This window comes from Mustela putorius, unplaced genomic scaffold (assembly GCF_011764305.1).
Source record: "Mustela putorius furo isolate JIRA1106 unplaced genomic scaffold, ASM1176430v1.1 tig00003853_pilon_pilon_pilon, whole genome shotgun sequence".
Lineage (NCBI taxonomy): Eukaryota > Metazoa > Chordata > Mammalia > Carnivora > Mustelidae > Mustela > Mustela putorius.
The window spans coordinates 46,949,982-47,090,805 of record NW_025422005.1 but is presented as its reverse complement, the minus strand read 5'-3'; the positions used below and the strand labels follow the sequence as shown (position 1 = coordinate 47,090,805).

General features: G+C 39.5%; 2 protein-coding genes and 2 long non-coding RNA genes across 10 annotated transcripts; 3 read left to right on the top strand and 1 right to left on the bottom strand.

Moving 5' to 3' along the window:
* The first annotated feature begins 3,947 nt into the window (after positions 1 to 3,947).
* LOC123386964 lies at positions 3,948 to 9,481 on the top strand. Its single transcript, XR_006601761.1, has 2 exons — positions 3,948 to 4,951; positions 9,220 to 9,481. It is a non-coding gene; the product is annotated as an uncharacterized LOC123386964 (long non-coding RNA).
* A 2,814-nt stretch (positions 9,482 to 12,295) lies between these two features.
* On the bottom strand, positions 12,296 to 23,409 carry LOC101679059. Of its 2 annotated transcripts, XR_001179213.2 has the most exons (4): positions 18,430 to 23,409; positions 17,648 to 17,696; positions 14,785 to 15,018; positions 12,296 to 12,808 (listed from the first exon to the last, which is right to left on the bottom strand). It is a non-coding gene; the product is annotated as an uncharacterized LOC101679059 (long non-coding RNA). The 2 variants fall into 2 exon arrangements; XR_006601760.1 differs by lacking the exon at positions 18,430 to 23,409 and having other exon boundaries at positions 14,785 to 14,988; positions 17,648 to 18,103.
* Positions 23,410 to 25,723: 2,314 nt separating this feature from the next.
* TACSTD2 (tumor associated calcium signal transducer 2) lies at positions 25,724 to 27,595 on the top strand. Its single transcript, XM_004751632.3, has one exon. It carries the CDS (start codon positions 25,883 to 25,885, stop codon positions 26,852 to 26,854), a length of 972 nt encoding a protein of 323 aa, XP_004751689.1. The 5' UTR covers positions 25,724 to 25,882; the 3' UTR covers positions 26,855 to 27,595.
* Positions 27,596 to 47,100: 19,505 nt separating this feature from the next.
* On the top strand, positions 47,101 to 138,994 carry OMA1 (OMA1 zinc metallopeptidase). Of its 6 annotated transcripts, XM_045064599.1 has the most exons (10): positions 47,101 to 47,198; positions 55,819 to 56,334; positions 59,085 to 59,313; positions 61,419 to 61,592; positions 61,692 to 61,799; positions 64,672 to 64,800; positions 69,717 to 69,791; positions 84,972 to 85,042; positions 111,163 to 111,312; positions 138,540 to 138,766. In XM_045064599.1, exons 2-10 carry the CDS (start codon positions 55,838 to 55,840, stop codon positions 138,616 to 138,618), a joined length of 1,512 nt encoding a protein of 503 aa, XP_044920534.1. In that variant the 5' UTR covers positions 47,101 to 47,198; positions 55,819 to 55,837; the 3' UTR covers positions 138,619 to 138,766. The 6 variants fall into 6 exon arrangements, with proteins under 6 accessions (XP_044920534.1, XP_044920531.1, XP_044920536.1 ...); XM_045064596.1 differs by lacking the exon at positions 84,972 to 85,042 and having other exon boundaries at positions 138,540 to 138,994; XM_045064601.1 differs by lacking the exons at positions 111,163 to 111,312; positions 138,540 to 138,766 and adding an exon at positions 86,594 to 86,633.
* Positions 138,995 to 140,824: the final 1,830 nt, after the last annotated feature.

The following is a 140,824-nucleotide window of genomic DNA, read 5'->3' as shown; positions in this document are numbered from 1 at the left end:
GATGACAAGGGCAGAGTTTCTGGAAAGTAACAGAGAAAAGCCATAACCAGGCATTTGGGGACTTTCTAGGCAGTTTCTTAACTGGCGTTCACATGCTGGGTCTTTTAAAAACATAACTATTGGGGGCAATGGCAAAATCCAGAAAACTGTGTTCCCTATCACAGGTATAATGGAAAAAATAAAAAAGAACTCTCAAATCTAAGCAACTTTTTTCTTTTTTTAAATAAAGATTTTATTTATTTATTTGACAGCGATCACAAGTAGGCAGGAAAGCAGGCAGAGAGAGAAGGGGAAGCAGGTTCCCCACTGAGCAGAGAGCCCAACGTGGGGCTCGATCCCAGGACCCTGAGATCATGACCTGAGCCACAGGCTGAGGCTTTAACCCACTGAGCCACCCAGGTGCCCCTCTAAGCAACTTACTGTATGAATCCAGGAAAATCCTTCCATCCCCTTGTCTCTCAGGTACCTTATATGTAGAATAGGACCAGATGAAAGTATAAATGAATGAATGAATGAATGAACCCAGCTGTCTGTAAGACACCTGGGGGGACATCTGGTTTTTTGTCTTAGAATGTGGCACCAACAAACCCCAGTCACTCAAGCCAGATAGCTTGATTTGTTGATTCCTTCTAGTCTACCTTAATTTCCCCTACCCCATTATACTGACCTGATGCAACTCCTCATTATTTGTCACCTGGACCATTTCTCTCGCTCCTAACAGGTCTGTCTCCTTGCATTCACTAATCCACCCACGCACCCATCCATCCATCCAAGCATACATCCATCCAGGCATACATCCATCCATCCAAGGATCCATCCATCCAAGCATCCATCCATCCAAGCATACATCCATCCAGGCATACATCCATCTGTTGGTCTAAAAACATTGACTTTAGTATCTTCTATGTGCCAGGCATTGTTCTAGTGACTGGTGAACAAGAAAAAGTCCCGGCCTTCATTAGGCTGACACTGTAGTCAGGATAAATAGTCAAAAGACGAGTTAACAAGTACATATAAAACATCAACTGATGTAAAGGAAAGTGTTATCAAGAGAAATAAAATAGAGTTAGGGAACAGAGTATGGGCGGAGAGCTGTATTTTAATGAAGGGAGTCAGACAAGAACCCTCTGGGGCATAATTGTATTTGTAAGAACTTAACGAATTAAGGGGGTAGGTTATATGAAGATCAGGCAGAAGGGGGAAATGCATGCAAAGATCCTGAGGTATAGACACGCTTGGTGTGTCCTAGGAATTGGGAAAGACCAATGTGACTGGAATGGGGTAAATAAGGGGAGAGATGGTAGAAAATGGGCTTTAGGCATAAGCATGGGCCAGGATCCTATGAAAATAAGAGAGAGCTTGAGAACGCCTGCGTGACTTTTGGCCTGAACTACTGAGAAAACAGGGGTGTCATTTCCTGAGTGGGCAAGTGCTGGGAAGAGTGGGGATGGGTAAAACTTCCGAGTACGGTTTCCTGTACAGTTTCAGTGTGCGTATTTGATAACCAGGTACGCCTATCAAGGATGGATGTTGGGTACATAAGTCTAAACTCAGAGGAGAGGCATGGGCTGGAAGGTGAATCTGGAGATATCGATGTTATTCAAGGCCAAGGGGCTAGAGAGCCGGCAGGGGAGACAGAAGAGATGGGATGGTTGGCCGTGGGAGGACCATAATAATTCAAGAACTGCAGGAGGGGAAACACCCAGAAAAGGAGACTGAGAAACAGCAGTCAGTGAGGTGGGAGGAACACCTGGAGAGGGTGGGGTGTGGGCTCCAAGAACAGAAAGAATTTTAAGAAAGCAAAGATGGTCACCGTGTCGAGTTCCACTTCTTTCAATAGAGGATTTAGATCAATTCACATTTTTTGGAATACTCAAGTATTGCACGTCTTTCTTACGCCTTATTTTGTATTTCTATTTATTATGCTGTTGTCTTTGCTTATATATTTCTCGTTTGACAAAAGTTCAATTTGTAACTGGTTTGTAGGGGAGTCTCCAATTGCTGAGTATAAACATGAAATTGTTTTGATTTTCCCACTGTTGCTTCCAAGTTACGGTACGTTGACGTCCCTCTCCCACCAGGCAGTGGCTCCCTTCATGCTATTTTGGCCAGATTACTTAATTTTCAACAACTTTTGACTAAAAGCACAGTCTAATTCTGTTTTTAAAAACTCAACTCTGTTTATTTAAAAAAACAAAGTTCTTCCAAAAGGCATGTCCTTCTGTTTTTAACTTTTTAAGTGGAAATTATCAAACACATACAAAATCAGAGAAATCCTATTCATTTTAAATCTCAGTCTGCTATCCGAGTCAATGTTCTCCGTCTCTAGAGGCTGGAGGAGGGGGACCCATGGTGGCCCGCTATCCCCGGGCTCATTCCCAGACTATCTTGTCAAGGCCTCCAGAGATGAGATCATGTCATCTGTCCCCTCCCCATGCTGCTGATGTCATGAATTCTGACTCTCTTCATCCTCTAGTCTTTCCTGACCTCAAAAATACCACAGTCCTTCCCTGCGCCTGTTATCCCTGAGCTCATCCTCCATACCACCCAGAGACCTGGAATGGGGTGAGCACATCACACCAGCACCCCCACTTACCTCCAGTTCTCTCTCCCATAGCCCTGCACTGGAGGCTGTCTCCGTGGACACGCCTGTCCTCCTTACAGGAAATGGTGGGCTTTTGAGGGGCACGTATTGTCTCGTTTCCTGAGCTCTAGCTCAATTCCTGGTACGTTGTAGATTCCAATAAATGCTAAGTAAAAGGCCAACAGAATAAACATGGACTTGGGTCCTTCTCAAGAGAGGGTCAATAAATAACACTTCTGAACAATTTGAGAAATAAATCAAAAATAAAGACACAGATGAAATATCACCTTTAGTAGTGAGAGATCCTCTGTTGGATAACATAGCTTCGCTTGAGTGCCAAATGAGTCAGCCAGGGACCTATGGCTTTAGGCAGATGCCCACCCAGATGAGGGGGCTCTAGGGGCAGGAGGGGGTGGGGAAGGAGAGTCACAGCAGTGTGTGCTCTCTGTGGGCAGACCTGCTCCAAGAAGGAGACTGGCAGAGCTGAACTCAGTATGCCTCGCTATTCTCCCAAATTTACTAGGAGAGAAATCACCTGTCTCCCCCGAGGCAGAGAGTGAGAAAAGGGAGAGAGATCCAGAACATAGGGGGTACACTCATTTGGTTCCTTGGCAGGAAGGAAGCAGCAGACAAGGAAGATTCCCCGTGATCAACTACATGCATTGAACATGGCAGGGGACCCCCCGTCACCCAGATTAGAGTTTCCAATGCTCACAAAAGCAGTCAGAGGTAGGTATCATGATCTCATTTTATAGGAGAAGCAGCCAAGGTTCATAAGGGCTTAGTCACGTATCCCAGATTATAAACCAAGGAATGGTAGAGCGAGAGTAGATTCAATTGCATGACTAATAATGGCTGAGATTTGTTTAGGTGCTTATTCTCTGCTGGGCTGTGGGATATGGACATGGATACATTTAATCCTTACAACAATTCTATGAGGCAGATATCGGTTTTTGTTCTATTTTGCAGACGAGGTAATTTAGACCAAGGTCACAGCTCAGGATGGAGATTCAAAGAACAGCCTGTCCTCCAAAGCCTTGGTTTGTCTCCAGACTGTCATATTATCCTGGTCTCGGGCAAAACATGTAGGCAAATCAGGAACTTGCCCCAAATCACAGAACATAATGCCACTAAGACAAAAACTTCATTTCTAAAACAGATGAGCTCTCCAGGGTCTGGGTTTAAATCTCACCATTTGTCAGCCTCTTCCTCGCCTCCCAAGGGGTGGTGATGCTACCCCATCGCAGAGGCAGGTAAACCCCAGACTGGCGAATGTGCTCCGCCCAGGCACAGGGATAAGGATCAAGTCACGTGAGCCCTCACTTCTCAGGCAGGAAGCAGGTTTATGGTTTATCTTCGCCTGCAGAGGGCTGGCTCCTCTCCGGGTATCTGTTTTGACCCAGTGAGGCTGCTCTCCAGTGTTTGCCCATGTCTCAGACAGGAAGGGATGCTCAAGGTCCCTCTGTTCGGGGGCAACTCTGGGGTTCTGTGATAGAGAGCAAGGGACAAACCCTAGGCTGGGAGAGGGGCAGGGCAGGGCGATGGGGTAGCTGGACGTGGGGTCTAACTGCTTCCAAGAAGATGGGATAGTTCACTAAATCCTCTCAACAGAACTGAGAGGCAAGTGTGATCTCCGTTTTTCAGAAAAGTAAACTGAGGAAGTTGACATGGAACAAATGGGCAGGAGGAGGAACTGAGTGGCGGGGCAGGTGGAGAACGAGCAGAGAGAGAAGCGGGGGAGATCTCTTCCCCTCTCGCAGGTGGCGCGTTCCACACCAGCATGCCCAGTCTCCTGCCCCACTTGGGGAGAAAAGGTGAACTCTGGATGGGGGAGGTGTGGGCGCAAAGGTGGTATTATGATGCCCACTTATAAGGTAAGAAGCCAGAGGCCCTGCCTGAGGGCCACAGATGGTAGATGGTGGAGGAGAGCCTGGAACTCAGGCTGGTCCTGCTCTCGCACTGATGGGGTCTCTCGTACCCGTCCATACCTTGCTTAAAGTGTTACCAGGACCAGCAGCTTCATTCTCACCTGGAGATTTTTTTTTTTTTTTTTTTATAAAAGGAATCTCAGGGCCAGCCCCAAGCCTCCTGGCCAAAATTTGCCTCTTACCTGGATCCCTAAGTGATTCCAACATCCATTCACACTGAGAAGTCCTGTCCTACACCACACACAGGTTTTCCTGAGGTTCCTTCTAACCCCCAGGTTCTCACTTTTCCATCGCAGGTGGGCACGTCCCCGTCGCCTCTCTCTGTTTCTCTCTCTCACAGCCTTGGCTCCCAGACCCCCTGCAGCACACACAGCGTGCTCTGCTCTCTGCCAGGCACCTGGGATTCTTGGTTCCCACTCTCGTCCGTCTCCGTGAGCTGGTGAGTGCGTTGGGGGACAGGAGTGCAGCATAGCATGTTGTCCACACAGCAAAAGCAGCTCCTTAGCTCCTTACTCGTCTCCACCGCTATCTACAGACCTCATCTCATCCTGATCTTTATCAAAGTAAATTACAGACTTGCCCAGGTTTTCAGAGCTAGTTTCGTTCAGATGAAGGGCTCTTCAGTGCTCCTTTCTCTCTCTCCGTGAGAAGAAAATCTCACTGCCAGTTTGGAGATACTGAAACACAGGCATAGTACGTATTCTTTATTTGTTTTTAAGATTTTATTTGCTTATTTGAGAGAGAGCGAGTGAGAACCCACGAGAGAACATGAGCACAGGGAGAGGCAGAGAGAGAAGGAGAAGCAGGCTTCCCCATGTGGGGCTTAATCCCAGGATCCTGGGATCATGACCTGAGCCAAAGGTAGACACTTAACCGACTGAGCCACCTAGGCACCCCTAGTACGTATTGTTTTAAATGAGGATACTGGTTGCTACAAGAATTAGTCTTCTGGAATGCCCTCTGACCTACACGAGTCCCCCGTGACACTGGGACAGTGGCCCGTCCTGAGGCGTGCTTCCTCTGCTGGCCAATCTCATCATTCCAGAAACCAGTAGCCTTAGCCTCCAGCCTCCACTCTCACTCACTTGCCGTGAGACTTTGTGAAAATTGGCTCTGATGTAAGAAGCACTTAGTTCAGGGACGCCTGGATGGCTCAGTTGGTTAAGCAGCTGCCTTCGGCTCAGGTCATGATCCCAGCGTCCTGGGATCGAGTCCCACATCGGGCTCCTTGCTCCGCAGGGAGCCTGCTTCTCCCTCTCCTTCTGACTCTGCCTTCCACTCTGTCTGCCTGTGCTTGCTCTCTCTCTGACAAATAAATAAATAAAATCTTAAAAAAAAAAAAAAAGCACTTAGTTCAGTGCCACAAGCAAAGGAGACAGGAAGAGGCACTTCCTATTGATCCCTGGGTCTCAGTTTCCCCATCCAGGGAATGAAGGTGTTCTGCTAGAATCAATTTTCAAACTGTGGTCTACAGAGCTTTGGGAATCAGGCTGGATCTATACCTGGTTTGGGCTGAGACAGGAAAGAGAAAGCAAAGGGATCCCTGGCTGCCCCTGGTTTCAGTCAGGACAGCTGACATTTATCTGTTTTACACAAAAACTTTCTCAGGAGACATTCTATAAACATATATATTTTCTGGTCTAAAATAATTTTGAAAACCATTGTGCTGAAAACTGTCTGAGATTCCTTCTAGCTAGGACCAACTGTGATTCCAGGCCTGACTGGGATTTATTAAGGAGCACTAAGCAAATATTTATTGAGTATCATCCTGTCCTTTGCTGAGTGACGTGCCTGGATGGCTGCTTTACGATGTTCCTTTTGGTGGCTGTAGGGAAAGCGGACCATAAGGATAGGTGACAGACATGCCAAGATCCACTCAATGTTCTCTCTGTAGCAGCAGAGCCCAATTTTTAGCTGGACCCCTGGTTGCGCAGAACACACTCTGTTCCCAGCCGCCTGGGTAGCTGTTTGACTATATTCTGAACAATTCCATAAATGGAAGTGGGTACAATTTGTGCACCATGCCGTTAAAAAAAGAGGGGGTGTATGTGCCTTCCCCTTCTCCATTGCTTCCTCCCAACTGGACAGTATGCAGACAGTGTGGTGAGCAATGTTGGGTTACATGAGCCAGAAAATACCAGAACTTCTACTTACATTTATTGTATCCTATCCTCGTAACCTATTTTTTTGTATTTATCTCATAATATACATCCACATTAGTATGACAATACTCGTAATAATAGCCACCTCTTAATGAGACCTACTGGAAACTGGACCCTCTTCTAAGTACTATGCATTAAACAGCTCATACAATTGCCCCAATGAGCGGGTGAGGTTGCTATTACTATCATAAAACTGATTTTGCAAAGGGGAAAACTGAAGCACAGAAATTAAAAATATCATGTGCCTGGGCAGACACAGAGATGGGCTGTATTTATGCCTCTCAAAAGGACAGCATGAGGGGCACCTGGGTGGTGTAGTGATTTAAGCATAGGAATCTGGATTTCGGCTCAGGTCATGATCTTGGGGTGGTGAGATCCAGCTCCCAGCTCAGTAGGGTGTCTGCTTGAGATTCTCTCCCTCTGCCCCTTCCCCACTCACGTGTATTCTCATAAAAAATGAAAGAAAGGAAGAAAAGAAAAGAAAAGAAGAGAAAAGAAAGGGAAAGGAAAGGAAAGAAAAGAAAAGAATAGAAAAAAAGTCCTCGGGGAGCGGACAGCCTCCGGTAGTTCATTCTTCCTGGCAGGCTTGTCCCTTCCCAATGCAGCCCCAGCCAATGCCTGAGCAAGACAATGGCAGAAGGGGCTCAGCCTCTCCACCCAAAGTGGGATTCATCTAAAGGACTCCCTCCCTCCTACAGCACTCTCCTTTGGGCAAGCAGAGACTTTATCAAAGAGTAGTTCCAGCAGCTTCCTCTGTAGTTCTAGCAGCTTCCTCTGCCTAGTCATGCTCACTCCCTTCCTAAGTCTACTCTTGGGAAGTTACTTACTCTCTGTGGCTCAGCCACTACTTCCCAGTATGCCCAACGGACACAGTGGCAGAGCTAGGATAGATGCCCGAGCAATACAGATGACTCTTTGTGCACCCCTCATTATCCTGTCCCTGCTTCTGTCTTTGCACTTGCCATATGCAGTGACATTTTGGGTTTCTGAGTCTGGGGTGTGTGTGCATGTGCGTGTGCACATGCCAAAACATACATAACATAAAATCTGACATCTTAACCATTTTTGCAGCGTACAGTTCAATGGCTTTAATTATATTCACACTGCTGTGCAACCGTCCCCATGCCATTTCCAATACTTGTTCATCAGCCAAAACAGAAGCTCCGCGCCCCTTAAACAATAACCTGAATCTGCTTTTTAGGCCCAAATATAAGCTGAGCTTCATCAAGACAGCAATTCTGCCTTACTCATCTCTATCTGCAACTCCTAATGGGGCCTGACATTTACTAGGCATCCAAGACATTGCTTCCTGAACTGAAGAATTAAACGAGAAAATTTCTTCTGAGATACGTGGAAAAATTTGGGAGAAGTGACATTTCACTGGACTCTTACAAGATGAATGAGATTTCAATAGGTGGGCAGGAGAAAAGGGCATCCCAGGCTGTGGGAACAGAAGGACAGGGTGACTACTTCTGGCGGCCACGCCAAAGTCAAAGTTCCCCTCTCAGAACTGCAGTTTTGTTTACGGCAGCAAGGTGCACAAGTAAGAAATATACATACATTTCCTATCCTCTCTTTCAGATCCAGATGGCCATGTAACAGTTGTAGCCAATGAGATGTAGGCAAAAAAACAAATGGTGATTTTGGGGGAAGGTTCACATTCCTGAAATGGGTATTGCCACTTCCTCCTTGTTTTCTTCCTTCTACTTCTCATCTGGAATGTGGGTGTAATGGCTGGAGCAATAGTAGCCGTCTTGCAACCTTGTAAAATTATGGAGTCCTTGGTCTTGCCATTTTTGTGCCACTGAATTAACGACTCTAGATGTTTGTGTTTAATTCCTAACTGTAAAACTTGCCTGAGATTTTTTTTTCATAAATGGCATTTAATATGTCTTTTTTAAAAAAATATTTTATTTATTTATTTGACAGAGAGAGAGAGAGACCACAAGTAGGCAGAGAGGCAGGCAGAGAGAGAGGGGGAAGCAGGCTCCCCACCAAGCAGAAAGCCCAATGCAGGGCTCGATCCCAGGACCCTGGGATCATGACCTGAGCCGAAGGCAGAGGCCCAACCCACTGAGCCACCCAGGTGCCCCTAATATAAGTCTTAACTGATATGTTTGTCAGCAGTTTTAGAAGCACTGGTAAGCTTGGAAAATGAAACTAAGTACCACCCCAAGAGCCATGGATGGCTCTGACCAGCAGAAGAAATTCTGCCTTCTCTGCCTCATGTAACTAGCAGCCAAATGGGGAAGTGGCCTCTGCAGTGGCTCTCTGGCAGGATCAGGAAACCACACAAGTCAGCAAAAGCCACAGTCTAGAAGTGAAAATGACCAAGAAGCCGCCATAGTCAAGCAGTGTCTCTGGGAAGCCAGATCTCCTGGGCATTTGCCAGCAGAGCCCCAGAAGCAGGCAGGTGAGGCCACCTTGCCACTCTATCTTCTAAACCCTGCTTGAGAATATATGACTGATTGGACTAATTCATATTTAGAACTCGTACCACAAAGGAACTCTGGAAATGCATTTTTGTTTTTGTTTTTGTTTTTAGGTTTCCAGTCTACACTCGCCAGAAGGAGGTTGGAGTAGAGACTGAATGCCATGCATGACATGTACCATAGCCTGGAACAGATATGTTCTCCATCTTCCCCTGACCAAGTACTGCTTATCCTCCAGTTTTGGGGTTAGACTTCAACTGCTGGAGAAGGCATTACCCGACCCCCCCGGTCTATTTAGATGGCCCACCTCATGTCCTTGCTGAAAATCCCCATATCATCCTGCAATTTTCCATAACAAACCTCATATTCAATATACTCCTGCTCTTAGAGCGTGTCTTCCTTGCTAAGCTCCATGATAGCAGAGATGGGTCTCTCTTCCTCACCCCGTGTCCTGGGTAGTTTGCCCAGTGGGTGCAACATTACAGTCTCTCTGTGTGAAATGAGTGAGCGTGTTGCACGAGTAAATCAATGGATGCACAAAGGAGAGCATAGGGGTAAGCACTTTGGAAGAGCAGGTCATGAGGCCAATACAGACATTGGTCAGTTCCTCTGACACGGGAGGGGATTTCCATCTCTGAATTGTTTGGCAGCAATGATAAGTATAAAGGCTGGTGGACCTGAATATCATCTGGAAAAACCTGTCACACTGTAAATAATTTTCATCATCATCTTTGAATGGAATGAGACTCGCCTAAGAGAAGGGGATTTCCTATTCACGTGTGTCTGTCTCCAACACCAAACCCTGGTCCCCAGACAACTTGACATTGAGGAGTCCGAAGAGGCATGAGATGCTCAGGAGCCTAAAAGATGCAGGAAAGGGGTTTGTTCAGAGGTTGCCCACAGCCTGGTCCCCAGAACAGACTATCTCAGAAAAGGAACATTTCCCATATAGTTCTGGGACAGGAATGTTTTGAATACAGACTCACTTCTTCAAGGGTTTGACTTGATAACTTGTTCTCCTGTGTGGAAGCCTGGCCATAATATTGAAAAGTTCACTTCTCCGAAGAGAGAGCCTGAATGGTAGCTATGTGTTAGCACAGTAATGCTTAGGCTCTGGCACAAAATCAGTCTATCAGAAGCTCCTTCCCTCTAAATACAGGGACCAGTTACACAGGCTCGACAAAGGTCTTGAGTCAAATGAATGCAGAGCCCATTTTGGGATTCCCAGCCCTGCTGTCTCTCGCTCCAAAAAACTGATTACAGTTGAAATTAGTAACAGCCCAGAGGCAGCAAAGCCTAGGGGAGAAACTGGCGCTGATCAAAGGAGAGTCACACTTTGGGGCTTGGTTTTGACATATGTTATGTGGAGTCACACTTCCCCCAAGATACACTCATATGGTAACAAAACGAAACTTTGCAAGGTCAAGGTCACATAGAAAAGAGGTATTAATTAGAAACTTATAATATGTGTATATGTATATGTATACATATGTACATAAATATGGAATATAGGTATTTACAAAACATCAGTGGACAGTGGTCAGCGTCATTTAAGATGTTCAGGACCCACTTGTGCCTCATTCTCACGTGGTCTCACTATTGATCCATTCATCCCCAATCCATCCCACCCATGAATCCTCCTGCCTTGCTTACAAATCTAGGAAACATTTAATTTTTTGTTTTCTTTCAGTGGTCCTCTTTTCTTTCTTACTACTTTCTTGGTTTAGAATAGTCATTGAAAGTTAGAGCTCTGGACTCAGACTTTCTCAGTTTAAATTCCAATCTACCACTTGCTGCTCTGTGACCTAGGAAAATTAACCTAATTTCTCCCTGTCTCAGCTTCTACTCTCTAAAATGGAGATTAAAATATCTCTAACCACACGGAACTGTTGTGGGAATTCAATGAAGTCACCTACATGGCATTTAAAATAATGCCTGGCATATTGTAACTTCTCAATGATATTCGTTATCCTTCTTATAATTACTGTTATTAATATTTATGGGTAGCACTCCTTTACTCTTTGGAGGCTTAAATTCCATAAATTTTATGTAGTAAGTCAAATTTATGGTTTAAATGACAGCTAGATCAAATTTGTTTCTCTTCCATTCTCCATTCTGGGACTTTGAATAGAGCAAGTGAGCTTGGGTTGATCTCAGAATGAGCTGGAACTGAAGAAATTAAGCTTACTCACCAAATGTGCAAATTTCAGAGAAAAGAATTATAGCATTAATTGGGTTGCCTTGGGAAGCAGACAAATCCTGCACAAACTGGCTTAATCTAGAAACAAACACATTAGTTCACATAGTAGATATCCAGCGGTAGGCAGGGGTTAGGTGGGTGGGGACCTCCAGGGTTGGTTGATTCAGAGATTTGATGATGCCATTTTGGTCCTAGGTTCCTGTTCTTTCCATCCCTCCCCTCTGTCCTCTGTAGCAGTGACCTCATCCTAAGTCTGCCTCCCCTTGTGTTCATATGGTGACAGCCAATGACAACGATGACACATGCGTCTTCTTTGCTATCCAGTGAGGGAGGAAAAAAAGGCTAAATAACCCTGAAACATTCTTCACTGGAGTCTCCAGGAGGCTCTCCTCATGACTCAGGGGCCTCCCAAATCTACCTGGAAAGAATGGTGATACCATGGTTTCTGTAGACCCATCAGCTGAGGTGGTGTGCAGATTGGAGTTCAGTCCCTGTGACCTTTGTAGAGATCACATGCCATGTGAAGAGGCTTTCAGGTGGTGCTAGGGTTTACCTCCAGTGTCAGCAAATGAGGGTGGTGTGTTTGTCTATTGCTATACAGCAAATGACCCCAAACTTAGAGATTTGAAGATACAGCTATTTTGTATCTCACAATTTATGGGTCATGAATTCAGGCAGGGCACAGCTGGGAGATACTCCAGCCTCACACAGCTTTGACTGGGATCACTGATTGATATCAGCTGGTAACTAGGCTGGTCTGAGGGTCCGAGGATGTCATCACTTGCACCCTAGGGACAGCTGGGGGCTGGGCTCAGCTGGATGCCTCCCCCTTACTGGGTGGTCTTTCTACAGAGGAGCTGGACTTCTCCCAGCTCAGTCTGCTACCCTGCTATAAGGGACCGAGAAATTGTGAAATAGAAGGTGATTCCAAATGATTTGAAATGTTGTCTTCAGTACACATAAAGCGCATAAAGAAATAGGCATGCAACTTCTACTAATAGACACTTTGTTTCCCTTCATGCCCACTAAATGGAAGTGTCCATTTTTAAAATATCGGTTTGAAGATGTGCTGCTTTGTCATACAGCCCAGGGTGCCAGTGTCACTGGCTAGCCCGGTCCTGGGTGAGCTGTGGGGCCATCTTTCCTTCTCATCAGCCCTGCTTGGTCTAGGGCGCCATCACACACATCTCCAGGGTATCCCAGGAGCCTCCATTCTGAACTTCCTGCCACCAGTCTCATCCTTGAGCGGTCCACTCATCCTCTGTATTGTTTTCCAGTGTGGTTTCTCTGAAACACAAATCTGCTCAGACCACTCTCTTGCTTAAAGTCCATATTGGGTTTTCATTTAACAACCGGATCCAATCCAAAGTCTTCACTATGGCTCACAAGCTTTTCCTCTCCGGGGTCAATTCCCCCAGCTACCAGTGGAATGTAACCTCCAAGAGGGCAGGGATCTTGTCTTTCTTATTCATTGCTTTATCTAGGAGGCACTTCATATATGTCTGTGAAAGGAAGGGAAGAAGGAAGGATGAGAAAGACAGCGGAAGAAAGGAAGGAAAGCCGGAAGTAAGTCCCTGTCACACCCTGTGCTTCACCTACGGTAAAACTCACTTTTAGTTTCATGTCTGGCTTCCTCATGGATGGTCAAGTCCATGGGGGGAATAGACAGATCTTATGCACTACTCCTAGCACAGCGCCCGGAACAATGTAGGTGCTCAAAAACATTCCTAAAATAAGTGAATTAATTAATAATGTGCTAAGTGCTTAAGGCACGTACACAGAAGGCTGAAAGCCTGAAAGGAAGGCCACTTGATTCTCTGGAGTTTGGGAGTGGCAACGGGAAGGGGACAGGGCAGGAACGTGTCCTTGGAGGGTGATGCCAATGGCTTCTGCTTGGGGGTCCGGGCTCACAGGAGTTCAAAGGACTGGTTCCCTTTAGTTCTATGGTCCTGGAAATTTAAATCCTTTGCTAGGTCCTGATATCTCTTTTGTGCATCCAGTTTTCTTATTTGGCATGGGTATCCAACCCTGCTAGTTTTTTTCCAAGAGAACAAGTTTTTTGAAGTGATGCGTGGACTGCCTTGTCTCAGCCTCCTGGAATGTGACCTCATTCCTTCCCCAGGTCAGTCCCCTCATTAAGCGGCCTGCCCGGTCCTGCTCCATCAGGCAGTCTGCCAGCCATGCACTTGGCATAGGAGTGCCAACTCCGGGGCCAAGGCAACCTTGACTCTTTAAGAGCATGGGTTTGAGATTCAAAGAGACCAGATTTTGGATCCTGAATCCACCACTTACTAGCTGTGTGGTCTTGAGCGAGTTGCTGCCTTGACTTCCTCACCTGTAAAGTGGAGCTAATAATAGTGCCTAATTCAGAGCGTATTTGTGAGGATTAAATTAGATACTCCATTAGCCTACACCACAGAGAGCTCAATAAATGTTGCTTATTATTTTCCTGCTCAAGGATGACTCAAGACAATTTCTCTGGGATGGAGCAGGGGTGAAGGGAGAGAAGGGGAAGGGGAGGTAGCATGCATTGAGTGCTTACGAGGTACCAGGCACAGTGTGGCGTGTCTGCAAGAGATATCTCCCCCACACCACATGACAACCCTGTTGCTGTGTCTAACGTTCGTCCCATTTTCCAGTGGAAGGCATGCAGTCTGTAGAGGAGACAAGCGGTTGGAAGGCAGATGCTCAGCGTGCACTTGCCACATGAGTCTGGGTGAGGCCCTCCGCCTCTCCAGGCCTCGGTTCTCCACCAGCAGTGGTAGTTTCTATCTGATAGGCTTGCTGTGTATGTGCCTTAAGCACTTACCACATTATTAATTAATTCACTTATTTTAGGAATGATTTCAAGCAAAAGCACTGAGCAGGAAGGCAGGAGGGCAGGAGCCCGGGTGTCTGATGTCCGGGCAGCTCTGTCTGCCATCTGATCTCTGGCAAGTCACTTCCCCAACCTGGGCCTTTGTTTGTCCGACGGTAAAATGCAGTGGTGGCAGGGCGCCTGGGTGGCTCAGTGGGTTAAGCCACTGCCTTCGGCTCAGGTCATGATCTCAGGGTCCTGGGATGGAGTCCCGCATCAGGCTCTCTGCTCAGCAGGGGGCCTGCTTCCTCCTCTCTCTCTGCCTGCCTCTCTGCCTACTTGTGATCTCTCTCTGTCAAATAAATAAATAAAATCTTTAAAAAAAAAATGCAGTGGTGGCAAATAGATGGTGGGGGCCCCTCTACCTCAGACATGTGGCTGCGCTTGTATCTGGAGTTTCCACTGTCAGAGATCCTCTAAAGTAGGGTAGGTACGGGCAGAAAGTGGCTGAACTGGCAGAACTGGCCTCCTCTAGGGACAAGAGTCAGAGCTTTCCCAATACCCGGGAGCCCAGAACACAGGGAGCTCTGGGATCAGCCCTGTCTCCTCCCTGTGGCTCTGTCCCGACCCAGAAACCAAGGCCTGTGGTCCCCATCCCAGCCCCTCCCAGCGGTCTCTGACCTGTGATGTTTGCTGCTTCGGACTTGAAGCTTCCCCGAACATAATTAGAGCTTTTGCCACTTCGCCCACTCAAGCCGGACGTGGATGGGAAGGCCTCTGCACCAGGGAGGCTCCATGCACCTTGGCAACGTCGACTTATTTGTAACAAACAGGTTTGCTGAGTTGGGCAGCCGGCACCTTGTTTTCTGTTGTGATTTAAGCCACCTGAAGGTAAATCGGGCATTTGAAAAAGTCCTGGTTTGGGAAAGTAGAAAGTAACACTTACTGAAAATGTACGGCGGGCCACAGGCTGCTCTAGTCTAAGGGTCTGGAAACTACGAACCAAGGGCCAAATCCCATTTTTGTATGACTGCCTGTTTTTATGCGGTCGTGCATTAAGAATGTATTTTACATTTTTAAATAATTCTCTTAGGATGCCACAATAGCTGTGAATTTTGCTCCTTACCCAACAAAGCTTACATTATTGACTATCTTGGGGCACCTGGGTGGCTCAGTGGGTTGAAGCCTCTGCCTTCGGCTCAGGTCATGATCTCAGAGTCCTGGGATCAAGCCCTGCATCGGGCTCTCTGCTCAGCAGGGAGCCTGCTTCCTTCTCTCTATCTGCGTGCCTGCTTGTGATCTCCGTCTGTCAAATAAATAAATAAAATCTTAAAAAAAAAATTATTGACTATCTTGCGACCTACAAAAAGCTTGCCTACCTCTGCTCAAAGTTCTTCACATAGATGCACTCCCAATCCTCACAATAACCTCACAAGTACATTACTATTACCTCCGTTTTACAGATGAGAAAACAAGAGGCTTAGAGAAGTTAAGTGTTTTCCTAAAAATCAGTAGCTGATAAATGGTAAGATCAGGATTTGAACCCAAGTAACCGGCTTCTGAGCTCCTTAAAACCAAGCAGATGTTTTCACGAACTGACTTTGTGACCTCAAAGAAGTCATCGCTGTCTCCACTGAATGAGGAGAAGGCACTGAACAGCATCAGAGATTCTAACTTGGGGGTGGGAGGGTTCTTGAGATAAATAGACTCCAGAGGCTCCCAGATGCCTCCCCTGGAAACCCAGTCAAGATTCATGAGTTCCGTGTAAATGTTCGTGTGTCCACATAGTCACATTTACTCGAGAGAATCCTAGTCACCCTCCCCCCACCCCTCAGCAATGGATTCCATGACTTGAACACCACAGAACTCCTGGGCTAGCTTTCTTGGAGAGTCATTTCTAGCTGTAATGTGCTTTGCTGTTTCCCATTTGGGCTGTCAGTTTTGTCCCTCAAGTGGTATCTTCTTTTTTTTTTTTTTTTTTTATTTCTTTATAGGGTAACAGAATTGTTTATGCACCACACCCAGTGTTCCATGCAATCCGTGCCCTCCTTAATACCCACCACCTGGTACCCCGACCTCCCACCCCCTGCCCCTTCAAACCCCTCAGATTGTTTTTCAGAGTCCATAGTCTCTCATGGTTCATTTCCCCTTCCAATTTCTCCCAACTCCCTTCTCCTCTCCATCTCCCAATGTCCTCTGTGTTATTTGTTATGCTCCACAAATAAGTGAAACCATATGATAATTGACTCTCTCTTCTTGACTTATTTCACTCAGCATAATCTCTTCCAACAAGTGGTATCTTCTTAGGCTATCTTTTCCTACTCAAATGGTCTTTATTTCAGTCATATTTTCTGTATATGTTACCTATTGGGTTGTGTTTTTCCCCAACCCCCACCCCCAAAGCTCTTTGTACTCATCACTGAGAAAAATGAGAAAGGAAAAAAAAAACAGACACACTTAAGAACCAGTGAGGTTTTTCTGCTGGTGTATTGTGTAAAGAGGTGAATAACTCACATGAGTGGGAAGGGCAGGAACTGTACTTTATAACCCTTCATTGTAATTATCTGTTCAACAAATATGTACTGAGCCCCGACTAGATGGTGGTCGTTGCATGGGCTGTGAGCTGCTCGGGATCAGGGGTCAGGTGCTATTGGCCCTGTAGCCCCGTGGCCAGGTCCAGGCCCAGCACAAGGCAGACCCTCTGTGAGCTTTTAAAATGAACAAGTCATGCCTGGTAGCTGGACAAATGGAGGGTGAAGGGGCGTAAGAGAACCCAGTCGGGCGTGTGGGGAGAGGAGACACACAGTGGCAAGCGGATTAGTTCTGCTGGCTCTCCCTTGCTTTCCAGTCGACAGCCTTCTGTGTTCGTGGAGAAGTTTCAGAAGGCAGTCTTCATTTTCCCATCGCCATGGTTTGAAAGGTTATAGCTGACGTTTCACTGACAGAGCCAGGACTTCCCACATGAATCCAAAGAATGAGTCCCATCTCTTGCATCCCACAGAGGCCAGAGGAACAACGGGGGCTTCCTGGCCCTCTGTCTTGGACCCAGACATCCCCATGTTTGAGAACAATGAAGCCTCTTTCTCCCTCCTTCCCATTCTCCCCAGACTTCTGAACTTTCCTTCTCTCCTACTCCTTCTCGCCTCTACTTCCGTCTAGTGACTCAGAGCTACTGAGGGTAGGAATCCAAGCCCCTCTGTATGGTCAGCTCCTTGGGCTGATGGGTCTGGAAACATCTAGAAATAAACAGCCTCAGAGGCTGGGAAGAGCAGAGGGAAAACCACAGCCCAGGAGAGGGTTGAGATGCTCGTGCCCCTGGAAGGGCAACACAGGAGCTGAGGAAAGCATCTACTGCTGGGAAGTCTGGAAGGTTCTGACCTGCTCTGAAGCTGGATGAGCCATTACCCTGCACTTAACTGGGTTTTTTTTTTTTTTTCCATCCACATGATGTATATCATGCCTCATCTGCTTCCCCGAAAGGGTGAGTTCAATCAAGATGTCAGGGAGCAAAACTGTAAGTTGTCCTATAAAATCAAAGCCGTACCTTTACTTAGCTTCAGTTGAGAGACTATTTTGATGTTCTGATTCAGCATCTGTAGAAGAAAAAGAAGTTGCGGCGTAGTTTGAGCTTGTAGAGGAGTGAATTTGTAGGAAGGTGTGGTGGAGGTTAAAACATTTGGGCTGGAGAGATGAACATGGTCTGTAGCAGCACGGTGTCAGAAAGAAGAGAATCTCAGAGCCAGACAGGAATGAGTGTGAATTCCAGCCCTGCCATTTACTGGCCAAACATTCCTGGGCAAGGGTCCTTCTGCATGGGTTTCTTATTTGTAGGGTAAGAATAACAGAACGTCCCTCGTTTGGATGATATAAGGTGAAAGATAAGCCATGTTGAGCAGCGGGGCCATAACAGGCTCTCAGCAAATTTTTCTCCTCCCCCTCCTCCTCCTTCTTTTCTTCTTTTTTAAGACATCTATTTATTTATTTGACAGAGAGAGAGAGAGAGAGCGATCACAAGTAGGCAGAGAAGCAGGCAGAGGGAGAGGGGGAAGCAGGCTCCCCGCAGAGCAGAGAGCCCCATGCGGGGCTCGATACCAGGACCCTGAGACCATGACCTGAGCCGAAGGCAGAGGGTTTAACCCACTGAGCCATCCAGGCGCCCCGAAAGAGCTCTTCTGAAAAGCTTGCTTAGAAAAACAAACACAGGAAAACAGGCTATCTCTTGTCTAATTCTGTTAGAGACCAGAATTTGTAGATATTACGAATATTGCTCAGATGGGAACAGAGGGAACGAGTAGACAGGTAAGGGATGGTTTGGGTTACACCTACCTTCCCAGGCAGAGAAGAGAAGCAGGACACCAGGAACAAACTCTCCTTCAGAGCTTCCAGGAGGATCCTCGACTAGGATCTCCCCACACTGCCTCGTTCCGTAACATTATGTGTTGAATGGGGTCACTGACAGAAACAACGCCACAACCCAGCGTGTGAGATTGGCAGAGGAGGAAGGATGAGGACAAAGGGAGGTTTCACTAGAGAAAGGCAAGAAAAGAGGCAGGAAGGACTGGAGAGGAGAGCCGGGGGACCAGAGAGCTGGCTTCAGATCCATCCCTGAGGAGCCACTGAGGGGAAGGTGAACATGGCTTCCTTGGTGTTGCTCTACAGATGGAAATTCAGAGTGTGGGAAGATTAGAGGCCCAGAATTTCCCTGAATATTTTGAGGAGCCTTACGGAGTTGGTTGGGACTAGGCCAGACTGTCTGGTGGGGAAGACGGTTGTTTCAGCACCGCAGCAGTGCGTAAGGCCCTGTTACGGGACTTGGAGACAGAACCCACTCTTTGGGTGGGAGAGGGAGGTCAATGACCTGTGATGTCCTTCTCAATACCCCTAAGGAGCATCCCTTGGACCAGGACTGCCCAAAACAGGCAGGCTGGCCTGGAAGGGGTAGCTGCACATTTGAGGCCTGTCACCACTGTCCTCACCTTGAAAGGACTGGAAGCCCCCAGAAACAGCAACACCTCCACACCCCCTCATGGGAGCCTCACACCTCGGCTGGCTCACTCTGGGAAAGGAAGCACCATGACTCACAAATGTGGGGTTGGAGAAATGTGGCTGCCTCCGGAATGTTGTGACAAGGTTTCCCAATCTCTCCTCATTTGCTGCCAAATCTCTCCGGAAACAACACTCCCAAGAGCCAGTAAGATTAACTACAAAGTAACTACACAGTTCTTGGGTGTTTTATCGGCTTTTACCCTGAGTGTAAAACCCTTGGAAAAGAAGCCAGTTACCTCAGGGCAAAGAGCCCAGATGTGAGGGGAGGGAGGCCGTTAAATGGTTTACAACTCCTGAGAAGGAGACCCTGACAAGATCGTGAAGGGAAGTTCATAGGTAGGAGATACTGAAATGAAACAATGACACACACTCTTCCGGTGACGCCCGCAGTCACTTTTCAAATCCTGATGGACTACAAAAGCCAATCAGCGTCACAGATGTCACAGCAAACCTCCCGAATAAACACAGTAAGGCCGCACCCAAAAGACCACACAACAGAGAAACTACTGTCTTTCCAGAAAAGTGAAAAGATTAGACATTCCATTCCTGAGGCCTCCCAGACCCAAACCCCGCCCAAACCACACCCTGTGTACCATTCTTACGTCTTCCTTCTACTCTTACTCATTCAAGACTCTTCATCAAGACACTAAACTGTGTCACAGGAAAGTGTAGATGCCCCTGTCACCAGAGCTGGCTTCAAGGCCCTCCTCCATTGAGTCCTAGGAGTGTGACCTTAAGCCTCAGCTTCCCCATCTGGCAAATGGGGACAAGAATAATTATTTTTGTAGAGATGCTGGAAGGATTCTAGGGAATTTATTTATAAAGTGCCTGGCACAAGGTTGGTGATCAAAAAATGGCAGTTCATATTAATAACAGAAACTATGGAAATGGGAAAATAAGATAATTTGAAGCAGAAACAGAAATTTTACCTCAAATAGTTTCCTAAAACTTAATTTGAGGGATTGACTTATTTTTAAAAAATTAATCAACATTTCAATAACAATAAACATGAAAATATAGAGGGTGTACCTTATCTCCAGGCTCTTTTGAATTCTACTACTTGGCAATGCTTTTTTTTTTTTTTAAACATTTCTAAAGAAATGAAACATTAAAGCTAGAATCATGTATGTTTTATCTATTCTGTGGTCTGCATCCCTGCTCCCTAAGCCCTGCGCTGACTTCCCATTCTTCCTATGGTTTCTTGGGGCTTTCTTCCTCCATCCTGAGCTAACAATCACCACAGCCCACTTCTCTGTCTGCATTTTCTGCATTCTGACTGAAGCATCACCTGCTTCCTCCAGCGCTCCAAGCTGTCTCTCAGAAGGAAGGGAAACCCTGACTGGCCTTCCGGAATTGCCCCTTGCCTCAGTAGCCGCTCCTGACAGAGAACAGAGCTGACTGTGGTCAGGCCAAAAAGAGGACTGAGCGGTCTTCCTAACCTGGCCTGAGCAGCTTCACAGACATTACACTGCAGAATCCCCACCATGTCGCTCACAGGCAACATCATCTCCGTTCTACAAGAGTAAACCAAGCAGAAGGTGCTGCTGTGGCCTGGCAGGGCGGAATGCAAATGTGGGCTGCTTCATCCCAGCAAGGCAGATAGCAAGGAAGGTGTCCACTCCAATATGGAGGAACTGGTGGGTAATGGCATGAGTCTTAGGGTTTCGGGTGTGGGATCACTGCTGTGCCCTATGCAAGTAGCTAGGTTTTTTGCTTTTCTCATAACCTGAACTTTCTAAAAAAAAATGTGTATAACTAAGAGAAAGAAAGAAAAAGAAAATCCGAGGAACCTCAGATGAGACTCTAACCTCTTGACCCCTTTGATTCTCTTCCACCTTTTTAATTTGTATGTACAGGTGGTGTCAGGAGACCCGAATTCTAGGCCTGACCTCACCACTTATAAGCTTGTGACCATGAGCCATTCCTTCTCTTGTCCTCCCAAGGCCTCTGTTTCCACATCTGTGAAATAGGGATAATGTCTTCCCTGCCCACTCTCCAAGGGTGCTGTAGGGCTTTCAGCAGATGATGAGCAAAGAAATGCTAAAGCCTGATCTGCAACTAGATAATCTCCTTGTTCCTGCATCCTGGGGGTCAGGACGACAAGGGCTCAGGGGCAGCTCCCCTCCCTTGCACACAGCCTCTGGGGCAGGTCTTCAGCAATCCCCACAGTCACCAGCTTTGCGCAGGAACCTATAATGATCCCCAGGCATCCTCACGCCCCTGAGACAGTTGATAATAATAACTGAGATGAATTCTCCCTAGTGTATGCCATACACTGTGTTGGGCATTTTATATTTTTTATCTTGAATCATTAAAAATAATTATAGATGGTAAGTATTTTTTTTTATTAATCAAATACAGTTTTGTTTTTATAAATCACACCCTGAAATAGAAAACTGATGAGCTGGTATTGGTCTTGCACAGAGGAAAGTCAGATTGTCAACACCAGCTTAGAAAACAGGGTGCAAGGGGCACGTGGGTGGCTCGGCGGGTTAAAGCCTTTGCCTTTGGCTTAGGTCATGATCCCAGGGTGCTGGGATCAAGCCCTGCATCAGGCCCTCTGCTCAGCAGGGAGCCTGATTCCTCCTTTCTCTCTGCCTGCCTTTCTGCCTACTTGTGATCTCTGTCAAGTAAATAAATAAAATCTTTTTTTAAAAATGAAAAAGAAAACAGGGCACAAGGAGACATGAAGTTGAAGTTCAGTTGGGGAAGAATGTGTTCATAATAACAAGGCAGGAAGTCATCCTTTTCACAGGTTCTGGGGAAATGTAGATATTATTACACCCCCCCCCCCATTTTATAATTAAAGAAATTGAAGGGTGAAGTAACTTATTCAAAATCACACAGCCAGTGAGTGACGTGAAGCCAGGATGGGAGCCTAAGTCTCACTAGATCCCGTTTTCCTTTAGCTGCACTGGACTATGTTTCTCTGAATCTCTGTCAGCTCACAGACACATCAGCCTGTATCCCGACTCCCTATGGCTACTGGCCGGTAAAAGTTCGGGATCGTGCATAAAAGCAAAAGTAACAGTCAGTTTAGCATTACTCAATCCTCCTTGAAACTGGGTGTTTGGAGGTTGGGTTAGGGTACAGTAGGATAGAGGTTTGTGGCAGGGGTCGATGATGAGAATTGGACTTGCAGAGAAGAACTGAAATGGCCACCATGAACACTCCTGGGAATGTGTATTGATCCTCTGACATTCGCGGCACATCCCACAGTTAATTAACCCAATAAGCATTACTGAGCCCCTAATAAATGCTGGTGCTGGGGCTCAGTAGTGCTCAGATATGGTTCCTGTCCCCCATAGACATTTGACAAACCTGAGTTCACGGAATGCCTTTGTTAAATACTTGAAAGTTAAAATAAATAAATAAAAAAAATACAAAGAGCTAAAGCTAACGCGTGGTATTTTGCAGACCTTGTCAGGAAAGGGATGAAGCGAGGAGGGAGAATCAGAGCTGAGGCTGTGCTTAGTTAATAAACCCATAAGGGCACCTGATTGGCTCAGTCAGTAGAGCATGGGACTCTTGATCTTGGGGTTAGGAGTTCAAGTCCCACACTGGGCATAGAGCCTACTTAGAAAAAATAATTAAAGTATTTCCCAACTAACTCCCAAAAGAATCTATAAAAAAGAAAAACCAAAACAAAAAACTCATCATGTTTGTGTGTCTGTTGGGGAAAGCCTGGCTCACCACAGAAATTAAGAAAGAGAAGGGGGGGGTCACTCTGACTTCCACAGAGGACATTGAGAATAGGCTCCCTTTATCCCCATCCCCCAAACACTTACTATGGCTGAAAAAGGCCAAGGCTTGGAGACTTCATAACACTAGCCTAAATAGCTAAGCAGTCAAAGACACCTTTGTACACATTCCCCAGCCCTGAGAACCCTTCCCCATTAGCTTTCCTCCTGTCAGCCTGCGATGCATTGGAATATCAGACAGGTAGCTCTGCCATTTACAGAGGATTAGGGCTACTTAGTCAGTAGCTGGAAAATTAAAAAGACAGGATATGTTTTTAACAAATAAAAATGCAACCTGACATTTTTACAGTGTCTTTCAGTTTATAAAACTTTGGTATCTACTGTCTCATCTATTTTAGATTTGATTGTCAGAATGCCTTATGAAATAGAGAGATGCAGGGCACCTGGGGGGTTCAGTGGGTTAAAGTCTCTGCTTTCGGCTCAGATCATGATCTCAGAGTCCTGGGATGGAGCCCCACATCGGGCTTTCTGCTCAGCAGGGAGCCTGCTTCCTCCTCCTCTCTCTCTCTCTGCCTGCCTCTCTGCCTACTTGTGATCTTTGTCTGTCAAATAAATAAATAAAATCTTAAAAAAAAAAAAAGAAATAGAGAGATGCTATCATCTCCATTTTACAGATGGGCGGACAGAAGCCCAGAAAAGTTAGTTTTGCTGTTCTGGTATGTTACAGGATTTAGGAAAGCACAGAGAAGGAGCACAGCCATCAGTGCAATAGACAGGGCCTATCAGGTAAGGCTTCCTGGGGGCGATCCAAGAGCTCAGTAGAAATAGCACAATAACACACTAAATAAATGAGGGGGAGAGTCCCAGTACATGATTTCACGAAGGCTTGAAAATGTGGAGAAGACTGGAGATACTGGCAGGAGCAAGATGAATATAACCACGGTGGTGTTGGGGACCAGGACAGCCGCTAACACCTATCCATGTTTACTAAGCGCAGCTACTGTTAGAACAGACACTCTTCTAAGCTGTTTATCTACATTAATTCTCACACCTACCTAGTTAGTAGGTACTTTTATTATCCCCATTTAACAGATGAGGACATTAAGGCACAGAGAAGCACCTTGCTCAAGGCCATACATCATCTTGTTTGCTAACTTAAAAAGTGTGAATTCTATTCCAAGCGCCACAAGCACCTCCCACTAGGCTCTCAGCAGAGATCAACACAGATTTGTGATTTAGAAAGCCTTCTCTGGGGGTGCCTGGGTGGTTCAGTGGGTTAAAGCCTCTGCCTTCAGCTCAGGTCATGATCCCCAGGTCCTGGGATCCAGCCCTACCTTGGTCTCTCTGCTCAGCGGGGAGCCTGCTTCCTCCTCTCTCTGCCTGCCTCTTTACCTACTTGTGATCTCTGATTGTCAAATAAATAAATAAATAAGCTTAAAAAAAAAAGAAAGAAAGAAAGAAAGAAAGCCTTCTCTGACACAGGATAGACTGGGTGTTGGAGAGGGGGGAAGAAACTGGAATCTGACTAGGTTTTTGGTTCAAGGAGCTGAACAGAGACAGCGGGAGTAGAGAGCAGGGGAGCATTCCCACAATACCTGGTGCTTGTGGCGAAGAAATTGCCCTCACATGACTCTGCTTTCTCTACCTGTAAAGGGAGAATGATGTATTTCCACCTACCCGCCTCAGGAATTACTCGAAAATTAATGGGATAGAGGCTAGGTGGCTTTCATGTGTTAAACAACACCCTTGTACTACTGCTGGTGTTCATTAAATGCTGAACATATAAAATGTGCTTTGAACGAAGGAGCTGGGAATAATTATAGCTTGCTAATTATTGTTAATTTTACCACAGCGTTGAAACCCAGGACTTTCTCAATGATTCAAAAAAGAGATTGCAACCCCGCCATCCCATTAAAGTAGCCACGAAGAGGCCGACCAGCCATTTCCCACAGGCCCATCCATTTCTTCTTTGCAGTGGTTCAGCTACTTACCTGGGCACAGAAAAAGAAAAGCGACTTACTCTTTCAGAATCAACATATACAAAGAACCCCTTGTAATGTTACTTGTTCTTCTGAAGAACTAGTTCCTTTCTGTTTCCCTACTCTGACTACATGTATGAATATTATGTTTCTGTGTGTGTGTGTGTGTGTGTGTGTGTGTAGAGGAAAACTGTGTTTAACAGAACTTCTGACACACTGGATTCCGGGACACCTGGGTTTTACTCATGATATGGTAACACTGCTCCCTTTCTTCTGACTCTGCACCACTCTGTTTCCATAAACACTGATTTAAGGTTTCACAATCACTAGGCAGAATACCAAAGACTCCTCCGAAGAATTTGAGGATATTGATGGCTGGGTGACTTTTTAAGTCTCAGCCTCAACTGCATCGCCTATAAAATGGGTCTGAAAGATTGTACATACCTGTCAGGACTGAGGCGAGGCTGAGATAATGCCTGTGAATTCTAAACTAACCGACGGCTACTGGGAGAACTGGGTGGTAGGTTATGGATAGGGGTTGGGAAGGGAGGGGGTAGGGGACAAAAGGCTGGCGATCTCCTGCGCCTTACTTTTTAAACAAATTCTTAAGAATTCCTGTTCAGGAGAGCAGCCAGGCCACCCGCCGTCCTCCGGCTGGGGGCGGCTGGGATGGCTGCTCCTCCCCAGGTGAGGCCAGGGCGGGCCGGGGGCGGGGCGGGGTCCCGCAGCCCGCAGGTGAGTATCGGTTTTCCTCTCCCGGGCTTTCGGTCGGGAGGAGGCGGGAGCAGCCTCCGCTCCTCCGATCCTATCGCGGGCGGCGCAGGGCGGGCTGTGCCTTCCGTGGGACGGTGACGGGGCGGGGGCCGCGGGATGTGTCACCCAAATACCAGAGGGTGAGTCCGCCCAACCAGCCCGGCAGGTCCGGCGGAGTATAAGAGCGGAAGGGAGCGGCCAGCGGCAGAAGCCCGAGACCGTCCCAGCGCGGAGCTGGAGTTCCGCAGAGTCCCCAGCGCCTGGTCCGCCCGCGTCCCGTCTGCGCTCCGCGGCCCCACCATGGCCCGGGGTTCGGGCCTCGCGCTGCCGTCGCCCCCGCTGCCGCTGCTGTTGCTGCTCCTGGTGGCGGCGATCGGCCCTGCGGCCGCAAAGGACAACTGCACGTGCGCCACCAATAAGATGACCCTGTGCCGCGCGGACGGCCCCGGCGGCCGCTGCCAGTGCCGCGTGCTCGGCTTGGACTTCCCGGTGGACTGCTCCACGCTGACCTCCAAGTGCCTGCTGCTCAAGGCGCGCATGAGGGCCCCCAAGAGCGGCCGCGCACTCGTGCGGCCCAGCGAGCACGCGCTCTTGGACAACGACGGCCTGTACGACCCCGACTGCGACCACGAGGGCCGCTTCAAGGCCCGCCAGTGCAACCAGACGTCGGTGTGCTGGTGCGTGAACTCGGTGGGCGTGCGCCGCACCGACAAGGGCGACCTGAGCCTGCGCTGCGACGAGCTGGTGCGCACCCACCACATCCTCATCGACCTGCGCCACCGCCCGGCCGCCCGCGCCTTCAACCACTCGGACTTGGACGCCGAGCTGCGGCGGCTCTTCCGCGAGCGCTACCGGCTGCACCCCAGGTTCGTGGCGGCCGTGCACTACGAGCGGCCCACCATCCAGATCGAGCTGCGGCAGAACGCCACCGAGAAGGGCCCCGGCGACGTGGACATCGCGGACGCCGCCTACTACTTCGAGAGGGACGTCAAGGGCGAGTCGCTGTTCCCCGGCCCCGGCGGCCTGGACGTGCGCGTGCGCGGCGAGCCGCTGCTGGTGGAGCGCACGCTCATCTACTACCTGGACGAGAAGCCCCCCCAGTTCTCCATGAAGCGCCTCACGGCCGGCCTCATCGCCGTCATCGTGGTGGTCGTGGTGGCCCTCGTCGCCGGCGTGGCCGTCCTGGTGATCACCAACCGGAGGAAGTCGGGGAAGTACAGGAAGGTGGAGGTCAAGGAGCTGGGGGAGCTGAGAAAGGAGCCGAGCTTGTAGGTCCCAGCGGGGCAGGGGGGTGGGGTGGGCCACCAGATTGCAGCCCGGCCCCAGCCCGAAGAGAGCCGCTCGCCTTGACTCTTGGCCCAGAGGGGACCTTGCTCTTTCCAAATTCCTGCCTCTCCCCACCCCCATTGGGTTTAATCAGGGTCACCTCTCCTTCTGACTTCTGGCTTCAGAGGAGGCATTTCTAAAATTCCTTCCCTTTCGGTCCGACAAGAAGCCTGACTCAAGAGTTCAGCGAAGTTCGGCGCAGGGTTACGTATGAGAATCACCTGTTGGTGTGACGCTGCGGCCGGCTTTGCCATGGACGCGGAAGGTGTTGGAGGCTCGCCAGCGCTTCGATGGGGGGAGGGAGGACAGCGCTTTTTACTGTCTTGGGTTAAGTTACGTGGTTAGCTCCACCAGGATCCTGGCGGTGCTGGTGAGGAGAGGAGTTTGCCCACTGAGCCCGCGTAGTACCCGCTGTTGCCCTGGTTTGTACGACCAACCACATCTGCTGGTCACCGGGAAAGAAGCCTGTTTCAGCCGCCCGAACACATTTGAGATTCTTTGTTTGAGAGCGGACTGTGCCCTCGAAACCCTGAGTTTGTTCCTCAGCCTGCCCTTGGTATAGCTGGTATTAGTAATGTTTCTTTTGTAAAATGTTTGTACATATTTTGTCTTTGATAATGCTGCTGTGATTTTTTTTAAAAAAAAAAACACGAATTTAATAAAATACGGAAAAGGCACAGACCAAAAGATGAAGTTTGTGAAAACTCGCTCCAGATTTCTGTCATTTGGGTTTCCTCCGTTCCCAAGACTCAAGATTTCTTATTTCAAATTCTAACACTTTTTCTTTTTTTTTTCTTGCAGGAGTAGGCATTTCATTTTGCCACTCTGGTGTTTTCTGAGATGCCTTATACAGTCTGGTATAAATACTGATCTTTCTAAGTAGGATTGTTTGGAAGCTTCCTCCAGAGTGGGGGAGGGAGGGTGGGGGAGGCTAGAACTAGATGCTATTGTAGGGAAAGGGGACCAGCTTTTGGTTCTCTAAAGGCTCTCCAGTGGAGAAAAAAAAGCACCACCTTTGTTTCAGAAACTGTGTCTCCTTTGACTCCTAGCCCTGCTGGGAAGTAGTGGTATTATTCCCATATAGCCCCTGGCGATTTACTTCATGTCAAAGTACCCTGGCTTGCCAGACAGGTTAAAGGACTTTCCCATGTAGTTACAGCTAGTCTGTAGTGGGTCCTACCCCGTGGTGTGGGGGGGAGGTAGGGGGGAGCACACACCCAAGTTGTTTTCCTAAAATTTCGCTAGTAATATGCTTTTAAAATTTTTACTTCCTATTAGCTGTAAAAACTGGCAACCTGTCGCTCCTGCCTCCTGGCTAAGTTCAAGTGTAAAACCAGCAACCTGTCTCCTTCAAGCTCCTGTCCTCATTTTTACTCCTTCCCGTTCATGGATGTGGAGTGTGTTAGAAGGTCACTGTTGGGTAGTCTACAGGTAAACATGTTTCAGCAATTACTGGGAAATTGATTCAACAGTGGGTGTACACAAAGGAGGGAGTGGTTGGTACACCCAAGGGCTAACTGCAGGACTACTGTTTCCTCCCCTGGAACCCACCTCTTTCTCCTCCTCCCTACTCCTACTCGACTCTGTGGTTTATGCCTACCACTCAAAGACTGAAACACCAGTTAAGAACTGGAGATGTGGCTTTCAGCTGTGGCCTTCCCAGCCTGAGGTGCATCCCTAAGTATATAAACACACACTCCCTTCAGCTGCCCCCACCTATCCTCCAAAGTCCCCTCTAGTTCAAATGAGGCTTAAGGAGGGGAATGGGAAGGTGTAGGCTGGCTTTCCCCAAGTGCATTCTGCCCCAGGCCAGAATGGGAGCTGGTAGAGTGTCAGACTTTACTCTCCTTCGGCTCCCCTGAGTTCCTGAAAGTGCCTTAGCTGCATGGATCTTGGCCATCACCTCTAGCGCAGTCCCTTATTTTACTGAAGACACAGGCAAGTGATTGTTCCCATGGCCACAGCTGGAACCAGACAGTCTCACATTCCCTAGTCCAGGATTTTTTTCACGACCCCAGGCTGCTATTGTTTCAAGAGTCACTTCAAAAAACCAGCACTTGACTGCCTACAAAATAAACAGATTAAGGACTGAGTAGGCAGCTGAGCAGTGGGAAAAACCCTGAAAAAGCCTGTTTCTTCATAGAGTATCACTTCTGGTAATTTCTAAATTCCTATGTTAATTCGGGACTGAGAGTCTTTGCACTTTATTACACTTGATACTTCACAAAAACACTTTTTACACTTATCTTCTTCGAGACATGGGCTTACTGGAAATAACCCAAGTGATGACAACCCCGAGTCCAAATCCTGCTCCACTAGACAAGTCACTTCCCTCTGTGCAGTTTCCCCATCTGTTGACTGAAACCTACAGATCTCTCTCATCAATGCGAAGTTTAAATGCAGTAACTGGTAAGAGTGCATGGAATGATCTGCGCACTTAGAGTTCAGGGTATGTTAAATTTCCTCCTTTCTTTTAGATTGGATCCATTTCACATGTCAGAAAACTGAGGTCCAAAGAGATGGGGTAACCCAGGATCACCCAACCTCCAGGTGCCAAAGCCAGGGTTTAGAACATTGGTCTTTGGCTTCCTAGCCCAGGTCACTATTCCATGTACCTTCACACTTGTGCTTTGAAACAGGTCACATCTGCTGAGGGCAGGATCATCCAGACCTCGCTCTAGCCAGGGTTTTAGCCTCCCCCTCCAGGGTTTCCCCTAGAACACCCATTCACTGCCTTGGGCACAGGCCTGGGACCAGCCTTGGGAGGAATGTGAGGAGCAGGTGTGCCTTTACCAAGCAGGTCGCAGCTTGTCTTCTGAGCCCTGTGGGAGGCCCATCTGATTTCCTTGTTTCAGTCACTGGGGCTTTCTCACTCTTGCTATTTCCTTAAATGGAGCAATTAAAAAAAAAATTACATGATTTCTCCCTGCTCCCATATCTTTGGCTTTACTGTTTTCCAAACGGAGTCACAGAATGTCAGAGGTAGAAAAAAGATCATTGAGTTTATGACTCTACTTTGCCCATGAAGGAATGGAGGCCCAGAGGAGAGAATGGATTTACCCAAGTCAGGCGGACAGTGGCAGCCTTACTCCAAACCACCGATACCCTGATTTCTGTCTTGTCTAATGTTTGTTGCGCTTGTCTCCCTAATAAGTCTTCTGCTTGTTTTTATTTTTTCCTTCATCATTCCTACTCCTAAATTGTGTTGTTTTTCTTTAGCTTTTGAATATCACTTAAATTCAAGGGAGAGAAACTTTGTTTAAATGTAAAATGTATGGGCTTTGAAGTCACCTGGACTTTCAGACTCTGGTTTTCTTACTTGTAAAATAGGTAGAGTCTTACCTAATATGCTGATTTTAGAGATTACATTAGAAGAGAGGCCCTTGGCTGGCTCAGTCGCTGGAACATGCAGGCCTTGATCAGGGGGTCGTGAGTTCAAGTAATGTTCGACTTTACTTAAAATAAACAAATAAATAAAAAGTTCGACTTTTTTAAGTAAAGTTCGACTTTACTTAAAATAAACAAATAAATAAAAATAAAAATAAATTAAGAAAAGATTACTATGGAAGCTAGGAAGAAAAACTGAGTATTTTGTAAATAATCACTATTGTTAGAATGACAGCAAAATCTTCAAGAATCTGGGGAAAAAAATAAATGGTAATGGTTAGGTTCTCTCCAGCATTTTGGTGAATAGCACTTTCATTGCATTTTCCTACTTTCTTTCTTTCTTTCTTTTTTTTTTTTTTTGAGATTTATTTATTTATGTATTTAACAGACAGAGATCACAAGTAGGCAGAGTGGCAGGCACAGAGAGAGAGGGAAGCAGTCTCCCCACCAAGCAGAGAGCCAATGTGGGGCTCAATCTCAGGACTCTGGGAGTCAGGACCTGAGCCGAAGGCAGAGGCTTTAACCTAATGAACCACCCAGTCCACTGCATTTTCTTAAGGGAACATCTGTGTCCCTAGACTTCTGTTATTAGGGAAACCAGAGCAACCTAGAAAGGCACCTTTCAAAGGCTAGAGGCATGGCCCATCTGGTTTGTATAAGATAGCTGTCCACACCAAGTGGGACACCTTCATTATGGTGTGAGAAATAGATGTCTTTGTTTTGAAATTATATTATTATTAGGTCTGTAATAGCCTTTTATTTTATGTTAGCATACTCTTTTACTATAACTAGTTTAAGTGTCTATATTATTATTCCTAAAACTGATGAAAAAATTAAGACGCTAAAGATTAGCTTACTTGCCTCTGGCCAGAGATCTAATAAGTTGTGCATCTGGGATTAGAACCCAGACAAACTGACCCTCAAATCCATGTTCATAACCACTGCAGTACTGCCTCCTATAATTTATAAATTTGCAAGCCAGACTATATTCATTTTTACGCATTTATTATATTGGCCTGCATTCATTATTTTTCAATTCTCTAGGTCAGAAGTCCAATACAAATCTCACTAGGCCTAAAACCAAGAAGCCTGCAGGGCTGCATTCCTTTCTGGGGGTGCCCAGGGAAATTTTATTTCCTGTTTTTATTCAGGTTGCTGGCAGAATTCACTTCCTTTTCTGTTGGGAATCCAAGATGTCTGCTTTCTTACTGGATGGATGCTAAGAGCTGTCCTGGGTTTGTAGCACTTTCCTTAGCTCATAGTCCCATCCTTCATCTTTGAGGCCAATGATAGCCAGCTGAGACTTCGCAAGGCATCTTTCTGACCATGCTTCCCCTGTCTCTTCTCTTTCTAGCCACAGCTGGGCAAGGTTTCCCACTCAAGAGGACTTGTGATCAGGCTGAGTCTATCCACAATGTGCAGAACAAGGTTATCCCATCTCTAGGTCTCTTCACCTTAATCAGATCTGCAAGGCCTTTCTGGCCCTGTAATGTAACATACTCACAAATTCTGGAGATTAGGAGTGGGCATCTTTGGTGATGGGGGGATTCTCTCTACCAAATCCATGCTCTTAACCAATATACCATCCTGCCTCTGGAAAACTATAAGGCAGGGGGTTATTTTTGTGTCTAGTTCAGAAGAGCTCCTTCTCCCGTGGCCCTCTCCTCTGTCCCTTTTTGAACAAAGACTTTCCAAGGGGGAAAGTGGATTCCTGGGGAAATTAATCCTATAGCCCACACTGGGTGATCCAACTAGTAAGCCCTCAGGAAAGTGTGTTGACTTAAACGGGTACCAGTTGATGGGGTTTTGGAACATAGGTGAGGTTCGGTGGGGTGGAGTCAGGAGACGATGACCAAGAAAGAATTCTTGGCACATCTTTTGGTGCAAAATGGTGGTTTTATTAAAGCACGGGGACAGGACCTGTGGGCAGAAAGAGCTGCTGCCCTGGGGTTGGGAGGGGTGGCTGACTGTATACTATGGGGTTGGGGAGGTAAGGAAGAAGGAGGCTTTTGAAAGGATTTTCACACACGTTAAAGAGGACCTACAAGATACCAGAGGCCTTGCCATTGTCAGGTTAAGGTGATTTTTCCCTCTAGGAAGGCATCAACATTAAGACAGTTGGGAGCTTCCTGGAAGAATGTCGCACATGTCCCGCCCAGGAGTGGGAGTGGGGGTAGGTTGTAGGGTGTCGGTGTGTGCTTTGTCCTCATCTGGCCTTCTGCTCCCTCATCGCCAATGGCTACCGTTTACTAAGCACATAGGACATGCCAAACACTGTCTTACAAGCTTTATCCCCATTATCTCATTTATTTCACAACAACCTCATAATATGACGTATGTTCTGCTGTTCTAGTTTTACTAATGAGGAAACTAAAGCAGAAATAAATGACTTGCCAGAAATCACATGGCTGGTAAGGAGGACAGCTGGAATGAAATCTTCCAGGGCCACCCTCCTCGGAGTCTGTGCTTTCACCCCTAGACTCTCTGACACTGTAGGGTAAAGACCCATGTCCCATGCTAAGTGGTGAAGATGCCAATGGGAAGGCCTATTCTTCTGGACCTAGAGAGAATCCCTCAAAGGGCTGCCTGGGAATTTAATGGATTTCCTGGTGGGCATCTTTCCACCATCATTTCCCTCCTGAAACCATTCTCTTTCACAGCTAAATACCACCAGAAGTTTCTTGATTGTCTTTTTTTTTTTAATGACAACCTTCAGGAAGGAATTGTCGGGAGGATGGGAGTAGGTAAGGGGCTAGGGTACACTGAATGCAGGAGAGCTGTATCCCCAGGTACCGCAGCCATAAGTCCTCAGTTTCAGGGGGAAATTCTCAAGCCCACACTGTGCAACAGGCCAAACCAAGATGGGTGAGAAGGGAAAGGAAAATGATCTAGAGTGGTCTGTCTGAACATGTTAACCAGTGGTTTCGGAGCAGGCAGTTCGGCTTACCCCGTATCATGTTATGTCTCCTTGGAAGGGCAGGGACAAGAATTCCTTGCCTAGTTCATTCTAACCCTCAGAAGCCTTATGCACTCAGGGCTCCCACCCTGGATGTGATTCAGTTTCCTTAGTAGTGCCGTGACCCTCAACTCCCTTGTTAACCCCCAAACGAGCCTATGTAGAATTCTGACCTAGTCTTAGCAGGAGTCACATCCATAAGGAACTGACACTAAATCTGAGATGCAAGCTACTAGTAGATGTTATTTATGCGCGAAGAGGAGCATTTTGGTAAGGGAGAATGGCATGTGCAAAGGTCCTAAAGCTCAGGGAGTGTGGTCTCTCTGAGGACCGGAGAGTAGACCAGCAAGACTAGAATAGAGATAATAATGGGAAGGTGGTACTACATGAGGCTGGATAAGTGGACTGAGGACAGACCATGGAAGACCTTTCAAGCTTATTACATGTTTTGACCTTTTATGGAAATTCACAAAAGACATGCCTTCTGTGCAGACAAGCATAAAAAGGCATCCTTTCTAGTTGGACTTAACACTGCCATGCAGGGTTTGGCATGGGGGCTGGTGAGGACCTTTATGTGAAGAAAAAGGGGCCCTTTCCTCCCTGATGACACAGCCTCACACCCACACCAGACAAGAACATAGAGAAATCATTGAAAACGTATCCTATTTTTCAGGGGATGATGTAATTATATTGTGTTCCAAAACAATCACTGGCTGGAGTATGGAGAACAGACCAAAAAAGAGCAAGAAGAGGGGAAAGGAAACAGTAGAAGACCAGAAGAAAGATTTCAGGTAAGAGACAAAGGTAGTTTGGACTGAGAATAGGTGTATAGGATAGTGGTAGCAATGGAGATAAGTGGGTGTATGGGAGGGATACTTAGGATATAAAATCAGTAGGACTTGGGGATGGATTCAGTATGGGGGTGGTAAGGAGGAAAGAGGTATCAAGAATGACTCTTAGGTATCTGGCTTTCATGACTGGTTGGGGGTACCTTTCACTCCCTTTGGCAGAGAACATAGGAGTAAGAACATTTTGGTAAGAGTGAAATGGTCAGTATGGTTTTTAGACATGTTGGATTCATCCAGGAGTTGGATATAGATATCTGGTGTTTTATGGGCTGGAGCTAGGAATTCGGGAGGCACTGGCATCTGGGTACTTCAAAAGTACATCTAGTACTTCAAAACCACGAACAGGGATGTGATTGCCTAGGGAAAGGTAAAGGACTGACAAGGGAAGAGAACCTACACCGTGTTTCAAAAGGCTCCAGCACTCCAGGGGCAGAAAGAGGAGAAGAAATTGTAAAAGGAAACTGGAAAGGGTCGAACCTAGGGACAGAGACAGAAGGACAAGCCCAGATTGGTACCAGGAGACAAGACCAAGTCAGAAGTTGGGGGTCACCGACCAGATCGGGAGGAGAGTGTTGGTAGGAGCAAAGCCCCAGACTAAGAGAGACTGGAAATGTCTGCCATTTATGATTACTGTCTGCCCACTGCCTGCTATTTGGGGGCAAGCATCTGGGAACAAGGAGAGGGTTGGCATACGTAGCTCAAGTGACCAATCTGTGATTGATGTGGGAAGGCAGGTGTCTGAGAGTGTCTGGGTCAACTTCTGGCAAAGCTTCTTGTCAGTGTGTGATCTTGGGTCCAGTTACTTAACCTTTTCATGCCTCAGCTTCCTTACTTATCTAATGAGGACAATAGTATACCCACCTCCTCAAAGGGTTGGTGAGGTAAGTAAATATGTTGGTACACCTATGCGTAGACCAGGGCCTGGTGCTCCTAAATGTCAGCTATTGCCAATAGCTACTTTACTATGTTACTACATTAAACTTGAATACATAGTGTCCAGTGCAAGCCAGTGAAGGAATGGGCTGTTTCTTTTCTATTCACCTCTGCGTTTTCAAACCTAGCACAGTTCCTGGAACATAGCAGGGGCTCCATAATTAATGCTGATTAAATGGTTGGATAGATGAGGTGGATACAGGTGTCTCCGCAGATGGCTAGCTCTGGCCTGGGAGTTTGAACAGAGCCGAATGTGTCCCTTTGACAACTGGGGTTAACCATTTAAGGAGGTAAATTTCGTATGCTCATAGTCCTTCACTCAAAATAATATTCAGAAGCAAAAGGAAGAGAAAGAAAGAATGTAAGAAAGCCACTTAGAACTCCGTGAAGGTTTTGTTAATGAAAAGCAATGTAGAATGCATTTAAGTAATTTATAAGTGGAACAAACACAAACCAATAAGCAAGGAAGATACAGCAGGAAATGATATGCAGAAAGTTAATAGCTTTATTCTATACAGAACCCAGACAAATTGATTAGAAAAACAATGCTCTAATTAAGGCCTTAGCTAGGTACCTTGGTGCAAACTAGAAAGGGCGCCCCCCTCTGGGCAGATAAATTAGAAAAAGGCACCCCTTGTAGTTGGACCCAGTGCAGCAGTGAGGGCTTGCCAAGTTCACAGGCGGCAGGTAGCTTTGTAAGAAGACAAATGTGCCCCATCCTCAGCTGAGGACAAGGTTCTCAGGTGGTCCTGATGTCAGTAGAAAATGGACAAAGGTCACAATAGACAACTCCAGAAGAGGAGCTAGAAATGATAGTAAATACCTTTTATTTTAAGATTTATTTATTTATTTGACAGAGAGATAGAGAGCACAAGTAGGCAGAGCAGCAGGCACAGGGAAAGGGAGAGGGAGAAGCAGGCTCTCCACTGAGCAGGGAGCCCAATACAGGGCTTGATCCCAGGACCCTGGGATCATGACCTGAGCTGAAGGCAGCCGCTTAACTGACTGAGCCAGCTAGGCACCATGTAAATATCTTTTTTAAAAGTTTTATTTATTTAAGTTATCTCTACACTCTACGTGGGGCTTGAACTCACGACCCCAACTGGTTCTCCAACTGGGGCCCTGATAATAAACATTTTTTAAAAAATGTGCCTGATATCTCCAGTAGTTATAGCCATTCAAAGAAAAGTGGGACAAAAATTCTCCTTGTGAAATTAATACAACTGGTATTATTCAGTGCTGATGGGGGGTGGTGGTATTCATTGGTATTAACTTTCTGGTAAACAAGTTGACAAACATCTACCAAGCCCCTTAGAAGTGTTTATTGTCTTTGCTTTCCTAATTCCATGTCAAAGAACTTATGTTAAGGAAATAAAACTGATGCACACAAAGGTTCACATAGAACACGTGTTCCCTGCAGCAATTTTGTAAGCAAAACCCTGAAAGGAACCTAAATATGCAACAACAGGGAGATGGTCCTACATGTCCACGGCTTCTTGAGGGCATGTTTCTGAATTCAGAATTTTGGAATTTTAGAAGGATAGTTTGGGGCATGTTATTTAGCTCCCTCAGGAGGGTCTGTGGCAGCATGGTCCACACATCCAGGTTTCTGCCATGAAACTTATTTAAAGTCACACTAATTGGTATAAATAAACCAGAAATTGTCCTAGGCCACTTCAGGTCAGTACCTGAACTTTCAAAACAGCTTTTGGTTTTCGGAGAAATTTGAACTTGTCGATAAGGGATCGTGGATCTGTGTAAGTTACAGTATAATTTTTGAAGACTTTCTAATATGGGGCCGGGGAAGAGTAACAAAATTATAGAATGATCCTATTCCATTTCGAAAAAGAGAAATGGGAGTACAGTTGTTACTCTGAATGCACCATTTGCTGTTTTCCATCTAAGCTGACCGTATCTGCTTTCTTTCCCCTCTTTTTCTCTTCTCCCTTTCCCTAAAATCTCCAGTGGAAAGGTTTAATTTTTATCAGGGTAGGAATCAGTCTTTGCCCCACTCAGCTTTCTCTGCACTGCCTGCTGAGGGAAGCTGCAGAAAGGAAGGCCTCCTTGGCCACCTCCCTCCCATTTGGTGATGCTGAGAACGAGCCTTTGCATGGGCAGAGGGAGGGCCCTTGCTTGCAGAAGGAGCAAAAGAACCTAAATTGCTTTGTGTGAAGAAATGGGAGGGAATTTGGGGGGCAGAAGCTGGGGGATGGGGGAAAGGAAGGATTACTTAGCAGGGTGTTGGAGTCTGTTAGTGTCCTGGAGCTTTCAGGATCCAGCTCCCCAAATTTGGTGGCTTGAAATATCAGAAAACAATTTCTCACAGTCTGGAAGTTAGATGTTCAGAATCAAGGTGTCAGCAGAACCATGTACTCCCAGAAGGCTCTGGAGAAGCATCCTTTGCATTCTCTAGTTTATGGAGCTTGGGAAGCAGTCCTTGGTCTTCCCTGGCCTATGGCAGCGTAATACAATCTCTGTCTTCTTCTAAAGGTGGTCCTTTGTCAGTGTGTGTCTGTGTCTAAATTTCTATCTTCTTGTAGGACAAGAGTCATTGGATTAGGACCCACGTTAATCTAGTAAAACCTCATCTTAACATGACTGCAAAGACCCTATTTCCAAATAAGGTCACATTTACAAGTTTCAGGTGGATATGGATTTGTTGGAGCCGGTGTGGGGGGGTTATTGTTCAATTCAGTACAGTCCCCTAGTGTGGGACTTGACGGAGATAGGAATTCTAATATTCCTTTTTTTTTTTTTTTTTTTTTCAGAGAAGGAGGTTGGGGGAGGGGTAGAGTGAGAGGGAGAGAGAGAATGTTAGGCAGGTTCCACACCCAACACGGAGCCCTATGTCAGCTGGATCTTACAGCCCTGAGATCATGCATGACCTGAGTCTAAATCAAGAGTTGGATGCTGGGCACCTGGGTGGCTCAGTGGATTAAGCTGCTGCCTTCGGCTCAGGTCATGATCTCAGGGTCCTGGGATCGAGTCCCGCATCGGGTTCTCTGCTCAGCAGGGAGCCTGCTTCCTCCTCTCTCTCTCTCTGCCTGCCTCTCTGCCTACTTGTAATCTCTGTCTGTCAAATAAAATCTTTAAAAAAAAAAAAAAAAAGAGTTGGATGCTTAACTGACTGAGCCAACCAGGCTCCCCCAGTACTCCATTTTTTTTTAAAGGCTCTTTCTGCTGAATGAATGAATGATGTATATGGACCTGTAATGTGAATTTCCTCCTTGCCTTAATCCCCAAAATTTCAGTATACGTTGGCCATGCAAATGGGCCATATGGGCAGTGTCGTTTGTGTGGGAATCAAGGAAAAAGCATTTCTTTGTTTCTGTGAGATAAAAAGGGAACAACCATGAGAAGTGACATCAGGAACCTCAAAGAGGCATAAGGTAAGAGCAGGAGAATACCCTGGGAGAGAGAGTTGGGATCTGAGCTGGTATCTGGTTATGAACGCACACAGAAATAAAATGCAAGGATTCATTGATGGGGGAAAATAGGGCTTTCTGTTGTTTCGGATGATGCTTTTACATATTTCCTATAATGATTATAATTTATTTTAGTAATCAGGAAGAAAAAATCCCAAAAATTATTTAAAAGAAGAGCAGTACATGGTGATGTATTATTTAGACTTTAATCCAGATCTCCAGAAAATGCTTGAAGACCTGGCGAGCTGGCTTCTTCCTTTATTTAGTCTAATCAGACCCCTAAATACTATTAAAGCAATACTTTTCATCCTTCATGAGGATAATTATCTTATTCAAATTATTCTCTTTGATCAACGTGGGGAGTTTACAAAAATTATTATTATTATTTCATTAAGAAATCCTAAGTAAAAGCCATTACTAGCTTTTATGCTAAAAATTAATCAGCACATGTTATAACTGTCTAGTAGCCATACAAAAACACTTGGCCGTCATTTATTTTACTATACTTCTGAAAAACAAATGAAGATTCAAAATTGTGAATGAGTAGACTTTAGCCACTTACTATGTTGTATCACTATGCTAGAAACAAGAATAGAGCAATAAACAACTTCTGCCCTCAAAGATCTTATATGTCAAAGCAGCAGTGGTGTTGGGATTGGAGGATCAATTAAACAGGTCATTGCGATAGTGTGGGGCAAGCGTTACTGATGTGGGAGACAGGGGCAAAATAAAAAATTACATTTCCTTCCTGCCTACAGCCTATTGACAAGCCTTTGAAATAGATAGAGTGAACTTCCTCCCATAGCTCAGCTGCCTTGATGTTCACACTTTGCTAAGGGCAAAAGGTAATCTTGGCTTAACATTATTCTGATCCTGCTCCCCACGCCAGGACCCTCTGAGTCTAGTTTCACATATAAAAATCCCTTTGGAAAGTTTCTTTATCTCTACCTTCCCCAAGATATATGTTAGCAATCATCCCCCAAGCATATGGCCCACTGATACACATCTGAAGAGTCTCACGACTCAAGTTTTATTAGACAGTAAGAAATGACCTTTTCCCAACAATAGCTAGCTTTCTCAAGGTCCCTGGAAACCTTGCTTCCAAAATACCTTAGAAACTTAATCTATCTGTAATCCCCTCCCATCTTGAAAGTATATAATCGGCCATTTCTCATGACCCCAGTGCTGGTCTTTCTGCTCACGGGTCCTGTCCCTGTGCTTTAATAAAACCACCTTTTTGCTCCAAAATGTCTCAAGAATTCTTTCTTGGCATCAGCTCCAAACTCTATTTCCTCATCATTACAATGAGGGAGTCCTGGGCTCTGACAACATCGGTTGGGGAGAACTGATGAAATCTGATAAGGAGGTGGGTATCAGCTTAAGGAAGATCTGCTTCCAGAAGTTGAAAAGAAGAGGAAGAGGAAATGGATTGAGGATGAAAGCAAGTGTGCACCACTTCAGTCTGTCAGTGAGGACTGTTTCCATTTCAGGTGTTAACAATTCAACTCAAACTAGTTTAGGCAGAAGAAATTTGTTAACTGATAAGTGGAAAGTGAAAGGGAGACATTGGCTTCAGGCATGGCTGGATCCAAGGGCTCAAACAATGTCAGTTTCTATTCCTCTCTTCATATCTTTTTTTCTGTTTTCGGTTTGGTGTCGTTCTTTAGTCCAACTTTCTCCTCATCGTGGGTGAGATGGACACTAGCAGTTCCAGGCCCACATTCTCCTAATTTAAGGACCACTGAATAATGTTATCTCCTTTAACTTTCCTTTGGAAATAGAGTCATTGTAGATGTTAATTAAGCTAAGGATCTTGAGCGGAGATCATCCTGGACTTAGGGTAGGCCCCCCCCAACACAATGGCCGGTGTCCTTATTAAAAAGAGAGAACACCCAGAAAAACAGAGCTGATTGTGATATGAAGGCAGAGGCAGAGATTGGAGGGATACCTTTACCAGCCAAGGAGCTCACTGGTCTGCAAGCATGTTGGTGATTTTGTCCTGGCGTTTGGAGTGAGGCCAACCTGGGCCTCAGAGCCAACACTTACAATCTCTTAGTAGGAATAAAATGAGCACAGAGTGCTCCTGGTGCACAGAAAAGTGGGGCAATTCACCAGGCTTGGTGCAGATGCAAGACTTCCCCACGTGGGTGATTTCTGCCCCACATTTTGAAGAATAAATCAGCCAGATGACAGCAGAAAGGGCATTCATAGCAGATGCCACTGGTGCCCACTCCTATCTCTCAGCATGTTGGTGCCTGGCCCATATTTCTATACATGAGGGTCCAACTGGCAACTGCCAGCATCTGAATTCCTTTGCTTGAGGCTTTTTCTGGCCTCCCAGGAGCACATGAAGGAGGCTGGATGTACTAGAGAATTAATCATCCCCAAGATAGCCCTCAACCAATGACTAGCTATAATTAGTGGATAAATAAACCAGCAACTTCAGCCTTCAGTTTGGGAACTCTGAGGTGTGTGTTACGTGGTCTTCCCACATTCATCAGAGGGATTCCCCTCCATCTGCCCCCATTGTAACTAGTTTGTTAATGCATCATTTATTGGCTTCCTTTCCTTCCCTGTCTCACTTCCCTACACCCCATGTGGTACTTCCTGGAATTACTTCCCATTGAATGACTTGCATTTAAATCCTTGTCTCAGGGTATCCCTCTGAGGGAACACCAAATTAGACAGTATCTCATACAGAGAAAGTGGGTTGTTCAAGAGCTGGGGACATAAGCGTGGAAATCTCATGACACCTTTAAAGTGATTGTACAGATTATTTGAGAATCTGCTATCCTGGTCTCTTGGTCAACTGTTTGGACTCATCTGAGGCTTAGAAATCAGTGTGTACCACGTTATAATGGCTCCTGTTTTATTTTGGGAACTGTTGGAGTTTAGAACCCCAGGAGATTGTTAATTTTCCCTGGATTCCTCAGACCTACGCCGTGTTGGACACGTAGTGTGCATTCCATGAGTGATTTTGAATTAGTGAACTTGTTTATTTTATTTAAATTAGTATATGAAAAATTCCAGTGCCTAATATGTAATGCATGTTCAATAAATGTTTATTGAACAGAATTAAAGGACGTTGCAAAGTCGGACTTCTTTTGAACAGGCATTTTGCCACCTAGTGGTGATTTTGAGGAGGGGCTTTGCAGGCACTAGTCTTGTGGTCCAGAATTTGGGGGACTTTGATTTTACTTAGTTTGGAAGTTCAAGGTTGGAAGTTAGAGTTATTTGTAACAGCAAAATGACAGAAATAGCTTAAATGTTCACAGCAGGGGCATGATAAATTAAATTATGCGATATCATCTTCATAGAACACCATGCCGTTATCAAAATGGATTGATTTATATACACTGATACCAAATTTTTCCAGGCCCCGTTGTTCAAGTGATAATCTGGAAAATAAACTGGAAATCACAGAAAATATTTATAGTATAATGTCATCATGTTAAAACAAAAGGAAAATACCCACTATATATTTGGTTGTTTGAGAGGTGGGCTCAGCAACAGACTGGGTGGGGTGACAAGAAGGTTTTTCAGTCCCTTCCAGTTCTGCGATTCTGTAATCCTATGAAGTCAAAGTTTACAGTTCCTTTAAAAAATATATTGCTTTGACCCATATAAAAAAACTGTAAAACTTTATGGAGGGACATAAAAGGAGACCTGGCTAAATGAAGACACATGTCAAGTGTCCTGGATTGATAGAGTCAACCTTGCAGAAATAGAACATTCCTCAAAATTAATCCAAGTTTAAAAACAACAATAACAAAATTAATATCCCAGGGCATTTTTGGTTCGGGAGGACCTGAAAAAGTCTTATAAAATTCATCCTGAAGTTCAAATTATTAAGAAGAGTTAGAAAGTATTTGAAAATGAAATCCATATTGTAAAGTTAGAATAGCATCATACACTAGAGCTAGAACAGACAAAGGAAACAAAAGAGAAAACCCCAGAAGCAGAGAATTTAGTATATACCAAAGTGATGCTTCAAGTCAGTCAGGAAAAGATGGGTTATTCAATAAACTGCTGGGATAGCAGTTGCCTTGGTGGTCCTTCCCATGGGCAAGACACCTGTACATATCATTTCTAGAAAAGTTTCACTATCCTGACCATTCAGAAAATAGTTTAGGTTGTATTTTTCTGTCTGACCTTGTAATGAAATGAATTCCTGCTAAATTAATGAAAGAAAAAAGAACAAAGCCATTAAATACGAGAAATACTGGTAAATATATAATGTTGGTAATATTGGTAAATATATAATGTTGGGCTTGAGATAGACTATAAATATAATCTTAAAGGCAGAAACCATGATGAAAAGACAGATTTGTTTCTATCAAAATTTTTTAAAGTTTGCATATCTGTGGATATAAATTAACAAAGCTGAAAGACAAATACCAAGCAGGGGAAATGTTTATTACATAAATGACAGAAAATTCTTAAATATATAAAGCGCTTTCACAAGACAGTAAGATTAAAAGGAATGTTTGATAGACAAATGGATAAGGATATTTGGTAAGGATACAAATGGATAAAAAAGGATACAAGAAGGATACAAAGGGATACATGCTTACAAATGGTAAGGATATTTGCCAAAGAAGAAATCCAAACAGCATATAAGCAGGAAAATGTTTACATTGTTGAAAAATCAAGGGAATGCACATTAAAAGGACAGCGAGGAACCTTTCATCCTATCAAAGTTTCAAATATCTAAAGTCATTTTAATCTTGCATTTCAAGAGAGTTGCGTATCAGAATGTTGACAGTGATTAATTATCTGTGGGTAGTGGATTAAGGGCACTTTTCACTTCTTTGATTTTTCTTGGTATTAATAGTTTACTTTTATAATAAAGGAATAATAGTTTGTGCTGACTCTTAAAAGAGTGCTCCACTGAAATCTCTGGAGAACTCATTCCTGGGGAAGGAGCAAAGGACATGTCGAAGTGATGGGCTTCCTCTAGGGCCTGGCTTGCAGTTGCTGACCCACATTGCATCATCTTGGCCCCAACATCAGGACCCTGGGGCTAGTGGCTGCTATTTTGGACAAGCGGCATGAGACCAAGTCACAGAGACCACTCAGCAAGTGGGAGCCTAACAGTCCTGGTGACAATTTATGAAAATAACACACTAGAACTTGGTGTGACTACTCTCTTCAAACCCCCCCCCCCCCAAAAAAAAGGGAAAAAATTAAAGGCTTGCCTGAATGCCTGATTGTGTTCTGTGGGAAGAAAGGCTGGGTTACCAGAAGAAAAAGTGAAATCATTCAAGCCTGTGGATGAAGAAAATGCTGAGCGAGTGTTTGTTGAAGTGGAACAGGCAAATGGAGATGCCATAGTTGTCTTCACTGGGGTCATTTCAGAATCAGAACCGGTCTGTTCCAACAGTTAGAACAGTCCCGCCTGGCCCATGTTCAAGAAAAATGAAAGTTCCCTTCAGTCAACGTATCACCAGGTCACTGCAGCCTATCAAGTGTGTGACCCTTATCAAATCCCATGGCCACTTTGCTTGGCTCTCAAACTGAATCAAGATCAGCAGAGAGTTACGTAGTCTATTGAGCTACTGTCTACATCTGGTTTTAAACCGAGCTGAGCTTCACAATTCTTCAGTTACTCTCTCTTTAACTGAGGATTCAGCTTCTGGTACTTCCTCTGGGAGGTGTAGATGAAAGTCTCTCTGTATCCAGGCAGCTTCTACCTCTGGAAAAAACTGAGTTACCCTGGGTTGGGTTCCCTGGAAGCAGCCTCTGAGATAAGTCTCTGTGTGCAGAGTTGTTGGGGATGCGATGGAGGGGTCCTCAGGGACAACACCCACAATTGAGGGGCAGAGGACTGGGCAGAGGGAGAAATGGTGCTTCTCAGCCAATCCTATGGAGAGTTCTGGAAGTGCGGTGACCTTGTAGTGGTGTCCTCAACTGAGGCACAGGGGCTAGGCCTTTGTATCCCCTAAATTAACAAGTCATTGGATGCATGCTATTCCTGGGGAGAAAGCATATTTTGGATGAGGCAGATTATATCAGTCTTTGCCAAGGGAAGTCTCTAGGGAGGAAGGCTGCTGAATTGTCCTAGCAGACTGTTGAGGAATAAAAGAAGGTCCTGAGAGAAATGGGCCTGCTGGAAGGATTTCTTGTGGAGCCAGAAGACCAGACAGATGGGTATGCTCCACGGGAGGTCCAAAGGACAGACCATCCACAATGGCAATGGGAAATGCACTAGTGAGAGAAGTACCAGCATTACGAAGAAGTTCAGAGGGGGTTCTTTTCTGCAGGCCAGGGATGATGGGAAGAGAAGCAGTCATAGAGCCGGGGTTGGTAATATCTTGGTTGGTAATGACAGCATCCTGGGGCCACAGAAGCCAGGTGATGGCCTTCACCACCAGAAGCCTGGAGGCTGTAATTACCAGAAAAACTGCCAAACTAAGAGAGGCTGCGCAGGGAATCAGATCCTCAGGGGCTCTGAAGGTATTTAATAGTATAAGGTGGGCCTAGGGGAAAACTAGATGGGCAGCTAGCAGGGTGCTGCTTAATATCTATAATCAGAAGAAGGCAAGAATGGGGGAGCAGGAGTCTGAAGGTGGTTGCCCTAATAAAAAAAAGTCATGCTTCTTGCTCAGTTCTCAGATCTGAGTCAATCTTCAGACCAAAACCACAGAACCCATCAACTGAAGAGGTGTCTGGGTCTTTAGGAAGGACGCCACAACACAGAAACAAATATCTACTACAATGATTACTCTGTGGACTGTGACCATTTTCATGGCTAGCTGTATGTTGGGGAAAGAGAAACACCCAGAAATTTTGCAGGGTCTGAAAGGATCTCATTAGCCAGAAACCTGAAGTGTTATCATGGTCCCTCTGTAATTACGGGGGTCCGTGGTAAGCAGAGTCCTGAATGATATCTAGCTTATGATGAGTCCATGGGAGCACAGACCCATACACTGGTCTTTCCTCAGTCCCTGAGTATATTATTGGGATGATATATTGAGAGCAAGCTCCACATTAGGTCCTTGGCCTTGAGTACTCATGCTGGGGAAGACCAAGGAAAGCCACTAAAACTGTCCTCTCCCCACCACGATGAGCTAATAAAGCAAAACCAATATTTCACCCAAGGGGACAGGAGGATGATGGTAGAGATTAATGCCACCATTAAAGATCTAAAGGAGGGGTGCTTGGGTGGCTCAGTGTGTTAAAGCCTCTGCCTTCCGTGATCCTGGGGTCCTGGGATTGGGCCCTGCATTGGGCTCTCTGCTTGGCAGGGGGCCTGCTTCCGCCCCCCCCCCCCGCCTGCCTCTCTGCCTACTTGTGATCTCTGTCTGTCAAATAAATAAATAAAATCTTAGGAAAAAAAAAACCCCTAAAGTATACAGAGTACTTGTCCTGTTATATCTCCATTTAATTTGCCAGTCTGGCCGCTTCAGAAACCAGGAGAACAGTTTATTGACTGTGGACTTAACCATGTAGTTGACCTGATGATAGTCACTGTGCCATCTTGGTGATCTGTCATAATACAGTCCAAAAGGATAGGAACCACCTGGACATCGCAGAGAGCCCCACCCCATCTGTTACACTGATAGCAGTGTGCTCCTCAGGCATGTTGGGCCGGAGATAGCTAGCACATTGCAACCCTTGGTCAGACACATGCCCTTCAGAAAAGCCCATGAAGATTCAGGGACCTGCCACTTCTGTTTTCAGGGAATCAGTGATCAGGGATCTGCCAGGATAGTTCCTTCAAAGTAAAAGGCAAATTAGAAAACACAAATAAGCAAGGCTAAAGAAAATAGTGCCAATAATCTTGTAAAACCTTATAATCCTCTAAAGGTGTCCTTAGTGTTTACATCTTTTAGGATGTTTTTCATCGTGCACAGAATATCAATCTAACAAATATAGAATCATACCACTATCTGATACCCTGTTTATTTCCTTGTTCGCTTGCTCACTGCCTAGATCTCCTCACTGTGTATACAAGCTCCGTGAAAGTCACTTCCTTCTCTTGTTCACTGCTGCACCCCTGGCACCTAGAACACACTTGGTGCTGGATAAGTACTTTTTGGTGGCATAAACCATACATACTAGACGCATTGTTTTGTAGCTAGTTATTTTCAACGAACTTCCAGCTGCTTCAGGTTGTACTTCATTTTTCTTAAAATGTGTCGTTCTGGAAGTCATGTGAAGTCACGTGAAGCAGAGAGCTCTCACTCCAGAGACTACTTTCATCAGTGCAACTTCAAAACCAAGAAACCTTAGTCTTTCGGCAGCCCTCGAGTCTCTTTCCCTTTGGCCGGCCCTGCCTTAGACTCTTTATTTATTTTTTTTAAAATTAAATTTATTTATTTTCAGCATAACAGTATTCATTATTTTTGCACCACACCCAGTGCTCCATGCAATCCGTGCCCTCTATAATACCCACCACCTGGTACCCTGCCTTAGACTCTTGAGCCGTCACAGCCTTGCCTGGATCTTTCTTTAGAAAGATCAAGACCAAACCAGGTTCCAAGGACTCCAGGGAAGACGGGACAGGCAAACAGCCTAGCCGGCAGCCACGTCCCTCCTCCGACCACGCGGGGGCGTTAGAGCGCCTCCATGGGCTCCGGGCCAGTGGCCCGCTAAGGAGACGACTCTGCGGGTGTGGGCGGAGCAAAAGGCGCCCCGGCCGGGACAGGGGGCAGGAAGTGAGGAGGTGGGGCTTCTGCGATGGGGCAGGCGCTTGCGCAAGTCCGGTCGGCGGAGCCTTCGTTTTCGCCACTGCTAGGGTCTGTCCTGGTGGGGACGCGTTTGCCCTTCTTTTACGAGTTGGGCCGGGCCCAAGGGGCGGGGGCAGAGTGCTCGAGTTGGGGGGGAAGAAGGTCTTCGAGGTGGAAGGACTTCGGGGGGGGGGGGTACGGGGTGAGGGGGGAGGCTCGTGAGCACCGCAGGGAAGGTTGGGGTGGCGGAGCCTGGGGGGCAGGGACGAAGGGGCGTCCGGCCGGGAGTGGGGAGGGCCGGCGTCTGCGGTCGGGGGAGAGGGGCGAGTGGAGAAGGGGTGCGGGAGAGCCCCGCCTCAGCCGTCCCTCCCGTCCCGGCGTGAAGTGCAGGGACCCCAGGATGCCCAGCCAGCCGGGGAAGAGCAAGTCGGCAGGTGCATGTGGCTTCCGGGAAGCGAACCCTGCCTCTCCCCTCAGCCTTACCTTCTCTTCAGCGGCTGTGTTTGTTTGTTTGTGTAAAGTAGTAGTCTTAACGCAGCCCGGCGTGCCTCTCACGGACACCTTCCCCTGTGGAAAACCGCTCCTAGCCGCCGGAAGCAGCCCGGGAGGCAACCCCTCTCTCCCCTCCTCCCTCTGAAAGCAGAGAGCCTAAAAGTTTTCCTGCCTAAGCCCTGCCACGAAGAAGGGAACATTTCCTGTCGCAGCAGCTCCCCGGAGTTGTGATCCTTCCTTCCTGAAGTCGGCTACGAATGCTGCTCCTGACACGCTTTAAAGAATGTCACTTGCGTGCGTGGACAGGAGCGACGGTGTTGTGGCGCCGTGCGGTCCTCAGTGAGAAACTGGAGTCCGGGCCGATGAGAATCGCTCAGGGGGAGCTCAGGGACTGGCGGGCTCTGGTGACGGCCGCCAGCGCTGTGTAACCCTCGCAAAAATGATGCGGGTCTCTCTGCGGCCTCTCAGCCGTGGGGGCGAAGGGGGGTGCAGCCTGGCATTGGGAAGCTGAAGAACCGAGTCTGTTGCCTTCCAGTTTATTTATTTTTTTTTAAAAGTCTTCCATCATGGGTGTACTTTGCTTGAGTGATTATTCTAAAGTACACGTCCTATCTTTGCCAATCTGACAGCTGTTGCCATAGAAACCAGAGAAGAAATAGTCATTTTCAGCAGAGTTGTTAAAACCCGTCTCCCAGGCTTCGGCTGCGGGTGCCAGTGAGTGCTGTCCTTGCTCGCTCTGAGATGGTCCTTGAAGAATTAAGGATCTGACATGTTCGTAGAGGCTAACGATCCAAGTGGTGTGATTTTTTTTTTTTTTCTCACATCATTAATTTAGTAGTCTTAGAAGTTTGCCAGTTATGTTTGTTGACCTGCTACGGTTCTTTGAAGAGGAAGTGTCAACCCTGATTCTTTCTTAGGCTCTGTGTAGTCTAGTGTTGGCTCTTTGAAAACGTATAAATAGATTTCTTCCCCAATCCTTTACCCTTTCTTAAGGATAAACGAGGGATTGCAAAATATCAGGCACTATTTCTGTTCTAAATGACACTTGACTGTCAGTGAAACAGATGATAGTGTTTCTAGTTATGTTCATGTAATGTTTGGGGCTTTTGCTTATATCTTCTGTGTCAAATTTTTTTTTTAAAGATTTCACGCAAGACATGAGAGATGAGCAGGAGTTTGCTTGCGGTAGTCACAGAGCTAAGCAGTGCTATAGATGTGCATAGAAATAGAGACGCGAGCTTTTCTGAAGGGTGTAAGTAAATCGGTGGGTCTAGAGCTTAGGAATGGGCCAGGGAGACCTGGGGTAAGATGCCTGGAGAAATAGTGGGCGGTGGTGTTAGGAGAGGCTTGGTCTTCTATATAGAGGAGTTTATGGAAGCCCATGGAAACCACTGGAAATTACAAAAGTAGTTGCCCTTACTGGTTTTGGGGCTTAAGAGTAATAATACATCCTGTAAAAATTTAAACAGCACAGAAATACATGAGATGAAAATACTAAATCCTTTACATCCACCATTCTGCCACTCAAAATAACCATAATGAATAGTTTGCTGTGTTTTGCTTTAGATTTATTTATATTTATATATACTAGCATATTTCAGCATTGCTATTTCTGTAAGTTGGGCAGAGATTTTTGTTTGCTTTATTTTCTGTGGTATCTCAAAAATCCAGAATGGCATGTGGTATGGCATGTAGGAGGCACTCATTAAATATTTAATGAATGAATAACATCATTCAGACATCAAAAACTGAATGGGGTCTAGTGTAGGATTGTTTGGCCGAGGTGGTTAAAAAGGTTTTTGTTTGTTTGTTTTTTAAGTTCGTTGCCAGCATTTTAAAACTGATAACTTTTCACATTAAACTTGAATTTCTGACTTTTCTTGAAAAGACTGAACTGTGGCAACACTAAGCTCAAGTTCCTTTACACTTGTTGCATCTTCTTTAGGTGGACATGAACCTGCATTTACTTAAGTATGACTTTGCCTGGACCCTACAGACTTGTGCTATTGAGTACAGTAGCCACTAGTCACCTATGGCCATTTTGTTTCAAATGAACTAAAATTGAGTTCATTAAGAATTCTGTTCCTCAGTCACACCAGCCACATTTTGAGTGCTCAGTAGCCATAGGTAGGAGCTACCATATTGAACAACGCAGACACATTTCTATCATTGCAGAAATTTCTGTCATGCAGCACCGGTTTACACAACTGAGTTTGCCATTCCTGATCTACAGAATTTTTGCAAGTAGCATTTGTTGTTATTTTTAAGAATTTTTAAGATTCGTGTCTCTTTTTGCTATTACACAGATCTCCAATTTAAAAAAAATGGCTGCATAGTACTTAACAATGTAGGACTTTATGTGAGTAGTGGGAGTAGGATTCTGTTGTCTGATTTGCATTTTAGAAAGATTGCTTAGTTCTAGTTTGGGGGGGGTGATGAGCTGGAGGGGTAGGAGTTGGTGGTTTAATAGGCAGAGAGAGTGGAGGGTATATAGTAATCCACAATTTAAGGCCACAGAGCCTAGGAAAGGTAGATTGAGATATTAAGGAGGCAGAATTGACATGACTGATTTAATGTGGATTGAGATTTTTTTTTAAAGATTTTATTTATTTGACAGACAGAGATCACAAGTAGGCAGAGAAGCAGGCAGAAGAGAGAGGAAGAAGCAGGCTACCTGCCGAGCAGAGAGCCCGATGCCATGCGGGGCTCTATGCCAGAACCCTAGGATCAAGGCAGAGGCTTTAACCCACTGAGCCACCCAGGCTCCCCTGGATTGAGATCTTTTGTATGGTAGAGTCACTGCAGAGATTATCCAGAACTGATTATCTAGAACTGATTCAGTGTTGAAGATTGGGAGTTCGGCTTTACAAAGTCTAGAAGGAACCCTTAGCTAATTCTAATAAGCAGCATGCGTAATGTCAAAATGTTACCAGCTTGTATAGGTGTAACTTACACCGTGTAACTTCTTAAGTCAGAGATCACTTATTTACAAGATACGGAAACTCTTTGAAGAAAGGGAATTGGTTTTGGAAGAAAGTAAAAGCTCATGAAGCTCAGTTAAATTTAGAAGTACAGTGGGCTCTTGGGAAAAGGATGGTTTGAATCTTGCCCCCCACCCCGCTTTTCTTCTCCCTGAGACTTCATGACCTTTTCCTTTCCTCGCATTGATTCCATTGTCCTTCCTGTTGATCTGTTTCTTTTGTAAAGGTTTTTGTTTGCAGTTCTTGCTTGCATATTGCTTTGTGTTGCCATAGCACCAACTATAACTCAGGTTATACATGCCTTTACTCCTTTGCCTGATACTGCCTCACCAAAAGTCTTTTCTGTGTTGTATATCCACTCCTGGTTCTGAAGCCAGTGGCAGGGGTCTCTGGGAAAGATTGAAAGTCCGGCCCTGTCCCTTAAGTTGAGGCTGTAGGATGCCATTATAAAGGGAGTGTGATCAGGCAAGTGTCTGAAGCTTATCTCATATAGTAAAGGATCTAAGAATGTGGGTTTGTGTTGTTTTTGCAGTTTGACTTCTAGCAAATTTTTAAACCTTAAGTATATTTTCCCATTTGAAACACTTTTTCTCCATCTGCCCATACTCTTCTGCTACTCATGGATATCCTTTCTTTTTTAAAAATTCATATAATGCGTGGTACTTAATGAGGAACTATGTCTTAATATCCCTTAATAGTCTTGCTTAGATACATTTTCCCCCTCAACTCCATAACATCCATGAAGGCAGGGACTGGATTTTATGCTGCATCTGTAACTCACAAACTACCTAGCTGATGAAGAACCTTACTAGCTACTCAAATACTAATTTTGAAATTATTTTTAAGCTTCATTTATTTTACTACATTCTGCTTGGTTCAAAAAAAACAAAACAAAACTTGGAAAGTATCTTGTTAATAACATCAGATTATTATGTATCAAGTCTGGACTCATTTAAAATGGATAGTGACTCCACAAGGTTTACTTGGAGTTGATGTTTACTTAGCATGCCCTTTATTCACATGATATGTTAATAATTCAAGGTTGGAATATATAAAGTATATAAGAATTTTGAGTGACTTTCAAATAGCTTGATATATAGGTAATATGGCCTATTAAAACCGATATTCTGAAGCATCTTTCTAAATAATATTGTATTAGTCTAGTTCGAGTTAGATTTACATATTTTCCTCCAACCTTTATTGTGAGGATTTTGAAACAGAAAAATTGAAAAAGATTTTAATGAACACATCTATAAACATGACTTAGATACGATTGTTAATATTTTACTGCATTGGCTTTATGTTGCGTACGTGTGTGTGGCTTTTTGTTACATAATTTGAAATGATGAATTTTATTGATCATAAATAGCTACTTCAGCAAGTACTAAGTCAGGTGTAAGATATTCACTTACATAACCACATCACTATCATCTAATAAGCAGTACTTACCTAAAATAACCTAAAAGCAAATCCATGTGTAAATTCCCCCAAGAGTCCCAGTTACCTCCTAAAGCTGTTTTTTTTTTCTTTCACGCTAACTTCTAATCAGAGTTCACACATTGCATTTTATTGTTGTCTCTTTTTAATATCTTTTGAAAAATAGTTTAATTGATATGTGATTGATATAAAATAAATTGTACATAGTTAAGCTGTATAGTATAGGTTTTGGCCTGTGTGTAAAGCTGTGAAGCTAACACCACAGTAAAAATAGTGAACATATTTGTTATCTCCAAAACTTTATAATCTCTTTCCTGATTTTTACCTTCCTATCCTCAGGCAATCATTGATCTCTTTGAAATATAAATTATTTTGTATTTTTTACAGTTAATATTATAGAGCTGGAATCATAGAGTATGCACTTTTTTGGAGGGTGTAGGGTCTGGCTCTATCACTTGATAGTATATAGAGATAAAATTGTTTTTGTATATTGCTTTTGTATCCTGCCCCCTAACTAAATTCATTATGATATCTTTGGATTTTTTTTAAAATTTATTTTGTTTTTTTTTTTGAAAGATTTTATTTATTTGTTTGTCAGACAGAGATCACAAGTAGGCAGAGAGGCAGGCAGAGAGAGGAAGGGAAGCAGGCTTCGCTCCAGGCAGAGAGCCCCATGTGGGGCTCCATCCCAGGACCCTAGGATCATGACCTGAGCCAAAGGCAGAGGCCTCAACCCACTGAGCCACCCAGGCACCCCTATCTTTGGATTTTAAAAATAGATGATCATGTTACATAGGCCTAAAGGCCATTTAGCTTATATGTTGCTTGTCTGTGTGCCATTTATTTAATTAGACATTTATTCATTCTATCGTGTTGACTAGGATCTCCAGTACAATGTTGAATTTAAGTGGTAACTGTGAGCATCCTTGACTCAGTACTGATCTTAGGAAGAAAATATAGTCTTTCTCCAATAAATATGCTGTTGGTTATAGTTTTCTATAGGTGTCATAGTTTACTGAGTTTTTTTTTTAAATCAGGGTTGGATGTGGGATTTTATCAAATGCTTTTTCTAGGGCACCCTGGTGGCTCAGTCAGTTAAGTGTCTGCCTCAGCTCAGGTCATGGTTCTGGGGTCCTGGGGTGAAGTGCTGCGTTGTGCTTCTTGCTCAGTGGGCAGTGTACTTCTGCCTCTGCTTTTGGCTCCCCCTGCTTGTGCTGCTCTCTTTCTCTCTCCCTCTGACAAATAAATAAATAAAATCTTTTAAGAAAAAGCTTTTTCTTTATCGAGATGATCATGTAGTGTTTCTTTTTCAGTAAATAGGGTGGATTAGATTGCTTTATGAATTTTTATTCAAATTCAAAATTACATTCCTGGGACACATCTCAGCTGGTTATGAAGTATTCTTTTTATATATTGTTGAATTCGATTTTCTAAAATGCTGTTTTGTATCTATGTTCATGAGAGATATTACTCTATAGTCTTGTAATTTTTTTCTGGCTTTAGTATCACAGTAATGCAGATCTTATGGAATAAAATATAAACTATTAATTTCTTTTAAATTTCCTGGAAGAGTTTTAATAGAATTTTTATTAATTCTTTCTTAAATGTTTGGTAGAATTGCCCAGTGAAGATATTTGGGCTAGAAGCTATCTTTGCCGGAAGGTTTTTAACTACAAGTTCAATTTAAAAAAATAAACGTAAGGCTTTTCAGATATATCCATTTCTTTCTGAATTAGCTTTGGTAGTTTGTGTTTGTCAGGACATTGGTCCATTTCATCAAAGTTATGAAATTTAAATTTTTCTCTTCCACTGGTTTTAAGAAATTTGATTAGGATATGTTTCTAAGTAAGTTTCCTTTGTGTTTATTATGTGTATGGCTTTTTAAATTTCGTAGATTTGTGGGTTTACAGTTTTCATGAAATTTGGAAAATGTTGGCCATTATTTTTCTAAGTTTTTCTTTTTCTCTCTCTCTTTCTTCCTTCCTTCCTTCCTTCCTTGCTTCCTCTCTCCCTCTTTCTTTCTTTCTTTCTTTCTTCCTGTCTATCTATCTATCTATCTATATCTATCACCATCCCTCCCCTCTTCTCAGGGACTCCAGTTATACATATATTAGGCCACTCAACTTATCCTACATCTTCCTGATGCTCTGTCCCTTTTTTTACCCCCTTGGTTTTTTATTTTCGTTTTCTTGGTCCCTATTGATATGTCAAGTTCACAAGTCTTTATTTCATTGTACAATATCTAATCTGCTGTTAGTGTCATTTTCATTGAAGGCAATGTACTTTTCTTGTCTTGATGTTCTTTGTAGGTCTTTTAAAAAAACATATTCCATGTTTCTGCATAACATTCTCAGATTTTCCTTTAAGATCCTAAACACATAGGATATGGTTGCAATAACTACTTTAATATCCTTATCAATCAATGCTGTTGTTCATGTTATTTAGGACTGAGTTTTTATTAATATTTAATTAATATTAATAAATTAATAAATCAATATTTAATTAATATCCTAATTATAGTTCACATATCCTGCATCTTGGCTGCTGGTAATTTTTAATTATGAATTTTACCTTATTAGTGGTGGATATTTTTATATTCTTTTAACTGTTTTTAAGCTTTTTTCTAGAATGTGGTTAAGTTCTTTGAAAACAGTTTGATCTTTTTTAGTCTTGCTTTTAATCTTCGTTGGGTACGGCTAGTATTGCTTTTAATCTTGGTTGGGTATGCCAGAGTAGCTTTTAGTCTAGGACTAATTGTTCTCTAGTGGGGCAAAACCCTTCTGAGTACTCTACCCAATGCCCCGTGAATTTAGAGGTTTTCCATTTTGAAGGGTAGAAATAGGCACTCTTGTCTGCCCTCCACGGGCCCTGGATGTTACTCCACTAATCCTGTCAAGTGATTCTTTCCCATCTTTAGGGACTTTCTTCACATGAATGCCCTGTTTAGAACTCATTTGAGGACACCAAGCAGATTTCCCTGCCTAACACCTTCTGGAATTCTTTCTCTGCACAGTTGTGTCTTTTCTTGTACTCTGCTCTGCAGGGTCTTTTTTCTGTGGCCTACTTGAACTCCCAACTTCATGTCTCCAATTTAGGAACATTGTTGGGCTGTGCTAGGTTTCCCCTATCTACACAGTGGCCTGGAAATTCTCTAGGTAGGAAGGTGGGGCAATTGTAGGGCTCATCACATTTGTTTCCCATCTCTCAGGGGTCACTGGTCTTCATTGCCTGATGTCCAGTGTGTTGAAACCATTGTTTTATTTATTCTGTTTTTTCATTTGCTTTCTGGGAGGATAAGTTTAGCTTATCTTATTCCATCTTGACCCTAGTCAGTAGTATGAGGATTATATTTGAAAGGATCAGATTGTATTTTAAAAAATACATTTTTAAACTTTGATTTTACTGTTCCATTACATGCTTTTCCCTTTACTTACTGCCGTTGCTAAACCTACTGTTATTTTTGCTTAATTCATTTTGTATTTCCCAATAATTTAACTGTTAAAATAAAAAGATTTCCCCCAGCTGAAACTAAAAAATGAAAAGGAGAAAAAAAATACAAATTTCTAAGGATGTGTTGTAGAGGGGAAAAAAAAAGTGAGTAAAAGCTGTTTGGTTTGTATTGCATGGGCGTGGTGGTAGAAACCCAAGGTATTTCAGTCTGAAATATGTCAGGGGAAGAACAATTGACACACCTATTTCTTAAGAGTTATGTTCCCAGTTTTGTAAATACATATTTTCCAGAGATATTTTTAACTTATTTTTGTGTGTGTGTGTTCCAGATAATCAAGGAGAAGAAAGATGAACTTAATCTATGGACTGCAGTCTACTACTAGAAACTGTGTTTTCTTCCGATTTCATTTGCTGGCCCACTGGAGAAGATCTAACACACGAGCTGTAACCTCATCAGACTGCCATCAAGTACAAATTAATCATATAGTTAATAAGTATCAGGGTCTGGGAGTAAATCAGTATGATAGGTTGACTTTTCTGCCTGAAAATTTTTCTTTCTCTAAGACCTTCAGTAATGAAAGACCAGGATGCCCCTTGAGCATGAGATATAAGGAAATTGGGATGGTTACCCCAAAATGTACTGTGTGGAATGACTCTTCAAGACAACTACAGATAAAAGAAGTTACAGGAGTTCCTTCTCTTTCACTATTGCATCCTCTGAACTGTCTTCATGAAAGAGACATCAGGAGTTTCCACACTTCACCTCAGTTTCAAGCTGCTCCGGTTCCTCTCTTGTTGATAATTCTCAAGCCAGTGCAGAAACTATTTGCAATCATTGTAGGCAGGTAAAAAAACTTAAAAAAAACTTTTATATTACAATGTATTTATAAAACTGTACTTTTAACTAGATTTCCCACCTATATTTAGCTCAAAATTCAGTTTCTAAACAGATGGTTCTACCCCATTTTGTTAAGTATGATTTAGTAATTTTGAAATGATTTACTGCATATTATTTTTTTATGATTTTATTTATTTATTTACTTGGGAGAGAGAGAGAGACAGACAGACAGACAGACAGAAGGGGGAGGGGCAGAGGGAAAGGATGAGAATCCTAAGTAAACTTTGCACTGAGCACAGAGCCTGAGATCTCTGAGCTTTACAGTCCTGAGATCATGACCTGAGCCGAAATCAAGAGTTGAATGCTTAACCAACTGAGCCACCCAGGTGCCCCAATTTACTGCATATTATAGTATAAAAATATGATCTTTAAAAAATTACCTTATATAGATGCTTTTTAAAAGATCTTATGTTTGTGATTACAAGAATGAGAAATGTTGGTTATAGCTTGTAATAAGAGCAGTACTTACAAACATATGTGTTTAGTTTACAGAATCTGAGGCAGTGGGTCATGAAACTGAAGAACTTTACTTATTTAAGAATGGGCTTATTCCTAGCCAGGTTAATGCTTAACTAGCATTTATTTTTTCTATTCTATTTTTCTAGGCAATATTTTTCTATTCTATTTCCAACATATCTTTGTTATTTTCTCTTGGGTAGTCCTTCATAATAATTATGTTTTTACAGTTAATAGTATCTTATATTTAATTTAGAACCCCCCCCATAAATAATCTTGTTTTGTCTTATTTGCCCCATTTATTAAAGAAAGGTAAAGTCAAACATTGTCTCCTCATAAAGCTTTCTGACATTTGATGATTGTGAAGGCCCTTCTAGCCCTCCTACTCCCATACTAACTAAACCAATTTCCTTTCTATCAGAAATTGAAAACTTCTATTCTCTTAATATATTGTGTTCCTTATGATTTGACACTGGCACCCAGAAAAAAATACATTTGTGGTAGCTGTTGATGTAAGTAACAGCTGTGAGAGAAAACCAGAGCTAGACAATAGTTAAAGCAGTAAATACAGATTTTATGCAGGACTTTTGCAGTAGAGGAAGAGAGACCTAAGTATGGAACCAGAGTTAATTTTGAATACAGCATGGGCAAGAGGGAATTTATAGAGTTAATTTTGAATACAGCATGAGCAAGTGGGAATTTATAGCCAAGGAGCAGGGTGAGGTTTGGTGGATGAAAAATTGCTAGGAGGAATCATTAGGAATAAGGGGGAATTCTCTCTAACATGACCCTACCAAGCTTCTTGCTGAAGACAGGTAAGGGTGATCAGATATCACTTGGGGGCTGGTGAATGATGATGAACCTAATCAGATACTGAGGGTGATCAGATACGGAGGATGGGGGATTCTGGGTAAACTGATTTAGCAGGACTCTTGCTGAAACTGGACAATGGAGAGAGAAATACAGAAGTCCAAAGGTGAGGCCTTGTTGAAAAAAGCCTGAGTAGAGTCTGGTGGAAGAGAGAATCTTTGTCACAGCTCAGCCCAGGTTCTTAGGCCAATGGCTCTTTATCGTCCTTTTTAATCATTATTTTTAACTTTTTGTTTTTGTTACTATTATAACAACATTTTCTTTTAAGCTGTGTTTTCATAATTTTAAGCAAAAAATACTAAGTCATATAAAGTTTAAGTAGGAAATAAGTCTGGCCTAAGTTTCTTCAGGTTGAAACACTTTGAGGCATTTTAGGTGTGTCACTTAATAAAATTAAGATAACTTGAAGTTATTTTATAAGACGAATTGTGTCAAGAGAATAATGTATTTATCTTAAATTTTTGTTAGGATTTCACAGATGACCTTACAAGGGCAAATTTTGCCCCGGTGTTGAGAACATTGCTTATCAAAATGTCTGTGAACCCCAGTAAACAACAGAGAGTATTGTTGCCTGGTAGAAAGTAGACCTCCTCCTGTGTTAACCATACCGTCTCTCATTTCTTTATTTATAGTGTTTAAGCCCTTATTACTTCTCCTTTGTCATGTTCTTGAGGGGTAGTGGACTTTTTTCTGGTGAGCAAGACTTACATCTGAAATCAGTCCTGAGGTAGTTTCCCTTATACCTTGCTGAAGTACTGGCAGATAGTAGTAGTGCCAGAAGTCTCATGAGCAGTGCGGAGGATCATGGTTAAAGGAACAGATTATTGTTACCATAATCTACTCAGATGTTTATGGGGGCAGTTCATCCCTACTCAGTGGTTAAGTGCTCAGACTCTGGGATCACATTGTCCTCCTTGCCTAGTTTGCCCTTATCCCTTCTGCAACCTTGGGCAAGTTGCTTCACTTCTCTCTCTGTCTCAGTTTTCTTTTGTCTAACGGGGTTATTGTGAAGGTTAAATTAGATGACATATGTGTAACAATTCGAATAGTGATTTGCATGTGGTAAACAGTCAATAAAAGTTAATTAATCAAGTTGTGTAAAATAGATACTCACTTAATGTTCACCTTTAAAATAACTGAAGAAGAAAATGTGTGTAATGAACATTAGAATTTTTAACTATAGTTCTATATAACTGATTACGTGTTTATCATTTAACTAAGAATTTTATAAATTGAAAAAAATTAATCTATACAGAGAAATATATCAGAAAAATTCAAGTGTTTGAAGACATAAAATCCCAGCATAAGATTAAATTTTGGTGATATGTGCTGATACTCTTCTCAGGACTTTGAATTTTCTTTTTACTCTAGGGGCATAAGGAAATGGTGGCAGGCACTTCCTCCTAACAAGAAGGAACTATTTAAAGAAAGTTTAAGAAAGAATAAATGGAAGTTACTCCTATGTTTCAGTAGTTTTGGATTGCTGTTTGTAGCGTTTTATTTTACTCACCTGGAAGTGAGTCCTGTCACGGGAAGGAGGAAGCTACTATTATTGGGGAAGGAACATTTCAGACTTTTATCAGAACTGGAATATGAAGCAGTAAGTATTAAGAATTGTTTGTAATTAGATGGCTTAATATAATACTCAAAGCAGGAAAGTTTCTTCAGATGAAAGATGCACTACTTTTTAATGTTGATCTTTGATAGAAAATTAGCATTTTCCCAAAAGGCCCCCAACTTTTTGTACTTAGTATTCCTACTGCCTCCATTGCTTTTCTTCTCACTCACCCAGCTAACTCTTGCTCATCACATGTCACCTTAAATGTCACTTTCTCAGGAAAGCCTCCCTTGATTATCCAGGCTGGGTTACGCAGGTTGGCTACTTTAGGCTCTAGGGGTATCCTTCATCCAGACTAAATTATGAATGAGCTCATTTGTATTTGTGTCCAGTGCTTGGCTCTATTGTGGTCCAGTCTCCTACTTTTGTTTTCTCTTTGCATACTGTACTGTCCCCTTAAATCACTTATCATGAGGGTAACATAATTATTTGCATAATTATTTATTTGCTGATCTATCTCCTTTGTTAGCCTAAGCTCTGTGGGAACACAGACCCTGTCTGTTTCATCATTTTTATCTTAAGTACTAGCACAGTGTACAAAGTAATGCTTAGTATACACATATTTTAGATAAGTAAGTATGTAATAGAATTTTGTACCTTGAAAGTAATCTAGAATAGGATTTTTTTTCTGAAATATCATTTCTGGCAATTTATTATATTTTTTGGATGCAAAATAAAGTTGGAATTCAGAAGCCTTAACTCCTTAGCAAGTATGAGATAAGTTAAGCATTTTATACCACTAGAGAGTTTCTTGAGGACAGATCCTCTTTTTCCAGTTCTTAGCACACATATATAGCATATACTCAGTAATTTTTGAATTAAAGTCTCATAGTCTTATTTGACAGTTTTGGCATGGCTGAATCTTTGTGGCTTTTTATTTCAATGAATCTTCTGAGTTTGTCAGTGGAAAGTTACCATTAAAAAAGAAATAACAATTTTTTTCACTAAAAAGGTTGTTCCTAGTAAAGATAAGATGGATCTCTTCTAGTAGAATTTATACAGAGATTGGAGGTGTTTCTTAAAATGCAGGTGTCTTACCTGAAGCAAGTTTGAGGAAAATGTTCTGGAAAGATTGATGCAGGCCTAGTGTTAAATTAGTATGTCTTCTACCATTCATATCACTTAGACGCTTTAAAAAATTATGTGTTCATATATATCCTTTTTTTCACAAATGTAATAACCTGCTTGATATGAAAATTGAATCACATGTTCTTATAGAGATATTATAAAGTGCTGTTATTATGTATAATTTTGCCTACTTCAGAAGTATAGTAATATTTTTTGTTTCAGTTTACACTGGTGACTTGTGCTTTCTAAAAATGCTGTTGATACTAAAGACTATTTAGATTCTAGTACTACAGAAACATCTATTTTTAATATATCTCAGGGAAGGTTATAAACTTTTTGCTCCATATGTGAAAGAAGTTACATATTTTGTGGAAATTAAAGTAATATTTTCAGAACACCTTTAATTTTCCTACACTTAAAAGGGTTTCTCATGAATATAGCTTCAGAAAAGTGTCTTCATATGGTGGCTATTCTTACTCAACATAGTGTAGAGAAAATGACATGTCTATTCTAAAATTTCAGAAATTTCCTTCGATTCTGTGTGAATAAACCTTTAAAATTAATGAAATGTCCTTTTTTTGGTAGAAGTTTTTTTTTCATTAAGTATAGGCTGTTCTATTCAGTAGGTTATGAAAGTGATTTTGTTTTATATTTCCTTATGTGAAATCTTTTTCCCCTAGGCAAAGTTTTGTTTTCCAAAATATTTAGGAAAAGTAGAAATCATATTTTAGCATTTTATTTGTTTATAGGCTAATAGAAAAGATAAAAGTTTTATTTCAACCAATTTATATGAAAAATCTTAGTTATTAGAATTCATTCCATTTGTGAGAAATCACATTGCCTTTGCCTGAATAATTCAGATTTAAGGATCTGAGTGTTTAGTATATGTAGATTTTTACATAATTAAAAATTAAAATGTTCAACAATAAGTAGCCATATAACTTTTCATGAAGCAGTATAAACATTTTGTAGTAGAGCTACAACTCTCTTAAGATAAAGATGACTTTTTAATCTTTCAGTGGATGGACGAATTTAAAAATGATATGCTCACTGAGAAGGATGCCCGATACCTAAAGGTTAAGGAGGTGGTTAATCATTTGATTGAATGCAATAAAGATATTCCAGGGATCTCTGAGATCAATTGGATTATTCATGTGGTTGATTCCCCAGATGTAAATGCCTTCGTGCTTCCAGTAAGTGAAAGTTCTCACACCTAATGTTTAATTGTTCAATTTAATGTCCTTGTTTTTTTAAGGTGTCCACTTGCTTACATTATTTTCTTTATGGTACAGAATGGACAAGTGTTTATCTTCACTGGGCTTTTAAATAGTGTGACTGATATCCATCAACTTTCCTTCCTTCTGGGCCATGAAATAGCACACGCAGTACTTGGGCATGCTGTAAGTACCTAGAATGAATATTTTGTTCTTATAATACCGCTTTGAAGTTAGCAAGTTAAATCTTTTAAAATTGACTTTTCAGTTTTCTTTTTCTTTAAAAGATAGAATTTTAATCTTCAGTAATTGACTTATTCTGTTACCTGAAAAAAGATGATTGGGTAATTGTGAGAATTTTTATGGTCTTTAGTATTTGGTACCTGAATAATTAGTATTTCTCTTAAATAGTATTGTTATCACCTGTCTCTTTTGCTAAAAAGTAATTATTCTCAACATCTAATTACTTCAAATTAGATTTTAAACTTTCCATAATTATTAACATACTTGTAATCTGTTCAGAAAATTAACTATATGAAAGTGATATTGCTATTTAAGTGGGTAAATCAGTTTTCTTACTTTTTTATTCATTCTCAGAGGATTGCTTGGAGCATCTCAGAAAATCTCTGGAATGATATGCCATATATAATTAATGCAGAGTAATAATAATGATGTCTTGCCATTTTATAGTTTGCTGAGCTTTTAAATACATACCTTCTCAATTATAATTTTAATAACATTCTCATTAAGTATGTATTTAATATCTCTATATTCTGTATGAGGAAACTCATGTTTAAAAAGACTCTAAGTAACATGAGTAATGAGGCCAACTGACAGATTGGGATTTCAACCCAGTTCTTGTGTTTGTAAATCCAACACTGCTTCTTTTTACCATAGTTACCTGATTATTGGTAGAGCTTATTTTAATGGATCATAGAATTAAGGTTGATTTATACTCCTGTGAATACACATCTGTTTGACTTGGTATGAGTCCAAAAAACCCAATATATTTATTTACTCATATATTTATTTTTATTCATTAAAAATAAACATGTCTCTCTTGTCCACATTAATTAGAAAGACATGTATTTCCTAATTGAAAACAAGAAGATAAATAGTGAAAGAATTGTGAAATGCTATGTTGGAAATGCAAATAATACTAATTTTAAATGGAAATGATAATGTTACTAATCTCTCTAAAAGTCCTCTCAAATTCTGTCTATTCCTTAAAGTATTAATAAATTGAGGTTGGCCTCAGTTGTGTTTTTTTGAAGAACAAATAGTAATTATCTCCCTCATTTCTTTTGAGTTATGGAAAAATAGAAAAAAACATTTTCCTCGAACAAATATGTATAAGAATAAATCTAAACAATCAAAATAGATTGTCTTTCAAGAAAGGGCTTCATACCTGTCAATTAGTATTGGTCATTTTTAGCATTTAAGAGATGTTCATATTCTGTGCCTTTACTTTTCTGGCCTCTAGTTCAGTGCCTTATTCAGCATATTGTTGTCATCTCAGTCAGGACAGGAATGCTAATTAGATAAGATACAAAAAGAAAATACCAGTCTTAAAAATTGAAAATAGCTATTAATATTTTTTGTAGAGGTCTTACACATTTTTTTTTTTTTAAAGATTTTATTTATTTATTTGACAGAGAGAGATGACAAGTAGATGGAGAGAGAGGCAGGCAGAGAGAGAGAGAGGGAAGCAGGCGCCCTGCTGAGCAGAGAGCCCGATATGGGACTTGATCCCAGGACCCTGAGATCGTGACCTGAGCCGAAGGCAGCGGCTTAAACCACTGAGCCACCCAGGCGCCCGAGGTCTTACACATTATCAGCAGTGTATTTTCTCTTTCAGCAGTCTCCAGTTTGATTTCATGTAGCCTTTAATGTTTTCTTTCTTCTACAAATACATATTTAAAATTTTTTTTTAGTTTTCTAAAACTCTCTAATAGCAATTATATTCTTTAATAATTAATAACAAGGATGTTCTCTTCAGTAATGACTTTATCATTTGTAGTTTTACTCTTCTGTGCTAAAATAATACCTTAATTGTTTTCATGACACACGGTTCATGTAATAAAGCAAAGAATGCTTTGTGAGGGTAGATTATATCATTAAGAGAAGTGTTCTAAGTGATTATGTTTAGTTGTCAGACTTGTTTCATACATTCAAGTAATGATTCCTATACACTCAATATCAGCATTACATTAACATTTATTAATCAGCTTTAATTTAGTAGGGAATGATAAATAATCCAGTGTGTTAAACTTGCATTTAGAAATTACTACTCAAGACAGCTATTTTAAGTAAAATTGGTTACTGTTCTAAATAAATATAAAACTTCATAAAACTCTATTTCCTAGTGAGAAATACCAGAGTGATAAAATTGCAAACTTGCATAGATGAATTATACCTCATATATTAGGTCATAAAGTCCAAAAGACTTTTATTTGAAATAAATTTCCAATATTTTTCTGAATTTTCTGTGTTTTAACTATTTCATATGTTAGGTAGTATTTAGTCTGTTCAAAGGTATAAGCTTAACGAACACATTTGGTTGCTTTAAAAAGTAACAAGTGTATTAGAAACTAAAACTTCCTGGGTTTGTCATTTTACTAATAGCTCTGTGAATTTTCGCAACTCTGTTAACTTTTCCCCATCTTAGTTTCTTTATAAAATAGGGTAATTGTACCTATTTCACAAAATTATTATGCTTGTTAATATAAGAAGTGTACATTCTTATATATCTATATAAGAATATACATTCATATCCATGAACTTGTCATTGTGTCTAAATGATGTTAGGTGGCTAGGTAAATGAATGATTGAATGTATATACACATAAGCAAGTATGTAAGCAAGGGAGGGAATGAATTAATGCACATGGAAGAAGAAGCATATGCAATTTTAGTTGGTGAAGGTCAGTTAAAATGTAAATTATTCAATGTAATTATACTTGATGAACTAGAAAATGTAGGTATATACTGTCTTTTTATTTTTTGTTGTATATTCTTAATTTATTAAAAGTAATTTTCATTATTTTGATTATTCTCAGGCAGAAAAGGCTAGCTTGGTTCATTTATTGGATTTCCTAGGTCTGATTTTTCTCACAATGATTTGGGCCATTTGCCCTCGAGATAGTTTGGCACTTTTGGGCCAGTGGATACAGTCTAAACTGCAGGAGGTAAGTGTGAGACAGTAAGTTGAATTTGTAATGGCCTGTGATGAAGATATTTTAAATATTACTATAAAGTAACAGATACCAGAGATATACCAGAGATGTTTTGACATACCATGAAATACAGCTACTAAATTTTAGTGTCTAAGTTTTCTCCTTTTTAGGAGATACTCTTCCCCTTCCTTCCTTCCTTCCTTCCTGTTTTTTTAAGACTGATTTATTCCTGAGAGAGAGGACATGCAGACATGCACACGCGCGCACACACACACACACACACACACACAGGCATCAGCAGGGTGATGGGGCAGAAAGAAAGGGAGAGAGAGGCAGATTCCCTACAGAGTGTAGAGCCAGCAGGGTTTGACCTTACTACCCTTGAGACCATGACCTATGAGAGATCAAGAGTCGGAGGCTTTAGCCAACTGAACCACCCAGGTGTCCCTTTAGGGGATGTTCTTAATAATGAGCATTCCAATTAGAAGATACTATATCTTTTAACTGATGGGGGATAGATGTGTTACAAGGGCTTAGTAACTTTTGGCTAACACAGTACTGTGTGTGTGGGGGTGAGGTACAAAGTTATTGGTCTAAAGGAGAGAAAACCTGGTCACAAATCCTTTCCTCTATATCTTTACCTTTAGATTTTTCAGTTTTGTCTCTCATAGTGACTGTGGTGTACTTACTATGACTTTTCCTTTCCCCAAATATTTGCATTCTGATGGGAAACTCTTAAAACCTGTAAATTTTTATGGGCATAGTGTTGCTGAAGCTGCTTTACCACCCTTGTCTCCTTACTCCCAGTTAAATTAAAATTACCTGGAAAATACTGAAAGGATAATCTTTTTTTTTTTTTTTTTAAAGATTTTATTTATTTATTTGACAGACAGAGATCACAAGTAGGCAGAGAGGCAGGCAGAGAGGGTGGGGAAAGCAGGCTCCCTGCTGAGCAGAGAGCCCAATGTGGGGCTCCATCCCAGGAACCTGAGACCATGACTTGAGCTGAGCCACCTAGGTGCCCCTGAAAGGATAATCTTATTAGGTGTTTGTTAACTTTCATTTTAGTACTTATGTATGTTGATAATCCTTTTAAAATTTATTGGTGTCCTCATTTTGTTCAGAACACTTCACTACTGAAAGTAGGTCTTGCAATCTTGATAATTGCTTTGTTAACTACGATTAATTATTTTGTTTTACATATTTTTTTTTTTTCATATACTTTCTCTTGTCCTGGGAGGTTTGGTTATTCAGGAACAATCTGTTATTTGTTTATTTAATGATTTGTGGAGGACCCATCATTGTGCCATCTGGATGCTGTTTAAATCTAATGTGTAAAATGAGACAAAATGCTTTTGAAATTGGATAACTAAGTCTTGTATTCAGTGTTACTGTATCGTCTGGCTGCATTTACATCGAAATAAAGGTTCTTAAAAGGAAGAAAAAGAATTGTAATTACTTAGGTTATAGGGTCTCATATTTAGAATTTTATTTCTTTTATTGATATGCTGGGAAGTCAAAGGAGTTAATGTGGTTTTCCCCTCATTTATCAGTATATAGCTTTTTTCTGTAATGTACTTTGAAGATTTTGTCATGAGAAAGATAACTTGTAGCTGTTTCTCCCTTGAAAATACTTCATGAATCGGGCTACTTCATATAATTTTTTAATAATTAAACTAAAAATAAAGTAGGGATTACTTCTTTTGAGCTCTTTTTCCCTAAATCAAGACTCCCCCAGTAATTTTGGTGATGAGGGAAAGTTTCTCTAGACAGCTTTGCTCCTTATGATTGGAGAGCAGGAGGGGATGCGGATAGGGAAGTCATAAAGGAGGGGGAATTGCTGGCATTCATTTGTCAGAGAAAAGAAGAAACAGGAGTCTTCACATAACCATTGGGGAGTCATATTTTTGTAATTTTAAAAGATTTAGGTATAATATAGTAGCCCACACAGAGTGCTACCACGTAGGGTTTTAGAAGCTGTGATAAGATTTATTGGTTACTTACCATATGTTAGGTATTAGGATAAACACTAGATTAATTATGGATGGGGTTAAGAATACTAGCTGTGAGCAGATGGACCTATATTTGAATTTAGGCTCTGTTAGACCTAAATTCTATAGAACCTAGGCAGATTACTTCACTAATTATAGGTCTCAGTTTCTTCATCTATAAATTGACATATTACTGGCTAACTCAGAGTACTGTTATGGGTTTAATGATGCATTTTGTTTTATTTTATTTTTATTTTTTTGAAGATTTTATTTATTTATTTGACAGAGATCACAAGTAGGGGGAGAGGCAGGCAGAGAGATGGCAGGAAGCAGGCTCCCTGCTGAGCGGAGAGCCCATGTGGGGATCAATCTCAGTACCCTGGGATCACGATCTGAGCCCAAGGCAGAGGCTTTAACCCCTTGAGCCACCCAGTCGCCCCTAAGATGCATTTTAAAGTAGGATCCCTCAATCTAAGCCTGTTGACATTTTGGACTAGATAATTCTTTGTTGTGGGGACTTGTCCCATGCATTGTAGGATGTTTAGCCTCTAAACATCTGCTCTGAACATCCGACCTCTACCCACTAGATAGATACCAGTAGTACTTTCACCCACATCTGCCCTCCCCCACAGTTGTGACAATCAAGAATGTCTCCAGGGGTGCCTGGGTGGCTCAGTTAAGTGTCTGACCCTTGATCCTGATCAGTTCGGGTCATGATCTCTCGGCACAGGTCATGATCTCAGGGTCATGAGATTGAGCCCCACATCAGGCTTGTGCTGAGTGTAGAGCCTGCTTAAGATTCTGTCTTTCCCTCTGCCCCTAAACCACTTGTGTGCACTCTCTCTCTCTTCAAAAAAAAAAAAAAAAAAAAAAGTCTCCAACATTTCCAAATGTCCCTGGGGGACAAAATCATATTCAGTTGAGAACCAGTGATTATAAAGCATTTAGTGTAGTACCCAGTACAAAGTAAGGACTCATTAAATAGGCGCTGCTATTATTATTTCCTCAGTTTATCCTGTCTGCAACCCTAGGAGGTTGGTGCTGTTGCTACTCCATTTTACATATGATGCAACCAGGCTTAGAGAGGTTAAACAATTAGCCAGGGGTTCACAGTTAGTAAGTGTCAGCATTTGGACTTGAGTCTAAGTTTCTGTCCTTTAAAGCCCATGTTTTTAACCAGTTATGCTATCAGTAGACTTGATGGACCCCTGCAGACTGCTCATTGAGAGTGATGACATGATACAATACAGTTAAACAGCCTAAAAAAGACATGATTGAGAAGGAAGAAAGTCATATCTAGTAGTCCATGTACTATGGATTAGATTGATTATATTATTTTTAGACATCACTGACATGTAGCTACCTCTGAAAAAGTGTTTCCTCTATTAATAACTCTGTTCTCAAAAGTCCTGCCTATTGATCCATCGCATACAAATTTTAGTACTTACTGAAAATTAGAATTTAACTGGAAAGCATTCACATAAATACAAGTAATTAGGAAAGTTAAAATTATGATATCTATTTGTATTTTTTAATTGAAGTTGAAAGAAAATTTCATTTCCCTAACTAATCAATACTTAGGAGAGAAAGATAGCATTAAGATAATTTATCAAAGAAAGGAAAGTCTGCTCTATGGTTAATTTTCTAACTGAAATAAATTCTCTGGTAGTGTCAGTGGTTATTATCTAGCTATATTTTTTTCAGTTTTCTTTAAAAATGTGAGATCTGGGGCACATGGATGACTCAGTCGATTAAGCATCTGCCTTTGGCTCAGGTCTTGATCCCAGGATCCTGGGATCAAGTTCTGTGTCAGGCTCCCTGCTTATTGGGAAGTCTGCTTCTCCTTCTCCCTCTGTCTGCTGCTCTGCTTACTTGTGCTCTTTTTCTTCAAATAAATAAAATTTTTAAAAAATTTAAAACTGTAAGAACAAAATGATCAAAATATTAAAACTTACATTAATGAGGTTTCTTTAGGGGATCCTCTACACAGTAGGTAGAGATTATAATTGGGAAAATAGAAGTGCGGGTATCCACTGCTTTCTGAAAGTTCATGTTAAATCACTTTGGTTTTAGGCTTTTTTTTCATAAAAGTAAACATACTCTTTGGATTTTTTTTGGTCAGTGAAAACAGGTACTAATGTAGGTCTTTTGTAAAAGCAAAGTAATGTGAGGCAAACTTTTGGAAAATGGGGGATACCTGTACAGTGATACTCCTACCCCATTATCCATGGGGTGTGGAGAGGGGAATATATTCAAGACCCCTAGTGGATAGGCCTAAAACCTCAGATAGTAGCAAATCCTATATATACTATGTTTTTTCCTGTATATACATATCTGTGATAAAGTTTATAAGTTAAGCACAGTAAAAGATTAACAACAGTAACTCATAATAAAATAGAACAATTATAACAACATACTGTAAAAAAATCTATGTGAGTGTGGCTTCTCTCAGAATATCTTATTGTACTGCATCAACTTCTTGAGATGATGTGAGATGTAAAATACCTATGTGACGGGATGAAGTGAGGTAAATGATGGAGGCGGTGGTGTAGCACTAGGCTGCTAGAGACCTGACTGTGCGTCAGAAGGACCGTCTGCTTCCAGACCCCTGTTGACTATGGGTAACTCAAACCATGGAAACTGAAGTCATGGGTAAGGGGGATTGCTGTACTCCATGTGATACTGTAGAGTCTCCAGAAGTCTGTAGGCATAATTTTTTAAATATTCTTTTCATGTTTTAAAATATTAATCTATGATGGAGGAAATAAAGCTGCACTTTGTTTTATATCATAGTATTCTTTAAATGTTAATCATGGGGAGCATAAAAACTTTATCCTAGATGCTCCATGAAATTAATTTCAAAAATAGCATTTTGTTAATCCTTTTACTATGGAATAAATATCCTTAATGGAGCTTCTCTTTCTTATTTCTTCTTAGTATATGTTTGATAGACCGTACAGTAGAACATTAGAGGCTGAAGCTGACAAAATTGGACTACAGCTTGCTGCAAAGGTAAATGCTTGGTAGTTGAGAAAACAGTGCCCTTCGCACAGTAAAAGATAAATGTACATTGTCTTTATGAGCTGTGGCATGAGCAGAGAATGAGAGTTGGACTGTATGAAATTTTTCATTAATACCTTTTTAAATTTGTGCTTCTAGAAGGTGATATACTATCTTTGTTATACTTCTCTCCCTTTCTTGCCGAAGGGCTTTTCTGAGTAAAATAATGTATAATTGTTTTTTTTCCCCACTCAAAGGAAGGTTTGTTCTATTGTAGCTATGATCTTAGATGAATCACCTGATTTTATAATTTAAATAAACAGAAGAACAGGCTTATTACTTTGTATCTTTGAGATTATTGTTGTTGCAGCAAATGACTGATCTTGGTTAGTCAGAGAGCAGCTCTGGGCCTGTACTATGATTTAAGTTGGCTTTTGCTCATATCTCCTTTACAGGGCACTGGGTGCCTCCCTGCCATTTTTATCATCTGTGATAACTGAGTATTATTAGTAGAATTTAATATTAGAAGTAAAACTGCATTTTTAGAAATAAGTAAAAAACAATGCCACTTGGTACATTAAATCCAAATTGTACTTGATTCCTTGTTGAGTTTCCAGTTGTTATTAAAAATCCTAGCTGTTAGAAATCACTATTATTTGAAGTTCTTATTATGAGTTTTATGGATTTAATTTCATAAATGAAGATATTATCCATCACAAAAGTAAAAGTAGTTATGTGAATGTTACATAATGAGAATTGAGTAAATTATCTGACTATATAGATTAAGAGGTTTCCAAATAGTGGGCCGCAGATTGGCTGTAACAAGAGTTTCCTCATTTCAATGTACTACAGTCTGTGAAATTTTCCTTTTAATATAAGTGTGTTTTGTGTTCTGGTTAAGAAATCTTTGCCTATTTCAATAAGTTGTTGCTGTTTTATTTCCAAGAAGCTTATTATTTTATTGCCTTTTAAAAATATAATATGTGGAAGAGGTCAGGATACTTTTTCCCCCATGTGGATATCTAATAGCCTCAGCACTGTTTATTGAAGAGTTATCTTTTCTCCACTATACTTCAGTGTCTCTTTGTCATAAATATGGGAGGCTATACATAGGTTTATTTCTGGACTCCCTATTGTATTCTACTGGCCTGTTATCTGTCTTTGAGCCAATACCACATTGTCACTGTAGCTTTGTAGTAAGCTGTAATATCTGATAACTGCTGTCCTCCAGTGTGGTTCTGCAAGATTGACTTGGCTATTCTTGGTTTTCTTCCTTTCCGTATAAATGTCAGAATCAGCTTATCAAATCACATGCCTATACAAAAACATGCTTGGGATTTTGATTGGAATTGTGTGAATTTGGGGACAGTTGACTACTGTCAATAATATTGAGTCTTCCAGCCCACGAGTGATTTATTTGTCCATTTATTTAGATATTCTTGTAATTTCAGTGTTGTTTCCAAATGGTTTGTGTGTATGTGTGTGTATAGGACTTACAAATCCTTTGTTAAATGTACTGCTAAGTGTTAGACATTTTTTGATGTTATCATAAAGTGTCATTTAAGAAATAAGCTTCCTCATATATAGAAGTGCATTTTGTTTTTTTGTAAATGAACTAGTATCCAACAGCCTTGCTAAAGTCCCTTAATTCTAATAGTGTGTAGATTCTTTTAGATTTTATATATACACATTTGTGTTACCTATGAATAATGACAACTTTAGTTCTTCCTTTCCAATCTATGTACTTTCTCTTTTTTATCATACTGCAATGGCCAGAAACTTCAATACAGTGTTGAGGGTGAGCAGTGAGCACTTTTGTTTCTTCATGACTTTAGGGAGAAGGCATTCAGTATTTCACCATTCTGGTGTCTGTTATAACTTTTTTTGTTTCTGTTTTTGTTTTAAATCTGACTTTTTAGAAGAGTTGCCCTTCTATTCCTTATATGCTAATAGTTTTTTTTTAAATTATGAGTAACTTTATCAAATTCTTTTTCTGTATTGATGAATATATAGTTTTTCTCCTTTAATCTGTTAATGTGACAAACTACATTGATTATTATTTTACCCATTAGGACAACTTGTTATTTTAAAATTATTTCACACATTATGACAATTTGTTATTTTAAAATATAATTTTATCAGTTATATTATCCTTCCCACATATTACTGAAGTTGGTTTGCTAGCATATAGCTTAAAATGTTTGTATCTATATTCATAAGATATACCAACTTGGAATTTTCTTTTCTTGTAATGCCCTGTCATGTTTTGCTATCAAGATTATGCTGGCCTTATAAAATGAGTTGGGAAGTTTTTTTGTTTTTTTGTTCTTTTCTCTGGAAGTGTTTGTGTAATATTAGTAATATTTATTTTTAAATGTTTAGAGATTCCACGGGTAAAACTGTATGGGCCTGCAGATTTCTTTGTGGATGGTCTTTAGTTATAGATTCAGTCTTTCTAACAGATAACTAATTCACATTTTTCTGTTTCATGTCAGGTTTAAAAAACAAAAAAAGATTTATTTTAGAGAGATTGAATGAGTGAGGGGAGGGGCAGAGGAAGACAGAGGGAAAGAAGTAGACTTCTTGCTGACTGCAGAGACCAATGCGGGGCTAGATCTCATGACCCTGAGATCATGATCTGTGCTGAAATTAAGAGTTGGAGGCTTAACCAACTAAGCCATTCAGGTGCCCCAGTTTTGTGTCACCTTTTTTATAATTTTGTTTTTCTAGAAATGTATGTTTTGTTTAAATTCTAAACATTACTGGTATAAAGTTTTTTAATATACATATATATTTGCATTTTGTGTTTTTTTTTTAATTGAAGTATAGTTGACACACAATATTACATTAGTTCTGTGTGTACAAAACAGGGATTTGACAACTCCATGTGTTATGCTCACCGTAAGTGTAGCTACCGTCTGTCACCATACAATGCTCTGATAGTACTGTTGACTGTATTCCTTATGCTGTACCTTTCATCCTGTGGCTTATCATTCTGTAACCGGAAGCCTGTTTCTCCAGCTCCTTCATCTATTTTGCTGCCACTTCCTGCCCCTCTCCACTGGCAACCGTCAGTTTGTTACCTTTACTATATTTTTAATGTCTGAAGGATACTGCATTCTTCAGATATATTTGGTTTATTTGTTGATTCAAAAATTAATACAGTTTTAGTTAAGTAGTTACACATGTTGTGATTCCTTCCACTGCCAATCACCTTAGTTCTTCTAAAGTTTAAGTCATAATCTTCAAGGTAGCGCTTTTTTTTTTAAATTTTTTATTTTTATAAACATATATTTTTATCCCCAGGGGTACAGGTCTGTGAATCACCAGGTTTACACACTTCACAGCACTCACCAAAGCACATACCCTTCCCAATGTCCATAATCCCACCCCCTTCTCCCAACCCCCCTCCCCCCAGCAACCCTCAGTTTGTTTTGTGAGATTAAGAGTCACTTATGGTTTGTCTCCCTCCCAATTCCATCTTGTTTCATTGATTCTTCTTCTACCCACTTAAGCCCCCATGTTGCATCACCACTTCCTCATATCAGGGAGATCATATGATAGTTGTCTTTCTCTGCTTGACTTATTTCGCTAAGCATGATACGCTCTAGTTCCATCCATGTTGTCGCAAATGGCAAGATTTCATTTCTTTTGATGGCTGCATAGTATTCCATTGTGTACATATACCACATCTTCTTGATCCATTCATCTGTTGATGGACATCTAGGTTCTTTCCATAGTTTGGCTATTGTGGACATTGCTGCTATAAACATTCGGGTGCACGTGCCCCTTTGGATCACTACGTTTGTATCTTTAGGGTAAATACCCAGTAGTGCAATTGCTGGGTCATAGGGCAGTTCTATTTTCAACATTTTGAGGAACCTCCATGCTGTTTTCCAGAGCAGTTGCACCAGCTTGCATTCCCACCAACAGTGGAGGAGGGTTCCTCTTTCTCTGCATCCTCGTCAGCATCTGTCATTTCCTGACTTGTTGATTTTAGCCATTCTGACTGGTGTGAGGTGATATCTCATCGTGGTTTTGATTTGTATTTCCCTGATGCCGAGTGATATGGAGCACTTTTTCATGTGTCTGTTGGCCATCTGGATGTCTTCTTTGCAGAAATGTCTGTTCATGTCTTCTGCCCATTTCTTGATTGGATTATTTGTTCTTTGGGTGTTGAGTTTGCTAAGTTCTTTATAGATTTTGGACACTAGTCCTTTATCTGATATGTCGTTTGCAAATATCTTTTCCCATTCTGTCAGTTGTCTTTTGATTTTGTTAACTGTTTCCTTTGCTGTGCAAAAGCTTTTGATCTTGATGAAATCCCAATAGTTCACTTTTACCCTTGCTTCCCTTGCCTTTGGCGTTGTTCCCAGGAAGATGTTGCTGCGGCTGAGGTCGAAGAGGTTGCTGCCTATGTTCTCCTCAAGGATTTTGATGGCTTCCTTTCGCACATTGAGGTCCTTCATCCATTTTGAGTCTATTTTCATGTGTGGTGTAGGGAAATGGTCCAATTTCATTTTTCTGCATGTGGCTGTCCAATTTTCCCAGCACCATTTATTGAAGAGGCTGTCTTTTTTCCATTGGACATTCTTTCCTGCTTTGTCGAAGATTAGTTGACCATAGAGTTGAGGGTCTATTTCTGGGCTCTCTATTCTGTTCCATTGATCTATGTGTCTCTTTTTGTGCCAGTACCATGCTGTCTTGTCTTGATGATGACAGCTTTGTAATAGAGCTTTTTAAAAGCGCTACAAGGTAGCGCTTTTTTTTTTTTAAGATTTTATTTATTTATTTGTCATAGAGAGAGAAGCGAGAGCAAGCACAGGCAGACAGAGTGGCAGGCAGAGGCAGAGGGAGAAGCAGGCTCCCCGCAAATCAAGGAGCCCGAATGTGGGACTCGATCCCAGGACACTGGGATCATGACCTGAGCCGAAGGCAGCCGCTTAACCAACTGAGCCACCCAGGCGTCCCCAAGGTAGCGCTTTTTAAAAAAAACTTTGTGGGGTGCCTGGGTGGCTCAGTTAGTTAAGCATCCAGTCATTAACTGCAGCTCAGTTCATGATCTCAGGGTTGTGGGATCAAGCCCCATGCAGGGCTTAGTGGGGAGTCTGCTTGAGATTCTCACTCCCTCTGCCCTTCCTCCCTGCTCATCCACTCTTTCTCCCTCTCTCCCTCTCATTCTCTCTCTCAAAATAAATAAATGAATCTTTTCAAAGAAGAGTCACTCAGTCCACAGTTCTTTGAATTTGGCTTCTTGGATCTTCATTTGAATATGGACATGCTTCAGAACTTCACCAGCTGTAATATTTAGGATCCAGTTTCTTTAAGCAGTTTACTTTAGAGCCACATTGAGGGTCTGAGTAGATGGATCTGCTTAGATCTTAATTTCAGACACCCTCTAAACATGAATAAGTTCAAGCTGTATTCACTCCTGAACTGTCACCCTCTAGAATAGTACAGATAATTGGGATATGCTAATACCTAAGATTATAATAATTTGACTGTTAGTTCTTTGATGGTTTTAGCAGATCTGTCTTGTGGTTCTTTCCCATAGATAACACATGTTTCAGCTTGTATATTATCTGTAACTGTCTTGTAGCTCACTAATCCTACTTTCAGCTATGTCCATTCTGCCATTAGACACATCTTTGACTTTTAAATTTTATTGTATTTTTAAAAATTTTTTAAAAAGATTTTTACTTATTTATTTGACAGAGAGAGATCACAAGTAGTCAGAGAGGCAGGCAGAGAGAAAGAGGGGTAAGCAGGCTCCCTGCTGAGCAGAAAGCCCAATGCGGGGCTCGATCCCAGGACACTGGCTTAACCACTGAACATAGAACTATTGGCTCTGAATGATAATTTCATCCATTGTAGGTGATTCTCCCTTAGTCTGGAGGACAATTAGAATAGAGCAGATTATTTCAGTCAGTCAGAGCCTGAGCTGGGTCTTCATAAGTTTCAATTTACCTGTACTCACCTTCATTTATAAGAGTATTGCTGTACAGGGAGGTCTGCTGAAGGCATGGAGTATTTACTAAGTTCCTCCTGTGTAGTGGTTTTTCAGTTTTTGATTCACTAGCACCATGAGACTATTGAAATCTCTATTCAGTTTTCATCAACTTTTTGTTTTAAAAGTGCCCTGTGCAGCTTAAGAATTAATAAGATGCCTTGTTGAACTGGCATCCAGTGGTGTCTTTGCCCTCCTATTTTTCAAATCTTAGCTTCTCAAATTTGGCTGCCTTGTTAAGCCTAACTTGTAAGTTTTGGCTCTCTAGCCCTGCTGGATGGCTGAAAACTCTCCTTAGTCACCTCTTTCTACTTGGATTTCTTTTGAGTTTTACTTGTATTCTCAGCCTCTGGCTCTTCATTGCTTAGAATTTAACAGATTTCACTGAAATCTTTTCTTTGAAAAAAGTTGATGGTATTTTGATAGGGATTGCATTAAATGTGTAGATGGCTCTTGGTAGCATAGACATTTTCACATTTTCTTGGTAGCATAGACATTTCCAATCCGTGAGCATGAAACATTTTTCCATTTCTTTGTGTCTTCCTCAATTTTTTTCATACTATATGCAGCTAGGCTGTCATTGAAAGTAGAAGGGGAGATAAAAATCTTCAGGACAAACAAAAACTAAAAGAATTTGCAAACATCAAACCAGCCCTATAGGAAATATTGAAAGGGATCCTCTAAGCAAAGAGAGAGCCTAAAAGTAACATAAACCAGAAAGGAACAGAGACAATATACAGTAACAGTCACCTTACAGGTAATACATGGCACTAAATTCATATCTTTCAATAGTTACCTTGAATGTAAATTAGGGCTAAATGCCCCAATCAAAAGGCAGGGTTTCAGAATGGATAAAAAAAAAAGACCCTTCGATATGCTGTCTACAAGAAACTCAGAGACTTCTCCAGATTTAAAGTGAGGGTGTGGAAAACCATTTACTATGCTAATGGACATCAAAAGAAAGCTGGGGTGGCAATCCTTATATTAGACAAATTAGATTTTAAACCAAAGACTATGATAAGAGATGAGGAAGGACCCTGTATCATACTTAAAGGGTCTATCCAATAAGAAGATCTAACAATTTTAAATATCTATGCCCCTAGTATGGGAGCAGCCACTTATATAAGCCAATTAAAAACCAAATCAAAGAAACACATTGACAATAATACAATAATAGTAGGGGACATTCACACCCCCTGACTAAGTTGACAGATTATCTAAGCAAAAGATCAACAAGGAAATAAAGGCTTTAAATGACACACTGGACCAGGTAGACTTCACAGATAAATTCAGAACATTCCATCCCAAAGCAACAGAATATATATTCTTCTCTAGTGCACATGGAACATTCTCCAGAACAGACCATATCCTGGATCACAAATCAGGTCTCAACTAGTACCAACAGATTGGTATCATTCCCTGCATATTTTTGGACCACAGTGCTTTGAAAGTAGAACTAAAAAATCAGAAGAGGAAAGTTGGAAAGAACTCAAATACATGGAGGCTGAAGAACATCCTACTAAAGAATGAATGGGTCAATCAGGAAATTAAAGGAGAATTTTAAAAATTCATGGCAACAAATGAAAATGAAAACACAACTGTTCAAAATCTTTGGGGTGCAGCAAAGGCAGTCCTAAGAGAAAAATAAATAGCAATACAAGCCTTTCTCAAGAAACAAGAACAGTCTCAAATGTAGTTGGCATCCTTATTCACATATCCTTATGTTCCTTGCACTTACATAGCAGTAGGGTGGGATTGCTGGCACTGCTATGTTTGTTTTAAAAAGATACTTCCTGTTATTACAGAATGTTATGGCAAACCTTAACCAGTGACACATCGCAATACCCTTTTTTTAAATACCTGCATCAGCCCTGTTTTCAATATCTTTAATTTTTGTTAATTTGGACAAAAAATGGAATCTCGTTGCTTTTAAATATTTGCATTCTCTTGCCTAGTAGTAAAGTTGAGAATATTGTTTCATTTTTATTGACTATTTCTTCTTTTGAAGATGGCCTTTTTCTCTTAATGTTTTTCTTGGTAGATTTTCAAAATACATATTCTAGGCCCCACACTTGGATCAGTAGCAGGGTGATGAAACTCTGAATCTGAATATGTTTAGGAACTTCCAAGTGATTTCTGCTATCTAGGCAGGTTTGGAAATTACTACTTTGAGTGATCAAATGTCAATTTTATGTTTTTGGGTGACTTGGTAAGATAAATTTTCTGTGGTATTTAAGAAAGAAGAATGAGGGCGCCTGGGTGGCTCAGTGGGTTAAGCCTCTGCCTTCGGCTTAGGTCATGATCTCAGGGTACTGGGATCGAGGCCCGCATCGGGCTCTCTGCTCAGCAGGGAGTCCGCTTCTCACTCTCTCTGCCTGCCTCTCTGCCTACTTGTGATCTCTCTCTCTCTATTTCAAATAAATAAATAAAATCTTAAAAAAAAAAAAGAAAGAAGAATGAAATTAGGTTAGCAAATATTGATATTCCTTTGATTATCTATAATATGCAAGCCATCTATTTTTTAAGAGTGTATCTGGATAGCTACAACTATGATTTCATTTTCTAAAGCATATCTAAATAATTGTGTTGTGGATGAGTTGACCTTTTGCCAGTTGTGACATAGTACTTAGTTCAAAGGAGAAAACAACATTGCTACATGTATTAAGTCATGGATCCATAGTGATACAGGCAATATCTTTGTTATGGAGCACTTAGGCTATAATGTTCTTTGTTAAGAAAAATATTTATTAATTTGAGTGAGATAGAGCATGAGTACAAGTGGGGGTATGCAGAGGGAGAAGCGGGCTCCCCGCTGAGCAAAGACCTGGATACAGGGCCTGATCTCAGGCTGCCAGGATCGTGACCTGAGCCAAAGTCAGATACTTAACCGACTGAACCACCCAGGTACCCCTGGAGCACTTAGGATATAAAAATGCCGTCTCAGTACAAGTATTTATTTCCTATCAAAAGGGAGGAGCAGTATAAGAACCTTAGATGTTATATTGATACCAGCATTTATTCTGTGATACCACCTGTTTAGATTATAATGCTATTATTTGTCATTCAACACTATATTCTGATACCGTGCTTAGTATGTTATATATATTGTCTGGCCTAATCCTTTAGTAACTCTGTGAACTAGTGATTAGTATCATTATCTCCATCTCACTGATAAAGGAACTGAAGCCCAGATAGAATAAGGTACCTTCTTATAGGTACAAAATGGTAAAACCATGATTCAAACCCAAGGGTGTATGATTTCAAAGTTTGTTGCTGCAGTTTTGTTTCTGATCTTATCCCTCTACCACAGTTATATTTCTCAAGATCAACTAGTCTCTATGTTGTCATATCCCATGCAGCTTTTCTATGTTTATCTTGTTCTTTATCTTAGTAACATTTGACACTATTAACACCACTCCCCTGTAAAAATATCTATATATTTGTGTGATTAGCTACACATTTCATTATAGTATAAAAAGCTGTTTAGTTTTATAAACTCGTAATGGGAAATAATAGCCCTTACTGCACCTCCGCCTTATACTCTGGAAGTGAAAGTCCCCTTAACTTCTTTATCTGTTTACTGCTCTCTATATTTCCACATACTGTGTTTATTTTGTAATTTCTTGACTCAGTAGGTTTAAACAATTGATTTCTTTTTATGGAATATTTAATCTTTTATAAACCTGATTAATGTTTTTGTGTGCTTATTTGCTATTTGTATTCCTTCTTGGTTAATTATCGTTCAGTTTTTTTTCTCCTCCATACTCTAATCGGATTGTCTGTTTTCTTATTATTCACTCTGGAGTATTTTTTCGTATTCTGGATACAGTCATTTGTTGGATATGTGATTTGAAAATGGTTGTTCCTTGTCTGTGGCTCATCTTTCTTAACAAAGTTGTATGTGTGTTGTGTTTTTTGGTTTTCTTTCTCTCTTTTTTTTTCAGAGCAAACATTTTTAATTTTGATGAAATCTAGGTTAAGGTACCCTCAAGGAAACTCTGCCAATTTCTGGGGTGAGCTTCTTTCTGGTACCTTAACCCACAAATTCCAACTACTCCTTGCAGTCCTAAACTCTTATCTTCTAACTCCTTAGCTTAGCCAAACTTCCCATGTTCTGCTTGGGTTCTACCCCTTACAGTGTGGTCAGGAAACTGCCTCCAGACAGAGAGCAGATGCAAATCCAGGAGTTGCAGTACACAGTGTGTCTCTTTTTCTCAAGAATCACGGTCTAATCTTGCCTTTTGTCCGGTACCTGAAAATATTTGCCTCATGTAGTCTGTCCGGTTTTATGGTTATTTGTGGTGGGAGATCAAATCCAGTACCATTAGTCTCATGAATGGAATGTGTACATCCCCAAATTTGTAACTCGTGATTGTCCATATCTTAGAAGAACTCACTAAGAAACTTTTCAGAAGCTCTGTATATACCTAGGTATCCAAACCTAGGGATAGCAGACTCCACTGTAAGATAGATAGGGCAGTGAGCTAGTTCTCTCTTTGGGAACTTCCACATGGAATATATGTAGACCCTGTCTGTGGCTTTTAAAGTGTCTTTGCAGAAGAATCCTGTAAAACTGGCTGCTGTCATTTAAGGGTTGGGAAAGGAGAGGGAGGTGGGGTTATCTCATTCATTGTGGAGACTCTTCTTTAATTCTCTACTTCAATCTTACACCTGAGCCCTTTTTTCTTGAGTATCAGATACAGAACCTTTCTGGAGTCCCCATGGTGTGAGGGTATCAGCTGCCAAAGAAGCAATGTAGTATAATGATAATGAGCAAGCTCAGGAACTTGACTGGGCAAGTCTGAGGATCTGCTTTGCCAGCTCTATGTGATCCTGGGTGAGCTTTTTATCCTTTCTATACTTCAGTTCTCCCCATCTATAGGATAGGAATGGTAATTGGATCTATATTATAGAATCAATACAATTAAAGTCCTAGGAGCACTAGTCTTCTAATCATTTATACTTAAATATATGCCTGTGTTTCAGCTATAGTCAAAAAATTAAAAACAAAAAAACAAAACAAAATATCTGCCTATTATTTCCTCTTTCTGTTTCACAAGTATCTCAAAACTAGTATGTTCAATATATCCTTGATTTTCCCCTTACATCTACTTCTAGTCTTCCTTTCCCCAATAAATAAACCACTTTCTATTTAGTAGCTTTTGGAAAAAATCTGGAGTCCTCCTTAATACTTCCTTCTTTTTTATCATTCATGTGGAATTTTTTACCAAGTGTGGGTAGTTATATCTATAAAATGCATCTCAGTATGTTTCTGTCTCCACCATTGGCATTTTACCTGAACTTTTCTGCCAGCCTCATTACAGCTTTCATCGACTCCAGTCATATTTCCCTTCTCATAATAGTTAGGTCCAGGCAGCTAGGACATTTACTTTCTCAAGGTAAGACTTAAGTGGACACTGGCCAGCATTTGCCTTCAGAGTTTTCTTATTCTACTTTTGATTGGCACATTCTTTTTCATATTTGTTAATAAACCCTATTAGAAGACATCTTTGAAACCAAGGTGACACTTTTTACATTGATATACATAGACCTTTTTTGACCTATTATGTTGATTTCTATTTATTGATTCAGTGTATATATCATCTTCTAGAATGTAGGGATACACAATACCATTATGGAGGTCAGAATTTGAGTAAAAAGCAGAGACATTAAATAAGTGATTTTTATAGTTTAAAGTATTGTGACAGAGATACACAAGATCCCCTGAAAAAAAGAGAGCAGAAATGTAACATTAGCTAGGAATGAGAACTTGGCCTAGAGATTAGACTGAGAAAAAGTTATTTACAGAAGACATCTGAAAGCTAAGTAGTAGTTTTCCTGGTGAAGATGTTGATGGGGGTGTTTGGCATGTGGACAGCATGTTCAAAGGCAAAAGTAATGATTGCTTAGTCCAGGAGTTAAAAGCTCACTGTGCTAAAATGTAGAGTTCAAGAGCACCAGTGGCAAGAGATTTTATATCTTTTTATATCTTACCCAGCATAGAGGTTGGGACCTTGGACTCCTGAGTCAGACTGACCTGTGTTCAACTTCTTGTCTCTTTTCGTCATTGTGTGCAAATCACTTACCCTTTCTAAGTCTCTTTTCTAGTCTAAAAAATGGGAATAATGATACTACTACCTCAGAGGGTTATTTTACATGTCCTCCACTTGATTCTTAGTTGTGGCTTGAATCCTCTTTTTGGACATTGATGCATGAGACTTTCTTGACTTCTTGCCATTTAATATTTAAATCACAGAATGTAATTATCTTATTCCTAATTCTGTCCTTATTAGGCAACCTTGTCTTTATAGCCTGGCTTCCTTGGTTCCATGCCTAAAAGGGAAAGAACATGATGAATTGAGGATGCAGGTGCCCTGTGCCCTTGGTAGTTTTGGCAGTAGTAGTTATTGCCACACATTAACAAGTTGATATTCTTTTTTTTTTTTTGAGAACTTCTTTTTTTTTTTTTAATTATGTTAGTCATCATATAGTATATCATTAGTTTTTGATGTAGTGTTCTGTGATTCATTTTTTTTAAAGATTTTATTTATTTATTTAACAGAGAAAAAGAGAGAGACAGAACACAAGCAAGGGGAGTGGGAGAGGGATAAGCAGGATTCGTACTGAGCAGTGAGCCCAATGATGTGGAGCTCCATCCCAGGACCCTGGGATCATGACCTGAACCCAAGGCAGATGCTTAACAAGTGAGTCACCCAGGCACTCCTCCATGACTCACTGTTTGTGTGTGACCCCCAGTGCTCCATGCAATACGTGTCTCCCTTAATACCCATCAAGGGGGTAACCATCCGCTGAAACCCCTCCCCTCTGAAACCCTCAGTTTGTTTCCTGGAGTCCATAGTCTCTCGTGGTTCATCTCTTCCTTTGACTCCCCCTTCATTTTTCTCTTCCTTCTCCTAATGTCCTCCATACTATTCCTTACATTCCACAAATAAGTGAAACCATATGATAATTGACTTTCTCTGCTTGACTTCTTTCATTTAGTATAATATTCTTCAGTTCCATCCATCCATGGCTGTTGCAAAAGTTGGGTATTCATCCTTTCTGATGGCTCAGTAATAGTCCATTGTATATATGGACCATATCATCTTTATCCATTTGTCTCTTGAAGGGCATCTTGGCTCTTTCCACAGTTTGGCTATTGTGGACATTGCTGCTATGAACACTGGGGTACAGATGGCCCTTCTTTTCACTACATCTGTATCTTTGGGGTAAATGCCCAGTAGTGCAATTGCAGGGTCACAGGGTAGCTCTGTTTTTAAACAAGTTGATATTCTGCTTTTTTATCAATCTTATGGACTTGGTTAATGGGAACTGTTCCTGTGAGATGTATCTGTTGGTCACATGCTGTCTCATTAGATTTATGAGATTTTAAGGCCATGAACTAGACATAATATGGAAAATTCATTAAAATCAGGTTATTCAGGAGGTCTCTGAAAATAGGCAGCTTGCCTCCCTTAGAGTGCTCTCTAGTTGTGCTTTGTTATTGGGTTTGAGTTTATATTTTTATGGTTATAATTTTTCATTTATAAGACATTTAGTTTATCATTACATAAATTATCAGAAAGACTAATACAGGGTTGGTAAAAACTGGTTGGGCTAAGGTGTGACCCAGAGAATAATAACTAGATGTACAGTTACCAGATGACAATCAAACTATTTGATTTTATGTGTAGGTGTGTATTCATTTGTCACTGTAAAGATAATTCAACACTTTACAGTCATTTACATAAATGAGTGATCTCACCACAAGTAAGTCATTTTTATTTTCTAGTATCTATTTTTTAAATATGAAAAAGGAAACTAATTTTTTTTCAGTGGTTTTAATGCAGGAGCCACCTTTTAGTAGGGCACTCACTGTATGTGATGGTGATTATCACAGTGATTAGGTAGTAGAGATTACTGGTGTTTAATGGGGATGCGGGGGTGGGGATGGAGACAGAGATCTTGAATCTGCTATAATGGCCTAGAAAGCCCCCAAATTTGTTAAGTGTTGATGTACAGAGATGCTGCCAGATGGTTTCTTCAAGTAGCCTGAATAACTATGCAGATAGCACCATCTAGTGACAGAAATAGGTAATAGAATCTAGTTTTGTCAAAAAAATAAAATAAAAATTCTAAAATTTCTGTAAATAATAGGTTAAAATCATGGACTTTTGGAACAGGAAAGAAAGTTGGAGATAATCTAATCCATCTTCTCCTTTTACGGATAAGGAAATTGGGGTCCAAAGAGGTGATTTCTCCTATAATATGCACCTAGTTAGAAAGAGCCTATGCCCAGGTCTCAGTTTTCCAAGTTGGTAATCTGAGCCTTTGTCATAGAACACTATTTTTATGTTCTATTTGGATTGATATTTTAGGTGCTTTGCTTAGTTATTTAAGAATAAAAAACAGTAAATGGGGAGAACATCTCATTTACTAAGTGTGTTACAATGTAGATTTTCATAAAGCGTGAACCTCATTGTATCACCTAGACAAATGAGACAAGGTTTTGTGTATTCATTTCATTTTTTTAGTTGCAATGATTTTAGCTCCAAATGTTGAATCTTAAGATAAAACTTGAGCATGGGGGGAAAAATATGTACATGGAAATTTATTAAAACTTTATTGTATTGATTGATAAACTGACATGTTGGCAATCAAAAGATGCAAGAAACTTTAAAATGAAATGAATTAACAAAATGATGCAAGTCTTCCTACTTCTCTTTGTTAGGGCATATAAAATGGTTTTGGTAAGTCAAGGTTCTTTTGTTTTGTTTTTAATGAAAGGGATGGGCAGATATTGAGAATGGTTTACTTGAAACCATCTTGAGCCTATGTCACATTCAGTTGGAAAAGAGCAATTTTTAAGTATTGATTGTAAAATGTTGTTTATACAAGAAATGGGTTCCACGGTAAAGTGAGCTTTAGTGAGTGATGCCATCAGAGGTATTGGGACAGTGAATGTATGAAAGTGAGAGATGGGGAGAACCAGTTTCCTGGCAGTTGGTGGTGACAGTGATGACAGTAGTGCTGATAACACTGATGATGATAGTGACAACAAATGGCAGTAATGTAAACTAACATCTCTACGTGCAGGGCACGTGCATGTGTTTGCGTGTGTTAACTCTGTAATTTTCATAACAACCCTGTGAACAATAGGTGTTATTATTATCCTCATCTTACAGATGAAACTCAGGGATAGAGAAACCAAGGAACCTGACGAAGGTCTCACAAATAGCAAGATTTTTCAACAAAGGTACATTTGTTTATGAAGTGGAACTTTCTACAGTTCCACTTTCTACAGTTCTATAATTTCGGTTTTCTGCTGCACTACCTCTAAGATCGCCATTTTTAAAAAATCTGTTCAGTCTTTTTTTTTTTTTTTAATTTTTTTGAGTAACATATAATATATTATTTGCCCCAGGGGTACAGGTATGTGAATCATCAGGTTTATGTTTGGTCTTTTTAAATGGTATCTTAAAATAGCCTCAGTGTGTTCTTCTACCTCTGGGAGTCAAACTACCCTTGTGCCATAGTCCTTTGTAGTATTATCTCAGATAGCTATTTTACCAACCACTTGTCTGTGAAATACAGGAGAGGATGTCAAAAGGACTGAGACAATTGTAAACTGTTAATGGCTTTCTAAAAAATGACTCTGAACTGCTAATGTCAGACTTTACCTCTTAGGGTTATCGCTGACAGGAGTTTTGTTGGAGAATCTAGGTGAATGTAAAGCAAAATTCAGAGATGCTTTTATCGTTAACGTTTTTAATGAAAATTTTGGCTACAGGTAGGATATACTGGGTCTGGATTTATTTATACAATTTTTCCAGTGTTGTTTTGGCATTGGAAAATGTTCAAATAGAAGCATAGCTTTTCTACTATTGTACTCTTATGAATATCATATCCCACTGAGTTTCTAATTGAATAGAAGCAAATTCTTTTTCAATTAATATGTCCCTTAATGCATATTCATGCATGTTGATAATTAAACTTAATCCTTCTTTAGTTGTAAATTTGTGATATCATCACTTATGACCGAACCTAATATCCTATAATATTGGTTGCTCACCAGGGGAAAGTAAGAGTAAAAATAGTATCCACTGTGTTCTGCAGTCAAATGCTCTACCACTGAGCTATACCCCCATCCACTGTGTTCTGGATCTGGACTGACTACTTTATAAAAGTTATCACATTTAATCCTAATGATCTCCTGCTCTCATTTCATTTTTATAGATGAATCTGAGACTCTAGGAGACTAAGCTATTGGCCCAAGGTCACAAACACTTCAATCATTTTACTTGTGTTTAAATCCTAACTCTGTCACTTACTAGTTATGTTATTTTCAACAAATTACTTGACCTCGTGGGTCTTGGTTTCTTCTTATCTGTAAAATGAGTGTAATAATAGTACTTAACTCAGAAGTTTGTTATGATGATTCAGTTAGTTAATATTAGTCATACGCTTAGACAATACCTGGCATTTAGCTCCATGTAAGTAATTATTAGTTAAATAAAATAAATGGTATTTTGAACCCAGTCTTTTTGTTTCTCCTTTTCCCATTGTCCCAGTATAATGCCTCAAAAAGTATTCCGGGACCTATGTATTTCGCTGAGAGAACTCTGGTTAACTCTGACAATAACTAATTCTATTTTAAGAAGTTAACTCTGACAATAACTAGTTCTATTTTAAAGAAGAAAACCCAGTCTAGAAATTATCCACTTTTTCTTAATGTACTTGTGGACACTTGGTAAACACAAGTTCCTTACTTTACTTTTTTAAAAAAGATTTTATTTATTTGTTTTAGAGAGGAAGAAGAGAGCATGTAAGTAGAAGGAGGGGCAGAGGGAGAGAGAGAGAAAATCTCAAGTGGACTCCATCCCAAGCACAGAGCCCAACACAGGGCTCAGTCACAGGACCCTGAGATCGTGACCTGAGCCAGAACCAAGAGTTGGATACTCAACCAACTGAGCCATCCAGGCATCCCTGCCATAATTTGTATTGAGGCAAGTGAGTTAGGCTTGTGATGAACTGAATATTTATTTTCTAAATATTTCTATTTTGATCTATAATTGATCTGTAATTTTGATAAATAGTTATCATTTTATCTTTTTTTTTTTTACTGTGGCAAGAATGTTTAACGTGAGATCTATCATCTTAACAAATTTTTAATTTGTATAATACAGTACTATTAACTGTAGGCACAGGGTGGTACAGCAGATCTTTAGACTTTATTCATCTTTTATAACTGAAACTTTCTGCCTTTTGAATAGCAACGTTGTATCTCCCTATACCCAGCCCTGGCAGCCACCATCTACCCTCTGCTTATGTGAGTTTGACTATTTTATTATTTTATTTTATTTTTTATTTTATTTTATTTTTTTTTAAAGATTTTATTTATTTATTTGAGAGAGAGACAGTGAGAGAGAACATGAGCGAGGAGGTCAGAGGGAGAAGCAGACTCCCCATGGAGCTGGGAGCCCGATGTGGGACTCAATCCCGGGACTCCAGGATCATGACCTGAGCTGAAGGCAGTCGTCCAACCAACTGAGCCACCCAGGCGCCCCGAGTTTGACTATTTTAAATCCCTCACATAAGTGGAATCATGCTATATTTGTCCTTTTGTGACTAGGTTTATTTCACTTAGCATAATATCCCCAAAGTTTATCCATGTTGCTGCATGTGATAGGATTTCCTTTTTTTTAAAAACTGAATAATATTTTATTGTATGTATATACCACTTTTCTTTCTCCATTTTCCCACTGATGGACATTTAGATTGTTTCCACATCTTGATTGTTATGCGTAACGCTGCAATGAACGTAAGAATGCTGATACCTGTTGGAGATACCGCTTTCAGTTCTTTTATATAAGTACCCATACGTGGAAATGTTGGATCATATAATAGTTCTATTTTTAATTTTTTGAGAAACGTACATACTGTTTTCTGTAGTGGCTGTACTGTTTTACATTCCACTGACAGTATACTAGGGTTCCACTCTTCTCTGTGTTCTCACTAACACTTACCCTTTTATTTGTTTATTTTTTAAATCAGCCATCCTGACAGATGTGTGGTGACCTCTCATTGTGGTTTTTTATTTCCTTTATCCTGGCGGCTAGTGATGTTGAGGATTTCTAAATATACCTATTGGTCATTTTTATGTTGTTTTTGGAGGACTATTTAAGTTTTTTTTTCCCAATTTTAATTGTTATTTGTTTTTTGGTTATTGTTATATAAGAGTTTTTGTATGAAGTATTAACCCCTTATTAGTTGTATGGTTTGCAGATATTTTCTCCCATCCTGGAGGTTGCCTTTTCACTCTGTTAATTATTTTCTTCATTGTGCAGAAGCTTTTTAGTTTGATGTAGTCCCATGTGTCAGTTTTTGCTTTTGTTGCTTGTGCTTTGGGTGTCATATCCAAGGAATCATTGCCAAGATCAATGTCATGAAACTTTTCCCCCTATATTTTCTTTGAGGAGTTTCACATGTTTCAAGTTCTGTGCTTAAGGTTTTAATACATCTTGAATTGATTTTTGTCTGTGGTGTAAAATGAAGGTCCGATTCCATTGTTCTATATGGGAATATCCAGTTTTCCCAACACCATTTAATGAAGAGACTGTTTTTTTCCATTGTATATTTTTGGCACTTTTGTCAAAGATCACTTGACTGGATTATTTCTGGGCTCTGTATTCTGTTCAGATGGTCTGTATATCTGTCTTTCTGCCAGTATAATTATGTTTTAATTATTGATTATGTTTTAATTATTGCAGCTTTGTAACACATTTTGAAATTAGGAAGTATGATACCTTTACTTTTCTTCTTCTTTATTACAAATATTTTGCCTTTTGGGGATCTTTGGTGGTTCTTTGTGAATTTTAGGGTTAAAAAAAAGATTTTATTTATTTATTTGAACTAGAGAGTGAGAGAGCATAATTGGGGGAAGAGGGAGAGGGAGAAGCAGGTTCCCTACTGAGCAGGGAGTTTGACGTGGGCTCAATCCCAGGACCCAGGGTTCATGGCTGGAGCCAAAGGCAGCCACTTAACTGGCTGAGCTACCTGGGAGGCCCTACAATTGTTTTTTCTATTCCTGTAAAAAATACTATTGGGATATTGATAGAAATTGTATTGAATCTGTAGATTGCTCTGAGTACAATGGGGATTTTAACAACATTAAGTCTTCCCATCCATGAGCACAGGATATCTTTTAATTTCTTTATATGTTCTTTAATTTCGTTGATCATTGTTTCATAGCTTGTAGTATATAAGTCTTGATCTTTTTAGTTGTATTTACTCCTAAGTATTTTATTGTTTTGATGCTAGGTGGCATTATTGACTTAATATGCTTTTCAGACAGTTTGTTTTTAGGTTATAGAAACACAACTGAATTTTATGTTATTTTTGTAACTTGAAATTTTGATAAATTCATTTATTCTAGCAGTTTTCTTTTGTGGCATCTTTAGTGTTTTCTATGTACAAGATCATGCCATCTGCAAACTAAGATAATTTTACTTCTTTTTTTCTGATTTGTGTACTTTTTCTTCTTTTTCTTTCTGCATAATTGCTCTTCCTAGTTCTGATGCTGTGTTGAATAGAATGATGAGAGTGTTCTTGATGTTAGAGGAAAAATTTTGTTTTTCATCATTGATTATGTTGTTTGCTAGGGTTTTTTTCATATACGGTTTTTATTATATTAAAGTAATTGCCTTCTATTCCTAGTTTGTTGACTGTTTTTTTTTAATGAAAAGGTGGTAAAGTTTGTCACGTGTTTTTTCTGCATCTGTTGAGATGATCATATAATTTCTATCCTTCATTTTGTTAATGTACTGTATCGCATTACTTGATTTTTATATGGCGAATCATCCTTGCATCCTAGAAGTAAATCTTACTCGGTCATAGTGTATGATTTGTTTTTTCAGGCTAAATACAGCTTATTTTTACAATGAAAAAAAAATTAGCTGAAGTATGGTCCATTTTAACTTCAGGCATACAACATAGTGTGATTCAATGATTGTATTCATTACACAATGTTTGTGTTAAGTGTTATTACAATCTGTCACCATCCAAAGTTATTACAATATTATTGACTATATTCCCTATTCTGTACTTTTCATCCTCAGGACTTATTTATTTTGTAACTGGAATTTTATACCTATTCAGCTTTCTTTCCTACTCCTCCAACCCCTCCCCACTGTTCTTTATATTTTTGAGTCTGTTTCTGTTTTGTTGTTGTTGTTGTTGTCCGTTCATTTGTTTTGTAGATTCCATATTAAGTGAGATCATGTGTTTGTATCTCTGTCTGACTTATTTCACTTAGCATAATACCCTGTAAGTCCATCCATGTTACCGTGGATGGCAAGATTTAATTATTTTTTATTTATGGTTGAGTAATATTCCACTGCATATATGTGCCATATCTTCTTTATTATGGACATTCAATTTGCTTCTGTATCTTGTCTATTGTGAATTGGTGTTTTCTTTTCTTTTTTTTTTTTTTTTTTTTAGTAAATCCCCAGAAGTGAAATTACTGAATCATATGTTATTTCTACCTTTATTTTTTGAGGAACCTTTATACTGTTTTTCATAGTAGTTATACCAGTTTACATTCCCACCAACAATGCACATGGGTTTCCTTTTCTTCACATTTTTGCCAACATGTGCTATTTCTTGTCTTTTTGATACTATCCATCTGTCTGGTGTGAGGTGGTATCTTATAGTGGCTTTGATTTGTATTTCCCTGATGATTAGTGATGTTGAGCATCTTTTTCATGTGTCCATTGACCATTTTTATGTCTTTTTTGGAAAAATGTCTCTTCAGATCCTCTGCTTTTTTGTTAATTGGATTTTTTTTTTTTTTTTTTTTTTTTTTTTTTTTTTTTTTGGTGTTGCACTGTAGGAGTTCTTTATATACTTTGGATATTAACCCCTTATCAGTTACATTATTTGAAAAAACCTTCTCTATTCAGTAGGTTTCCTTTTCATCTTGTTGATGCTTTCCTTTACTGTGAAAAAGCTTTTCAGTTTGATGTCATCTCAGTAGTTTATTTTTGCCTCTGAGTTCCTTGGAGGAGACATAGCCAGAAAAATATTGCTAAGGCTGATGTCAAGGAGATTACTGCCTATGATTTCTCGTAGGAGTTTTATGGTTTCAAGTCTTGTATTTAGGTATTTAATCCATTTTCAGTTTATTTTTGTATGTTCCATAAGAAAGTGGTACCGTACACTTGTGTGTGGCCATTCAACATCATTTGTTGAAGAAACTAGACTGTCTTTTCCCCACTCTCTATGTCCTATGTTGAGGGCATAGATATTTACAATTGTTACATTCACTTAGTGGATTTATCCCTTTGTTGTTATGTAATGCCCTTCATTACTGTCTCTTTTTAAAGTCTATTTTGTCTGATATAAGTACTGGTAACCCCCCTTTTCTTTTTCTTTTTTTTTTTTTTTTGCTTACCTTTGCATGGAGTATCTTTTTCATCCCTTTACTGTCAGTCTTTGTGTGTCTTTAGCCCTGAAGTGAGTCTCTTATAGGCAGCATATAGATGTATGTTTATTTTTATGAGTAAAATTTTTTTCTTCCATAATTTTCTTCTATTTGTGGCCTTTTATTTTCCATTTTAAAGAAGACTGTTCAGCATTTTTTGTGCTAAAAAATGTGCTGAAAAATTTTGGGCCTCTTCAGTGGTGATGAACTTTTGTTTGTCTGGGAAACTCTTTATCACTCCTTCATTTCTGAATGATAACCTCTCCAAGTAGAATATTCTTGGTTGTAGGTATTTTCTTTATAGCATTTTGAATATATAATACTATATTGCTCTGGCTTAGTTCTTCTGAATAATTACTTTGTAGCCTTTTCCTTGAGTTCTCCTTGTATGTAACTATTGGCTTTTCTTATGAAGCTTTTAAGATTCTCACTTTATCTTTTAATTGTAATTATTATTTGTCTTGGTGGACCTCCTTGAGTTCACCTTGTTTGGGTCTCTGATGGTTTCCTGTACCTGGATGTCTGTTTCCTTCCCTAGCTTAGGGAAGTTTTCAGCTATTATTTCTTCAAATAAGTTTTCTGCATCTTTCCTTCTCCTCTCTCTGGGACCCTTATAATGCAAATATTAGTATGATGTTGTCCCAGGGGTACCTTAACCTATCCTCATTTTAAAACTTTTGATTTTAATGTTTAATTTTTAAATTATTTTTAAATGATTTTTAAACTTACTTATTTGACAAAGAGAGATCACAAGTAAGCAGAAGTAGGCAGAGAGAGAGGGGGAAGCAGGCTTCCTGCTGAGCAGAGAGCCCGATGTGGGGCTCGATCCCAGAACCCTGATATCATGACCTGAGCTGAAGGCAGAGGCTTTAACCCACTAAGCCATGCAGGTGCCCCTAATTTTTTAATTTTTAAATTTGAGTACAGTTGATCCACAAAGTTCTTTTAGTTTTGGGGGTACAGCATACTGATTCAATATCTATATGTTATACCCTGCCCACCACAAGTGTAGCTGCAATCTGTCATTATACACTGCTCTTACAGTAGCATTGACTGTATTTCACATGCTGTACCTTTTATTCCTGTGACTTACTAATTCCATAATTGGAAGCTTATATCCCTCAATCTCCTTTACCCATGTTGTTTATTCCTCTACCTACTTCCCTCCAGCAACCATCAGTTTGTTCTCTGTATTTGCAGATCTGATTCTGCTTTTTGTTTATTTATTCATTTGTTTTAGATTCCACATTAAGTGAAATTATATGGTTTTTGTCTTTCTTGGTCTGACTTTTTCACTTAGTCTACTACCCTCTAGGCCTATCCACGTTGTCACAAATAGCAAGATCTCATTCTTTCTTATGGCTGTGTAATATTCCATTGTGTATATATACCATATCTTCTTTATCCATTCATCTGGCAGTGGACACTTGGAATGCTTTCATATCTTGTCTATTATAAATAATGCTGCAATAAACATAGGGTGCATATATCTTTAGAAATTAACATTTTTTGTTTTCTTTGCATAAATACCCAGTAATGGAGTTACTAGATAATATAGTATTTCTATTTTTAATTTTTTGAGAGACTTTTATACTGTTTTCCACAATGGCTGCACCAATTTGCATTCCCACCAGCTGTATGTGAGGGTTGCTTTTACTCTACATCCTCACTAACACTTGTTATTTCTTGATTTTTTTATTTTAGCCCTTCTTAAAAGTGTGTGGTGGTATCTTATTGTGCTTTCTTTTTGTAGTTCACTGATGATTAGTGATGTGGAACAGTTTTTCATGTGTCTGCTGACCATTTTTATGTCTTTGAATAAAGGTCTGTTCACATCCTCTGCCCATTTCTAAATCGGATTGTTCGGGGGTTTTTTGGTGTTGAGTTATGTAAGTTCTTTATATATTTTGGCTATTAACCCCTTATCAGGTGTATCATTTGTAAATATCTTCTCTCATTTAGTAGGTTGAGTTTTTGTTTTGTCGATGGTTTCCTTCTCTGTATAAAAGCGCTCTGTTTTAAGGTAGTCCCAGCAGTCTATTTTTGCTTTTGTTTCCCTTGCTTTAGGAGACATATCTAGAAAAATATTGCTGTGGCCAATGTTAAATCACCGCCTGTGTCCTCTTCTAGGATTGTTATGTTTTCAGGTCTCACACTTGGGTCGTTAGTTAATCCATTTGAGTTTACTTTTGTGTATGGTATTAGAGAGTGGTCTAGTTTCGTTCTTTTGCATCTTGTCATCCAGTTTTCTCAGCATCATTTATTGAAGAGACTATATTTTCTCCATTGTATATTTTTTCCTCCTTTGTTACAGATTAATTGACCATATAAACATGGGTTTATTTCTGGGCTTTCTATTATTTTTCATTGATCTATGTGTCTATATTTGTGCCATATCTTTATTTTTAATTTTTTTTTCTTTCCCCTGTTCAGCCTGGTTGCTTTCCATTACTCAGTATTCTAGATCTCTGATGTGTTCTTCTGCATCCTCTGATCTGCTTTGGATCCCCTCTGGTGTATTTTTCATTTCAGTTATTGTATGCTTCAGCTCTGATTGGCTCTTTATATTTTAAATATTTAATATAAATATATCATATTTATTTATAAATATATTTATATTTTCTTTATCTATATATTTTCTATTTCTTTATTGAAGTTCTCACTGAATTTATCCATTTTTCTCTTAAGTGTGGTGAATATCTTTATCACCATTACTTTGAACTGTATCATATAAGATTACTTATTTCCATTTCGTGTAGCTTTTTTTCTGGGGTTTTACTTTGTTCTTTTGTTTGGAACATATTCCTCTGTCTTTTCATTTTGTCTGACTCTCTTTGTTTGTTTCTGTGTATTAACTATGTCTGATATGTCTCTTGGTCTTAAAAGTAGTAGTGTAATGTGAAAGGTGTCATGTAGTGCCCAGTAGCTCAGTTCCTCTGGTTGCCAGAACCAGATGGTCCATGGGTGTCACCTGTGTGAGCTGAATGCACTCTCCTGTTGTGGCTTGGTTTTGGGTGCTGAGGATGTCTTGGTGGCTGGAGCTGGCCTTTAAAGCCTGCCTGTCAGCAATGACTGGCTGAAACTACTGTGAACACACCAGTGAGCATGGCTTGCCCCTGGCGCAGCTGGCTGACGGTTGGCTGTTGTCACCATGGGCATGCTGGTGGATAAGGCCAGCCCTTAACCTAGCTTTCTGCTGTGATTGCCCTGGATGCATTTGGTGGGCAGGGCTTGCTAATGGCATAGCTGGCTGAGGAACCTAGCTGGAGATACTGTAGGCATGCTGGAGGGTTACATTTGCTTCTACCCTCCCCTAGACAGGAGTCAGTTTAGAGGAGCACTGCTCCTGACCTGTTGCTTTGGAGGGGTGCCTGCTGGGATGGGTGGAGGGGAATGCTGCAGTGGGGCAAATGGTGCTAGCAAGGTGATGCAGAGTGTCAGAACTGGCTCCTACAAGCATCCTGCTAGCTAGGCTAAAGGAAGGCAAGAAGAATGGAGCCTGTCATAACTTCTCTTCCCAGAGAAATCTGCAGATTCCTGCCTCTCTGGCATACGTCCTAAAATTAGACAATAAATCTTCATGTATAACAAAGACTTTTTAAATTCATGCTTCTGTGCTGGGTCTCTGACCGAATGATATAGTGCACTAGGCTTTTAAAGACAGAGACTTATTTTCCTGTAGTGTTCTGGCTCGCTTAGAGTTAAGCCTCATTGATTTTCTTTTTTTCTTCTTTCATTCTTTTTTTTTTTTTTTTACTTCTCCTCTGTATTTATTAGATGTACATGTAAGTTAAAAATCATATATATGTGTGTGTGTGTTTTATATAATAGGTTTTATGTAAGAAGTTATATAGAACAAATTATACACACACACATACATACTGGGTAGTGACAGGAAGCATTAAACTTATATTTAGGAAATACAGTAGCTATTTTTTATAGTCTTGAAGAGTGAAGAAGGTAGGTTTTTGGTGTGTTAATAAATGCATCTCCTGCAGTCCACACATTCTCATTTATTTTCAAAGCTAGATATTGTGGAGATTTGTCTTTTGAGTGTTAGGCCCAATACCCCAGTGCCCAGTGTTAGGCCTAATACCCTTCCTCTTCCGTACTTGTTATTGTTTCTCTACTTTACTGGTTGCTGTGCCAGAGGTTTGGTTCCCTACAGTGTCTGTGTCCCTCCTTCACTTCTTGTTGTAGCCTTCCTTTTATGATTTTTGACTGTGAAAATCTGTTCTGCCAATCTTCAGGTCATTTTCATAGTGAGTTGCAATACCTGTAGTTGTCGCCTTGATTAATCCATGGCAGGAGATAATCTTAGGATCTTCTACTCTGCCATTTTCCCCCAATCCCCCTGTTGTACAATTATTTCAATGTGCTATTGGGTTTAGTTTTCTAGTATTTTGTTAAGGAGTTTTGAATCTGTGTTTATCAGGATATTGGGTGTATAGTTTTTTTAGTGTCTTTGGCTTTGGTATTGGGATAATGCTGATTTTGCAAAATGATCTTGGAAGTGTTCCCTCCTTGTCATCTCTTTTGTGTGAATTTGACAAAAATTGGTGTTAATTCTTCTTTATTTCTTAATTTTTTAAATTTAGTTTAATTTTATTTTTTTCAGCATTAAAAAATTCATTGTTTATGCACCACACCCAGTGCTCCATGCAGTATGTGCCCTCCATAATACCACCACAAAAAGGCTCACCCAAACCCTACCCCCCTCCAAAAACCTCAGTTTGTTTCTCAGAGTCTACAGTCTCTCATGGTTTGTCTCCCCCTCCGATTTCCCCCAACTCACTTCTCCTCTCCATCTCCCAAGGTCCTCCGCGTCATTTCTTATGCTCCGCAAGTTAGTGAAACCATATGATAATTTACTCTGCTTGACTTATTTCACTCAGCATAATCTCTTTCAGTCCTGTCCATGTTGATACAAAAGTTGGGTATTCATCCTTTCTGATGGAGGCATAATACTCCATTGTATATATGGACCCTATCTTTTTTATCCATTCGTCTGTTGAAGGGCATCTTGGTTCTTTCTATAGTTTGGTGACTGTGGCCATTGCTGCTATGAACATTGGGGTACAGGTGTCCCTTTTCACTGCATCTGTATCTTTGCGGTAAATACCCAGTCAAAAACCTCCCAAAAAACAAGAGCCAGGACCTGACGGATTCCCTGGAGAATTCTACCAAACATTCAAAGAAGAAATAGTACCTATTTTCCTGAAGCTGTTTCAAAAAATAGAAACAGAAGGAAAACTTCCAGACACTTTTTATGAAGCCAGTATTACCCTTATCCCCAGACCAGGCAAAGACCCCACCCAAAAGGAGAATTTCAGACCAATATCCCTGATGAATACGGATGCCAAGATTCTCAACAAGTTCCTAGCTAATAGGATCCAACAGTACATTAACAAGATTATCCACTATGACAAGATGGGATTTATCCATGGGATGCAAGGATGGCACAACATTTGCAAATGAATCAGTATGATAGAAGAAATCAGTAAGAGAAGAGAGAAGAACCACATGGTCTTCTCAGTTGATGTAGAAAAAGCATTTGACAAGATAAGCATCTGTTCCTGATTAAAACGATTCAAAGTATAGGGATAGAGGGAACATTCTTCAACTTCATAAAATCTGTCTGTGAAAACCCCACAGTGAATATCATCCTCAATGGGGAAAAACTGACAGCCTTCCCTTTGAGATCAGGAACACGACAAGGATGTCCACTCTAACTCTTCTTTAAATGTCTTGTAGAACTCATTTGTGAATTCTGGGCTTTTCTTTTTCAGTAGGTGTTTTACTCTTGATTCAGTCTTCTTTCTTGTTTTAGATCTTGTCACATTTTTCTGTTTCTTCATGATTTGGTCTCAGTAAATTGTGTGTTTCTAGGGTTTGTCCATTTCTTCTAGATTTCCAATTTTGGGACATGTAACTATTTGTAGTTACAAATACGTAGTGATCCTTATGATCCTGTTTATTTCTGTGACTTTAGTTGTAATGTCTCCTCTTTAATTTCTGATTTTCTTTTCTCATTTTTTCTTAGTCTAGCTAAAGGTTTGTTAATTTAATTTCTCCTTTCAAAAGTCAGTTTTTATTACTTCATTGATTTCTTTTCCTGTTGCTTTTCTATTCTCTATTTTGTTAATTTCTGCTATAATCTTCATTATTTTCTTCCTTCTGCTAACTTTATACTTTGTTCTTTTTTATAGTTCCTTGAGGTGTAAAGCTGTGTTGTTTATTTGAGATCTTTTTTAATGTAGACATTTATTGCTATAAACTTCCTTTCTAATAATGCTTTTGTTGCATTGTGTAAGTTTTAATATGTTATATTTTTGTTTTTGTTTGTCATAAAACATTTTGTAATTTACCTTTTCATTTCTAATTTTATCCGTTGGTTTTTGGGAGTATGTTGTTTAATTTGCACATACTTGGAAATACTCAGTTTTCCTTCAGCTATTGGATTCTAGTTTCACTTCACTCTGGCTGGAAAAGCTATGTGTTTTGTGACCTAATGTGATCTGTCCTGAAGAATGTTCCATGTGTGCTTGAGAAAATGAGTATTCTTCTTATGTTGATTGGAATGTTTTGTAGATGTCTATTAGATCAATTTGGCATATAGTGTTAAAGTCTGCTGTTTCCATCTTGATTTTTTTGTCTGGAAGTTCTGTGCATTATTTAAAGTAGGGCCTTGCAGTCTCCCATATTATATTGTTGTCTGTTTCTCCTTTCGGTTCTACCAATGTTCATTGTGATGCTGGTGCATATATATTTGTAATAATTATATCTTCCATGTTTATTGATCCTTTTATCATTATATAATGTCCCTTTGCTTTTGTGACAGATTTTGTCTTAAATTGTGTTTTGTCTGACTTATGTATAGTCACCCCTGCTCTCTTTTGGTTACAGATTTGCATAGAATATTTTTTTTCCTAGCCCTTCACTTTCCAACTATCAGTGTCCTTTAAATAAGTCTTGGTAGACTGCATATAGTGGGATGTTATTTTTTCATTCTTTCAGAAACTCTTTGTCTTTTGAGTGAGGAGTATAATGCATTTACATTTCAAGAAATTGATAGGGAAAGAACTTACTGTTGCTATTTTAATTGTTTTCTCTTTGTATTACAGTTCTTTAGTCCTTAACTTCTGGTGCCATCACTGTATTTTGTTGATTTTTTTTTTGTATTGACATGCTTTGATTCCTTTTTATTTTGTATATCTTATATGGATACTTTCTTTGTGGTTACTATGGAACTTATGAAAATGTTTTGTAGTTAGAATAGTCTATTTTAAGCCAATAATAATTTAACTTCAGTTATATACAAAATTTTATACTTTATGTTATTGATTTCACAGTTTACATATTTTTATATTGTATATTCACTAACATTCTTATAGTTATTTTTAATACTACTGACTGAACTAGAATTAAAATAATTTATCTGCTACTATTACATTATTACAGTATTCTGTATTTGTCTATATATTTACCTTTACCAGTGAGTTTTATACTTTCAGTGCTTTTGTATTGCTGTTTATAGTTCTTTTCTTTATTTTGAAGAGTTCTTTTAATGTTTCTTGTAAGGCAGTTCTAGTGGCAATGAAATCCCTTAGATTTTGTTTGAGAAAGTCTGTGTCCTTCATTCTTGAAGGACAGTTTTGGTCGACAATTTTTTTTTCAGCACTTTGAATATAATGTCCCACTCCCATCTGGCCCTCAAGGAGTCTGCTGGGAAGACTTGTGGAAGTGCCCTTGTATATACTGGTTTACTTTTCTTTCTTTTTTTCCCCCCCAAATTCTTTGTCTTTGACTTTTAAAAATTGCTTATAATGTGTCTATGTAATTGATATCTTTGAGTTCATCTTTCACAGTTTGTCTCTGGGTTTCCTGGATCTGGATATCCTTTTCTTCCCTAGTAGTGGAAAATTTTCAGCTGTTACTTCTCTGAGTAAACTTTGTGCTCTTTTCTCTCTCTTTCCTTCTCTGGGACTTCCATAATGCATATATTGGTCTATTGGATGGTGGGTGTTCTATAAATGCTTAAGTTTCCTTCATGCTTTTATTTTTATTTATTTATTTATTTTTTACTTTTCTGGATGATTTCCTGTGACTTGTCTTTGAGTTCACTGGATCTAAGTCTGCTGTTGAATTCTTATAGTAGCAAATTTTTCAGTGCATTTATTTTTCATTTCTAAGATTTCTGTTTGGCATTTTTTAATATTTCTATCTCTGTTATTCTCACCTTTGTTTATGTATTTCTTTTGACCTGGGGGACTATCTTTATGAGGGTTACTTTGACTCTCTCCGGTAAATTACATACATGTTTCATTAGCATCACTTTCTGAAGATTTAAGTTTTTCCTGTAGGATATATTTCCCTGGCTGTTCATTTTCCTTGACCCGGAGTTGGTATCTTTACATTAGAAAAAAAAACAGCCAGCTTTTCCAGGCTTTGTGAACTGGCCTTCCACAGGAGAGGATCCTAACCAATTAGCCCAGCCAGAGATTTTGTGGCCCTCTCAAACCTTTGTGCCAATCCAACCCCATCTTTGTTCTTAGTGGAACCTAGACATCTCAGGTATGCCAGGTCCTTGGGGAGCCTGGGTGGCTCAGTGGGCTGAACTTCCAACTCTTGAATTTGGCTCAGGTCATTATTTCAGGGTGGTGAGATCAAGCCCTATATTGGGCTTTCTGCTGGGTGTGGAATCTGCTTAAGATTCTCTCTTCTGCCCCTCATATAAATAAATAAAGTACACCAGATCCCATCATTGCTCTGTGATAGGTGAATTGTAGGCATTTTCTCAGGCAACTCCCAGAAATGTTGGAACATTAAATATATGGTTCACTTTCTTTCCTCCCCAGGGAGGAGAAGCTCAGAGCTGGGGAATTTTGCCACTCACTCTTTGTTGGAGGGAGGGGCTATTGCAGTTGTTTGTGTGCTAGTTGAGACTGCTATCCTTATTCTCACTGGCCTCCAGGCCTACCATGTGCTACATTTCATCAATGCTTTGAGACAAGACAGAAGCCAGTTTCTTGGGCAGCCCTGGAAAAGTTGGAATATTGGATACATCATCCAGTTCTTTCCCTCACTAGGGAGAAGCTAGGGTAGGGTAGGGATTATGGCAAGAGGCTGTCCCAAATCTTCCTACTGGCTTTGATGTGTGTGATTCACAGTTGTCTAAGGTACAGGAGCCTCTAAGCTAGTTTCTGGATCTCTCAGAAAGAGAATTTGTGTGTATATTGTTAAATCAGTGTGTTTGTGTTGGGAAGAAGGGTCCATTGCTTCTTATTCCCATATCTTACTGATATCCCATCACTTATTTTTCACAAACTAGAAAAATATAAGTAAAATACCCCTTTTGAAAACAAAGTTATCTCACATTAGTGGTTCTTTGAATTTGGTTTTGGAAATACAGACACACTTCAGTATCTTTATCTTACTATTAAAGCAGATATCGTCAGTCCTTTTGGAATACTTTTAAGTTGGGAATGTTTTTCAGTCTGTGGGATAATTATTTTCTTTTATTTCTGAATATAAAATATTGCTTTAAAGATTGCCTTTGTGTTTTTTAAGAAGAGGGAGGTACTTTATTTTACTTTTGATTATCATTTTTATTTATTTTTGTTTTAGAGAGAGAGCATGCAAGTAGAGGGGAGGGGCAGAGGGGGAGGGAGAGAGAGAATCTCAAGTGGGCTCCGTGTTCAGTGTAGAGCCCAATGCAGGGTTTGATCTCATGACTCTGAGATCATAACCTGAGCCACAGTCAAGAGTTGGATGCTTAATGGACTGAGCCGCCCATTGCCCCTGATTAACACTTTTAGTGTGAAAAAATTTTGGATATTGTTTTGGTATGTGTAACAGAATACCTCATAGTAGATAATTCCTGGATTTATAATGTCTCTTGAAATGTTTATCTTAGTTTTCAAAAATCTTAGTTTTCAGGGGTTGTTTTGTTTTGTTTTGTTTTGAGCTACTATATGGGCTGTGCTTTTTAAAATGTAGTAACTGTTTCAACTTGTATTTTTATGAATTCTCTTAGAGGAATATGTTGTTTGCTTGTCTCATCTTGTATTTATATTATTATGAATATGTTGACCTGCTGTTGAAGGACATATTTTTGTGTTTTTAGAATTCAGTATCAAATAACTACTTATGTGTGGACACACACACACACACAAGCTCACACATGTTACATATGTATTTTACACATATATAGATATACATATATCTATATTTATTTTTATCTTAAATGGGTCACATATTTATTTTTATCTTAAATATATATTCCTATTTATAAATATGTACACATATCTGTCTATATATGTACAATAAGGTAAAATACTTTGGATTCTTTTAAATTTAGTGTATTTAGAGGTCTTAAAGAATTATGTTGCAGTTCTGATGGTGGAGTAGGAAACACTAGGGATTTGTTTCCCCAGATAGACTACAATTAAACCAACAGAGTCTGTCTGATTGTATCTATTTTGGCATCTGTTTAAAGCTTGTACCTTCCAGGGGAATACTGGACAATGAATTGTGCCTACGTTTGGTCAGTTTCACCTCTTACAACCTTACCTGCCACCTATCTTACCTGTGTCACATGGCAGTGCACAGGTTTCTGGAGCAGCATGTACACAGCTTGCCAGAGCCAGGGTAAGGAAAAGGTCCCTGTCCTTCAAGTATCAGTGATCTGTGCTCTAGTCACTGAATGTGGCTTTTGATCTTCAGGTGCATATAGGTGGGCAGCCATTGTTTTGTACTGCTCCTCATTTTAGCAGGCCCTGCGCCTAAACATCTGGTAACATTCCTCTCCCACCAACTCCCCACTTGATTTTTTTTTCCACTTTTTTGGTGAGGGGAGCCAGATACTGAAGACTAGGACTTTCGAAAACAACTGCATATTTGGGGAAAATTAGAAAATGACTGTGCATGCTCAGAAAAATCCCAAAGAGACATTATATTTATATCCCAGGCTAACCCTAGGCACAGAGATAGCGGTGGGAAAAAGAAAAAGAAAAAGACAAAGAAGGAAAAGAACAATAACAAAACAATAACAAAAATGGTAGACTCTGTTGAAGGGGTAGAATCTGATATCCAGAGTTTCATTATTAAATTCAAATGTCCACTGTTCACTAAAAAGGACAGGCATGTAAGAAACTGGAAAGTGTGGCCTATTCATAGAAAAAAAATTAAATTAGCAGAAACTGTCTCTTAAGAATATCTAATGGCAGACATACTAGACAATGACTTTAAAACAATTGTCTTAAAGATGATTAAAGAACTAAAGGAAAGTGTAAGTCAAGAAAGTGATTATGAACAAAGTGAAAATATCAGTATACAGCTAGACACCCCCCAAAAAAACTAACAAGAAATTTTGGAGCTGATAAATACAACGAAAAAATGGGCAGATTCAAAGGGAGATTTAACAGGCAGAAGAAAGAAGCAGGGAACCTGAAGGTAGGACAGTGGAAATTACCAAAGCTGAGGAACAGAAAAGATAGATTTAAGAGACCTGGGAGATGTGATCAAGAGGACCAACATATGCAATGTGGGAGTCCCAGAAGGAGAGGAGAGAAGGGGCAGAGAGAATATTTCAAGAAATAATGGCTGTTAGATGTCCATCAACAGTTAAAGGCATAAAGAAGATGTGATATATATATATAAGCAGCCATCAAAAAAAAAAAAATCTTGCCATTTGCAATGACGTGGATGGAACTAGAGGGTATTATGCTAAGCGAAATAAGTCAATCAGAGAAATAAAATTATCATATGATCTCTCTGATATGATGAATTTGAGAGGCAGAGCAGGGGTTTTGGGGGGAAGGGAGGGAAAAAATGAAACAAGTGGGACCAGGGAGGGAAACAATTTATAAGAGATTCTTAATCTCAGGAAACAAACTGAGGTTGCTGGAAAGGAGGGAGGTGGGAGGGATAGGATGGATGGGTGATGGACATTGGGAAGGGTATGTGATATGGTGAGTGTTGTGAATTGTGTAAGACTGTTGATTCCACAGAACTGTACCCCTGAAACAAACAATACATTATATGTTAATTTAAAAAAAGAAATAATGGCTGAAAACTTCCCTAATTTGATGAAATACATAAATATAAATGTCCAAGAAGCTCAGTGAACTTCAAGAAAGATGAACCCAGGGGTTATATGTTATAATAAAACTTCAAAAAGCCAAAGACATAGAGCAAATCCTGAAGTAGCAAGAGAGAAGTGAATCATCACATTCAAGGTATCTGCACTAAGATTATCAGCAGATTTCTCATCAGAAACTTTGTGGTCCAGAAGACAGTGTTTGTTATATCCAAAGTGCTATAAAAGAATAAAGCTGTCACTAAGAATCCTGTGTCCAGAAGAACTGTTTTTCAAAAGTGAGGGAGAAGTTAAGACATTGTCAGTTAAATGAAAGTTGAGGGAATTCATGACCACCAGAACTGCCCTGCAAAAGATGCTCAAGGGAGTCCCATTGGTAAGAAGAATGGATATAAGAAAGTAACTCAAAGCTTTTTGGAGAAATAAATATCTTAGTAAAGGTAAATATGTGGACATTTTCAAAAGCTACTATTATTATAACAGTTGTTTGTAACTATACTTTTTTGTTTCTGTACAATTTTAAAATGCCTTTGAATGTATACCTTTAAAGGAAATACCTTTAAAGAAAAAAAATTATTAGTATAAAAGCTAGTGTTACTATAAGGTTAGTTTATAATTCCAAATCTTGTTTTCTGTGTAATTCAGGGGACTAATGCTTTTAAAAGAATTACTTATTATTGTTATTATTTTGTTTATATAATATATAAAGATGTAATTTTGTTACATTAGAGACTGAAGAGAATGGAGACAGAGCCATGAAAGAGCAGAGTTTTTATATGTTGCTGAAGTTGAACTGGTATAAATTCTAAGTAGAGTGTATAAACTTAGGTTGTTAAATGTAATCTCCATGGTAATTAAAGAGAAGATAGCTGTAGAATATGCACACAAGGAAATGAGAAAGGAATTTAAATGTTTCACTACAAAAAATCAACTAAACAGAGAAGACGATAATGTAGCAAATGAGGGCAAAAAGGATAGCAGACATAGAGAAAACAGCACATTCATAGAAGTAAGTCCCTCTTTATCATTCATCACTTTAAATATAAATGGATTAACTTTCAGTCAAGAGACAGAGATTGCTAGAATGGATAAAAATACGTGATTCAACTATATGCTGTCTATAATAGACTAATCTGAGACCCAAGGACATAAGCATGTTGAGCATTATAGGATGGAAAAAGATATTCCATGCAAATAGTAACCAAAAGACAATAGGAGTGGCTATACTAATATCAGACAAAATAGACTTTTATTAAGAAAGATTACAAGATCATATGATAGTTGTCTTTCTCTGCTTGACTTATTTCGCTAAGCATGATACGCTCCAGTTCCATCCATGTTGTCGCAAATGGCAAGATTTCATTTCTTTTGATGGCTGCATAGTATTCCATTGTGTATATATACTGGAGACAAACCATAAGTGACTCTTAATCTCACAAACTGAGGGTTGCTGGGGGGAGGGGGGTTAGGAAAAGGGGGTGGGATTATGGACATTGGGGAGGGTATATGCTTTGGTGAGTGCTGTGAAGTGTGTAAACCTGGTGATTCACAGACCTGTACCCCTGGGGATAAAAATATATGTTTAGAGAAAATAAAAAATTAAAAAATATAAAATGTTTTTGCATCGTGGGGGTGAAAAAAAAGAAAGATTACAAGAGATAAAGAATGGTATTATGTAGCAAAAAAGGTTTGAAACAACAAGAAGATATAACATTTACAAAAATTTGTGTACTTAATTGCATACTACAGATATACATGAAGCAAAAACTGACAGGACTGATGGAGGAAATAGATAGTTCTGTAATAATAGTTGGAGACTTTAGTAGCTTTACCCAGAATAATGGATAGCACAACCAGATAGAATATAAAGAAATAAAGTACTTAATGCAGTAAACCAACTAGATCTAAGAGAACCTATAGAATTCTCTATTCCAAAACAACAGAATGTACACATTCTTCTCAAGGGCATATGGGACATTTTCCAGGATAGGCCATACATTAGGTCACAAATTCTCATAGATTAAGATATATATCATTCAGTGTATCTTCTCTGACCACAGTGGGATGAAGTTAGAAATAAGTAACAAAAATAAAACTGGAAAATTCACAAAACTGTGGATATATTTTTAAATTTTTTAAAAGATTTTTGTTTTTTTAAGTGATCTCTACACCTAATGTGGAGTTCAAACCTACAGCCCCAAGATCAAGGGTCTCATGCTCTTCTGACTGAGCCAGCTGTGTGTTCCAAAACAGAATAATTTTAAATAACCAATGGATTGAAGAAGAAATTAGAAGGAATTTAATAAAAAAAACCTTTAGAAATGAATGAAAATAAAAACAAGATACAGAAAGTTATGAGATGCAGTGAAATCAGTGCTGAGTATAAAATTTATAGCTATAAATGCTTAGATTAAAAAACAAGATTTCAGATGTACACCCTAACTTACAAATTAATGGATTAGAAAAAGAACTATACCCAAAGCTAATAAAATGAAGGAAATAGTAAAGATTAGAGCAGAGCTAGAGAACAGAAAAACCATTAGAGAGAATCATTAAGATCAAAATTTGTTCTTTTAAAAGATCAACAAAATTTCCAAAACTTGAGCTAGCTGAAAAAGGAAAAAGTAAAGAAAATTCAAATTACCTGAAATCAGAAATGAAAGTGCAGAGCTTACTTATGATTCTAAAGAAATAAGAGGATTATAAGAAGATACTATGAACAATTGCATGCCAAACATTGGATAATCTAGATGAAATGGACAATTTCCTAGAAATACAAAAACCTTACCAATACTAAATCGTGAAGTAATAGAAAATTTGAATAGACCCATGACTAATAACAAGATTGAGTCAGTAATCAGAATCTAAGAATAAAGTCTGACACCATCCCTGGTAGATTCTACCAACCATGTAAAGATGAACTAATAACAGTTCTCAAACTTTCCCAAAAGATTGAAGAGGAAGGAATACTTCCTAACTCATTCTCTGAAGTTAGCATCATCCTGATACAAAGACAAAGATACTCCAAGCAAACTATAGACCAGTATTCCTTAAAAACATTGATGTAGAAGTCCCCAACAAAATACTAGCAACAGAATTCAGTAGCATTCTAAAAGGATATGCACCATAATCAAGAGAGCTTTATTTCTAGAATGCAAGCATGGTTGAGCATATAAAACTTGATCAAGGTAATATGCCACATCTAACAAAAGGAAGGGAAAAAACCCCACATGATCATTTTAATTGATGTAAAAATTTTTTGAGAATATTTAACACCTTTCATGATTAAAACACTCAACAAAATAAGAATGAAAGGAAGCTACATCAACATAATAAAAGCCACATATGAAAGACTCACAACAAACATACTACTCAGTGGTAAAAGACTGAAAGCTTTTTGTATAAGTTCAGGGACAAGGCGAGGATGTCCACTTTCACTTCTGTTCAACATAATACTGGAAGTTTGTAGTTAGACCAAGAAAAAGAAGTAAGAGTTATCCACATTGGAAAGGTAGCAGTAAGATTATCTTTGTTGGCAGATGATATGATCGTATATGTAGGAAACTGTAAAGATTGCAAAAAAGGCGGTTTGAACTTAGTAAGTTAATTTGCAAAGTATCAGGATACAGTGTCAACACTCAAAAATTCATTTCTGTACACGAACAATGAACAATCTGAAAAGGAAATTATTAAAAACAACTCCATTTACAATAACCTCAGCAAGAATAAAAGATTTAGTAATTAATCAAGGAGGTGAAAGACACAGTGATAACTAAAAATTCATTGCTAAAACAAGAGAAAGAAATAGGAAGATCCTATGTTCATTTGCTGGAAAACTTAATATTTTAAAAATGTCAGTAGTGCCCAAAATAATCTACATATTCCTTACAGTACTTGTCAGAATCCCAGAGCTATTTTTTGCTTGCATTTTTGTAGAAATAAGAAAACTAAATCTAAATTTCATATGCAGTGTTAAACAACCCGAGTAGCCAAAACAGTCTTGAGAAAGAATAAAACTGGAGGGCTCACACTTCAGATTTCAAAACTTGCTACACAGCTACAGTAATCAAAACTGTGGTATTGACATGAAAGACATAGGCCAATGGAATAAAATAGCCCAGAAATGAGTTTTTTGTCAAGGATGGAAACTGGGCAAAGGACAGTCTTTTCAATAAATGATGCTGGAAAACTGGATATCCAGAGAAAGAATGAAATTGGACCCTTACATAATACTGTATACAAAAAATAATTGATAATGAATCAGGAACCTAAGTGTAAAACCTAAAATAGTAAGACTCCTAGAAAAAATATACAGGATCAAAACTTCATAACATTGGATTTGGTCGTGATACCTTGGATATGACACCAAAAACACAGGTAGCAAAAGAAAAAATTAGGCAAATGAACTTCATGAAAATTAAAAAAAAAAAAAGTTTTTGCATCAAAAGACACCATCACAGTAAAAAGACAACCCACAGACTGGTAGAAAACATTTGCTAATCATATATCTGATAAGCAATTAATATCCAGAATACAGAGGATTTTTAAAACCTAACAATAATACAAACGATCTGATTGCAGAATGGACGAAGAACTTGAATAGACAGGTCTCCAAAGAAGATATGTCAATGCCACTAAGCACAGAAAAAGATTCTCAACATCACTGATCATTAGATAATGCAAATGAAAACTATAATGAGATATTACCTCATACTCATTAGGATAGCTACTGTCACAAGAATGGAAATTAACAAAGGTGAAAATGTGAAGAAATTGGAACACTTGTACATTGTTGGTGAGAATGTAAAATGCTAAGCCAACTGTGAAAATGATGTGGTAGTTTCACAAAAAAATTTAAATTCAACGCCCATACAATCCAGCGGCTCCTCTTCCAGATATATTCCTCAACATATTGAAAATGTCTTCAAAAAGGTATTTATTTGTATACCCGTGTTCATAGCAGCATTATTCACAGTAGCTAAAATGTGAAAGCAACCCAAGTGTCCCTTGACCAATGAATGGATAAGCAAAATGTGGTATAGACATACAAGATACTGTTCAATATTAAAAAGGAAAGAAATTCCGCAGTATGCTCTAATACTGGATGAACCTTGAGGACATGGAAGCTAAGTGAAGTAAGGCAGTCACAAGAAGACAAATAGTGTATGATTTCATTTGTATCAGGTACTTAGAATAGTTAGAATCATAATGACAGAGTTTGTAATGGTAGTCATCCAGGATGGGGGTGAGAGGAGAAGGGGGAATTATTTAAGAGCTGTATACAAAATGAGCTATACGGATGGTTCATGGTGGTGGCTGCACATCAGTGTGAGTGTACTTAATACCTGTGAACTGTACACTTAAAAAGGGTTAAGATGGCAAAATTTTTATTTATTTTACCATGATAAAAACAATCGTATTGTTTTGAACACTGAATAAAGTCTACTTGGATTTCAAATTATTTTTTCTTTTCATTTTCCCAGCATTTGAAAATACTTTGATGGTGTTTGTTAAAAACGGAGTGGCGGGGCGCCTGGGTGGCTCAGTGGGTTAAGCCGCTGCCTTCGGCTCGGGTCATGATCTCAGGGTCCTGGGATCGAGCCCCACATTGGGCTCTCTGCTCAGCAGGGAGCCTGCTTCCTCCTCTCTCTCTGCCTGCCTCTCTGCCTGCTTGTCATCTCTCTCTGTCAAATAAATAAATAAAATCTTTAAAAAAAATAAAAATAAAAAAAAATAAAAACAGAGTGGCATGGATGTTGACTAGATCAGCATGATATTGTGTATTTGCCTTTTTGTGTGTCACAATCTCACTGTTTTAAGGCTAAAAGCATATTCTTTTTAATAGCACATTTTACAGTACAGTGTGAGTTTTTTCTTAATTGTCATAATCAAAAGTAAACTAGTTGGGAAATATAATCACTTTAGCCAATCACTGCTTACAGAAAAAATTGGAAATGTCAATAAATTGAACAGGCTTATTATAATATTTACTGAATCACCCTACATAGGATTTGGAAATAATTATATTATAAAAGTAATATACTTCATATAATTCAGAAATAAAAGTCCTGCTCTTTCTCCATCATCAAACACCCTACTTATACTCTTAGGGTAGCTACTACTATTAACAGTTTCTTAAATTGCCTTCCAGAATTGTTCTTTGTATAGATAAGTATATGTGTATGAGTGTCTGATGGAATTATGCACAAATATACAAGACATGTATATCTTATTTGTTAAAAAAGTTAAACGTTTATAAATATTTTGAATAACTTAAATATGTTCTTTAGCACACACACTGAGGAAAACTAGGAAAATTGATAGGCACATTAAAAATATAACAAAAATATAATTTCATTTCTTTACGTTGAAGTCTTTTAATTATTCTAGTGGTATAGATTAAGAATAAAATTTCTATAATGCAGTTTAATAATAGATGAGATTATAAATCCTTATTTTTATGAAAACAAAATATTAATTTGTGTGGAAGATTTTTGCCCTCAATACGTGTTCTTAATACCTGTCATATTGAAAATAGTGGGTTATCTCTGGGAGTGCGATTACTGTAAATATTGTACAGGAGTAGCTTTGGCTTCTCTAATACCATGTTGTATGAGTTTTTTTTTTTTTAAAGTAATGAGCACATTCTACTTTTATTAAAATGCTAGAAAAAATTTTTTCATTGCAGTCATTTTTATTTTTGTTTGTTTCTTGCTACCTTTTCATTTGCTTTGTTTTATTTGTTTTTATTTTTATTACAGTTAACATACAGAGTTATATTTTTTCAGGTTATAATTTAGTGATTCAGCAGTTCCATGCAACACCCAGTGCTCATCATGATAAATGAACTCCTTAATTCCCACCACTTATTTCACCCTTCCCCTCATTCTCCTCCCCCCTAGTAATCATCAGTTTATTCTCTGTAGTTAAGAGTCTGTTTCTTGCTTTGTCTTTCTCTTATTTTTTTACCTTTGCTTGTTTGTTTTGTTTCTTAAATTGCACATGAGTGAAATCACATGGTATTTGTCTTTCTCTGATTTATTTTGCTTAGCATTATGCTGTCTAGCTCCATCTATGTCACTGCAAATGGCAAGATTCTTTTTGATGGCTCAGTAATATTCCTGTGTGTGTGTGTGTGTGTGTATTATACCACATCTTCTTTATTCATTCGTTGATCATTGGACACTTGGGGTGCTTCCCTATTTTGGCTGTTATAAGTAGTGCTGCTATAATTATAGGGGGCATATATCCATTTGAATTAGGGTTCTTCTATCTTTTGGGTAAGTACCCAGTAGTGTGATTGCAGGATTGCAGGGTAGTTCTAATTTTAATTCTTTGAAGAACCTCCATACTATTTTCCACAGTGGCTGCACCATATTGCATTCCCATCAGCGGTGCACGAGTGTTCCTTTTTCTCCAGATCCTTGCCATTACCTGTTGTTTCTTTTGTTTTTTATTTTATCCATTCTGACAGGTGTAAGGTGGTATCTCATTGTGGTTTTGATTTGCATTTCCCTGATGATGTGATGATGAACATCTTTTCGTGTGTCTTTTGGCCATTTGTGTGTGTTCTTTGATGAAATAAATCTCTGTTCATGTCTTCTGCCCATTTTTAATTGGATTATTTGTTTTTTGAATACTGAGTTTTATGAGTTCTTTTTCTATTTTGGGCACTAGCCCTTTATCAAATATGTCATTTGCAAATAATGATAGAAAATATCTTTAAAACATAATGATATAAATTTTTAAAAATGTTCTCATAACATTTTTAAAAAATTAATTCTGGTTTTAGGCTTGTGTGGACGTCAGAGCCAGTTCAGTGTTTTGGCAGCAGATGGAATTTGCAGATAGTCTCCAGGGCCATCCCAAGTTGCCAGAATGGTTATCCACACACCCTTCTCATGGAAATCGAGCTGAGCACTTGGATAGACTCATACCTCAGGTGAGCTAACGCTGTATAAGGCAAGACATTGTTTTTACTGTATCATTTATTTATTTATTTATTTTTAAAGATTATTTATTTATTTATTTGACAGATAGAGATCACAAGTAGGTAGAGAGGCAGACAGAGAGAGAGGAGGAAGCAGGCTCCCGGCTGAGCAGAGAGCCCAATGTGGGGCTCGATCCCAGGACCCTGGGATCATGACCTGAGCCAAAGGCAGAGGCTTTAACCCACTGAGTCACCCAGGCGCCCCTCATTTATTTTTAATGTAGTTACTTCTTGTGCTTAGAGAGTTTTAGTCTAGCCTATCAGAAATTTTGATCACTATAATTATGGATTATTGGTTTTCATAGAATTTGACTGAAAAATAAAAGTCCTGCTTGTACATAAGTCTTGGGAAATAAATTCCTGTTCAGTTTACCTTTCTTGATGGTGAAAGTTTAACCTTTTTAGAATCATACCTTTTAATTTTAACTGATTTGGTGAAAGTCTAAAACTCAAAGTATGTATTTTTCAACATATTGATCATAATTTAGTCTTGGTGATTTCAGTTTTGTTAAAAACGTTGTTAAAAATACCAGTTGATGGGGCGCCTGTGTGACTGAGTGGGTTAAAGCCTCTGCTTTGGCTCAGGTCATGATCCCAGGGTCCTGGGATTGAGCCCCCATATCATATCAGCCCTCTGTTCAGCTGGGAGCCTGCTTCCTCTGTGCTCTCTCTCTCTCTGCCTGCCTCTTTGCCTACTTGTGATATCTGCCTGTCAAATAAATAAATAAAATCTTTCAAAAAAAAATACCAGTTAATGAACTGTGTTTGGCTTAATTAATTATGCTTGTTTGTTTTGATAGTGATGCTGGAATTTGTTTTCTTAGAAAAAAATCTTTTTGTATTAGTTTGCTTTTTGGTTATTTGTTTATAAGAAATGTGCTCTGTGGTGTTCGTTCTTTTTTGGTAGAATTCCTGAATGGATCAAGTTTGAAGCAGCTTTCTCACAAGTAGTTTTCACTGTCTTCTGAAAAATCTTTTGACTTAACATCATTCAAAATGTTTTCTATAGTTACAACATCAGTACAAAATGGATGTCAGGCATCTCTAAGCCAGGCTACATCTCTCCTCTTGAATTAAATTTGCTGGTTGGTTATAAAAGCAGAATATACTTTAGGAATTTAAGAATTGGTATTGGTCTGTTTGCTAAAGGATAAAAAGAGATCCGGGACTTTCAGTATGATTTCAAATTCAGTCAAGAAATACTGGGTTTCTTTTATAAGAAAGAAATGATGCTAGTAAGTAGAGGGGATACAAAGAGACATAAGACATGATTCTTGATACTTTCATACTAAGATAAGATACAAATTGATTCTTAATACAATAGGGAATATGATTTACCATAAGAAAAGTAGAAATGTGGTGGTATGCAACTTGAAGGAATAATAACTGGCATCTAGTTTGGAATGGGAAGCAATCACAAGATTCATTGATTCATTTATGTGATCAATATTTGTTGATACTCCACAAATAAGTGAAACCATATGATAATTGACTCTCTGCTTGACTTATTTCACTCAGCCTAATTTCTTCCAGTCCCATCCATGTTGCTACAAAAGTTGGGTATTCAGACTTTCTGATGGAGGCATAACACTCCATAGTGTATATGGACCACATCTTACTTATCCATTCATCCTTTGAAGGGCATCTTGGTTCTTTCCACAGCTTGGCGACCGTGGCCATTGCTGCTATAATCATTGGGGTACAAATGGCCCTTTTTTTTACTACATCTGTATCTTTGGGGTAAATAGGGAAGCTCTATTTTTAATTTCTTGAGGAATCTCCACGCTGTTCTCCAAAGTGGCTGCACCAACTTGCTTTCCCACCAGCAGTGTAAGAGGGTTCCCCTTTCTCCACATCCCCTCCAACACATGTTGTTTCCTGTCTTGCTAATTTTGGCCATTCTAACTGGTATAAGGTGGTATCTCAATGTGGTTTTAATTTGAATCTCCCTGATGGCTAGTGATGATGAACATTTTTTCATGAGTCTGATAGCCATGTGTATGTCTTCATTGGAGAAGGGTCTGTTCATATCTTCTGCCCATTTTTTGATATGATTATCTGTTTTGTGTGTGTTGAGTTTGAGTTCTTTATAGATCCTGGATATCAACCTTCTTTTGTCTGTACTGTCATTTGCAAATATCTTCTCCCATTCCGTGGCTTGCCTCTTTGTTTTGTTGACTGTTTCCTTTGCTGTGCAGAAGCTTTTGATCTTGATGAAGTCCCAAAAGTTCATTTTTGCTTTTGTTTCCTTTGCCTTTGGAGACATATCTTGAAAGAAGTTGCTGTGGCTGATACCGAAGAGGTTACTGCCTATGTTCCGCTCTAGGATTCTGATGGATTCCTGTCTCACGCTGAGGTCTTTTATCCATTTCGAGTTTATCTTTGTGTACAGTGTAACAGAATGGTTGAGTTTCATTCTTCTACATATAGCTGTCCAGTTTTCCCAGCATCATTTATTGAAGAGACTGCCTTTTTTCCTGTTTTGTCGAAGATTATTTGACCATAGAGTTGAGGGTCCATATCTTGGCTCTCTACTCTGTTCAACTGGTCTATGTGTCTGTTTTTATGCCAGTACCATGCTGTCTTGGGGATCACAGCTTTGTAGTAAAGCTTGAAATCAGGTAACGTGATGCTTCCAGTTTTATTTTTGTTTTTCAATATTTCCTTAGCGATTCGGGGTCTCTTCTGATTCCATACAAATTTTTGGATTATTTGCTCCAGCTCTTTGAAAAATACCAGTGGAGTTTTGATTGGAATGGCATTAAAAGTATAGATTGCTCTAGGCAGTATAGACATTTTAACAACATGGAGGACATGGGGAGATGGAGAGCAGAAGGGAGTTGAGGGAAATTGGAAGGGGAGGTGAACCGTGAGAGACTATGGACTCTGAAAAACAACCTGAGGGTTTTGAAGGGGTGGGTGGTGGGAGGTTGGGGGAACCAGGTGGTGGGTATTAGGGAGGGCACGGATTGCATGGAACACTGGGTGTGGTGCAAAAACAATGAATACTGGGGCACCTGGGTGGATCAGTGGATTAAAGCCTCTGCCTTTGGCTCAGGTCATGATCCCAGAGTCCTGGGATCGAGCCCCACATCTGGCTCTCTGCTCTGCAGGGAGCCTGCTTCCTCCTCTCTCTCTCTGCCTACCTGCGATCCCTCTCTGTCAGATAAATAAATAAAATCTTAAAACAAAACAAAACAAAAAACAAAAAAATAAAATACTGTTACGCTGAAAAGAAATAAAAAATGAAAAAAAAAATTTGTTGATACTCATCTCTAATCTGCTATTATGTGTTCTGTAGCCAGGGAGTGAGTGAGGACAAAACAAAAACAGTCTTTGTTTTCTTGGAGCGAACATTTTCATTAGGTAATTCCATAATAAACAAACATACAATATGTCAAGTGGTGATATACATGAGGGGGAAATATAAAGCAGGTTAAAGGTAGTAAAGAGGGCTGGGAAGCAAAGAAGATTTACTACTAGTCTGTGTTCATGTGTCAAAGAGAGGGCCCCACTGAGTAGAACCTGGAAAATCCATGGAGCAAATCCTGTGACTATATGGAGGGAGTCTCTTGGGCTGAGGAAGTAGCCAGTGTACGGGACCTAAAGTGAGAGTATGTTGTGTCTGTTCAGGGAATAGCCAGGAAGACATGGCAGCTGAATGGAATAAGGAATGTGGGGAAAATGGTTGAGATGTGGAGGGACAAGACCATGAAGGGTCTTTTAAACCATTGTAAGGACTTCTATTTCAAATGACGAGGGAATCTAGTAGAAGATTTTCAGCAGAGGAGTGAGTTGACCTGACTCATGTGTTTTATAGTGATCATTGGGGCTCCTGTGTGGAAAGTGGAATGTAATGGGGCAATAGTAGAATCAGGGAGACAATTTAGGAGGCTCTTGCAGTAATCCTATTAAGACACTATGAAGGCAGAAGAGAGTGAGAGAAGTGGTTACATTTTGGATATATTTTGAAAGGAATGATGACAGAATTTATTGACAGCTTGGGCATGCTTTGTATCTTTCATGAGCATTGGAGATGGCCAGACATGGGTTCTTAAAACCTTTCCTAAATATATTTCATTTATGCTCCTAATTCAAAGAAAAAATTTTTTTAGGAAGATATAACAGTGAAATTTACTTGATACAATAGATAGTAATCATTCATCTTAAAAGGGCAACATAAGACTGGGATCATATGTGTTTCATTAGTAAGTGATGTGTACTGAAACTCACTGGTTCTGAGACCCAGGGACCTTGTACTGCCCTGGGAAGTTTAGCCTATCTCTAAAGTCATAATAATCACGTGATTTTCTTTTAGAATCCCCTTCCTTTGCATGTTTGCTCAGTGGAATTCTAAAAATATATGGCTTGCTTAAACTGAATAATGAATTCTAGACAACTTTCATCTGAAGCTTGTTGTAAATTCTGTAAAAAAAATGTGCTTTAGCAAAGTCTTTAAAATAATAATGAATTGATTAGTGTATATGAGGAAAAGTGGTTGGAGAAACAAATATGTTATTTGGGAACCAATGATGAAAAACACTGGGAGATTTTTTTTTTTTATTCTAAAAATAAACTACCCTAGTTCAGAAACTTAATTTGAAAACCTCATATAATTTCTTATATTTTTCCCCCAAGTGATTAAATTCAATTTGAAAGTAATAAAACTCTACTACAATATTGGGAATAATTCAGCGGTTGAAGTGAAGCTGATAGTGCAAGAGTATACTGTTAATTAGAATACATGGTCATAATTCAGAGATTGGAATTCCCTACCATTGTAGGTCTAATTTCTATAATGAAACAAAGTGATTCCTCAGGCAATTTATAGAATTATGTGAGTCTATATACTACTGCTAAGGACTACTTTTTTTGTTGTTGTAGTTAAGATTTATTTAAGAGATTTCTTTTGCTTTTGTATGTTTGTTTTTTTAACTTATGTGAGTACAGTGTTACATTCTACCTATAAAGCTCCTGTCCTTTGACATTCCTGACAGTATGCTTGAGCGATGTACGTCTCAAAGGTAGTTAGAAATACAGCATCAGAACACAGAAAAATCTAGGCAAGAGATGAGGATTTCAGAATCACCTGAAAAATGTGATATTTGAAGCAGGGTAGATGAGTTCACTTAGGAAGCAAACAGAAAAAGATCCTGGACAGAGTTAACAGTATAAAGTAGGTTACCTATTTGACTGGTAGGAAGAAGATTGAGCCTGTAATAAATCAGATTTATAGGAGGAGAAAAGATCAAGAAAATAAGGAAAGTAAGATTCTTTGGTTCTATGAAAACACAAATGTTGATAATTTTGATTTTTTTAAAAATTAACTTATTGAAGACAGTATATTTTTTATTTCTTACTGGATTCTCTGAATATCATCAAAGAAATGTATTATTTCCTACCATAGCATATCAAGATTGAAAATATTTTAAATCTATATTTTGTGCATTTGATAAATATTATTTGTTAATGCCAGGCCATAGGTGTTACAAGTGTTGTGAACAAAATACATAAAAATCCCTACCCTCATGAAGCTTATGCAGTAAAGGGAGACAGACAATAAGTAACATTAATTAGTAATGTACAGACTAGATCACTGATATATTGTATACTGATCAGTAATGAGTGTTAAGAGAAAAATAAAGGAAGAACAAATATATTAGTCAGCTTGGGCTGCCATAGCAAAATACTAGAGACTGGGTGACTTAAGCAACAGAAATTTATTTCTTCACAGTTCTGAAGGGTAGAAGTCTAAGATCAAGGTTCTGACTTAAGCAATAGCAATTAATTTTTTCAGAATTCTTAAGGCTGGAAGTCCAATAATTTCCTGGCAGATTCAGTTTCTGGTGAGGTCTTTCTGGCTTACAGATGGCTGCCTTCTAGAGCATTGTGTCCTCACCTGGTGGAGAGAGTGAGTATATTGGTGTCTCTTCTTTTTCTTGTAAGGGGATGTTAATCCCTCATGAAGACTCCCGACCTCGTTTAAACCTAGATTACCTCCCCAAACCCCATCTCTAAATAATTTCTAATAATCTCTAAATAATCACATTAGAGGTTAAGGCTTCAACATAAGAATCTGGGGTGGGGGGACAGCCCAGTCTATAGTGGATAGGTAATATGTGAGCAGAGGTGGTCGAGGTCCTGGAATTGCTGTTTGAAATGGGGTTAGTCAGAGAAGGTTTCACTGAGTAGATGGTATTTGAAGGAAGAAATGAAATAAATGAAAGAATGAATCATGTGGCTTCTTTGGCCAACACGCTTCCAGGCAGAAGACATAGTAAGTACCAGGCTCTGAGGTAGGATTGAGCCTGGTGTATTTGAGGGACAGCAAGGAGACCAGTGTGGCTGGATGGGGTAAACAAAGGAAAGTGGAGAGTGTGGATTTTGAAGCCAGTGTAAGGACTTTGGCTTTTGCTTACAGATGGGACACCAATGGAAACTTTTAAGCAGAGAACTAGAGGAGTAACAGGATTGACTTGTGTTTGGAAAGAATGTGATAAATAGCTCCTACAAAGCACTAAAATCATATTGTTTTAAGTATTTTAATATAGTATGTTATTCATAATATAGATTGATTTCCTTGTTTTGTTTTGCTTTTAAGATTTTATGTATTTATTTGACAGAGAGAGAGATCACAAGTAGGCAGGGACGCAGGCAGAGAGAGAGGAGGAAGCAAGCTCCCCACTGAGTAGAGAGCCCAATGTGGGGCTCCATCCCAGGATCCTGAGATCATGACCTGAGCTGAAGGCAGAGCCTTAACCCACTGAGCCACCCTGGTGCCCCTTGTTTTGCTTTTAAAAATCAAGAAAATGCCCCCAAGTTAGAAAAAAACTGTACCTTTGCTATTTTTTAATGTGTATTCTGCAATGAAGCATGTATAAATGCCTAGTTAAATATAATCCTGTAATCCACCAGCATTTAAAAATGATAAATATAGGGTTATAGTATTAATAATATTTATAGTTAATAAGATGATATGCTATAATTTTATTTACTTGAAATAATCAGTTAAATTTAGGAAACAAATATTCCACACATTTTGGTTACCATAACAACTTGGGGGAAAAATTGAAGAACAGATGTTAAATCAACCTGTTGATGTTTAATGGTATGACAGTTTTAAAATTACACTTAACACTGTTCAGATTTTAAATTTATGTGTAACATAAGTTGTCCTTGAAAGAGATCCCTTATTTAACTTTCTTTCTATAAAGATTGTTATAAAATATGGATGAATAGATGTGAATAAAGGAAATGGTATGATAACCCAGGATAGAAATTTACTTGAAAGATTTATTTTACAATGGAAAGGATTCAGACTGAATTTTTTATTTTATGTTTCTCTCACTGACTTACTCTCTGCCATCTGGGGGAAGGATATGGAGAATGTTAGAATGTCTAGGAAAAACATTTAATTTGGCCTTACTTCTGTTTAGGGTTATGTTATAATAATTTTGAGTAGGATTTATTTTTTAATGACTCTTAGAACTTTCAATGTCAGCCTTATTTGTAAACTGTTTTTTAAATCTTGGTGTTCACATTTACAGCATTCAGTTTTTATAGATACTGGCAGGCTGTAAATGCATTCATTTTAATCTCATTTTATCTTGAATTCTTTAAACTTTCAGGAAGCTGGGGGTTGAGAACTTATAAATCATTCCCATGCATTTATAATTGGACAAAGTAAATGCATAAATCATTAATATTATAAATCTCATGAGTAGAAAATATGAGTGTTTAACATTGAAGTGAAATGTTGTTGTTGGCCAGTGTACACAAACATACACTGTTCACCTTACAGAATTTCATTTTGTCTGACATGGAGAGTGTTGAGGAAAAGGCAAATATCATAGCAGCTACTGTAATTGAATTGGCCTCTGAATCATATAAAGCCAGGAAGCCTGACAGTAACATTGTCTAAAACCTTAACAAAATATTATGGTTCATGGGATGTGTATCTACTTGAGGCTGAAGTGAATGGGCTATTAGAAAAAATTGCTTTTAGGGGGGAAAGAAAAGTATGATATTTTTAGAAAAATGTGTTAAAAAATGGAGGTGATTTTTTTTCTTGAAATGACTTGGCTTCTACTTTCGAAGGAAGCTTTTAATCTAATTATGAAGCTTCTCTGGCCATTAAGTTTTTTTCTCCTTTTTTTCTCTTTTTTTTAAACATAATTATTGTGGCTTATTTTTTATGAAAAAGTAATTGCTGCTTTACTTGATATGTAGTGCCTAGAAGAATCCTGATGTGTACCAGCAGTTTTTTCAAAAATACTTCAGTTGTTATCAGAATAAATACAGCCATTTCATAATGTATTGCTCTTTTATGTCAGGAGTGGTTGATTATAAAATTTATTTGAAATTTTTTTCTTATTTATCATTCTAGAGGAAGATTGACATGTGTCAAGGTGGTCTTAATTTTTAAATTTTTTGTATTTATTAAAATTCTTAGTTATTTAAATAATTAACTTTTTTTAGACCACTTCAGAACTATTCAGATTCCAATTCCCATTGCAGTTTATGAAAGGAAATGAAATGAATTAGAGGGAAAACATTTTTAGAGGTAAAATCATGACTTACACAAATATAAGATGAATAGTATCTCATAATAACTCTTATTCTGGGGAAGCCCCCCCCCCCCAGTTTATATTCTTCTAAAGGTAGTTAGGAGAGGAGCAAAATCTTCTCTTGAGGCCACAGGGTTTTATTGCCTTCAACTCAAAATAGTCCACATGCCAATAAGATTTTAACTTATTATTACTGAGAGAGCCAGTAATATGTTATAGCTGCTCTCTGGAAAATTTCAGAACCATAGGTACATAGACAATCAGGAATGCTGAACTGACTTTACAGACAGATGCAAAACTGATCTATTCATGAGGCAATGATCAATTGCATTCCACCAGATAGTTTGCCTACATTCCTACAGACATGTATTATTTGCATTGTTATTAGTTTTCTACAGATTATGGAGTTGTAAAACAGCTCTAAGGCCTTGAAAGGCAGAATTGACACTCAAGGATGCACTTGATAGGATATCCAGTGTTCTTTTTTGCCCACTTCAAAGTTTTTCACAATTTCTTCTGTTTTTATTTTCTGTGGTCATCCATTTGCCTTTCAAGTAAAGACACTAAATCAAATCATTCTGTCAGGCTAATATATAAACAGAAGTTTTTGTTTTGTTGTTTGTAAGTAGCCACATAGCCATTATCCTTATTGTATTTCTTTTCTGTCTCTTAAAGTAACAAACTACTATTCTCATTCATTCATGTTAAATTTGTTTCTAATGAGTTTTTGATTGACGGTATTGATGTTAAAATCCTAGGCTTTTTTTTTTCTTTTTTTTTTTTTTTTTGTATATGCTTGCCTACAGAAATTAAGGGAGAGAGCTTGAAGTGGGGTATAAAGGGATTGGTTTCATTTTTTAGGATGTTGGGGAGAAAATATTTTTATATACCTTCAAAGGTTCTTCTGGCTGATCTAAATTAAATTGACATGAAATAGATTAACCCGAGAAAAATGAGTTTAATTTTGTAAATATGGGAACCCCGCATACTTGAGAAGTTTAAAGACAGGTAAAGTGAAGTATATATGCCATTGTGTGCTAAGGAATGGGATAAGGCCCTGAGGCTTCAGAGGGGAGGAGAGCAAGTCACATGGCAATAAGAGGAAGAGCAGATACTTGGTAAGGAGATGTTTGCTCTTTCATACAGATGGGTCACTGAGATAAAATTTATTTCTGGTAATAACTCTTATTCTGGGGAAGCCCCCCCCCGCCCCAGTTTATATTCTTCTAAAGGTAGTTAGGAGAGGAGCAAAATCTTCTCTTGAGGACACAGGGTTTTATTGCCTTCAACTCAAAATAGTCCACATGCCAAAATGGCACATTTTAGGGAGACTTTTTCTGCATCCCTTCAAGGAAAAACATTTAAACCTTTCATGAGTTATTTTGAACTAAAATTATAGATATAAAATCAAGAATGGGGGCACAGAAATGCAGAAATGACAAGACACTGGAGGATAGGGAGGAAAAACATCTTTAAAAGAATTTTTATTATAGGGGCGCCTGGGTGGCTCAGTGGGTTAAGCCGCTGCCTTCGGCTCAGGTCATGATCTCAGGGTCCTGGGATCGAGTCCCGCATCGGGCTCTCTGCTCAGCGGGGGGCCTGCTTCCCTTCCTCTCTCTCTGTGATCTCTTCCCTTCCTCTCTCCTACTGTGATCTCTCTCTGTCAAATAAAAAAAAAAAAAAAAAAAAAAAAAAAGAATTTTTATTATAAATTTTAAAAACACATGTAAAGATAGAGAATAATTTGAATAATGTAATGAATCCCCATTTTCCACTCACATTCATTAGTATCAACCTTTTTGTATCTTCTCTTATTTTTTCCCATTTGTATTTTAATGTAAATGCCAGACAAGAAGACTTTCTCCCCAGTTACTCCAATATGATGAATTTTAGAAAGTGTACCATTTTCATCCACAATTATACTACTGTTCGTAAGAAAATTTACAGCAATTCCTTATTAAAAATTAATATCATATCCTGCCAATTTGCAGAGTTCTCTGTCTCAAAATACAATTTTCCCATTGGTTTATTCAAATCCTGATCTATCAAATGTATGTGTTGCATTTGCTTATTTTGTCTCGAGTCTCTTTGACTTCAGAACAGTGCTCCCTCCCTTTTGTTTTGTTTTTAAACATGTCATTGACTTGAATAAATCTAGCCTCACATTCTAGATTTATGTGATTGCTTTTTTATGATATCATCTAAATTGTGTAAAAAAACAAAAGTCAACTGAGTAAATTTGAAGACCAAATTGGTTTTATTCTGCAGTTCATGAATTGAGTAGCATCCTTCTAGCAATAGAAAGGAATTCCAAAAAATTGAATAAATTGGGAGATTTTTGTAAGCAGGAAGGGGCTGGGACAGGGAAAGAGGAGTTACTTCATCTTTCTTTGCTTGACTGAAGGGGTCTATCCAGCAGATTACCGCACTAAATGCTAAGAGGGAAATTCCAGATTTACTGGCTTAAGATTCCATTCTGAAAGTAGTTGAAACTGCAGTTAGGTTTGCTGTTAAGTCTTGGTTTGGTGATGTGGGGCTTACCCAAGCGAGTCTGTTTTGGGCCTATTATCTCTCTCTCTCTCTCTCTCTCTGCTCTCTCTGTTTTTGTTTTTGTTTTTTTTTTTTTTTTTAAACACTTGTTTCTCTGTATACCTGTAAGCAGAAGTTAAATTTTGGCAAGAATATTTTATAGGCAGTGCATCTATGCTTCATACTGTTTCACATCAGGATTCTGCTGATCTGGCTGCTCCACATTTAGTGATGCTTTATTTTGATCAGGGGTTTGGATGATGATGGCCTGACCCTTCCTTTGTCAACATGGTTCACCCTCATCTGGCCAGCAAGTGATTGCAGGGTAATGATTTAGCACTCCGTAAATATCCAGTTTTTCAGCAGCCTGGGAAGTTTTTTTGTTTGTTTGTTTTTTTATTTTATTTTTATTTTTTTATAAATATATAATGTATTTTTATCCCCAGGGGTACAGGTCTGTGAATCACCAGGTTTACACACTTCACAGCATCACCATGGCAAATAACCTTCCCCAATGTCCATAACCCCACCCCCCCACTCCCAACCCCCTCCCCCCAGCAACCCTCAGTTTGTTTTCTGAGATTAAGAGTCACTTATGGTTTGTCTCCCTCCTGATCCCATCTTGTTTCATTTATTCTTCTCCTATCCCCCTAACCTCCCATGTTGCATCTCTAATTCCTCATATCAGGGAGATCATATGATAGTTGTCTTTCTCCGATTGACTTATTTCACTAAGCATGATACCCTCTAGTTCCATCCATGTTGTCGCAAATGGCAAGATTTCATTTCTTTTGATGGCTGCATAGTATTCCATTGTGTGTATATACCATATCTTTTTTATCCATTCATCTGTTGATGGACATCTAGGTCCTTTCCATAGTTTGGCTATTGTAGACATTGCTGCTATGAACACTCAGGTGCACGTGCCCCTTCGGATCACTACATTTGTATCGTTAGGGTAGATACCCAGTAGTGCAATTGCTGGGTCATAGGGTAGTTCTATTTTCAACTTTTTGAGGAACCTCCATGCTGTTTTCCAGAGCGGTTGCACCAGCATACATTCCCACCAACAGTATAGGAGGGTTCCCCTTTCTCCGCACCCTCGCCAGCATCTGTCATTTCCTGACTTGTTCATTTTAGCCATTCCAACTGGTGTGAGGAGATATCATTGTGGTTTTGATTTGTATTTCCCTGATACCAAGTGATGTGGAGAACTTTTTCATGTGTCTGTTGGCCATCTGGATGTCTTCTTTGCAGAAATGTCTGTTCACGTCTTCTGCCCGTTTCTTGATTGGATTATTTGTTCTTAGGGTGTTGAGTTTGCTAAGTTCTTTATAGATTTTGGACAGTAGCCCGTTATCTGATATGTCGTTTGCAAATATCTTCTGCCATTCTGTCAGTTGTCTTTTGGTTTTGTTAACTGTTTCCTTTGCTGTGCAAAAGCTTTTGATCTTGATGAAATCCCAATAGTTCATTTTTGCCCTTGCTTCCCTTGCCTTTGGTGATATTCCTAGGAAGAAGTTGCTGTGGCTGGGGTCGAAGAGGTTGCTGCCTGTGTTCTCCTCAAGGATTTTGATGGATTCCTTTCTCACATTGAAGTCCTTCATCCATTTTGAGTCTATTTTCATGTGTAGTGTAAGGAAATGGTCCAATTTTATTTTTCTGCATGTGGCTGTCCAATTTTCCCAACACCATTTGTTTAAGAGGCTGTTTCTTTTCCATTGGATGTTCATTCCTGCTTTGTCGAAGATTAGTTGACCGCAGAATTGAGGGTCTATTTCTGGGCTCTCTATTCTGTTCCATTGATCTATGTGTCTGTTTTTGTGCCAGTACCATGCTGTCTTGATGATGACAGCTTTGTAATAGAGCTTGAAGTCCAGAATTGTGATGCCACAAACTTTGGCTTTCTTTTTCAATATTCCTTTGGCTGTTCGAGGTCTTTTATGGTTCCATATAAATTTTAGTATTATTTGTTCCATTTCTTTGAAAAAAATGGGTGGAATTTTGATAGGGATTGCATTAAATGTGTAGATTGCTTTAGGTAGCATAGACATCTTCACAATATTTGTTCTTCCAATCCAGGAGCATGGAACATTTTTCCATTTCTTTGTGTCTTCCTCAATTTCTTTCATGAGTACTTTATAGTTTTCTGAGTATAGATTCTTAGCCTCTTTGGTTAGGTTTATTCCTAGGTATCTTATAGTTTTGGGTACAGTTGTAAATGGTATTTACTCCTTAATTTCTCTTTCTTCTGTCTTGGTGGTGGTGTAGAGAAATGCAACTGTTTTCTGTGCATTGATTTTATATCCTGATACTTTACTAAATTCCTGTACAAGTTCTAGCAGTTTCGAGTGGAGTCTTTTGGGTTTCCACATACAGTATCATATCATCTGCGAAGAGTGAGAGTTTGACTTCTTCTCTGCCAATTTGGATGCCTTTAATTTCTTTTTGTTGTCTGACTGCTGAGGCTAGGACTTCTAGTACTATGTTGAATAGCAGTGGTAATAATGGACATCCCTGCCGTGTTCCTGACCTTAGCAGAAAAGCTTTCAGTTTTTCTCCATTGAGAATGATATTTGCAGTGGGTTTTTCATAGATGACTTTGATGATATTGAGGTATGTGCCCTCTCTCCCTACACTTTGAAGAGTTTTGATCAGGAAGGGATGCTGTACTTTATCAAATGCTTTTTCAGCATCTATTGAGAGTATCATATGGTTCTTGTTCTTTCTTTTATTAATGTGTTGTATCACATTGATTGATTTGCAGATGTTGAACCAAACTTGCAGCCCTAGAGTAAATCCCACCTGGTCATGGTGAATAATCCTTTTAATGTACTGTTGAATCCTATTGGCTAGTATTTTGATGAGAATTTTGCATCTGTGTTCATCAAGGATATTGGTCTGTAATTCTCTTTATTGATGGGATCTTTGTCTGACTTTGGGATCAAGTTGATGCTGGCCTCATAAAATGAGTTTGGAAGTTTTCCATATATATATATATATATATATATATATATATGAACAGTTTCAGGAGAATAGGAATTAGTTCTTGAAATGTTTGGTAGAATTCCCCTGGGAAGCCGTCTGGCCCTGGGCTTTTTTTTGTTTGGAGATTTTTGATGACTGTTTCAATCTCCTTACTGGTTATGGGTCTGTTCAGGTTTTCTATTTCTTCCTGGTTCAGATGTGATAGTTTATATGTCTCTAGGAATGCATCCATCTCTTCCAGATTGTCAAATTTGTTGGCGTAGAGTTGCTCATGGTATGTTCTTATAATTGTTTGTATTTCTTTGGTGTTGGTTGTGATCTCTCCTCTTTCATTCATGATTTTATTTATTTGGGTCCTGTTTCTTTTCTTTTTGATGAGTTTGGCCAAGTTTTATCAATCTTAATTAATTCTTTCAAAGGACCAGCTCCTAGTTTCTTTTATTTGTTCTGTTGTTTTTTTTGGTTTCTATTTCATTGATTTCTGCTCTGATCTGTATTATTTCTCTTTTCCCGCTGGGTTTAGGGTTTCTTTCTTGTTCTTTCTCCAGCTCCTTTAGGTGTCGGGTTAGGTTGTATATTTGAGACCTTTCTTGTTTCTTGAGAAAGGCTTGTACCACTATATATTTTCCTCTCAGGACCGCCTTTGCTGTGTCCCACAGATTTAGAACCGTTGTGTTTTCATTGTCATTTGTTTCCATGAATTTTTTCAATTCTTCTTTAATTTCCTGGTTGACCCATTCATTCTTTAGAAGGATGCTGTTTAGTCTCCATGTATTTGTATTCTTTCCAAATTTCCTCTTGTGATTGAGTTCTAGCTTCAGAGCATTGTGGTCTGAAAGTATGCAGGGAATGATCCCAATCTTTTGATACGGGTTGAGATCTGATTTATGACCCAGGATGTGGTCTGTTCTGGAGAATGTTCCATGTGTACTAGAGAAGAATGTGTATTCTGTTGCTTTGGGATGAAATGTTCTGAATATATCTGTGATGTCCATCTGGTCCATTGTGTCATTTAAGGCCTTTATTTCCTTGTTGATCTTTTGCTTGGATGACCTGTCCATTTCAGTGAGGGGAGTGTTAAAGTCCCCTACTATTATTGTATTATTGTTGATGTGTTTCTTTGATTTTGTTATTAATTGGTTTATATAGTTGGCTGCTCCCACCTTAGAGGCATAGATATTTAAAATTGTTAGATCTTCTTGTTGGACAGACCCTTTGAGTATGGTGTAGTGTCCTTCCTCATCTCTTATTATTGTCTTTGGCTTAAAATCTAATTGATCTGATATAAGGATTGCCACCCTAGTTTTCTTCTGATGTCCATTAGCATGGTAAATTGTTTTCCACCCCCTCACTTTAAATATGAAGGTGTCTTTGGGTCTAAAATGAGTTTCTTACAGGCAACATATTGATGGGTTTTGTTTTTTTATCCATTCTGATACCCTTTGTCTTTGGATTGGGGCATTTAGCCCATTAACATTCAGGGTAACTATTGAGAGATATGAATTTAGTGCCATTGTATTGCCTGTAAGGTGATTGTTACTGTGTATTTTCCCTGTTCCTTTCTGATCTACTACTTTTAGGCTTCTTTTTGCTTTGAGGACCTCTTTCAATATTTCCTGTTGAGTTGGTTTGGTGTTTGCAAATTCTTTCAATTTATGTTTGTCCTGGAAACTTTTTACCTCTCCTTCTATTTTCAATGATAGTTTAGCTGGATATAGGATTCTTGGCTGCATGTTTTTCTCGCTTAGTGCTCTGAATATCTCATGCCAGTTCTTTCTGGCCTGCCAGGTCTCTGTGGATAAGTCTGCTGCCAATCTAATATTTTTACCATTGTATGTTACAGACTTCTTTTCCCAGGCTGCTTTCAGGATTTTCTCTTTGTCACTAAGACTTGTAAATTTTACTATTAAGTGACAGGGTGTGGACCTATTCTTGTTGATTTTGAGAAGGGTTCTCTGCACCTCCTGGATTTTGGTGCTTGTTCCCTTTGCCATATTATGGAAATTCTCTACAATAATTCTCTCCAATATACCTTCTGCTCCCCTCTCTCTTTTTTCTTCTTCTGGAATCCCAATTATTCTAATGTTGTTTCGTCTTGTGGTGTCACTTATCTCTCGAATTCTCCCCTCGTGGTCCAGTAGCTGTTTGTCCCTCATTTGCTCAGCTTTTTTATTCTCTGTCATTTGGTTTTCTATATCACTAATTCTTTCTTCTGCCTCATTTATCCTAGCAGTAAGAGCCTCCATTTTTGATTGTGCCTCATTAATAGCTTTTTTAAATTTCAACTTGGTTAGGTTTTAGTTCTCTTATTTCTCCAGAAAGGGCTTTTATATCCCCCAAGAGGGTTTCTCTAATATCTTCCATGCCTTTTTCGAGCCTGGTTAGAACCTTGAAAACTGTCATTCTGAACTTTAGAGCTGACATATTACCAATGTCTCTATTGATTAGGTCCATAGCCTTCAGTACTGCCTCTTGTTCTTTTTTTTTTTGTGGTGAGTTTTTCTGCCTTGTCATTTTGTCCAGATAAGAGTATATGAAGGAACAAATAAACTACTAAATGGGTGGCAAAGACCCCAGGAAAATGCGCTTTAACCAAATTAGAAGACACCCCAAATCATGGGGGGAGAAAGGGGATAAAAAGAAGTGAAAAAAAAATTAGAAAAAGAAAACATAAAAAAGAAAAAAAATATATATGTGTATATTAGATAAACTAGTTAAAAAACGTTAGAAAAGGGTAAAAGTTTAAAAAAATTAGCAGACTAAAAAAAATTAAATTAAAAAAATTAAATTAACTGCAAGACTAACGAATCATGGGGAGAAAGCCATGAGTTCCGTGCTTTGCTTTTTCCTCCTCTGGAATTCTGCTGCTCTCCTTGGTAGGTGAACTTGGTCTTGGCTGGATTTCTTGTTGATCTTCTGCGGGATGGGCCTGTTGTAGTGATTCTCAAGTGTCTTTGCCCAAGGCGGAATCCCACGGCCCTTACCAGGGGCCAGACTAAGTAATCCTCTGGGGTTCTCTTTTGGGAGCTTTTGTTCCCTTTTGTTCCTCTGGCCCAGAGGAACCGAGAGCTCGGGGCCCCACTCTTCACTGCATCCTCAGAGAAAAGTGCCTAATTGCTCCCGTCTCCCTGGCCTCCAGCTGCGCTCCGAGCTCACCCAGCCTGTGACCAGTTCAAGGTAACCCCGAGCTGAGAGCTCACTCCTTGGCTCTGTCTCTGTAGCTGGCTTCCCCGGTCTAAAACTGCGAGCTCTGCGACACCTCAGATACCCCCGATCCTTCTGTGACCCTGCGGTACCTGGGGCCACACTGACCCCGTGTGGGCTTCACCCCGGTTTAGCCTCTGGAGCGATGTCCCTCAATGGAGCAGACTTTTGAAAGTCCTGATTTAGTGCTCCATTGCTCTGCCGCTTGCCTGGAGCTGGCGCTTTCCCCTGCGGTGTATCTTCTGGGAAGTTTTTTTGATTGACCGGAACTGTCATTGTCCTCTGACTCAAAAGGCTAACCTATGTGTGTGTCTTCAGGAGGAATCTATATAGAACAGTGAAGAAGGAACTCAGACCAGTCAAATGAAATCTAATGGAAAAAAAGATGTTACATCCACATTTTCTCCCATTCAAGAGTAGACTTAAGAGGTAGATAAAAGAGATTTTTAAAAAATCAGAATGATGATGAGTACATAAGAGTTGAAAAGAAAAACGATCATAGGTATTGTATTTAAAAGACATTTTGTGTATGAGTGTCCTTAACTAATAACACCACAAGGACCCTCTTCTAAACTAAATCTTCAAAATCTACAACAAAAAGCCTCTGGAATGCCCATTTTCTTCCAATAAGATAAGCTTCAAAGAGTAGAGAAATGTAAAAAAACAAATCTCAGATATATAAAAGCTTTCCTACATGGAAGAGGACAGCCTAGGTGCCCCCTGAAGCTGGCATGAGAAGGCTGATTTAACTATGCTGAAAGTGACAGAAGAAGAAAGAATGACTTTACAAATGTAAGATACATCCGTTCCAGAAAATTGCTAAACTTGTGAATACAGCAGACAAGCTGTAAAACTTTCAGTGGAGGCTGTGAAGAACAAAATTGATGCCCCAGAGCAAAGACTCATTGATGCTGGAGATAAAGGAACATAGCACAGCCAAATTAAAACACCCAAAGCTAAAATAAAGTCCGAAAAATGGAAGAACACCGAAAAGACATGAAATCAAGCTACACAGAACAATAGAAAGCAGCAGTACCTTCATTTATGTCTTAATTTCTTTGGCTATGGTTTCTATAACACATTTGATTTAGATAACATTTCTCAAGATGGGTTTTTAGAACCTCAGAGCATCATGCCTGAGATGCCCCGAAATGACAATGCTTAGATATTTAAATCTGCCAAGTGTTTAATCTTCACTGCAAAAATAGGATTTTGTAAGCTGCCAAGTGTAAAGAGAAAATATAAAGATGGATATGAGTAAGAATGATTTTAGATTTTACCTTTTACATTTTGGAGAAGTGTTAGAGTTTAGGGGAAAAGAAATAAAACAAAACATTGGAAATAATACACTTTGGTATGCATCTAGCCAAACCCACTTTTTTTTCTTTTAAGATAGAAGATCCCTTAATTAATATATGGAACAGATAGAACAATATATCAGTGAAGTACTTAGTGTCTGGAGTTCTCTTTCCAGAATTCATGGATGATCAAAAATTGGATAGAATTTATAGTTTAGTCTGTTTATGTATGATTGTGATTCTAGCTTGCACTGTATTCTTAGAAAACCATAGATAAAGTAAGGAACTAATAAAGAATTGAGTTGAAAGTATGATAAATAAGATTCAACTGACACAAAAAACTACATGCTAGGAAAAAGATGTATTTTTTTCCCAAATGTACATACATCTTTCAGAAAAATATTGGTCATTAACTTGGACAAAAACATGTATACTTAATATAAAAATGTTACGGTTTGATTATCAGAATATTAAAAATTAATATAACAAAAATTAAAATATGGGCAGCCCATGAAAATTAAAATTTTTATATGTATAAGACAAGAAAGAAATCCATAGCAATATGAAGATGCCTTAAAATTTAAAAAAGATTCGTAATGGTTTTGTCTTTTCATGGATTGCTGTCAAACCTATATGTAAGAAAAAAACAACAACTTTACTAATTTAAATGTCTATATTAGAAAAGAGAAAGGAAATTGAGACACGTAATATGCCCCAGACAGGGAAAATAAAATTAAGCAGGAATAAACAAAATTATAATAGTTGATTGTTTCGGAAATTTTGTCAAAGTGAAAATTATCAAATCGGTTAGTTAGACACTAAGAGTAAAAGGTAAATAGGATCAGGAGAAGAGCTACAATAATTTTCATGCAGGAAAACCAAAATACTTGAGAGAATGTTATTTTTAGGTAGGTGATGTTAATTAATGGCTCAGGTCAAAATTAGAAGTAATTAAAGTATATACATGCATGAGTGTGTGTATGTGAGAGAGAACTGCCAAAGTGGGTACAGCTAGAAGTAGAAATTGTAGCTAGAATGTCCCTCCTCAAATTAGTTTTTGAAGGAAAAGGTAAGGTTTACATAATTAAATCAAATAAATGAAAACAACTGTATCAGCAACCCAAAGTCATAACACATTAGCAAAGAAAAGAGCGTCTAGCCCTGATGGGGATTTACTTGGAGAATTTTTTGAAAGTTTAAAGAACAGTTATTTGATGAATAATTAACTCTAGCTTCAAAATATAGAAAGGGATATTGTTAATTATCTGATTCATCCTATGAACATTTTGTTTTGACGAATTGATAAAAATACCACCTTTAACAGAATTTATAGACTGGGGCCATTAACCAGCAAACTATACAGTACTAGGTAATAATAATTATTTACTTGGAGCAAGTAAATTATCCTCAGATACATGGGTAGCGTAATAAAAGCAGTGCTGTTAACACAGAGGAAGGAACTCAAGACTCATTTCTGATTCCTTCTCTATATCCTACCCACAAGAAGATCTTGTTTACTGCCCCTTCTCCACTACCATCATCCCTCATCTGAATTAACTGCGGTCATCTCATATTTTAATCTCCCTCTTCCGTTTTTCACCTCATCCCCTAACAACAGCATGTTTGCAGTACAATAGCCAGAACCATCTTTTAAATGTCATTTCCCGGTGTAAAACCTTTTAGTGGCATCTCTCGAATTCAGGATAAATATCCAAATTCCCCTCTGTCTTTAAGTCAGGAAATTTGGCCACTGCTTCCTTCTTCAACTTTTTTCCATGTCCCTCTCCTCCAGGTTTTCCTTGATTGCAGGTATTTCACACTGAGCCGGTTTCCTCATCACCGCTCCTCTACTTGCTGACTTCTCTGCTGAAATATTCTTCCTCAGCTCTTTTTACCCAAATGCCATCTCTCTTCGGAAGCTTTCCTTGATTCCTCCCGTCTCAAATAGCCCTTCTTCCATGTAGTCATGCTCTAACACAATACATGGTTTTGTCTCTTCATGTACTTAAGTACAATGATCTTGTTTGCTTTATTTATTGTCTGTCTCCTCCTCTAAGAATGTAAGGCCCTTGGCTTACTGCTGTCTCCCTAGTGCCTGTGACAGTTTCTGAGATGCTTGATGAATATTTGTTACATGATTGCATGATAGGTCATAAAGCAAGAGAAGTAAAATAATACTGGGTTAAAAATAGGAAAACTGGGCAATGAATGCAGTTGAGTAGCGGTTACATTCCCTCATGGAAATTTAGCGTGTAGCAAACTACACACTAAACAGTTGATTATTAGAAAAGGTTGCTTATAGGAAGTAGTATAAAAATAGCAGTGGTCTTGGGAGCTTTGGGTTTTAGTTCTGATTCACCCACCTAACTTTGAAGAAGTTACCTAATCTAACCTTTAGGTTTTTCACCTGCAAAATTGCGATAACAGCATTTCCTGGCTGTTTGATGTGCATACGTGAGTGTTTCTATGGGTAAGGTCCTGCCTCCTTCCCTCTTTCCTTCCTTCCCTGTCTTATAAGACATTTTAATGCTAAACATTCTACATTGGGCCAAGATTTCAAAAGTGCTTCATACTATTTTACCATTTGAGACAACATAAGTAAAATACCTGGCATAGTTGAAGGCACATAGAAAGTGAACAGTATATGTTCATTTCTTTCACTTCTAGTGGGAATCTGTAGGCTAGCCAATTCCATATTTAATTCCAGTCTTCCTTCAGATTCTTAGAACTGTATGTTTTTGCTATTAGAGTACATTCTTGTTTTCCTAGACTCTCAACTCTTAAGAGTGTTTTCCCTATGACATTTATCATAATGATTTATTCAAAGCTTGTGTTCTATAGGTGTTTCTTTAAAATTCAGCATGCATTTATTAAGTACCTGCTATGTTCAGTGCGTAAAATTAAATTGCAGAAAATAAAGGCAATGGAAAGGCATATTCTAGTTGTAATATGTTTGTAATAAATGCAGCACTCTACTACAGGACTTTGATATAGTGGGGGAAATGGAGCAGAGGCAAGGGGTATATCAGATGTTTCTCCTGTACCCTCTGTGAAATTTTATTGTGAACCTAAAACTGCTCTTAAAAATAGTCTTTTTTTTTTTTTTTTTTTTTTTTTTTGCCTGGTTAAAAAGTATCATTTATTTGTTAGCATCTTTTTTTAAAATTTAAATTCAATAACCAGCATATAGTACAACATTAGTTTTTGATGTAGTGTTCAGTGAATCATTAATTGTATATAACCCCCAGTACTCATCACATCGCGTGCCCTCATTAATACCCATCACCCAGTTACCCCAGCCCCCGACCCATCTTCCTTTTCACAACCCTTAGTTTGTTTCTCAGGGTCAGGAGTCTCTCATGGTTTGTCTCCCTCTCTGATTTCTTCCCATTCAGTTTTCCCTCTCCTCCCATATGGTCCTCTGTACTGTTTCTTATATTCCACATATGAGTGAAACCATATGATAATTGTCTTTCTCTGATTGACTTATTTCACTTAGCATAATACCCTAATAAGTGCATTTAATAAGATAGATCTGAATTTATAAAAATAAAAGATGTTGACACCCTGAAGTGTAATAAAATAAATGTGGAAAGGAAAGTAAAAAATAAAATTACCAACATATTTGATAAAATCTTTCTATGGAAAATAGATGAAGATTTGATAGAAGTGTGTAAGGTCTGTAATATAATTTTGTTTTGATAGGTAGTTGGAGGAGAGAAACAATTAAAACATGTAGAAATATGAGGAGAAAACCTTTATGAAGAATATATAGGAAGGGAACATAGCTTAGACATCTCAAGGACTTTTTTTAAGTAAAAGATTTACTTAAGAAAGTGTGGTGCAAAAAATAATTAGTGCAAAAGCATTATAGTCTAAAAGCATCAAAAACAAAAACAACAGAAGTGGGTTCTAATCCCTTTTTTTCTAAGTCTTTTTACTTCTATGCCTCCTTAATTTTTTAAATTTATATTTATTAATTTTTTAAGCTATTTTAAAAAATTTATTTAGTTGACAGAGATCACAAGTAGGCAGAGAGGCAGGCAGTGAAAGAGAGGAGGAAGCAGCTTCCCTGTGAGCACAGAGCCTGATGTGGGGCTCAATCCCAGGATCCTGAGACCATGACATGAGCTGAAGGCAGAGACTTTAATCTACTGAGCTACCCAGGTACTTCCTTTTCAGACTTTTTTTTTTTTTTAAGATTCTATTTATTTATTTTTCAGAGGGAGAGCGAGAGCGAGCACAGGCAGACAGAGTGGAAGGCAGAGTCAGAGGGAGAAGCAGATTCCCCACAGAGCAAGGAGCCCGATGTGGGACTCGATCCCAGGACGCTGGGATCATGACCTGCGCCGAAGGCAGCTGCTCAACCAACCGAGCCACCCAGGCGTCCCCTTTTCAGACTATTTTTAAGAGCAGTTTTAGGTTCACAATAAAATTTCACAGAGGGTACAGGAGAAACATCTGATATACCCCTTGCCTCTGCTCCATTTCCCCCACTATATCAAAGTCCTGTAGTAGAGTGCTGCATTTATTACAAAAGATGAACCTACACCAACCCATCTTTATGACCCGAAGTCCCTAATTTATATTAGGTTCACTTTTGGTGTAGATTCTGTGGGTCTTGACAAATATATAATGACTTGTATTCGTCACTACAGTGTCACACAGAATAGTCTCATTGCCCTAAAAATACTCTGCCTATTCATCCCTTTTTCCTTGATTAGCCCTGACAACCATGGATCTTTTTAGTATCTCCCATAGCTTGCCTTTTCCAAAATGTTATGTATGTAGTAGGAATCATATACTATATAGCTTTTTTAGATAGATCTTTTTTTTGCTTAAAAATATGCGTTTAAGTTTCCTGCATGTATTTTTTTGATAGATCATTTCTTCTTTGCAGTCAATAATATTCCATTGTCTAGATGTAACACAGATTATTCATCCATTCACCTACTGAAGGACATTTGGTTGCTCCCAAGTTTGGGCAGTTATGAATAAAGCTGCAGTAAACATTTGCCAAGCAATTTTTTGTTCCCTGCCAGTCACAACCTCTCTGGGGTTCAATTTCCTTCATCTCTAAATTGTAGCTGATGATTTATAAGGGTTCTGAGGTTGGAAATGATATGGTTATCTAGATAACAGTCATGAAATCTTATGTTATACTGATTATGAATAACTTAGGTAGGCCTGTATGCTGAAGACATAAGTTGGTAAAGCCTTTCTGATAGAAAGCAGTCTGGTCCTATAGAAACTAAAATTATACTCTGTTCAGATCGTTCTATTTTGGAGGGTGTACTTCAAGTAACCCAAATGGACGTTATAACATTTTTTCTTTAAGTGAAGATTTTCATAGTGTAGTTAATTTTTTTAAAAAATGTTTAAAGATTTTATTTATTTCTTTGAGAGAGAGAGAAGGAGTGGTGGGGAGGGGCAGAAGGAGAAGCAGGCTCTCTACTGAGCAGAGAGCTCATGTGGGGCTTGATCCCAGGACCCTGAGATCATGACCTGAGCCAAAGGCAGATGCTTAACCCACTGAGCCACCCTGGTGTCCCTATAGGGCAATTTATTAAAGCTAAATAAGATAAAACAAAACAATGGAAGCAATTCAAGTGCCCAGAAATGAGGAAATGCCAAGTAAATTGTGTGAGGGCAGGGATCATGACTATTTATTCAGACTAATGTGTGCCGAGCACCTCACTCAGTGTGGTGTTCTAAATATTGGCTGAATGTAAAAATACTGAAGAAAGAACTTAGGGGAGAGAGAAGATTCGATGGCATTCTGCTTTTCCCTTCATTTGCTGCTTCGCATCTCTCTTTGCTCCACTCAGCTGTACTAGCTGTTACCTGCCGGACTCCACACTTGCCCCTTCAGTGACCCCAGGAAACGTCTTAGGTATGTGATGTAGTGGCCATCACATAGCAGCTTCTCCTTGGAAAAGGACATCACCACGGCTGTGGAGGAGTTAAAACAGAGCAGCCTGTGTGTCCCCATTTTGCCAGGGCAGTCTCAGTCTGTGCCTGATGTCTCAGTGTAAAGCTTAGGAGCAGCTCCACGCGCAAAGGTAGCTGGGTTCAGATAGTAGGGTGCCATTTAGCTGAGGCTCTTTCTGTTGACTTCAGAGCTAGAGTTGTGAAACATTTTCTTGATTTTCCAGTTCAGTTTACTTTAATGAACATTTTCTTTTAAAGCTCAATGGATGATTGTGAGCTGCAAAGAAAATCAGATAAGGCCCTGTCACCACAGAATTTTCCTTTAATGCTTTTCCTCGATAGGTTATCTTGGTAACCCCTAGCCTCCTTCAGAATCAGGTGTTCCTACATCCAGGCTCCTTCTATCACCTCATCCTTTTAGAAGACATTTTTCTGGCTTGCTTCTGGCTGCATGCCTTCCTTTCCTGTGGAACTTAAAGGAATATTCCTAAGAACCTGTGCCCCTACCACATGGTACTCTGGGTATTTGGGATAATGGAATTCCTTGCCCAAACACATTTGAGCCTACTTCTGGGGACTTGTGGATCTCTTCCCTTGGATATATGCACACAAGGCCCCTCTCAGTGCCCGCTAAGCCAGGGATGGGAGGAGACGGGAGTGGATGGCAGATTAGGGACAGGAGGTAGGCAGACTTGCTGCAACCTTATACATTGCAATTCAAGAATCTAATTTTTACCTGGACTTCAGGGTCATTTTGAATGTGTATTCCTCAAAGTAGTGGTTTATTAGCTTGACTTACCACTTTTAGATATTTAAACACATGGTATCTGAGCTTCCATTTACATTCTTGCCATGGACCCCACAAATATCGGGAGTAGGCCCACTCACGGTAAAACCTAAAATCCTTACCATGACACAAGACATCCTATATAATCTGCTCCTGCCCCTGCCCTGCTTGGCTCCAGCTGTGTTAGATTCCTCACTGCTCCAGAACAGCATAGGTGTGCTTCTGTGTCAGGTCCTTGCACTCCCCGCTGCTGCTTCTCGGAATGTTCTTCTTCCAGATATCCATGTGACCTCATGTCTTTCAGGTCTCCCCGACTCCCCCTCTCCTCCCTGTGGCTGCCTTCAAGCAGCACCTCCTCCCCACCACCATCATTACTTTATCAGTGAGACCTCCCCAGGCTAATCTTTCCTGAATTTTATTATCCCCACAAACAATGACTGTCTCCTTCCCTGCTTTACTTACTTCCCTTAACATGCATCACTATAAAAAAGTTAGAAGTAATAAAAAATTAAACTAGGTCCCTTCCTAAATATCTTTCTTTTAACTCCTCCTTAGATATAAAATGTTTTTTCCTTAAAAATTTTCTATTTTAGGGGCGCCTGGGTGGCTCAGTGGGTTAAAGCCTCTGCCTTCAGCTCAGGTCATGATCCCAGGGTCTGGGATTGAACCCCCCATTGGGCTCTCTGCTCAGGGGGGAGCCTGCTTCCTCCTGTTTCTCTCTCTGCCCACCTCTGCCTACTTGTGATCTCTGTCTGTCAAATAAATAAATAAAATCTTAAAAAAATTTTTTTTCTATTTTACTTTTTGTGTTTTAAAGTCATTTATGTAGCCACTTTAAAGGATAACCTAGATCTCCTAGTCTACTTTTTTAAAGCTGCAGTCCCCCTATTGTCATACCCTCAATTTTTTAAGGGTAACCATTGTCAGCTCTCTTAAATGATTCTTTTAGTATTTCCCACCATATCTACATAACAAACATACTTCTATTGCTACTTCCTAGCTTTTCAATTTTAGGCATTACCAATCTACTTTCTCCTGTAAAGAATGAGAACTAAGGTTTCCTTTATCATTGGCATGCGTGCACGCGTGCACGCACACACACACACACTATCCAACTCTCCCTCTTCCCAGTATGAGTTGTGATTTGGGGTAGATCAAGATTCATTGCTTTTTGAACTGTAAACACCAGTCATAGCTGAGCCATGTTGTAGATTATGATTACTTTTCCTCTAGTACTTTATTCTTCCTGGAATTAAAAATTATGATGGTTTTGATTTGCTTCCTTTTCTGAGTTATTAGCATCAGTGCTCCCTCAGACTGCCCTAGTTATATGTGTCTTCTTTCAGTATGTTCCCACCTCTGGTTTTTTTTTTTTTTTAATTTAATTTTATTTTTTCAGTGTTCCAAGATATCCAAGCTCCAAGTGTGGGTTATGTACCACACCCAGTGCTCCATGCAGTTGTGCCCTCCATAATACCCACTTCTGTATGCTATTGTTTTCTATTGAGTCCTCAGATCTTTTAAAATCTGGATGGGTGTTCTCACAGGCCCCATTTGACTGAAATCATAGAGACACCTCTAAAAAGGCTTGCCTATAAGACATTTGGCAGTCACTGCAGATAGAGTTGTTTGTTTCAAATACTTACTCTGTGAACAAACAATGAAAATATAACTCTGTAATAAATTTCTGTATGGTTCTCTTTCATATGTTATGATTAAGATACCTTTTATTTCAAAAATACAGAATGTATTTTTATATTTCATTGTTTTACAAAGAGCATTTTATTTAAATAAATATATATGTTTTGTATATATATTTTGTTTAAAATAAATAAATTTAAATAAAAAATATTGTACTGTATTCTTTATTTATAGGCTCTTAAAATTAGAGAGATCTGTAATTGCCCACCACTTTCTGGACCAGACCCTCGATTACTCTTCAAACTCAGCATGAAGCATTTCCTGGAAGAATCGGAGAAAGAAGACCTAAAAGTCACTGTCGAGAAACAGAAAATGGATACTCTCACCATTCAACAACAGAAACAAATACCCTTAACATATATAGTTGAGAAAAGAACTAGCAGTTGAATTAAAATTTATGAGACACGGGATATATGAAGAATGCAGCGGTCCTTACCATTTTTATGTTATTTTTTTAAAAAATGATGTTTGAAATTTAAAAAATGTATATTCAGGGTCAAATCATGCATATTACAAGTATAATCTAAATTCTTCTAGGTATTTTCATGAAATATTGATGTATTTTAATCTATTTTAAAGTATCTTCAATGAGGAAAGTGTCACAGAATAAATTTATATTACACATTTTACTCTGTCTCATACTTGCTTTTCATTTGGAAGGCAGACCTCTAGTGGATGAGAAATCAGAATGTGCAATAATTCTTAATGTGGAGAGAGTTCCAGCCGAGCCTAAACTGGGGTTCAGAGTCTGGGTGCTTATGATGAACTGGGAAACTGACAATCTGAAGCATGTGTTTGCAGGAACTGATTTGCTCTGGGATAGGATTATGTGGAATAGGGGACCTTGGAATGGAGAATTTCCTGGTCCTCGCATAGGGACTCTGAGGGGGAAAGGGCTACACAGGCAGAAGCTAATGAAGCTGTTTTCATAGGAGGCAAAAGTAGTGCTCGTTGTGGTCCAGGTGACAAAGTACAAAACAAAATGGTAAGGGAGGGTCACTTCCTTACAGGTCCAGTGTGCTGCTGATGTTCTGAGGTCATCTTGGCTCCTTCACAATAGAAAGTTGTGTCATCTTGGCTCCTTCACAATATTATGATTTGGGAATCTTGGGAGTTCGCAGGGAAGGCATCCACCCTGTACTCACTGAGAGGGGCATCTGGAGCGGCCAGAGAAGGTGCCGCCCCCACGTGGACCTTCCTGAGCAGCAGACATCAGCCAAGGGCTGGAAGAAGATGGAACAGGGAGCACAAGGCACATCCCTGGTGATACTCAGAAGTTACTATATTATATTAGTCTGGAAATAAATTTCTAAAATGTACTATTTGTATAAAATTATTTGTACTTCCAAACTGATGAAGTCTAGTGATGTTGCGGTTCTATTCCTGAGAGGGACCTTTTTCTTGAAACACATTATATTACATAGTTTCTTAGAGAATTAAAGGGGAAAGAAACTATCTTTTATTGAGTGTCTTCTCTGAGCTGGGCCCATTTATTCCCAGACTCCATGAAGTAGGTTGCAGCAGTTTCCTTTTGCAGGGAGAACCAGGATTTTGGAGAGGTTACGTAGTACACCCAGTGCCTCTCAGCTAGAAAGAGCAAACCTAGATCTGTCTTGACTGCACGTCTGTCCATCTCCACAACTTGCAGGTATCTAAAGCTGAGCTCCTAGAGGGAATAAGCACCATTTTCAGGTGTTAGCTTCCTCATGTATGGCTAGTACAGGTAAACATCTAATTATAAAATCAGGATCACTTATCTGTAGGATGGCTTTCCTTCTCTCAGACCCTTCTCTCAAAAACTGTACATGAAAAGCCTGGATGCAGGTTGGGAGACTACAACCTCTCCCCCTGTCTGTGAAAGCTGGCGATTTCTCATTTTGGATGCGTCCTGACACATTTCCTTAGACACGATATGTACCTGGTTGTTAAGAGAATTTCAGGGACTCTAAATTTTTCAGGCTTACTGAAGATTGCTGGTAAGGAATTTCTTGATCTGCACACAGGACAACACTTGTAAGGAGATTCAGAAGAACTGTTCTCCTTTTTGTTGTTCATACTCCTAGCGATTGGCGTTCTGTCAGAGGCACTCCATAACATGTAAAGACATTTGGAGAATGTCACCTAGAGGTAAACAGTAAAGCACACTGTTAGATTTCCCTGTAGATTTCGTAAGAAAATAGTGTGGAGGCCCTAGTCTATTTTTCCTTCCATCCCATTATCACATGTAATTGTACTATTCAGACTTGCTACGAAACGTACAAGTTGACATGTCAGAAAAAGCAGAGAAAATATAGAGAGAATAACTTTATAGCGCATATGAAAACAATATTTTTAACCCATGGGATCGATAAATGTTAAAGAAATGTTACATTTTCAGCTCAAGGTTTTAGGGGAAATTAAATGGCAGTTGGCATGTAATATGTATACATATGCTCTAAGTTGTATATGGAAATGACCTC

Bases quoted from the DNA above. Each gene is read 5' to 3' on its own strand.
- TACSTD2 (XM_004751632.3), top strand. From the start codon at position 25,883: ATGGCCCGGGGTTCGGGCCTCGCGCTGCCGTCGCCCCCGCTGCCGCTG.
- OMA1 (XM_045064596.1), top strand. From the start codon at position 55,838: ATGAACTTAATCTATGGACTGCAGTCTACTACTAGAAACTGTGTTTTC. The intron at 64,801-69,716 runs GTAAGTGTGAGA...ATTTCTTCTTAG, and splicing joins TACAGTCTAAACTGCAGGAG to TATATGTTTGATAGACCGTA. The intron at 69,792-111,162 runs GTAAATGCTTGG...TTCTGGTTTTAG, and splicing joins GACTACAGCTTGCTGCAAAG to GCTTGTGTGGACGTCAGAGC.